At 48.2% G+C, this 141,190-nt stretch overlaps 7 protein-coding genes across 16 annotated transcripts; 4 read left to right on the plus strand and 3 right to left on the minus strand.

Annotated features, from left to right (window-relative positions):
• The first annotated feature begins 57,332 nt into the window (after positions 1-57,332).
• LOC103645966 (Core-2/I-branching beta-16-N-acetylglucosaminyltransferase family protein) lies at positions 57,333-61,502 on the plus strand. The gene is made up of 11 exons (NM_001351119.1): positions 57,333-57,608; positions 57,891-58,350; positions 59,100-59,198; positions 59,513-59,613; positions 59,697-59,768; positions 59,933-60,023; positions 60,151-60,231; positions 60,556-60,618; positions 60,722-60,844; positions 60,942-60,980; positions 61,070-61,502. Exons 2-11 carry the CDS (start codon positions 57,985-57,987, stop codon positions 61,196-61,198), a joined length of 1,164 nt encoding a protein of 387 aa, NP_001338048.1. The 5' UTR covers positions 57,333-57,608; positions 57,891-57,984; the 3' UTR covers positions 61,199-61,502.
• Positions 61,503-65,500: 3,998 nt separating this feature from the next.
• On the plus strand, positions 65,501-67,442 carry LOC100285627 (uncharacterized). Of its 2 annotated transcripts, NM_001351120.1 has the most exons (5): positions 65,520-65,770; positions 66,019-66,231; positions 66,404-66,527; positions 66,741-66,917; positions 67,032-67,442. In NM_001351120.1, exons 2-5 carry the CDS (start codon positions 66,055-66,057, stop codon positions 67,217-67,219), a joined length of 666 nt encoding a protein of 221 aa, NP_001338049.1. In that variant the 5' UTR covers positions 65,520-65,770; positions 66,019-66,054; the 3' UTR covers positions 67,220-67,442. The 2 variants fall into 2 exon arrangements, with proteins under 2 accessions (NP_001338050.1, NP_001338049.1); NM_001351121.1 differs by having other exon boundaries at positions 65,501-66,231; positions 67,032-67,411.
• Positions 67,443-67,722: 280 nt separating this feature from the next.
• LOC100194016 (uncharacterized) lies at positions 67,723-70,111 on the plus strand. 4 transcript variants are annotated; one of them, XR_002749904.2, is made up of 8 exons: positions 67,723-67,979; positions 68,178-68,299; positions 68,412-68,554; positions 68,905-68,971; positions 69,087-69,164; positions 69,331-69,476; positions 69,652-69,764; positions 69,870-70,111. XR_002749904.2 is itself a non-coding variant. In XM_023301450.2 (7 exons), exons 1-7 carry the CDS (start codon positions 67,895-67,897, stop codon positions 69,689-69,691), a joined length of 681 nt encoding a protein of 226 aa, XP_023157218.1. In that variant the 5' UTR covers positions 67,726-67,894; the 3' UTR covers positions 69,692-70,105. The 4 variants fall into 4 exon arrangements, 3 of the variants coding, with proteins under 3 accessions (XP_023157218.1, XP_023157219.1, NP_001336772.1); XM_023301450.2 differs by having other exon boundaries at positions 67,726-67,979; positions 69,652-70,105; XM_023301451.1 differs by having other exon boundaries at positions 67,728-67,979; positions 68,178-68,212; positions 68,905-68,989; positions 69,652-70,105.
• Positions 70,112-70,371: 260 nt separating this feature from the next.
• On the minus strand, positions 70,372-77,620 carry LOC100193046 (uncharacterized). The gene is made up of 5 exons (NM_001138214.1): positions 77,447-77,620; positions 76,966-77,165; positions 74,736-74,951; positions 74,473-74,615; positions 70,372-70,968 (listed from the first exon to the last, which is right to left on the minus strand). Exons 2-5 carry the CDS (start codon positions 77,163-77,165, stop codon positions 70,781-70,783), a joined length of 747 nt encoding a protein of 248 aa, NP_001131686.1. The 5' UTR covers positions 77,447-77,620; the 3' UTR covers positions 70,372-70,780.
• Positions 77,621-77,649: 29 nt separating this feature from the next.
• LOC103645967 (uncharacterized) lies at positions 77,650-81,988 on the plus strand. 5 transcript variants are annotated; one of them, XM_008670690.3, is made up of 5 exons: positions 77,650-78,187; positions 78,647-78,713; positions 80,637-80,689; positions 81,183-81,274; positions 81,691-81,988. In XM_008670690.3, the coding sequence occupies exons 1-4, from the start codon at positions 77,752-77,754 to the stop codon at positions 81,251-81,253; spliced, it is 627 nt and encodes a 208-aa protein (XP_008668912.1). In that variant the 5' UTR covers positions 77,650-77,751; the 3' UTR covers positions 81,254-81,274; positions 81,691-81,988. The 5 variants fall into 5 exon arrangements, 3 of the variants coding, with proteins under 3 accessions (XP_008668912.1, NP_001338051.1, XP_008668913.1); XR_561919.4 differs by lacking the exon at positions 81,691-81,988 and adding an exon at positions 78,788-78,855 and having other exon boundaries at positions 77,700-78,187; positions 81,183-81,222; XR_002749923.2 differs by lacking the exon at positions 78,647-78,713 and having other exon boundaries at positions 77,668-78,187.
• A 3,128-nt stretch (positions 81,989-85,116) lies between these two features.
• Positions 85,117-95,343, minus strand: LOC100502479 (Mannosyl-oligosaccharide 12-alpha-mannosidase MNS1). Its single transcript, NM_001196957.1, is given in 14 exon segments — positions 85,117-85,727; positions 85,811-85,981; positions 86,060-86,140; positions 86,267-86,365; positions 86,478-86,586; positions 86,712-86,777; positions 91,452-91,576; positions 92,059-92,148; positions 92,733-92,904; positions 93,089-93,154; positions 93,572-93,684; positions 93,800-93,979; positions 94,100-94,147; positions 95,042-95,343. Coding segments are annotated over 14 exon segments (1,698 nt in total). The 5' UTR covers positions 95,201-95,343; the 3' UTR covers positions 85,117-85,508.
• A 1,235-nt stretch (positions 95,344-96,578) lies between these two features.
• LOC103645969 (putative DNA ligase 4) lies at positions 96,579-120,293 on the minus strand. 2 transcript variants are annotated; one of them, XM_020548145.2, is made up of 28 exons: positions 120,135-120,293; positions 119,655-120,044; positions 119,035-119,126; positions 118,882-118,967; positions 118,643-118,779; positions 116,311-116,385; positions 116,097-116,188; positions 115,874-115,945; positions 112,300-112,379; positions 112,179-112,216; positions 112,085-112,091; positions 111,671-111,826; positions 111,078-111,153; positions 110,876-111,000; positions 110,755-110,789; positions 110,475-110,533; positions 108,283-108,366; positions 108,046-108,138; positions 107,909-107,957; positions 107,679-107,766; positions 107,336-107,536; positions 106,942-107,067; positions 106,751-106,850; positions 106,567-106,672; positions 98,702-98,832; positions 98,462-98,620; positions 98,213-98,368; positions 96,579-98,121 (listed from the first exon to the last, which is right to left on the minus strand). In XM_020548145.2, the coding sequence occupies exons 2-28, from the start codon at positions 119,991-119,993 to the stop codon at positions 97,257-97,259; spliced, it is 3,627 nt and encodes a 1,208-aa protein (XP_020403734.1). In that variant the 5' UTR covers positions 119,994-120,044; positions 120,135-120,293; the 3' UTR covers positions 96,579-97,256. The 2 variants fall into 2 exon arrangements, with proteins under 2 accessions (XP_020403734.1, XP_020403735.1); XM_020548146.1 differs by lacking the exons at positions 119,655-120,044; positions 120,135-120,293 and having other exon boundaries at positions 118,882-118,989; positions 119,035-119,128.
• Positions 120,294-141,190: the final 20,897 nt, after the last annotated feature.

Below are 141,190 nucleotides of genomic sequence, written 5' to 3' on the forward strand. Positions count from 1 at the left end.
TTGGGGGTATTTATAGCCCCAACCACCAAACTAGCCGTTTGGTGGGGCTGACTGTCGTATGGTGCACCGGTGCGCCAGCCACGTCACCAAAGCCGTTGGGTTCCGACCGTTGGAGCTCTGTCTTCTGGGCCCGCCTGGATGTCCGGTGGCGCACCGGACATGTACTGTAGAGTGTCCGGTGCGCCAGCATGGGCGTGCCTGACTTCTGCGCGCGCTGGCACGCATTTAATGCACTTGCAGGTAGCCGTTGGCGCCGAAATAGCCGTTGCCCCGTAGTTACACCGGACAGTCCGGTGTACACCGGACATGTCCGGTGAATTATAGCGGAGCAGCCGTCGCGAATTCCCGAGGCGGCCAAGTTCCGGAGCCGCGTCCTCTTGGAGCACCGGACACTGTCCGGTGTACACCGGACAGTCCGGTGAATTATAGCGCGCCGGCTCCGAAAATTCTCGAGGCTGAAGAGTTCAGCGCGAAGTCCTCTGGCGCACCGGACACTGTCCGGTGGCACACTGGACAGTCCGGTGCGCCAGACCAGGGAGCCTTTTGGGATGCCTTTAGCTCTCTATTTTGAACCCAACATTGGTCTTTTTAATTGGCTTGTTGTGAACCTTTGGCACCTGTATAACTTACACACTAGAGCAAACTAGTTAGTCCAATTATTTGTGTTGGGCAATTCAACCACCAAAATTATCTAGGAACTAGGTGTAAGCCTAATTCCCTTTCAATCTCCCCCTTTTTGGTGATTGATGCCAACACAAACCAAAGCAAATATAGAAGTGCATGATTGAACTAGTTTGCATAATGTGAGTGCAAAGGTTGCTTGGAATTTGAGCCAATATAAATACTTACAAGATATGCATGGATTGTTTCTTCATTTTTAACATTTTGGACCACACTTGCACCACAGATTTTGTTTTTGCAACTTCTTTTGTAAATCCTTTTCAAAATTCTTTTTGCAAATAGTCAAAGGTAAATGAAAAAGATTTTACGAAGCATTTTCAAGATTTGAAATTTTCTCCCCCTGTTTCAAATGCTTTTTCCTTTGACTAAACAAAGCTCCCCCTAAATGAGATCCTCCTCTTAGTGTTCAAGAGGGTTTTGATATATCATTTTTGAAATACTACTTCCTCCTCCTTTTGAACACAATAAGATACCAATTTGAAAATACTCTTTGAAATCGGTGGTGGTGCGGTCCTTTTGCTTTGGGCTCATACTTTCTCCCCCTTTGGCATGAATCGCCAAAAACGGAATCATTAGAGCCCTTTGAATTATTCTCTCCCCCTTTGGTCATAAATAAGTGAAGATTATACCAAAGATGGAGTCCTTTTGCTTGGTGCTCATGCTTTCTCCCCCAAAAATGGAGAGTTGCTTGGAGTGACGGCGAAGGATGAGTTACGGAGTGGAAGCCTTTGTCTTCGCCGAAGACTCCAATTCCCTTTCAATACTCCTATGACTTGGTTTGAAAGAGACTTGAAAACACATTAGTCATAGCATATGAAAGAGATATGATCAAAGATATATAAATGAGCTATGTGTGTAAATCAACAAAAGAAGTTCCTAGAATCAAGAATATTTAGCTCATGCCTAAGTTTGTTAAAAGTTTGTTCATCAAGAGGCTTGGTAAAGATATCGGCTAATTGATCTTTAGTATTAATGTAAGAAATCTCGATATCTCCCTTTTGTTGGTGATCCCTTAAAAAGTGATACCGAATGGCTATGTGTTTAGTGCGGCTATGCTCGACGGGATTATCGGCCATTTTGATTGCACTCTCGTTATCACATAGCAAAGGGACTTTGGTTAATTTGTAACCGTAGTCCATATACTCGGCTTCGGCGGTAGAAAGAGCGACCGAATTTTGCTTCTTTGAAGCCCAAGACACCAAGGATCTTCCCAAGAACTGGCAAGTCCCCGATGTGCTCTTTCTATTGATTTTACAACCCGCCCAATCGGCATCGGAATAACCAAGTAAATCAAAAGTGGATCCCCTAGGATACCAAAGCCCAAACTTAGGAGTATAAGCCAAATATCTCAAGATTCGTTTTACGGCCGTAAGGTGAGATTCCTTAGGGTCGGATTGGAATCTTGCACACATGCAAACGGAAAGCATAATGTCAGGTCGAGATGCACATAAATAGAGTAATGAACCTATCATCGACCGGTATACCTTTTGATCGACCGATTTACCTCCTGTGTCGAGGTCGAGATGCCCATTGGTTCCCATGGATGTCTTGATGGGCTTAGCATCCTTCATTCCAAACTTGGTTAGAATGTCTTGAGTATACTTCGTTTGGCTAATGAAGGTGCCTTCTTGGAGTTGCTTGACTTGGAATCCTAGAAAATACTTCAACTCCCCCATCATCGACATCTCGAATTTTTGTGTCATGATCCTACTAAATTCTTCACATGTAGATTCGTTAGTAGACCCAAATATGATATCATCAACATAAATTTGGCATACAAACAAATCATTGTCAAGAGTTTTAGTAAATAAAGTAGGATCGGCCTTCCCAACTTTGAAGCCATTAGTGAAAGGGAAATGTGCCCTTGGGCCATTTCTAAGTATTTTGGTGATTGAGTGCCAATGCAAGTGCTTTTGTGTTGATCTATGCAAAATGGTGGACAAAGTGCAAATCATGTCAAAAGGTATGTTTCTCAGACTTAGTACATTGTTTTAGAGACTAATGTATTGTGTCTAAGTGCTGGAAACAGGAAAGATCGAATTGGAAATGAGATGGCTTTGTTCAGCCAAAGTCTACTCAGCCTGGGAGCACCGGACTGTCCGGTGGTGCACCGGACAGTGTCCGGTGCGCCAGGCTGGCTCGAGCGAACTGGCCGCTCTCGGGAATTCACCGGAGACGTACGGCTATAATTCACCGGACAGTCCGGTGTGCACCGGACTGTCCGGTGAGACAACGGTCGGCCGGGGCAACGGTCGGCCGCGCGATCTGCGCGGGACACGTGGCCGAGCCAACGGCTAGAAGGGGGCACCGGACTGTCCGGTGTGCACCGGACATGTCCGGTGCGCCAATGGCTCTCTGGCGGCCAACGGTCGGCTTCGCCGTAGAAGGAAAGAAATCGGGCACCGGACACTGTCCGGTGTGCACCGGACTGTCCGGTGCGCCAGACGACAGAAGGCAAGAATTGCCTTCCTAGATTGCTCTCAACGGCTCTTAGCTGCCTTGGGGCTATAAAAGGGACCCCTAGGCGCATGGAGGAGAACACCAAGCATCCTCTAAGCATTCCTAAGCACAAAGACATCGATTCCACGCCTTTGATTCTTTGTGATAGCAATTAGAGCTCTAGTTGAGTTGTGAACTCATTGAGTTGTGTTGTGAGCTCTTGTTGCGATTTGTGTGCGTGGTGTTGCTGTGATTTCTTGTCTTGAGTGTGTTGCTAATCCCTCCCTTGCTCCGTGCTTCTTTGTGAACTTCAAGCGTAAGGGCGAGAGACTCCAAGTTGTGGAGATTCCTTGCAAACGGGATTAAGAAAAGCAAAGCAAAACACCGTGGTATTCAAGTGGGTCTTTGGACCGCTTGAGAGGGGTTAATTGCAACCCTCGTCTGTTGGGACGCCACAACATGGAGTAGGCAAGCGTTGGTCTTGGCCGAACCACGGGATAAACCACTGTGTCATCTCTGTGATTGATATCTTTGTGGTTACTGTATTTTGTTGAGACTCCTCTCTAGCCACTTGGTGATTATTGTGCTAACACTTAACCAAGTTTTGTGGCTTAAGTTTTAAGTTTTACAGGATCACCTATTCACCCCCCCTCTAGGTGCTCTCAATTGGTATCGGAGCTGTTCTCTTCAAGAAGGGACTAATCGCCCGAAGAGATGGATCCTAAGGAAAAGGGGATGGTGGTCAACAACAACGAGAAGGAGTCTATCTTCAACGAGCCGAAGGATGACAAGCCTACCGACTCGGGCTCGGGCCACAAGCGCAAAGACGGGAAGAAGAAGAAGACAAGGCGCATCAAGGAGATCGTCTACTACGACAGCGACGAATCTTCCTCTTCCCAAAAGGACGATGACGACTACGAGAAAAAGAAAACGGTCAATTCGAACTTTTCTTTTGATTACTCTCGTATTCCTCAAAGTACAAATGCTCATTTATTATCTATTCCACTTGGTAAACCTCCTCATTTTGATGGAGAGGACTACGGATTTTGGAGTCACAAAATGCGTAGTCACTTGTTCTCTCTCCATCCTAGTATATGGGAGATTGTAGAGAGTGGAATGCACTTTGATAGTACGGATAGTCCCATGTTCATTAATGAGCAAATTCATAAAAATGCACAAGCTACTACTGTTCTTCTAGCTTCATTGTGCAGGGATGAATACCACAAAGTGAGCGGCTTGGATAACGCCAAGCAAATTTGGGACACCCTCAAGATTTCTCATGAGGGGAATGATGTCACAATGCTCACCAAGATGGAGTTGGTGGAAGGCGAACTCGGGAGATTCGCTATGATAAGGGGAGAAGAGCCAACCCAAACGTACAACCGGCTCAAGACCCTTGTCAACAAGATAAGAAGCTATGGAAGCACGCGATGGACGGACCACGACGTCGTCCGCCTAATGCTAAGGTCTTTTACTGTCCTTGATCCTCATCTTGTAAACAATATTCGTGAGAATCCTAGGTACACCAAGATGACGCCCGAAGAGATACTTGGAAAGTTCGTGAGCGGGCGAATGATGATCAAGGAAGCAAGATACGTGGACGACGCATTGAATGGTCCAATCAATGAGCCTCAACCTCTTGCTCTCAAGGCAACAAGAAGCAAGGAGACGCTACCTAGCAAGGTGGCACAAATTGAGGCGGCCGAACTTAATGATGAAGAGATGGCTCTCATCGTCAAGAGATTCAAGACGGCGCTAAAAGGTCGCAAGGGGCAGCCAAGCAAGACCAAGACAAAGGGGAAGCGCTCATGCTTCAAATGTGGTAAGCTTGGTCATTTTATTGCTAATTGTCCCGACAATGATAGTGATCAGGATCAAGGGAACAAGAGGGAGAAGAAGAAGAACTATAAGAAGGCAAAGGGCGAGGCGCATCTAGGCAAGGAGTGAGATTCGGATTGCTCCTCTTCCGAATCCGACAATGAAGGACTCGCCGCCACCGCCTTCAACAAGTCATCCCTCTTCCCCAACGAGCGTCACACATGCCTTATGGCAAGGGAGAAGAATGTATGTACTCGAAACTCTACTTATGCTTCTTCAAGTGAGGATGAATCTAGTGATGAGGATGAAATATATTATTCATGTTTATTTAAGGGCCTAGATAGAACCAAGGTAGATAAAATTAATGAATTGATTGATGCCTTGAATGATAAGAATAGGCTTTTAGAAAAGCAAGAGGATTTGTTGTATGAAGAACATGACAAATTTGTAGAAGCACAAAAATCTCATGCTCTAGAAGTTAAAAGAAATGAAATGCTTTCTTGTGAATTATCTTCTTGCCATGAGACAATTTCTAACTTAAGGAGCATTAATGATGATTTGAATGCTAAGTTAGAAATAGTTAGTAAATCAACATCTTGTGTAGAAATTGTTTCAACTTGTAATAGGTGTAAAGATTTTGACATTGATGCTTGTAGTGAACACCTAGTTTCAATTTCCAAACTTAATGATGAATTGGCTAGTCTTAATGCTCAACTTAAGACTAGCAAGAGCGAATTTGATAAGCTAAAATTTGCGAGGGATGCCTACACGATTGGTAGACACCCCTCAATTAAGGATGGACTTGGCTTCAAGAGGGAAGCCAAGAACTTAACAAGCCATAAGGTTCCCATCCCCGCCAAGGAGAAAGGGAAGGCTCCTATGGCAAGTAGTACTAAAAAGAACCATGCTTTTATGTATCATAATAGGAGACATGCTAGAAATGACTATAGAAGTTATGATTCACATGCTATGTTTGCTTCTAGTTCTTCTTACATGCATGATAGAGATATGACTAGGAGATATGTTCATCATGTGCCTAGAAAGAATATTGTTCAAGGTTCTAGGAAAGTTATGGATGGTTCTTCTACAATATATCATGCTTTAAATGCTTTCTTTGCTATTTGTAGAAAGGATAGGAAGATAGTTGCTAGAAAATTAGGAGCAAAATGCAAGGGAGACAAAACTTGCATTTGGGTCCCTAAGACAATTTTGACTAACCTTGTAGGACCCAACAAGAGTTGGGTACCTAAGTCCCAAGCCTAAATTTGCCTTGCAGGTTTATGCATCCGGGGGTTCAAGCTGGATTATCGACAACGGATGCACAAACCATATGACGGGGGAGAAGAAGATGTTCACCTCCTACGTCAAAAACAAGGATTCCCAAGATTCAATCATATTTGGTGATGGGAACCAAGGCAAGGTGAAAGGCTTAGGCAAGATTAAAATTTCAAATGAGCACTCTATCTCTAATGTATTTTTAGTTGAGTCCCTTGGATATAATTTGCTATCTGTTAGTCAATTATGTAATATGGGATATAATTGTCTATTTACAAATGTAGATGTGTCTGTCTTTAGAAGAAGTGATGGTTCATTAGCTTTTAAGGGTGTATTAGACGGTAAACTTTATTTAGTTGATTTTGCAAAAGAGGAGGCCGGTCTAGATGCATGCTTAATAGCTAAGACTAGCATGGGCTGGCTGTGGCATCGCCGCTTAGCACATGTAGGGATGAAGAACCTTCACAAGCTTCTTGTCGGGGACCATAATTAGGGGTACCCTCAAGACTTCTAATTCTCAGCTGGTAACCCCCATCAGCATAAAGCTGCAAAGGCCTGATGGGTGCGATTAAGTCAGGGATCAGTCCATTCGAGCGACTCGATCATGCCTCGCCCGAGCCTAGCCTCGGACAAGGGCAGCCGACCCCGGAGGATTTCCGTCTCGCCCGAGGCCCCCCTCCAACGGCGGACACATCTCCGGCTCGCCCGAGGCCCTGCCTTCGCTAAGAAGCAACCCTGACTAAATCGCCGCACCGACCGACCAAATCGCAAGAGCATTTAACGCAAAGGTGGCCTGACACCTTTATCCTGACGCACGCCGGCAGAGCCGAAGTGACCGCCGTCACTTCACCGCTCCACTGACCGGCCTGACAGAAGGACAGCGCCGCCTGCGCCACTCCGACTGCAGTGCCACTTGACAGAGTGAGACTGACAGGCAGTCAGGCCCTGCCAAAAGCACCATAGGAAGCTCCGCTCCGCCCGACCCAGGGCTCGGACTCGGGCTAGGTCCCGGAAGACGGCGAACTCCGCTCCGCCCGACCCAGGGCTCGGACTCGGGCTAAGTCCCGGAAGACGGCGAACTCTGCTCCGCCCGGCCCAGGGCTCGGACTCGGGCTAAGTCCCGGAAGACGGCGAACTCCGCTCCGCCCGACCCTAGGGCTCGGACTCGGGCTCAGCCCCAGAAGACGACGAACTCCGCTCCGCCCGACCCCAGGGCTTGGACTCGGGCTCAGCCCCAGAAGACGACGAACTCCGCTTCGCCTGACCCCAGGGCTCGGACTCCGCCCTGGCCTCTGCCGAACGACCTCCGCCTCGCCCGACCTAGGGGCTCGGACTCGGCCTCGGCCATGGAAGACAGACTCGACCTCGGCTTCGGAGGAGCCTCCATGTCGCCCAACCTAGGGCGCAGGCCAGCCACGTCAACAGGAAGCGCCATCATCACCCTACCCCGAGCTGACTCGGGCCGCAGAGAACAAGACCGGTGTCCCATCTGGCTAGCTCCGCCAGATAGGCAATGATGGCGCCCCGCATGATCTGTGACGACGACGGCTCTCAGCTCTCTTACGGAAGCAGGAGGACATCAGCAAGGACTCAACCGCTCCGACAGCTGTCCCTCCGCCAGGCTCCATCGCTCCTCCGACGGCCACGACATCACACCAGCTGGGTGCCAAAATCTCTCCGGCTGCCACATCGGCATGTACTTAGGGCGCTAGCTCTCCCCCGCTAGACACGTAGCACCCTGCTACATCCCCCGTTGTACACCTGGATCCTCTCCTTACGCCTATAAAAGGAAGAACCAGGGCCCTCTTAGAGAGGGTTGGCCGCGCGGGGACGAGGACGGGACAGGCGCTCTCTTGGGGCCGCTCGCTTCCCTCTCCCGCGTGGACGCTTGTAACCCCCTACTGCAAGCGCACCCAACCTGGGCGCGGGACGAACACGAAGGCCGCGGGATTCCCACCTCTCTCACGCCGGTCTCCGGCCGCCTCGCTCCTTCCCCCCTTCGCGCTCGCCCACGCGCTCGACCCATATGGGCTGGGGCACGCGGCGACACTCACTCGTCGGCCCGAGGGACCCCCCGGTCTCGAAACGCCGACAGTTGGCGCGCCAGGTAGGGGCCTGCTGCGTGTTGACGAACAGCTTCCCGTCAAGCTCCAGATGGGCAGTCTCCAGCAACCTCTCCGACCCGGGACGGTGCTCCGTTTCGGGAGTCTTGAGTTCATGTCCTTCGACGGCAGCTACGACATGATACTCCTTCCACCGCCGCGCGACAACGACAATGGCGGCCGACAGCCCGCCCGCCGGCGGTGGAATCGACGACGTCTTCCCCGCGTGGTGGAAGAACAACATTCGAGCTCGCCCCGTCCTCTCCCCCGCCAACGGAGGAGGAGGCGGGGCAACCAAGGCCAAGCGGGAGGCCGCGCCTCGTCGACTGTCGAGCGAGTCGGCGTCCCCAGCGCCCCAACGGGGGGCGCGTCGGGCGTCGACCTCGCGTTTGAGACGAAGGCGAGCGCCGTCTCCCCGCGACACGCCAATCCCGAGCAAGCGGACGACGCCAGTGCGCTCGCGGAGAGCTTGCAGGACGTCGCCCTCGTACCTGAGACGACGGTGCAATCAGTCCCCGACGTGACTATGTCGCTGCTCGTCGACTGAAAGGTACCGACCGATTCCCATCCTACGTCATTTGGACTCAGCCTCAACCCGCCTAGCGACCTTGCTTTGGCGGGCGCTCTCGTAGAGGCGAGTTCAAACCCTCTGGGGTTTCGCATGCGGTCGCCTTGGGACCGGCTGACGGACGTCTCGACCTACGGGCCCTCTGGGTCCGAGGAAGATGACGACCCCAACATCTGTTGGGATTTCTCTGGATTTGGCAACCCCAGTGCCATGCGGGACTTCATGACCGCATGTGACTACTGCCTCTCCGACTGTTCCGACGGTAGCCGCAGCCTCGACGACGAGGACTGCGGCCCAAGCCGCGAATGTTTCCACGTCGATCTAGGGGGTCCCTCCGAAGGCAATCATCTCGGCATGCCGGAGGACGGTGATCTCCCTAGGTCGGTGCCTCGCGCTGACATCCCACGGGAGCTAGCTGTGGTCCCCGTTCCGGCGGGGGGTCACGACCCACAGCTCGAGCAAGTCCGCGGGGCGCAGGCCAGGCTCGACGAGGGAGCAGGAGCGCTTGAGCCGATCCGCCGGGACGTCGGGCAGGCATGGGCGGGCCAACCCCCGGCCGGAGAAATACGTCACCTGCCCCAGGGTCTCCAGCATCGCGTCGCCGACGACGTCAGGGTCAGGCCGCCACCCGCATCCAGTGGGGTCGGTCAGAACCTGGCTGCAGCAGCGATGCTTCTCCGCACGATGCCGGAGCCATCAACCACCGAGGGTCGGCGAATCCAGGGAGAGCTCAAGAATCTCCTGGAAGGCGCTGTGGTCCGACGGGACGAGAGCTCTGCCTCCCGAAGGCAGGGATACCCCTCGGAACCTCATGTCGCGACTTCCCGATTCATGCGGGAAGCCTCGGTCTACACCGGGCGCACACGCAACGCCGCGCCTGCGGCCCCGGGCCACATCGGCAACAAGCACCATCATCGCGACCGTCGGGCCCACCTCGACGAGAGGGTGCGCCGAGGTTACCACCCCAGGCGTGGGGGACGCTACGACAGCGGGGAGGATCGGAGTCCCTCGCCCGAACCACCCGGTCTGCAGGCCTTCAGCCGGGCCATCTGACGGGCACCGTTCCCGACCCGGTTCCGACCCCCGACTACTATCACAAAGTACTCGAGGGAAACGAGACCGGAACTGTGGCTCGCGGACTACCGCCTGGCCTGCCAACTGGGTGGAACGGACGACGACAACCTCATCATCCGCAACCTCCCCATGTTCCTCTCCGACACCGCTCGCGCCTGGTTGGAGCACCTGCCTCCGGGGCAGATCTCCAACTGGGATGACCTGGTCCAAGCCTTCACCGGCAATTTCCAGGGCACGTACGTGCGCCCCGGGAATTCCTGGGACCTCCGAAGCTGCCGGCAGCAGCCAGGACTCAGGAGAGTCTCTCCGGGACTACATCCGGCGATTCTCGAAGCAGCGCACCGAGCTGCCCAACATCACCGACTCGGATGTCATCGGCGCGTTCCTTGCCGGCACCACCTGCCGCGACCTGGTGAGTAAGTTGGGTCGCAAGACCCCCACCAGGGCGAGCGAGCTGATGGACATCGCCACCAAGTTCGCCTCTGGCCAGGAGGCGGTCGAGGCTATCTTCCGAAAGGACAAGCAGCCCCAGGGCCGCCCATCGGAAGATGCTCCCGAGGCGTCTACTCCACGCGGCGCCAAGAAGAAAGGCAAGAAGAAGTCGCAAGCGAAACGCGACGCCGCCGACGCGGACCTTGTCGCCGCCGCCGAGTACAAGAACCCTCGGAAGCCCCCCGGAGGTGCCAACCTCTTCGACAAGATGCTCAAGGAGTCATACCCCTATCATCAGGGGCCCGTCAAGCACACCCTTGAGGAGAGCGTCATGCTTCGGCGCCACTTCCACAGGGCTGGGCCACCCGTGGAGGGTGGCAGGGCCCGCAACGACGACAAGAAGGAAGATCACCAAGCAGGAGAGTTCCCCGAGGTCCGCGACTGCTTCATGATCTACGGTGGGCATGCGGCGAATGCCTCGGCTCGGCATCGCAAGCAAGAGCGCCGGGAGGTCTGCTCGGTGAAGGTGGCGGCGCCAGTCTACCTAGACTGGTCCGACAAGCTCATCACCTTCGACCAAGCTGACCACCCCGACCACGTGTCGAGCCCGGGGAAATACCCGCTCGTCGTCGACCCCGTCGTCGGCGACGTCAGGCTCACCAAGGTCCTTATGGACGGGGGCAGCAGCCTCAACATCATCTACGCCGAGACCCTCAGGTTCCTGCGCGTCGATCTGTCCTCCGTCCGAGCAGGCGCTGCGCCCTTCCACGGGATCATTCCCGGGAAGCGCGTCCAGCCCCTCGGACGACTCGACCTTCCCGTCTGCTTCGGAACGCCCTCCAACTTCCGAAGGGAGACTCTGACGTTCGAGGTGGTCGGGTTCCGAGGAACCTACCACGCGGTACTGGGGAGGCCATGCTACGCGAAGTTTATGGCCGTCCCCAACTACACCTACCTGAAGCTCAAGATGTCGGGCCCCAACGGGGTCATCACCGTCGGCCCCACGTACAAACACGCGTTCGAATGCGACGTGGAGTGCGTGGAGTACGCCGAGGCCCTCGCCGAGTCCGAGGCCCTCATCGCCGACCTGGAAAGCCTCTCCAAAGAGGTGCCAGACGTGAAGCGTCATGCCGGCAACTTCGAGCCAGTGGAGACGGTTAAGGCCGTCCCCCTCGACCCCAGTGGCGACGCCTCCAAGCAGATCCGGATCGGTTCCGGGCTCGACCCCAAATAGGAAGCAGTGCTCGTCGACTTTCTCCGCGCGAACGCCGACGTCTTCGCATGGAGTCCCTCGGACATGCCCGGCATACCAAGGGATGTCGCCGAGCACTCGCTGGATATTCGGGCCGGAGCCCGACCCGTCAAGCAGCCTCTGTGCCGATTCGACGAGGAGAAGCGCAGAGTGATAGGCGAGGAGATCCACAAGCTAACGACAGCCGGGTTCATCAAAGAGGTATTCCATCCCGAATGGCTTGCCAACCCTGTGCTTGTGAGAAAGAAAGGGGGGAAATGGCGGATGTGTGTAGACTACACTAGTCTCAACAAACCATGTCCGAAGGTTCCCTACCCTCTGCCTCGCATCGATCAAATCGTGGATTCCACTGCTGGGTGCGAAACCCTGTCTTTCCTTGACGCCTACTCAGGGTATCACCAAATCAGGATGAAAGAGTCCGACCAGCTCGCGACTTCTTTCATCACGCCCTTCGGCATGTACTGCTATGTCACCATGCCGTTCGGTTTGAGGAATGCGGGCGCGACGTATCAGCAGTGCATGAACCATGTGTTCGGCGAACACATCGGTCGCACGGTCGAGGCCTACGTCGATGACATCGTAGTCAAGACGAGGAAAGCTTCCGAGCTCCTCTCCGACCTTGAAGTGACATTCCGATGTCTCAAAGCGAAAGGCGTCAAGCTCAATCCCGAGAAGTGTGTCTTCGGGGTGCCCCGGGGCATGCTCTTGGGGTTCATCGTCTCCGAGCGGGGCATCGAAGCCAACCTGGAGAAGATCGCAACCATCACCAGCATGGGGCCCATCAAAGACTTAAAAGGCGTACATAGGGTCATGGGATGTCTCGCGGCCCTGAGCCGCTTCATCTCACGCCTCGGCGAAAGAGGCCTGCCTCTGTACCGCCTCTTAAGGAAGGCCGAGTGCTTCGCTTGGACCCCTGAGGCCGAGGAAGCTCTCGGGAACCTGAAGGCGCTCCTCACAAAGGCGCCTATCTTGGTGCCTCCAGCTGACGGAAAAGCCCTCTTGGTCTACGTCGCCGCGACCACTCAGGTGGTTAGCGCCGCGATTGTGGTCGGGAGGCAAGAAGAGGGGCATGCATTGCCCGTTCAGAGGCCAGTTTACTTCGTCAGCGAGGTACTGTCCGAAACCAAGATCCGCTACCCACAAGTTCAGAAGCTGTTGTATGCAGTGATCCTGACGAGGCAGAAGTTGCGACATTACTTCGAGTCTCATCCGGTAACTGAAAGGGAAATGTGCCCTTGGGCCATTTCTAAGTATTTTGGTGATTGAGTGCCAACTCAAGTGCTTAAATGTGAATTTATGCCATGGATGAATAAAGTGCAAATCAAGAGCAAAGGTATGTTTCTAAGTCTTAGTACATTGGTTTTGTGTACTAATATACTTGTCTAAGTATTGGAAACAAGAAGAAAAAGAAAAGAAAAGAGTTGGCTGTGTACAGCCAAAAGGCTACTTCGGTCTGGAGCACCGGACTGTCCGGTGCGCCAGGCTGCCTCGGCCGAAGAGGCCGCTCTCGGGAATTTACTGACGGCGTACGGCTAAAATTCACCGGACTGTCCGGTGTGCACCGGACTGTCCGGTGAGCCAACGGTCGGCCGGGCCAACGGTCGGCCGCGGATTCTGCGCGCGACACGTGGCCAAGCCAACGGTCGGAAGGGGGCACCGGACTGTCCGGTGTGCACCGGACATGTCCGGTGCGCCAACGGCTCCCAGATCTGCAACGGTCGGCTTCGCCATTTAAGGAAAGGAATCGGGCACCGGACACTGTCCGGTGTGCACCGGACTGTCCGGTGCGCCCGATGACAGAAGGCAAGGATGGCCTTCCAGATTTGTTCTCAACGGCTCCTAGCTGCCTTGGGGCTATAAAAGGGACCCCTAGGCGCATGGAGGAGAACACCAAGCATTCCTACAACATTTCCGAGCACCAAGACATCGATCTCACGCATTCGTTTCATTGTGATAGCATCTAGAGCTCTTGTTGAGTTGCGAACTCTTTGAGTTGTGTTGCGAGCTCTTGTTGCGACTTGTGTGCGTGTTGTTGCTCTGATCTTTTGAAGTCTTGTGTGCGTTGCTCATTCTCCCTTTGCTCTGTGTTATTTGTGAACTTCAATTGTAAGGGCGAGAGGCTCCAAGTTGTGGAGATTCCTCGCAAACGGGATTGAGAAAAAGCAAGCAAAACACCGTGGTATTCAAGTGGGTCTTTGGACCGCTTGAGAGGGGTTGATTGCAACCCTCGTCTGTTGGGACGCCACAACGTGGAGTAGGCAAGCGTTGGTCTAGGCCGAACCACGGGATAAACCACTGTGTCATCTCTGTGATTGATCTCTTGTGGTATTGTGTTTTGTTGAGACTCCTTTCTAGCCACTTGGCATTTATTGTGCTAACACTTAACAAGTTTTTGTGGCTATAAGCTTAAGTTTTACAGGATCACCTATTCACCCCCCCCCCTCTAGGTGCTCTCAATTGGTATCGGAGCCGTTCTCTTCAAGAAAGGGACTAACCGCCCGAAGAGATGGATCCTAAGGGGAAGGGAATCGTGATCAACGACAAGGAAAAGGAGTCCTTCGTCAACGAGCCAAAAGATGACAAATCCAACGACTCTGGCTCGGGCCACAGACGTAAAGATGGGAAGAAGAAGAAGACAAGACGTATCAAGGAGATCGTCTACTACGACAGCGACGAGTCTACTTCTTCCCACAAGGACGACGACTACGACAAACAAAAGACGGTTAACTCAAACTTTTCTTTTGATTATTCGCGCATTCCGCACAGCTCAAATGCTCATTTGCTCCCCATTCCACTTGGGAAGCCTCCTCACTTTGATGGAGAGGACTACGGATTTTGGAGTCACAAAATGCGTACACACCTATTTTCTCTCCATCCAAGCATTTGGGAGATTGTGGAAAGTGGAATGAAATTTGATAGCTCGGATAGTCCTTCGTTTATTAATGAACAGATCCATAAAAATGCACAAGCTACTACTGTGTTGCTAGCCTCTTTGTGCAGGGACGAGTATCACAAGGTGAGCGGCTTGGACAATGCCAAGCAGATTTGGGACACCCTCAAGATCTCTCATGAAGGGAATGATGTCACCTTACTCACCAAGATGGAGTTGGTGGAGGGCGAGCTCGGACGATTCGCGATGATAAGGGGCGAGGAGCCGACGCAAACATACAACCGGCTCAAGATCCTTATCAACAAAATAAGGAGCTACGGAAGCACGCGATGGACGGATCACGACGTCGTCCGCCTAATGCTAAGGTCATTTACCGTTCTTGATCCTCATCTCGTGAACAATATTCGTGAGAATCCCAGGTACACGAAGATGACGCCCGAGGAGGTACTCGAAAATTCGTAAGCGGGCGGATGATGATCAAGGAGGCAAGATACGTGGACGACGCCTTGAATGGACCAATCAACGAGCCTCAACCCCTTGCTCTCAAGGCAACAAGAAGCAAGGAGGCGCTACCTAGCAGGGTGGCACAAATTGAGGCGGCCGGACTTAATGATGAAGAGATGGCTCTCATCATCAAAAGATTCAAGACGGCGCTTAAAGGTCGCAAGGGACAGCCAAGCAAGACCAAAGCCAAGGGGAAGCGTTCGTGCTTCAAATGCGGTAAGCTTGGTCATTTTATTGCTAACTGTCCCGACAATGATAGTGATCAGGACCAAGGGAACAAGAGGGAGAAGAAGAAGAATTATAAGAAGGCAAAGGGCGAGGCTCATCTTGGCAAGGAGTGGGATTCGGACTGCTCCTCGTCTGACTCCGACAATGAGGGACTCGCCGCCACTGCATTCAACAAGTCATCCCTCTTCCCCAACGAGCGTCACACTTGCCTCATGGCAAGAGAGAAGAAGGTAATCACTCGTAATGATGTCACTTATGATTCTTCTAGTGACGATGAGTCTAGTGATGATGAAATAGATTACTCTAGTTTGTTCAAGGGATTGGATAGAAATAAAATTGATAAAATCAATGAATTGATTGATGCCTTAAATGAAAAGGATAGACTTTTAGAAAAGCAAGAGGTTTTGTTGTATGATGAACATGATAAGTTTGTAGAGGCACAAAAATCCTATGCTTTAGAAGTTAAAAGAAATGAAGTGCTTTCTAGTGAATTATCTTCTTGTCATGAAAACATTGCTACTTTAAAGAGTGTTAATGATGACTTAAATGCTAAACTAGAAGTAGCTAGTAAATCAACATCTTGTGTAGAAATTGTTGAAACGTGCACTAGGTGTAAAGATCTTAATGTTGATGCTTGTAGTAAACATCTAGTTTCAATTTCTAAATTGAATGATGAAGTGGCTAGTCTTAATGCTCAACTTAAGGCTAGCAAAAGCGAATTTGATAAGCTAAAATTTGCAAGGGATGCCTACACGATTGGTAGACACCCCTCAATTAAGGATGGACTTGGCTTCAAAAGGGAAGCCAAGAACTTAACAAGCCATAAGGCTCCCATTCCCGCTAAGGAGAAAGGGAAGGCCCCTATGGCTACTAGTGCTAAAAAGAACCATGCCTTTTTGTATCATGATAGGAAAAATTCTAGAAATGCTTTTAGAAGTTATGATGCTTTTGATTCACATGCTTATGATTCTTATGCTATGAATGCTTCTAGTTCTCATGTTATGCATGATAGAAAGGTTGGTAGAAGAAATGTTATTCACAATATGCCTAGGAGAAATGTTGTTAATGCTCATAGAAAAGTTCATGGACCTTCTACAATTTATCATTCCCTAAATGCTTCCTTTGCTATTTGTAGAAAGGATAGGAAGATAGTTGCTAGGAAGTTAGGGGCAAAATGCAAGGGAGACAAAACTTGCATTTGGGTCCCTAAGGATATTTGCACTAACCTTGTAGGACCCAACAAGAGTTGGGTACCTAAGTCCCAAGCCTAAATTTGCCTTGCAGGTTTATGCATCCGGGGGTTCAAGCTGGATTATTGATAGCGGATGCACAAACCATATGACGGGGGAGAAGAAGATGTTCACCTCCTACGTCAAGAATAAAGATTCCCAAGATTCAATTATATTCGGTGATGGGAATCAAGGCAAGGTAAAAGGGTTAGGTAAAATTGCAATTTCTAATGAGCACTCTATCTCTAATGTGTTTTTAGTAGAGTCTCTTGGATATAATTTGCTATCTGTTAGTCAATTATGCAACATGGGGTATAACTGTCTATTTACAAATGTAGATGTGTCTGTCTTTAGAAGAAGTGATGGTTCACTAGCATTTAAGGGTGTATTAGACGGCAAACTTTATTTAGTTGATTTTGCAAAAGAGGAGGCCGGTCTAGATGCATGCTTAATAGCTAAGACTAGCATGGGCTGGCTGTGGCATCGCCGCTTAGCACATGTGGGGATGAAGAACCTTCACAAGCTTCTAAAGGGAGAACACGTGATAGGTTTGACTAACGTACAATTCGAAAAAGATAGACCTTGTGCAGCTTGTCAAGCAGGTAAACAAGTGGGAGGAGCACATCACAGCAAGAATGTGATGACCACATCAAGACCCCTGGAGCTGCTACACATGGACCTCTTCGGACCCGTCGCCTATCTGAGCATAGGAGGAAGTAAGTATGGTCTAGTTATTGTTGATGACTTTTCCCGCTTCACTTGGGTGTTCTTTTTGCAGGATAAGTCTGAAACCCAAGGGACCCTCAAGCGCTTCCTCAGGAGAGCTCAAAATGAGTTTGAGCTCAAGGTGAAGAAGATAAGGAGCGACAACGGGTCGGAGTTCAAGAACCTTCAAGTGGAGGAGTTCCTTGAGGAGGAAGGGATCAAGCACGAGTTCTCCGCTCCCTACACACCACAGCAAAATGGTGTGGTAGAGAGGAAGAACAGGACGCTAATCGACATGGCGAGGACTATGCTTGGAGAATTCAAGACCCCCGAGCGTTTTTGGTCGGAAGCCGTGAACACGGCTTGCCACGCCATCAACAGGGTCTACCTTCACCGCCTCCTCAAGAAGACGTCATATGAGCTTCTAACCGGTAACAAACCCAATGTATCGTACTTTCGTGTATTTGGGAGCAAGTGCTACATTCTAGTGAAGAAGGGTAGAAATTCTAAATTTGCTCCCAAAGCTGTAGAAGGGTTTTTGTTAGGTTATGACTCAAATACAAAGGCGTATAGAGTCTTCAACAAATCATCGGGTTTGGTTGAAGTCTCTAGCGACGTTGTATTTGATGAGACTAATGGCTCTCCAGGAGAGCAAGTTGTTGATCTTGATGATGTAGATGAAGAAGACGTTCCAACGGCCGCTATGCGCACCATGGCGATTGGTGATGTGCGACCACAGGAACAATTGGAGCAAGATCAACCTTCTTCCTCAACTATGGTGCAACCCCCAACTCAAGACGATGAACAGGTTCATCAACAGGAGGCGTGTGATCAAGGGGGAGCACAAGATGATCATGTGATGGAGGAAGATGCGCAACCGGCACCTCCAACCCAAGTCCGAGCGGTGATTCAAAGGGATCATCCTGTCGACCAAATTTTGGGTGACATTAGTAAGGGAGTAACTACTCGATCTAGATTAGTTAATTTTTGTGAGCATTACTCCTTTGTCTCTTCTATTGAGCCTTTCAGGGTAGAGGAGGCCTTGCTAGATCCGGACTGGGTGTTGGCCATGCAGGAGGAGCTCAACAACTTCAAGCGCAATGAAGTTTGGACACTGGTGCCTCGTCCCAAGCAAAATGTTGTGGGAATCAAGTGGGTGTTCCGCAACAAACAGGACGAGCACGGGGTGGTGACGAGGAACAAGGCTCGACTTGTGGCAAAAGGTTATGCCCAAGTCGCAGGTTTGGACTTTGAGGAGACGTTTGCTCCTGTGGCTAGGCTAGAATCAATTCGTATCTTGCTAGCATATGCTGCTCACCATTCTTTCAGGTTGTTCCAAATGGATGTGAAGAGCGCTTTCCTCAACGGGCCAATCAAGGAGGAGGTGTACGTGGAGCAACCCCCTGGCTTCGAGGATGAACGGTACCCCGACCACGTGTGTAAGCTCTCTAAGGCGCTCTATGGACTTAAGCAAGCCCCAAGAGCATGGTATGAATGCCTTAGAGACTTTTTACTTGCTAATGCTTTCAAGGTTGGGAAAGCCGATCCAACTCTGTTCACTAAGACATGTGATGGTGATTTGTTTGTGTGCCAAATTTATGTCGATGACATAATATTTGGTTCTACTAACCAAAAGTCTTGTGAAGAGTTTAGCAGGGTGATGACGCAGAAATTCGAGATGTCGATGATGGGCGAGTTGAACTACTTCCTTGGGTTCCAAGTGAAGCAACTCAAGGACGGCACCTTCATCTCCCAAACGAAGTACACGCAAGATCTGCTAAAGCGGTTTGGGATGAAGGACGCCAAGCCCGCAAAGACTCCGATGGGAACCGACGGACACACCGACCTCAACAAAGGAGGTAAGTCCGTTGATCAAAAAGCATACCGGTCCATGATAGGTTCTTTGCTTTATTTATGTGCTAGTAGACCGGATATTATCCTTAGCGTATGCATGTGTGCTAGATTTCAATCTGATCCTAAGGAGTGTCACTTAGTGGCGGTGAAGCGAATTCTGAGATATTTAGTCGCTACGCCTTGCTTCAGGCTCTGGTATCCAAAGGGGTCTACCTTTGACTTGGTTGGATACTCAGACTCCGACTATGCTGGATGTAAGGTCGATAGAAAGAGTACATCGGGGACGTGCCAATTCTTAGGAAGGTCCCTGGTGTCATGGAACTCTAAGAAACAAACTTCCGTTGCCCTATCCACCGTTGAGGCCGAGTATGTTGCCGCAGGACAGTGTTGCGCACAACTACTTTGGATGAGGCAAACCCTCAGGGACTTTGGCTACAATCTGAGCAAAGTCCCACTCCTATGTGACAATGAGAGTGCTATCCGCATGGCGGAAAATCCTGTTGAGCACAACCGCACAAAGCACATAGACATCCGACATCACTTTTTGAGAGACCACCAGCAAAAGGGAGATATCGAAGTGTTTCATGTTAGCACCGAGAACCAGCTAGCCGATATCTTCACTAAGCCTCTAGATGAGAAGACCTTTTGCAGGCTGCGTAGTGAACTCAATATCTTAGATTCGCGGAACTTGGATTGAATTGTAGCATACATGTGTTTATGCCTTTGATCATGTTCATTCTGCATTTTGTTGCTTATTGTGGTGCTCAAGTTGTACAAACACTCCCTGGACCTCACAAGTCCGTTGCAAAGTGATGCACATGTTTAGGGGGAGATGTGCTACAACTTGACCCTTTGAGACTAACCATTTGCTTGAGTTTGCTTGATTTAGTCTCGAAGGTGGATTGAAAGGGAAAGGTGAACTTGGACCATGCAAGACTTCCACTGCACTCCGATGAGAGGGTAACTTATTCCAAGTTCATCTCTATGATCTTATTGTCTTTGTACTCTTAATTGAAGATTTTGGTGAGGCAATGGGGTTAAAGGGCCAAGATTGATCCCGTTTTGGTGCTTGATGCCAAAGGGGGAGAAAATAAAGGCCAAAGCAATAGATGGATCAGCTACCACTTGAGAAACTTTGAAAATAGTAGAATAGAGCTTTTGGTTTGTCAAAACTCTTGTATTGTCTCTTTTGTCAAAAGTTGGCCTCTTGTAGGGAGAAGTGTTGATTATGGAAAAAAGGGAAAGTTTTTGAAATCTTTGATCAATCTCTTTTAGAATGACTCTCTTTATGCTTCAACATGTGTGTTTGACTTAGAGATAGAGATTTGAGTTTGATTTGCAAAAACAAACCAAGTGGTGGCAAAGGATGATCCATATATGCCAAAATTGAATCAAAATCAATTTGAGTTTTATTTGAAGTGATTTTGCACTTGTTCTAGTTGCTTTATGTTGTGTTGGCATAAATCACCAAAAAGGGGGAGATTGAAAGGGAAATGTGCCCTTGGGCCATTTCTAAGTATTTTGGTGATTGAGTGCCAACTCAAGTGCTTAAATGTGAATTTATGCCATGGATGAATAAAGTGCAAATCAAGAGCAAAGGTATGTTTCTAAGTCTTAGTACATTGGTTTTGTGTACTAATATACTTGTCTAAGTATTGGAAACAAGAAGAAAAAGAAAAGAAAAGAGTTGGCTGTGTACAGCCAAAACGCTGCTTCGGTCTGGAGCACCGGACTGTCCGGTGGTGCACCGGACAGTGTCCGGTGCGCCAGGCTGCCTCGGCCGAAGAGGCCGCTCTCGGGAATTTACTGACGGCGTACGGCTAAAATTCACCGGACTGTCCGGTGTGCACCGGACTGTCCGGTGAGCCAACGGTCGGCCGGGCCAACGGTCGGCCGCGGATTCTGCGCGCGACACGTGGCCAAGCCAACGGTCGGAAGGGGGCACCGGACTGTCCGGTGTGCACCGGACATGTCCGGTGCGCCAACAGCTCCCAGATCTGCAACGGTCGGCTTCGCCATTTAAGGAAAGGAATCGGGCACCGGACACTGTCCGGTGTGCACCGGACTGTCCGGTGCGCCCGATGACAGAAGGCAAGGATGGCCTTCCAGATTTGTTCTCAACGGCTCCTAGCTGCCTTGGGGCTATAAAAGGGACCCCTAGGCGCATGGAGGAGAACACCAAGCATTCCTACAACATTTCCGAGCACCAAGACATCGATCTCACGCATTCGTTTCATTATGATAGCATCTAGAGCTCTTGTTGAGTTGCGAACTCTTTGAGTTGTGTTGCGAGCTCTTGTTGCGACTTGTGTGCGTGTTGTTGCTCTGATCTTTTGAAGTCTTGTGTGCGTTGCTCATTCTCCCTTTGCTCTGTGTTCTTTGTGAACTTCAATTGTAAGGGCGAGAGGCTCCAAGTTGTGGAGATTCCTCGCAAACGGGATTGAGAAAAAGCAAGCAAAACACCGTGGTATTCAAGTGGGTCTTTGGACCGCTTGAGAGGGGTTGATTGCAACCCTCGTCCGTTGGGACGCCACAACGTGGAGTAGGCAAGCGTTGGTCTTGGCCGAACCACGGGATAAACCACTGTGTCATCTCTGTGATTGATCTCTTGTGGTATTGTGTTTTGTTGAGACTCCTTTCTAGCCACTTGGCATTTATTGTGCTAACACTTAACAAGTTTTTGTGGCTATAAGCTTAAGTTTTACAGGATCACCTATTCACCCCCCCCTCTAGGTGCTCTCAGTAACTGTGGTGTCATCCTTCCCCCTGGGGGAGATCATCCAGTGCCGAGAGGCCTCGGGCAGGATTGCAAAGTGGGCGGTGGAAATCATGGGCGAGACAATCTCGTTCGCCCCTCGGAAGGCCATCAAGTCCTAGGTCTTGGCGGACTTCGTAGCCGAATGGGTCGACACCCAGCTACCGACGGCTCCGATCCAACCGGAGCTCTGGACCATGTTTTTCGACGGGTCGCTGATGAAGACGGGAGCCGGCGCGGGCCTACTCTTCATCTCGCCCCTCGGGAAACACCTACGCTATGTGCTACGCCTCCATTTCCCGGCGTCCAACAATGTGGCTGAGTACGAGGCTCTGGTCAATGGGTTGCGGATCGCCATCGAGCTAGGGGTCAGGCGCCTCGACGCCCACGGTGACTCGCAGCTCGTCATCGACCAAGTCATGAAGAACTCCCACTGCCGCGACCCGAAGATGGAGGCCTACTGCGATGAGGTTCGGCGCCTGGAAGACAAGTTCTACGGGCTCGAGCTTAACCACATCGCTCAGCGCTACAACGAGACTGCGGACGAGCTGGCAAAAATAGCCTCGGGGCGAACAACGGTTCCCCCAGACGTCTTCTCCCGGGATCTGCATCAACCCTCCGTCAAGATCGACGACACGCCCGAGCCTGAGGCGCCCTCGGTCTAGCCCGAGGTACCCTCGGCACAGCCCGAGGCACCCTCAGCTCAGCTCGAGGCGCCCTCGGTTCAGCCCGAGGTACCCTCGGCCTCCGAGGGCGAGGCACTGCGCATCGAGGAGGAGCGGAGCGAGGCCACGCCTGATCGAAATTGGCAGACCCCGTACCTGCAATATCTCCGCCAAGGAGAGCTACCCCTCGACCGAGCCGAGGCTCGGCGGGTAGCGCGACGCGCCAAGTCGTTCGTCTTGCTGGGCGATGAGAAGGAGCTCTACCACCGCAGCCCCTCGGGCATCCTCCAGCGATGCATCTCCGTCGCCGAAGGTCAGGAACTCCTGCGAGAGATACACTCGGGGGCTTGCGGCCATCACGCAGCGCCTCGAGCCCTTGTCAGGAATGCTTTCCGGCAAGGCTTCTACTAGCCAACGGCGGTGGCTGACGCCACTAGAATTGTCCGCACCTGCGAAGGGTGTCAATTCTATGCGAAGCAGACCCACTTGCCCGCTCAGGCTCTGCAGACGATACCCATCACCTGGCCCTTTGCTGTGTGGGGTCTGGACCTCGTCGGCCCCTTGCAGAAGGCGCCCGGGGGCTACACGCACCTGCTGGTCGCCATCGACAAATTCTCCAAGTGGGTCGAGGTCCGACCTCTGAATAGCATCAGGTCCGAGCAGGCGGTGACGTTCTTCACCAACATCATCCATCGCTTCGGGGTCCCGAACTCCATCATCACCGACAACGGTACCCAGTTCACCGGCAGAAAATTCTTGGACTTCTGCGAGGATCACCACATCCGGGTGGACTGGGCCGCCGTGGCTCATCCCATGTCGAATGGGCAAGTAGAGCGTGCCAACGACATGATTCTACAAGGGCTCAAGCCTCGGATTTACAACGACCTCAACAAGTTCGGCAAGCGATGGATGAAGGAACTCCCCTCGGTGGTCTGGAGCCTGAGGACAACGCCGAGCCGAGCCACGGGTTTCACGCCGTTCTTCCTGGTCTACGGGGCCGAGGCCGTCTTGCCCACTGACCTCGAATACAGCTCCTCGAGGACGAGGGCCTACAGCGATCAAAGCAACCAAGCTAGCCGAGAAGACTCGCTGGACCAGCTGGAAGAGGCTCGGGACAAGGCCTTACTACACTCGGCGCGGTACCAGCAGTCCCTGCGACGCTACCACGCCCGAGGGGTCCGGCCCCGAGACCTCCAGGTGGGCGACCTGGTGCTTCGGCTGCGGCAAGACGCCCGAGGGAGGCACAAGCTCACGCCCCCCTGGGAGGGGCCATTCGTCATCGCCAAAGTTCTGAAGCCCGGAACGTACAAGCTAGCCAACAGTCAAGGCGAGGTCTACGGCAACGCTTGGAACATCCAACAGCTATGTCGCTTCTACCCTTAAGATGTTTTCAAGTTGTTCATATACCTCGCACCCACGCAAAGTTTAGTCATCAAGGAAGGGTCGGCCTCGCCTCGGCAAAGACCGACCCTCCCTCGGGGGCTAAAAGGGGGGGGGGGAACCCCCTCTGTGTTGAAATTTTCCTCGAAAAAAGATCTCTTCTGTCAGAATATCTTTCGTGCTTTCTGACTACTTCGAAAAGTGGATCCTGAAAACGACGGAGTACACGTAAGCAGCCAAGGCTGACCGAGCCGAGGGACTCCTACGCCTCCAGGATATGGATACCTCACTCATCACCTTCTGCGATAAGTAACTCGCGTTCGGATAAAGTGATTCCGCGGACCGAACAAGTCTTCACGTTCGGAAGCTCCTCTGCCGAAGCGATCCTTCGAGCCTTCTCGACTGAGTCGGTGACAGGGCCTCATGGACGGGTGAAAGTGCGCGTAAGCGGCAAGGCCGACCGAGCCGAGGGACTCCCACGCCTCCGGGATACAGATACCTCACTCATCACCTTCCGCGAGAAGCAACTCTCGCTTGCACAAACATCCCTGTTTCCGACAAAAAAGTCCAGATACTCGAAACAAGAGGAAAGGAGACGCAGCTTTACAACACAGCGAGGGTGTGTATTCTGGCCTCAGCGGTCGCAGAAGGCACACGCTACAAGACACTCTGATCCTGCAGGCTCGGGTCTTGACGCTGGAAGGGGGCAGTAGCACCCTCGGCATCGACGACACCTTCAGCGAGGTCCGACCTAGCCTCGGACGGCGACGCGGTCCAGGGATCCCCACTCTGGAGGACGACGTCATCGCCACGCCCGGACAATCGCTGCCGAGGACTTCTCCGGGAATCCGGCCCGAGCAGGCGGCTCGGCCGGTTACCCCTGGGGCCTCGGCCAACCATCTTCCAAGGGTGCCAGCCCGACCCGAGGCCTCAGCTGATCAACTCCGGCGTTGGTCCCGCTAACGGACAACCCGGTTAGGCTCCGGCCAACCAGGTTTCATTTTCGAGCCAACTCCGCCTCTGTTCATGCTGATATCGCTACCCCTGGCCTCGGCTCGTCGAAGAGCGGCCAAGGGGTCCCTTTAACTAAGCTAGAGGAGCCTCAGACAACAAGGCCGACCGAGCCGAGGGACTCCTATGCCTCCGGGATACGGATACCTCACTCGTCACCTTGACACGGGGCGACTCATGCTTGGTGAAGCGGTTCAGATAATCAACAGGCGAGTCTTAGTGCTCGAAAATGAGGAAAAACACGGCTCCGTACCAAAATTACATACATGTTCAGGCCTCGACAGCCACAATGAACAAAAACACTGGCATTCAAAATGCCATTACAAACGAAACTCTGGTTCTGTCCCCCGCGGGTATGAGCAACCTCGAGCCTGCGGGGCGACGAACGTCGGGGGACCTGCCAGCGACCTCTGCAACAGCAGCCATGGTCCCGGGTGGACGCGGCCACCGGAGGGCTCTCATTCGCGGTCCCGCTCAAGGGATGTGAACTAGCTATTAAAGCCAAAGAGCGGGCCGCTCCCAAGCGCACCGGCAGGTCCTCGCTGCCGTCCTCGCCGCGAATGCGAGGGAGAGGGCGGAATGTTGCATCCTAGCTGGGCAGCAACAGTTCGCCTTCCCCGGCATGGCTGGAGGACATCTCCGCCGCAGGGCTGGAGGGCGATTGCCACCACCAGAAGCTGGAAGAAGAGGTGGCCCGCCGACCCGCGCAGGAGGTAGAGCCCCGGCTCGCCTCGCTCCCCGCCCCAGCGAGGATGACGAACACCCTCGATGCTGAGGGCGGGATCGGGATCACAGCCCGGCTTGCCTCTCCCCATCCAGGAGCTGGAGGTCACCGTCTTGGGTGACCACCAGCGGAGGGGAGCAACCGGGCTGTGTGATGAAAATCCTTGAAGCCGAACGATGGCTGAAAGGTACCAACTCCCACGGAGTTGCGTTCCTCCAATGATGAGGCGAAAAGACGGCGGGTATCCCCCATCCGGGGGCTTGGAAGGTGGAAAGACGCGATGCATAAGGGAGCGAGAAGACATGGTCGCCTTCCGAAAGGGGTCGCCCTCCTTTTAAAGGCAACTCTCCCTACTTGCGCCCCCAACTGTCACGGGCTGAGTCTTCTCCAACACGCTCCAAGGCCCTCCCCTGCGGCGCGGGGGCTGGGTCCCGCATGTCATGCAAACCGGCTCAGAGCAGAAGAAGCCAAACCGCCGCGCGTGGTGCACACAACCGCCCAGCGGTTACAAGTGACCCTCCACTTTTGCCCAGACCAACGGGCGAAAGAGGCGGGCAGCCATGCAGGCGGCATGCAACCGCGCCAAGTGGACGCGCTTCTCCGACTCCCGACACGCCAGCATGGAGGCCCAGGCCCACGCGTCACGCAACCGGCGCGCCGGATGCTGCATGCAAGCGACTGCACCGCCACTTGCGCCACCACCGTGCCTCCTCGATTGCGGAACCAATACCGCGACTCGAGGCGACCCAGCGCACGACCCAGCAGCGCCAGCCTGACGCCGCGGTCAATGCGGCCAAAAGTGGGCCGGCAGTAATGACGGTGGCAGGCGGGCGGGAGCAGCGGTCACGTCGTCAGCCAAGCTCACATCCCATCCGGGGGCAGCGAGAGACCCCCCTCTCACGGCGTGAAAACAACGCGCCCGTGATCCGTTCCTCGAATGGCTCGCGCACGCGCAACGGCCGCCCCGCCAACCACTCGCCCCGTCGCATTAACTCCGCGGCGGGACAGGCGGCGCTTCTGGCAGGAGAAGCGGGTGACGCTTCGCCTTCGCCGTAATAACCGCGCCAAAAAAGGTACGCCGCGTCGTTCGATTTCGTATCCTTTTCCTTTTTTCCTCTTTCTCTATCTCTTGCAACAGGGACCGGGAAAGGGGGATACCCCGAAAAAGATCCTTCCCCGTGAAGGAACCAGGCTCCAAGCCTCCTTACTGATCAGAGGTTCGAAGGCTGGCCCCCCGAAGGGTTTCAACAGCCGCCTCAGATCGCGTGGGCCCTACACCCACTACTGGTCAGAGGTTCGAAGGCCGGCCCCCCGAAGGGTTCCACGGCCGCCTCAGGCTACTCGGGCTCTGCGCCCATTACTGATCAGGGGTTCGAAGGCTGGCCCCCGAAGGGTTCACAGCCGCCTCAGACGCCGAGCGAGGGATGACCAGGGGTACGTTCGATACATAACCAAGGCTCGAGCTGCGCTCCCGAGGTACCCTAGGACATTTCCGAGACCAGCGGGAGCGATCTTGTAACGGAATCCCATCAGAGGGAGGCATCGAGCCCTCGGACCCCGTCGTCAGGGGACCGGGTCCGGCAGATCACCCGCAGGTACTTTTGGGCGTGGCTCTGGGCCCCTAGCCGACCCCTAACGAACGGGGCACGGACGTCCACTCGGATTACCCGCTTGCAGCTCACCGGAGACACCATGTTCGACGCCCATCGAGGGTAACATGGCGCTTCCCCCCCTCCTCCTTGCGGAAAGGCGACGCAGGGGCGTATGTAAAAAAGCCGAGTCTGTCCCTGATCGCCCTCTCGCCCTGTGCGGAGGCTCGGGGGCTGCTCTCGCAAACCCGGCTCCGGCCGAACCGTTGACAGCGTCAACATACCAGCCCGAGAACTTGGGCCCCGACCGTACACCCGGGCTACGGCCAGTTCGCATGAGGGAACAACCAGACCAGCCGAAGCATTACGCAAGGCATTAAGACCTCGGAGGAGTGAAACCACTCCTCCGAGGCCTCGGGGGCTACACCCGGCGGGTGCGCTCGCGCGCACCCACCGGAACAAAATGCAACCGAGAAAGGCTGGTCCCCTTGCAAAAAAGTGCGACGAAAGCCTCCAAGCGAGTGCTAACACTCCCTTTGAGGCTCGGGGGCTACTATCGGGGACCATAATTAGGGGTACCCTCAAGACTCCTAATTCTCAGCTGGTAACCCCCATCAGCATAAAGCTGCAAAGGCCTGATGGGTGTGATTAAGTCAGGGATCAGTCCATTCGAGCGACTCGATCATGCCTCGCCCGAGCCTAGCCTCGGACAAGGGCAGCCGACCCCGGAGGATTTCCGTCTCGCCCGAGGCCCCCTCCAACGGCGGACACATCTCCGGCTCGCCCGAGGCCCTGCCTTCGCTAAGAAGCAACCCTGACTAAATCGCCGCACCGACCGACCAAATTGCAAGAGCATTTAACGCAAAGGTGGCCTGACACCTTTATCCTGACGCACGCCGGCAGAGCCGAAGTGACCGCCGTCACTTCACCGCTCCACTGACCGGCCTGACAGAAGGACAGCGCCGCCTGCGCCACTCCGACTGCAGTGCCACTTGACAGAGTGAGACTGACAGGCAGTCAGGCCCTGCCAAAGGCACCATAGGAAGCTCCGCTCCGCCCGACCCAGGGCTCGGACTCGGGCTAGGTCCCGGAAGACGGCGAACTCCGCTCCGCCCGACCCTAGGGCTCGGACCCGGGCTCAGCCCCAGAAGACGACGAACTCCGCTCCGCTCGACCCCAGGGCTCAGACTCGGGCTCAGCCCCAGAAGACGACGAACTCCGCTTCGCGCGACCCCAGGGCTCGGACTCCGCCCTGGCCTCTGCCGAACGACCTCCGCCTCGCCCGACCCAGGGGCTCGGACTCGGCCTCGGCCATGGAAGACAGACTCGACCTCGGCTTCGGAGGAGCCTCCACGTCGCCCAACCTAGGGCGCAGGCCAGCCACGTCAACAGGAAGCGCCATCATCACCCTACCCCGAGCTGACTCGGGCCGCAGAGAACAAGACCGGTGTCCCATCTGGCTAGCTCCGCCAGATAGGCAATGATGGCGCCCCGCATGCTCTGTGATGACGGCGGCTCTCAGCTCTCTTACGGAAGCAGGAGGACGTCAGCAAGGACTCAACCGCTCCGACAGCTGTCCCTCCGCCAGGCTCCATCGCTCCTCCGACGGCCACGACATCACACCAGCTGGGTGCCAAAATCTCTCCGGCTGCCACATCGGCATGTACTTAGGGCGCTAGCTCTCCCCCGCTAGACACGTAGCACTCTGCTACACCCCCCGTTGTACACTTGGATCCTCTCCTTACGCCTATAAAAGGAAGAACCAGGGCCCTCTTAGAGAGGGTTGGCCACGCGGGGACGAGGACGGGACAGGCGCTCTCTTGGGGCCGCTCGCTTCCCTCTCCCGCGTGGACGCTTGTAACCCCCTACTGCAAGTGCACCCGACCTGGGCGCGGGACAAACACGAAGGCCGCGGGATTCCCACCTCTCTCACGCCGGTCTCCGGCCGCCTCGCTCCTTCCCCCCTTCGCGCTCGCCCACGCGCTCGACCCATCTGGGCTGGGGCACGCGGCGACACTCACTCGTCGGCCCGAGGGACCCCCCGGTCTCAAAACGCCGACACTTCTAAAGGGAGAACACGTGATAGGTTTGATTAACGTGCAATTCGAAAAAGATAGACCTTGTGCAGCTTGTCAAGCAGGTAAACAAGTGGGAGGAGCGCATCACAGCAAGAATGTGATGACCACATCAAGACCCCTGGAGCTGCTACATATGGACCTCTTCGGACCCGTCGCCTATCTAAGCATAGGAGGAAGTAAGTATGGTCTAGTTATTGTTGATGACTTTTCCTGTTTCACTTGGGTATTCTTCTTGCAGGATAAATCTGAAACCCAAGGGACCCTCAAGCGCTTTCTAAGGAGAGCTCAAAACGAGTTTGAGCTCAAGGTGAATAAGATAAGGAGTGACAATGGGTCCGAGTTCAAGAACCTTCAAGTGGAGGAGTACCTTGAGGAGGAAGGGATCAAGCACGAGTTCTCCGCTCCCTACACACCACAACAAAATGGTGTGGTAGAGAGGAAGAATAGGACACTAATCGATATGGCGAGAACGATGTTTGGAGAGTTCAAGACCCCCGAGCGTTTTTGGTCGGAAGCCGTAAACACGGCTTGCCACGCCATCAACCGGGTCTACCTTCACCGCCTCCTCAAGAAGACTTCGTATGAGCTTCTAACCGGTAACAACCCCAATGTATCTTACTTTTGTGTATTTGGGAGCAAAAGCTACATTCTAGTGAAGAAGGGTAGAAATTCTAAGTTTGCTCCCAAAGTAGTAGAAGGGTTTTTATTAGGTTATGATTCAAATACAAAGACGTATAGGGTCTTCAACAAATCATCGGGTTTGGTTGAAGTATCTAGCGACGTTGTATTTGATGAGACTAATGGCTCTCCAAGAGAGCAAGCTATTGATCTTGATGATGTAGATGAAGAAGATGTTCCGACGGCCGCTATACGAACCATGGCGATTGGTGATGTACGACCACAGGAACAAAAGGAGCAAGATCAACCTTCTTCCTCAACAATGGTGCATCCCCCAACTCAAGAAGATGAACAGGTTTATCAAAAGGAGGCGTATGATCAAGGGGGAGCACAAGATGATCAAGTAATGGAGGAAGAAGCACAATCGGCACCTCCAACTCAAGTCCGAGCGATGATTCAAAGGGATCATCCCGTCGACCAGATTTTGGGTGACATAAGCAAGGGAGTAAATAATCGGTCTCGATTAGTTAATTTTTGTGAGCATTACTCCTTTGTCTCTTCCATTGAGCCTTTCAGGGTAGAGGAGGCCTTGCTAGATCCGGACTGGGTGTTGGCCATGCAAGAGGAGCTCAACAACTTCAAGAGGAATGAAGTTTGGACACTGGTGCCTCGTCCTAAGCAAAATGTTGTGGGAACTGTCACACCCGAGTTTCGGGGCACCAAGACCCGGGCGCGAACATAATCACCAGGTGTGCTGGGACCAAGTCTCACACATATGATGAATCATGGCACAGGATCGAATGTCACATCTTTACTATATAACAGGAGTTCTATACAAAATAAATAATTACATTATAAGGAGACAACGGTCCAGCAACCCAAAGTTGACTGGGAGACGACGGCCTAGACCTCTCACGAACACGTCACAGCATCCTCCATGCGCCTCATCCTGCGGTACCTGTTCTTGACCTGTGGGGGGGTGTGAGACAGCAAGGGTGAGCTCACATACGTTCATAGCTCAACAAGTTGTGGGGAATAATGTGCATGAACTCGCCAAAGGTGGGAGCTCATGTGAAGTGTAAGGCTTACCAAAGAGGATGGTTAGAGCTGAGCATTGCTTTTAAAGTTGGTCAAAATTTTATTAGCAGTTACTAAGTATAAATAAATACCAAACCCAATTAAGTAGTAGAACAAAAGTAACAACCTCACCTGCGATGTAATGCATATGACAAATTGAATTTAGTTCCATAAATTAATCATGTGAGGGTCCGAGCTGCTCATGACCGTGAGCACGGCTAGTATACCAGTTTTACACTCTGCAGAGGTTGCGCATCTTTACCCACAAGTCATGTTACCCATCTGCCAAGGGATCGCGACTTCCCATACACCTCTACCGAGGAGGCGAGGCAGGGTAACACTACGAGGCCTTTACAAAGTTCCACTAGCTTTAGAAAACCCGCTACAGTTTATAGGAAGCTCCAATGCAGGAATCCCTTGCAGGACCGCCATCGCAGCAAAATCCTCCCGAGGGCCTCCCTACACTGACCACTCCCCTACTGCCCTTACCCCTTTCGGGTAAGGTAGTCTTCCACTAGCTTTCCTAATTAATCGGCCAAGGGCGTCCCATTAAACCCTTGTGGTAGCACTGTTTTCCCGGGTGGTCGCTCCATGTTCCAATTAACATAATGATCTTATCATGAACAGTGATAATAAACAGATAATAAAAGTGTGATCATGAATAATGTATCTTCATACCCAAAACCACATAAAGCACTAGCAAGCACTACCCAAAAAGTTCAGTGGTAAACAAGGCATAAAGATAGACAAACTAGGGTAACCTATTAGGTCCCATCAAAATTAACCTATGCAGATCATTATGATTAATTAGAACATGAGTGGGTAAAAGAAGTGATCAAGGGCACAACTTGCCTAGCACTTGAGATTCCAGGTATCAGGATGATCTTCAAATGACTCGTAGCCTCGCGCTAGTCGTAGCAATACAAACAAACATGACATAGATAAAATTAACATCACACCAAACATAAGAATATACTACATAATAATGATCTACGCGTTGCTACGAGACTAACGCAACTTGAACCGATCAAATCGGGGTTAGAACGGAAGAGTTATGAATTTCTTAAGGTTTTATGTACTCAATACAAGATTAACCAAGAGATTAATTTTAATACAATCTTCATGTTAAACCAGAGGTATTATGTGATAAAAAATAATATTATAGAATTATAGAAATTAGAATGGACTCATTTAGACTTAATATGAATTTTCTATAAGTTATATAAGTTCTGAAATTATTTTGGCACTAGAAATCCATTTTTCTAAACCCTTTTTCTTATTTTCTCACAACACTGGACTGCGCGCTAATAATAGATAACTCAGGGTTTAATATGCAAATGCTCCAAAGACTCAGGACCTACTCGCGGAGGACTGCGGGTTGATTTGACTCTCTTCCGGGGTCTCTTTAGAAAATGTTACACCGCGAAGGGGTATCCTATAATCAGAGCCGTTGGATCAGAGGCCGACGACTCTGATTCAATCGGCCACATCATGAAACGATATGCCATCGGGTCTGTAGGATCCGAAACGCACGGCCCATATCAACACTCGAATCGTTATGCGCTTCGTGTAATCCCACCCGTTGGTCGAAGATCCAACGACCCACGATCGCTATAGCCAAAACGCTTCTGCACATCTAATCGCCACCGCACGACGTAAATCGGACGGCCAGAGGATCGTCTCCCTCCTCCCGGCCGCGACAGGGAGAGGGTGCCCGGAGCTCCACTGGTTAGCCCGCCGGAGCACGATGAATCGGCGCCCAAGTGCCCCACCGCCCACGCCAACACGTTCTACGCAAAGCCGAGATGACGCTGAACATGAAGGGAAGTTTCTTACCAGCAGTTGGGCCACGAGAACACCCGCCGACGGCGCGGCGCGGGTTTATGGCGACGGCGAGAAATTCCGGTGGCCACGAGGTTCCTCGCCGCCCACCGACGACACCTAGCGCTTTGTGGCCCGACGCCGATCCCCGTAGAGCAATAACCGAGCCCCGAACGGCGCAGCAAGTCGATGACCGCGGAGATCCCGTCTCAATCTCTCTCCTCTCTCCTTCCGTTGGTTTCTAGAGTTCGCGGATGACAAATTGGTCGAGTGCCTGGATTTATACCCGGACAGAAGAAGGGGGGGTCCGCATCCCACGCGCCACGGAACGAGCCCCAACGGCTGAGCGGAGATCCAGACCGCGCGCGCGGCGACGGATTCGCGTTCTGTTGAAAGAAGCTGGAGGGAAAAGAAGATGGATCCTGACGAGGTCGGTCCAGTGTCAGTGAGAGGCAATCAGCGTATGAGCAAAGGATATGAGGCTGACAGGTGGGCCCCGCAGTCCGGCGAGGCATGTGCGCGCGTGAGAGCGGCCGACTGCAATGTGGGCTCGGGGTGGCCGAGACACAAAGGCCAGAGGTAGTAGGCGGGCTGAGCAGGCGCGGTAGCCATGGGCCTGCTCAGTTTCGGCCCAAATAGCCGAGAGGGAGCCTTTTCTATTTATTATTTTCCTGTTTTATTTCTACTTCTATTTATTTTAAACCCTTCCAAATTCAAATTGTATCCTGGGTTTGAAACTTCAAAATAATAAGAAAACATAATTAAAATTTGTACATGAGATTATATATTTATCAATTAGTCTTATCCATTTAGGTGAAGGCTTTAAATGTGTACTGCACACAATTATTTCATTTTATTTGGAAAATAAATATCCTTTTGAGTTTGTGATCAATTTTTTTAATTCAACTCAAAAACAAATATCCATTATTTTACTATTATATTACTTTTAAGGGAGAGAAATATATATATATATTTATTTATTTACTAGGAATCATCTTACTTGAAAATACTTTTGAGGAGTGATATAGTTTACAAAAGATATCTTCCTTCTAATTATTGTTTTCAACTTTACTCTTTTATTTTCAAGACTTATATCTGAGTTTTGAACTACACCATTTTTTTATAGAACTATTTGTTTGCTACTTGACTTCTTTGATTCTCTTAGTTGAGTGTGTACATAGAAAAGAAAACTAGATAGTCTCTAAAGGTTTCATGATCCCAAAACACTTTTATATAAATATATGTACTTTTTTTTATCTTTTACATATTTTAGGGCTTTACAAATCCTACCCCCCTTAACAGAAATCTCGTCCTCGAGATTTGTAAGGAAAGGGTGTATACCCATATTGTCTCAACACATATGCACGAACAAAGATCTCAGCATGATGCAGAATTTATTAGCAATATATGGGGTCAAATCAACCTTATTATTATTCCTAAAATAGTAAAATACGAACTACTGGCCAAACTAATATTTAGGTCTTACAAATAGTAAAATATATATATATGTATCTATATTTATGTTTATCTCTATTCTTGTTGTTCGTTGACTTCTTCACCGACTACTTCATCTTCAACTAGCTCCTCTTCTTGAATTTCCAGTTCACCTGGTTCAACCTCTACTTCTGCATGATGGGCATGTCCCCGGTTGATAGATAGGGGCTGACTCTTTCCTGCCGAAGCTTGTCCTTGCTTCATCGGAGCCGGTGTAGTGTAGGCAGCTCTGTTGGGACAGTAGTTGGCGTAGTGTCCCGGTTGTCCACACTTGAAGCATGCCCTATTGGTGGTTGTGTTAGGAGCAACGGGTCCTGCTGGGGTGCTTGCTTTCGGGGGAGCAGTTGGTGCCTGTTGAGTTTGTTGTCCGGTACTCCCACTAGCTGGTGTACTTGGAGTGGTAGTATAGCGAGGACGGGAACTACTTCCAGCCTGCCCTTGGTTAGCAGCCTTTCTTTTCTCTCCAAATATACTCCTCTTGTTTTCTACAGCAATAGCTTTGTCAAGTAGCCTTTGGAAGGATGGGAATGTGTGCGATACCAGTTGATATTGCAAGGGTCCAATCAAACCGTCCAGAAAAAGCTCCTGCTTTTGCTCATCATCCTCAACATCTCTGGGAGCATATCGAGATAACTGGATGAATTTGTCCCTATATTCACTCACGGACATACTTCCTTGCTTGAGGGAGAGAAACTCCTTTCTCTTAATCTTCATGAGTCCAGCAGGAATATGGTAATTCCTGAATTGTGTGGAGAATTCTGCCCAGGTAATTGTATCGACAGCAGCATGAGCAGCGCAGTACGCATCCCACCAATCTGCAGCAGGACCAGCGAGACGACCTGATGCGTAGAGTACTTTCTCTCGGTCCGAGCACTGAGCTATGTTGAGCATCTTCTCTATAGACTTTAGCCAGTCATCAGCTTGTAGTGGATCCGTGGAGTTGGAGAAGGTTGGTGGTTTGTGGCTCATGAATTCCCGATGCTTATCTCGGGGTGGAACTGGTGGTGGAGGTGGAGGCAATGGCACCTGTTGCTGTTGCTGCTGTTGTTGAAGTTGTTGTTGCAGTTGCTGTTGTTGCACCCTTCTCTCCTGGCGTATCTCTTCCCGCTCTTGGTGCATCTCCCGACGTGCATCCTCTCTTTCCTGGCGCATTTCCTGGAGTTCTTGCTGCATTTGGGCGCGCATATCTGCCATAGTGTCAGCCATTTGCTGCATCATCCTCATTTGAGCTGCAATCAGTGGGTCAACTCCGCCCGGTGGAGGATTAGGAGGATTCATCTCTGCTGGCTGTGGCTGGGGTTGTCTATATATCCACCGAGTGTGTCGATTAGGAGGTAGATCAATTCCACCACCCCGCCTGGTATTGACCATCTGAGTTAGATACATATGGTAAGATAGTTTTGCAAGGGAATCATTTGGTAGGCGGAATGAATGAGCTAATAGTTGGTTATGTACTGAAGATTCTTTGGTAGGGCTTGACCAGATATTTTATGTCAAGACTAGGGTAACTAGTTATGTGAGGTGAATGTCCAAAGGTAAGATAGAATCTGTTAAGATGAGATAGATACGAAATACTAGATATATTTTTTTAGGGGGATAATAAATACTATCCTTTATGCCTAGATGTTTACGCAGATGTAATTGTGGACATTACTCCACAACTCATCACACTCAATCAAAGATCCAAATCAGACAAGTATCATAAGAACAAACATTCAAGTGCATAGATACTCATAAAATAGTTTTGTTTTTGCTCCTAAGATTAGGTTTCCTATTCCTAAAAGTCACTTTAGGCACAAGATTTCAAAGTGTGAAATCCAAGTTTGTCTTTATAAGGAAAAAGGTAAGGATAATCAGAGTAAAGCGGAAATGGATGAGAAAAGATCAAGAAGAGTTTAGAAAAGATCAGAGTAGCAAAGGTAAGTAAATATTGGTTGTCCAGTTCTATCTAGGTTTCGTCCTACAGTCAACATTCCTCTGATACCACTTCTGTCACACCCGGGTTTCGGGGCACCAAGACCCGGGCGCGAACATAATCACCAGGTGTGCTGGGACCAAGTCTCACACATATGATGAATCATGGCACAGGATCGAATGTCACATCTTTACTATATAACAGGAGTTCTATACAAAATACATAATTACATTATAAGGAGACAACGGTCCAGCAACCCAAAGTTGACTGGGAGACGACGGCCTAGACCTCTCACGAACACGTCACAGCATCCTCCATGCGCCTCATCCTGCGGTACCTGTTCTTGACCTGTGGGGGGGTGTGAGACAGCAAGGGTGAGCTCACATACGTTCATAGCTCAACAAGTTGTGGGGAATAATGTGCATGAACTCGCCAAAGGTGGGAGCTCATGTGAAGTGTAAGGCTTACCAAAGAGGATGGTTAGAGCTGAGCATTGCTTTTAAAGTTGGTCAAAATTTTATTAGCAGTTACTAAGTATAAATAAATACCAAACCCAATTAAGTAGTAGAACAAAAGTAACAACCTCACCTGCGATGTAATGCATATGACAAATTGAATTTAGTTCCATAAATTAATCATGTGAGGGTCCGAGCTGCTCATGACCGTGAGCACGGCTAGTATACCAGTTTTACACTCTGCAGAGGTTGCGCATCTTTACCCACAAGTCATGTTACCCATCTGCCAAGGGATCGCGACTTCCCATACACCTCTACCGAGGAGGCGAGGCAGGGTAACACTACGAGGCCTTTACAAAGTTCCACTAGCTTCAGAAAACCCGCTACAGTTTATAGGAAGCTCCAATGCAGGAATCCCTTGCAGGACCGCCATCGCAGCAAAATCCTCCCGAGGGCCTCCCTACACTGACCACTCCCCTACTGCCCTTGCCCCTTTCGGGTAAGGTAGTCTTCCACTAGCTTTCCTAATTAATCGGCCAAGGGCGTCCCATTAAACCCTTGTGGTAGCACTGTTTTCCCGGGTGGTCGCTCCATGTTCCAATTAACATAATGATCTTATCATGAACAGTGATAATAAACAGATAATAAAAGTGTGATCATGAATAATGTATCTTCATACCCAAAACCACATAAAGCACTAGCAAGCACTACCCAAAAAGTTCAGTGGTAAACAAGGCATAAAGATAGACAAACTAGGGTAACCTATTAGGTCCCATCAAAATTAACCTATGCAGATCATTATGATTAATTAGAACATGAGTGGGTAAAAGAAGTGATCAAGGGCACAACTTGCCTAGCACTTGAGATTCCAGGTATCAGGATGATCTTCAAATGACTCGTAGCCTCGCGCTAGTCGTAGCAATACAAACAAACATGACATAGATAAAATTAACATCACACCAAACATAAGAATATACTACATAATAATGATCTACGCGTTGCTACGAGACTAACACAACTTGAACGGATCAAATCGGGGTTAGAACGGAAGAGTTATGAATTTCTTAAGGTTTTATGTACTCAATACAAGATTAACCAAGAGATTAATTTTAATACAATCTTCATGTTAAACCAGAGGTACTATGTGATAAAAAATAATATTATAGAATTATAGAAATTAGAATGGACTCATTTAGACTTAATATGAATTTTCTATAAGTTATATAAGTTCTGGAATTATTTTGGCACTAGAAATCCATTTTTCTAAACCCTTTTTCTTATTTTCTCACAACACTGGACTGCGCGCTAATAATAGATAACTCAGGGTTTAATATGCAAATGCTCCAAAGACTCAGGACCTACTCGCGGAGGACTGCGGGTTGATTTGACTCTCTTCCGGGGTCTCTTTAGAAAATGTTACACCGCGAAGGGGTATCCTATAATCAGAGCCGTTGGATCAGAGGCCGACGACTCTGATTCAATCGGCCACATCATGAAACGATATGCCATCGGGTCCGTAGGATCCGAAACGCACGACCCATATCAACACTCGAATCGTTATGCGCTTCGTGTAATCCCACCCGTTGGCCGAAGATCCAACGACCCACGATCGCTATAGCCAAAACGCTTCTGCACATCTAATCGCCACCGCACGACGTAAATCGGACGGCCAGAGGATCGTCTCCCTCCTCCCGGCCGCGACAGGGAGAGGGTGCCCGGAGCTCCACTGGTTAGCCCGCCGGAGCACGATGAATCGGCGCCCAAGTGCCCCACCGCCCACGCCAACACGTTCTACGCAAAGCCGAGATGACGCTGAACATGAAGGGAAGTTTCTTACCAGCAGTTGGGCCACGAGAACACCCACCGACGGCGCGGCGCGGGTTTATGGCGACGGCGAGAAATTCCGGTGGCCACGAGGTTCCTCGCCGCCCACCGACGACACCTAGCGCTTTGTGGCCCGACGCCGATCCCCGTAGAGCAATAACCGAGCCCCGAACGGCGCAGCAAGTCGATGACCACGGAGATCCCGTCTCAATCTCTCTCCTCTCTCCTTCCGTTGGTTTCTAGAGTTCGCGGATGACAAATTGGTCGAGTGCCTGGATTTATACCCGGACAGAAGAAGGGGGGTCCGCATCCCACGCGCCACGGAACGAGCCCCAACGGCCGAGCGGAGATCCAGACCGCGCGCGCGGCGACGGATTCACGTTCTGTTGAAAGAAGCTGGAGGGGAAAGAAGATGGATCCTGACGAGGTCGGTCCAGTGTCAGTGAGAGGCAATCAGCGTATGAGCAAAGGATATGAGGCTGACAGGTGGGCCCCGCAGTCCGGCGAGGCATGTGCGCGCGTGAGAGCGGCCGACTGCAATGTGGGCTCGGGGTGGCAGAGACACAAAGGCCAGAGGTAGTAGGCGGGCTGAGCAGGCGCGGTAGCCATGGGCCTGCTCAGTTTCGGCCCAAATAGCCGAGAGGGAGCCTTTTCTATTTATTATTTTCCTGTTTTATTTCTACTTCTATTTATTTTAAACCCTTCCAAATTCAAATTGTATCCTGGGTTTGAAACTTCAAAATAATAAGAAAACATAATTAAAATTTGTACATGAGATTATATATTTATCAATTAGTCTTATCCATTTAGGTGAAGGCTTTAAATGTGTACTGCACACAATTATTTCATTTTATTTGGAAAATAAATATCCTTTTGAGTTTGTGATCAATTTTTTTAATTCAACTCAAAACAAATATCCATTATTTTACTATTATATTACTTTTAAGGGAGAGTAATATATGTATATATATTTATTTATTTATTTACTAGGAATCATCTTACTTGAAAATACTTTTGAGGAGTGATATAGTTTACAAAAGATATCTTCCTTCTAATTATTGTTTTCAACTTTACTCTTTTATTTTCAAGACTTATATCTGAGTTTTGAACTACACCATTTTTTTATAGAACTATTTGTTTGCTACTTGACTTCTTTGATTCTCTTAGTTGAGTGTGTACATAGAAAAGAAAACTAGATAGTCTCTAAAGGTTTCATGATCCCAAAACACTTTTATATAAATATATGTACTTTTTTTATCTTATACATATTTTAGGGCTTTACAGGAACCAAGTGGGTATTCCGCAACAAACAAGACGAGCACGGAGTGGTGACGAGAAACAAGGCTCGACTTGTGGCAAAAGGTTATGCCCAAGTCGCAGGTTTGGACTTTGAGGAGACTTTTGCTCCTGTGGCTAGGCTAGAGTCCATTCGTATTTTGCTAGCATATGCCGCTCACCATTCTTTCAGGTTATTCCAAATGGATGTGAAGAGCGCTTTCCTCAACGGGCCAATCAAGGAGGAGGTGTACGTAGAGCAACCCCCTGGCTTCGAGGATGAACGGTACCCCGACCACGTGTGTAAGCTCTCTAAGGCGCTCTATGGACTTAAGCAAGCCCCAAGAGCATGGTATGAATGCCTTAGAGACTTTCTAATTGCTAATGCTTTCAAGGTTGGGAAAGCCGATCCAACTCTTTTCACTAAGACTTGTGACGGTGATCTTTTTGTGTGCCAAATTTATGTCGATGACATAATATTTGGTTCTACTAATAAAAAGTCTTGTGAAGAGTTTAGCAGGGTGATGACGCAGAAATTCGAGATGTCAATGATGGGCGAGTTGAACTACTTCCTTGGGTTCCAAGTGAAGCAACTCAAGGACGGCACCTTCATCTCTCAAACGAAGTACACGTAAGACTTGCTGAAGCGGTTTGGGATGAAGGATGCCAAGCCCGCAAAAACTCCGATGGGGACCGACGGACACACCGATCTCAACAAAGGAGGTAAGTCCGTTGATCAAAAGGCATACCGGTCAATGATAGGGTCATTACTTTACTTGTGTGCTAGTAGACCGGATATTATGCTTAGCGTATGCATGTGTGCTAGATTTCAATCCGATCCTAAGGAGTGTCACTTAGTGGCAGTGAAGCGAATCCTTAGATATTTAGTTGCTACGCCTTGCTTCGGGCTCTGGTATCCAAAGGGGTCTACCTTTGACCTGATTGGATATTCAGATTCCGACTATGCTGGATGTAAGGTCGATAGGAAGAGTACATCGGGGACGTGCCAATTCTTAGTAAGGTCCCTGGTGTCATGGAATTCTAAGAAACAAACCTCTGTTGCCCTATCCACCGCTGAGGGCCGAGTATGTTGCCGCAGGAAAGTGTTGCGCACAACTACTTTGGATGAGGCAAACCCTCCGGGACTTTGGCTACAATCTGAGCAAAGTCCCACTCCTATGTGATAATGAGAGTGCCATCCGCATGGCGGAAAATCCTGTTGAACATAGCCGCACAAAGCACATAGACATCCGGCATCACTTTTTGAGAGACCACCAGCAAAAGGGAGATATCGAAGTGTTTCATGTTAGCACCGAGAACCAGCTAGCCGATATCTTTACCAAGCCTCTAGATGAGAAGACCTTTTGCAGGTTGCGTAGTGAGCTAAATGTCTTAGATTCGTGGAACTTGGATTGATTTATAGCATACATGTGTTTATGCCTTTGATCATGTTCCTTATGCATTTTGTTGCTTAGTTATGGTGCCCAAGTTGTACAAACACTCCCTGGACCTCACAAGTCCGTCGCAAAGTGATGCACATATTTAGGGGGAGATGTGTTACAACTTGACCCTTTGAGACTAACCATGTGCTTGAGTTTGCTAATTTAGTCTCAAAGAAGGATTGAAAGGGAAAAGGTGGACTTGGACCATGAAAGACTTCCACTGCACTCCGATGAAAGAGTAACTTCTTCCAAGTTCATCTTAGTACTCCTATTGCCTTTTTACTCTTAGTTGAAGATTTTGGTGAGGCAATGGGGTTAAAGGGCCAAGATTGTTCCCGTTTTGGTGCTTGATGCCAAAGGGGGAGAAAATAAGGCCAAAGCAATAAATGGATCAGCTACCACTTGAGAAATTTTGAAAATAGTAGAATAGAGCTTTTGGTTTGTCAAAACTCTTTGATTGTCTCTTATTCTCAAAAGTTGGCCTCTTGTGGGGAGAAGTGTTGATTATGGGAAAAAGGGGGAGTTTTTGAAATCCTTGATCAATTTCTTTTGGAATACCTCTCTTTATGTCTCTACAAGTGTGTTTGATTTAGAGATAGGAATTTGAGGTTGATTTGCAAAAACAAACCAAGTAGTGGCAAAGAATGATCCATATATGCCAAGGTTGATTCAAAACAAAATTGAGTTTTTATTTGCATTGATATTGCACTTGTTCTAGTTGCTTTATGTTGTGTTGGCATAAATCACCAAAAAGGGGGAGATTGAAAGGGAAATGTGCCCTTGGGCCATTTCTAAGTATTTTGGTGATTGAGTGCCAATGCAAGTGCTTTTGTGTTGATCTATGCAAAGTGGTGTACAAAGTGCAAATCATGTCAAAAGGTATGTTTCTCAGACTTAGTACATTGTTTTAGAGACTAATGTATTGTGTCTAAGTGCTGGAAACAGGAAAAATCGAATTGGAAATGAGATGGCTTTGTTCAGCCAAAGTCTGCTCAACCTGGGAGCACCGGACTGTCCGGTGGTGCACCGGACAGTGTCCGGTGCACCAGGCTGGCTCGAGCGAACTGGCCGCTCTCGGGAATTCACCGTTGACGTACGACTATAATTCACCGGACTGTCCGGTGTGCACCGGACTGTTCGGTGAGACAACGGTCGGCCGGGGCAACGGTCGGCCGCGCGATCTGCGCGGGACACGTGGCCGAGCCAACGACTAGAAGGGGGCACCGGACTGTCCGGTGCGCCAACGGCTCTCTGGCGGCCAACGGTCGGCTTCGCCGTAGAAGGAAAGAAATCGGGCACCGGACACTGTCCGGTGTGCACCGGACTGTCCGGTGCGCCAGACGACAGAAGGCAAGAATTGCCTTCCCAGATTGCTCTCAACGGCTCCTAGCTGCCTTGGGGCTATAAAAGGGACCCCTAGGCGCATGGAGGAGAACACCAAGCATCCTCTAAGCATTCCTAAGCACAAAGACATCGATTCCACGCCTTTGATTCTTTGCGATAGCAATTAGAGCTCTAGTTGAGTTGTGAACTCATTGAGTTGTGTTGTGAGCTCTTGTTGCGACTTGTGTGCGTGGTGTTGCTGTGATTTCTTGTCTTGAGTGTGTTGCTAATCCCTCCCTTGCTCCGTGCTTCTTTGTGAACTTCAAGTGTAAGGGCGAGAGACTCCAAGTTGTGGAGATTCCTTGCAAACAGGATTAAGAAAAGCAAAGCAAAACACCGTGGTATTCAAGTGGGTCTTTGGACCGCTTGAGAGGGGTTGATTGCAACCCTCGTCCGTTGGGATGCCACAACGTGGAGTAGGCAAGCGTTGGTCTTGGCCGAACCACGGGATAAACCACTGTGTCATCTCTGTGATTGATATCTTTGTGGTTACTGTATTTTGTTGAGACTCCTCTCTAGCCACTTGGTGATTATTGTGCTAACACTTAACCAAGTTTTGTGGCTTAAGTTTTATAGGATCACCTATTCACCCCCCTCTAGGTGCTCTCAATTAGCAATAAGGAAATCTCTAAGGCATTCATACCATGCTCTTGGGGCTTGCTTGAGCCCATAAAGCGCCTTAGAGAGCTTATAGACATGGTTAGGGTACTCACTGTCTTCAAAGCCTGGAGGTTGCTCAACATAGACCTCTTCCTTGATTGGTCCATTGAGGAAGGCACTCTTCACGTCCATTTGGTAAAGCTTGAAGCCATGGTAAGTAGCATAGGCTAATAATATACGAATGGACTCAATCCTAGCTACGGGTGCATAGGTTTCACCGAAATCCAAACCTTCGACTTGGGAGTATCCCTTGGCCACAAGTCGAGCTTTGTTCCTTATCACCACACCATGCTCGTCTTGCTTGTTGCGGAAGACCCATTTGGTTCCTACAACATTTTGATTAGGACGTGGAACTAAATGCCATACCTCATTGCTAGTGAAGTTGTTGAGCTCCTCTTGCATTGCCACCACCCAATCCGAATCTTGAAGTGCTTCCTCTACCCTGTGTGGCTCAATAGAGGAAACAAAAGAGTAATGCTCACAAAAATGTGCAACACGAGATCTAGTGGTTACCCCCTTATGAATGTCGCCGAGAATGGTGTCGACGGGGTGATCTCGTTGGATTGCTTGGTGGACTCTTGGGTGTGGTGGCCTTTGCTCTTCATCCTCCTTGTCTTGATCATTTGTATCTCCCCCTTGATCATTGCCATCATCTTGAGGTGGCTCTTTTGCTTTAGTTTCTACTTCATCAACTTGAGCTTCATCCTCATTTTGAGTTGGTGGAGATGCTTGCGTGGAGGAGGACGGTTGATCTTGTGTACTTGGAGGCTCTTCGGATTCCTTAGGACACACATCCCCAATGGACATGTTCCTTAGCGCAATGCATGGAGCCTCTTCATTACCTATCTCATCAAGATCAACTTGCTCTACTTGAGAGCCGTTAGTCTCATCAAACACAACGTCACAAGAAACTTCAACTTGTCCAGAGGACTTGTTAAAGACTCTATATGCCCTTGTGTTTGAATCATATCCTAGTAAAAAGCCTTCTACAGTCTTAGGAGCAAATTTAGATTTTCTACCTCTTTTAACAAGAATAAAGCATTTGCTACCAAAGACTCTAAAATATGAAATATTGGGCTTTTTACCGGTTAGGAGTTCATAAGATGTCTTCTTGAGGATTCGGTGTAGATATAACCGGTTGATGGCGTAGCAAGCGGTGTTAACCGCCTCGGCCCAAAACCGATCCGAAGTCTTGTATTCATCAAGCATGGTTCTTGCCATGTCCAATAGAGTTCTATTCTTCCTCTCCACTACACCATTTTGTTGTGGGGTGTAGGGAGAAGAGAACTCATACTTGATGCCCTCCTCCTCAAGAAAGCCTTCAATTTGAGAGTTCTTGAACCCCGTTCCGTTGTCGCTTCTAATTTTCTTGATTCTTAAGCCGAACTCGTTTTGAGCTCGTCTCAAGAATCCCTTTAAGGTTTCTTGGGTTTGAGATTTTTCCTGCAAAAAGAACACCCAAGTGAAACGAGAATAATCATCCACTATTACAAGACAATACTTACTCCCGCCGATGCTTATGTAAGCAATCGGGCCGAATAGATCCATGTGGAGTAGCTCAAGCGGCCTGTCGGTCGTCATGATGTTCTTGTGTGGATGATGGGCTCCAACTTGCTTTCCTGCTTGGCATGCGCTACAAACCCTATCTTTCTCAAAATGAGCATTGGTTAGTCCTAAAATGTGCTCTCCCTTCAGAAGCTTATGAAGATTCTTCATCCCAACATGGGCTAGTCGGCGGTGCCAGAGCCAACCCATGTTAGTCTTAGCAATTAAGCAAGTGTCGAGTTCAGCTCTATCAAAATCTACCAAGTATAGCTGACCCTCCAACACTCCCTTAAATGCTATTGAATCATCACTTCTTCTAAAGACAGTGACACCTACATCAGTGAAAAGACAGTTGTAACCCATTTTGCATAATTGAGATACAGAAAGCAAATTGTAATCTAATGAATCTACAAGAAAGACATTGGAAATAGAATGGTCAGGAGATATAGCAATTTTACCCAATCCTTTGACCAAACCTTGGTTTCCATCCCCGAATGTGATTGCTCGTTGGAGATCTTGGTTTTTCTCGTAGGAGGAGAACATTTTCTTCTCCCCAGTCATGTGGTTTGTGCACCCGCTATCGATGATCCAACTTGAGCCCCCGGATGCATAAACCTACAAAACAAGTTTAGTTCTTGACTTTAGGTACCCAAACGGTGTTGGGTCCTTTGGCATTAGAAACAAGAACTTTGGGTACTCAAACACAAGTCTTGGAGCCCTTGTGTTTGCCCCCAATAAACTTGGCAACTACCTTGCCGGATTTGTTAGTTAAAACATATGATGCATCAAAAGTTTTGAATGAAATGTCATGATCATTTGATGCATTAGAAGTTCTCTTCTTAGGCAACTTAGCACGGGTTGGTTGCCTAGAACTAGATGTCTCACCCTTATACATAAAAGCATGATTTGGGCCAGAGTGAGACTTTCTAGAGTGAATTCTCCTAATCTTGCTCTCGGGATAACCGGCAGGGTACAAAATATAACCCTCGTTATCCTGAGGCATGGGAGCCTTGCCCTTTACAAAATTAGACAATCTTTTAGGAGGGGCATTAAGTTTGACATTGTTTCCCCTTTGGAAGCCAATGCCATCCTTGATGCCAGGGCGTCTCCCATTATAAAGCATACTACGAGCAAATTTATTTTTTTCATTCTCTAAGTTCTGCTCGGCAATTTTAGCATCTAATTTTGCTATATGATCATTTCGTTGTTTAATTAAAGCCATGTGATCATGAATAGCATTAATATCAACATCTCTACATCTAGCACAAATAGAAACATGCTCAACAATAGATGTAGAGGGTTTGCAAGATTTTAACTCTATAACCTTAGTATGAAATATGTCATTTTCACTTCTAAGGTTAGAAATAGTAATATTGCAAGCATCAAAATCTTTAGCCTTAGCAAGCAATTTCTCATTTTCAACTTTAAGGCTAGTAAGAGAAATGTTCAATTCATCAATCCTAGCAAGTAAATCAACATTATCATCTCTAGGATTGGAAGTTGAAACATTATAAACATGAGAATCAACCTTAGCAATTAATTTGGCATTTTCATTTCTAAGGTTGGCAATAGTGTCATGGCATGGGTTTAGCTCACTAGATAGTTTTTGACATTTTTCTATTTCTAGAGCATAAGCATTTTTAACCTTAACATGTTTCTTATTTTCCTTAATTAGGAAGTCCTCTTGGGAATCCAAAAGGTCATCCTTTTCATGAATAACGCTAATTAATTCATTTAATTTCCTTTTGTTCCATGTTAAGGTTGGCAAAAAGGGTACGCAAGTTATCCTCCTCATCACTAGCATTATCATCACTAGAAGACTCATATTTAGTGGATGATTTGGATTTAACCTTCTTCTTCTTGCCGTCCTTTGCCATGAGGCACTTGTGGCCGACGTTGGGGAAGAGGAGTCCCTTGGTGACGGCGATGTTGGCGGCGTCCTCGTCGTCGGAGGAGTCGGTGGAGCTCTCGTCGGAGTCCCACTCGCGGCACACGTGGGCATCGTCGCCCCTCTTGTCGGCGTTTCGAGACCGGGGGGTCCCTCGGGCCGACGAGTGAGTGTCGCTGCGTGCCCCAGCCCAGATGGGTCGAGCGCATGGGCGAGCGCGAAGGGAGGAAGGAGCAAGGCGGCCGGAGTCCGGCGTGAGAGAGGTGGGAATCCCGCGGCCTTCGTGTTCGTCCCGCGCCCAGGTCGGGTGCGCTTGCAGTAGGGGGTTACAAGCGTCCACGCGGGAGAGGGAAGCGAGCGGCCCCAAGAGAGCGCCTGTCCCGTCCTTGTCCCCGCGCGGCCAACCTTCTCTAAGAGGGCCCTGGTCCTTCCTTTTATAGGCGTAAGGAGAGGATCCAGGTGTACAATGGGGGTGTAGCAGAGTGCTACGTGTCTAGCGGGGGAGAGCTAGCGCCCTAAGTACATGCCGATGTGGCAGCCGGAGAGATTTTGGCACCCAGCTGGTGTGATGTCGTGGCCGTCGGAGGAGCGACGGAGCCTGGCGGAGAGACAGCTGTCGGAGCGGTTGAGTCCTTGCTGACGTCCTCCTGCTTCCGTAAGAGAGCTGAGAGCCGCCGTCGTCACAGAGCATGCGGGGCGCCATCATTGCCTATCTGGCGGAGCTAGCCAGATGGGACACCGGTCTTGTTCCCTGCGGCCCGAGTCAGTTTGGGGTAGGGTGATGATGGCGCCTCCTGTTGTCGTGGCGAGCCTGTGCCCTAGGTTGGGCGATGTGGAGGCTCCTCCGAAGCCGAGGTCGAGTCTGTCTTCCATGTCCGAGGCCGAGTCCGAGCCCCTGGGTCGGGCGAGGCGGAGGTCGTCGGCAGAGGCCAGGGCGGAGTCCGAGCCCTGGGGTCGGGCGGAGCGAAGTTCGTCGTCTTCTGGGGCTGAGCCCGAGTCCGAGTCCTGGGTCGGGCGGAGCGGAGTTCGCCGTTTTCCGGGTCTTAGCCCGAGTCCGAGCCCTGGGTCGGGCGGAGCAGAGTTCGCCGTCTTCCGGGTCTTAGCCCGAGTCCGAGCCCTGGGTCGGGCGGAGCGGAGTTCACCGTCTTCCGGGACTTAGCCCGAGTCCGAGCCCTGGGTCGGGCGGAGCGGAGTTCGCCGTCTTCCGGGACTTAGCCCGAGTCCGAGCCCTGGGTCGGGCGGAGCGGAGTTCGCCGTCTTCCGGGACCTAGCCCGAGTCCAAGCCCTGGGTCGGGCGGAGCGGAGTTCGCCGTCTTCCGGGACCTAGCCCGAGTCCAAGCCCTGGGTCGGGCGGAGCGGAGCTTCCTATGGTGCCTTTGGCAGGGCCTGACTGCCTGTCAGTCTCACTCTGTCAAGTGGCACTGCAGTCGGAGTAGCGCAGGCGGCGCTGCCCTTCTGTCAGGCCGGTCAGTGGAGCGGTGAAGTGACGGCGGTCACTTCGGCTCTGCCGGGGGCGTGCGTCAGGATAAAGGTGTCAGGCCACCTTTGCGTTAAATGCTCCTGCGATTCGGTCGGTCGGTGCGACGATTTAGTCAGGGTTGCTTCTTAGCGAAGGCAGGGCCTTGGGCGAGCCGGAGATGTGTCCGCCGTTGGAGGGGGGCCTCGGGCGAGACGGAAATCCTCCGGGGTCGGCTGCCCTTGTCCGAGGCTAGGCTCGGGCGAGGCATGATCGAGTCGCTCGAATGGACTGATCCCTGACTTAATCGCACCCATCAGGCCTTTGCAGCTTTATGCTGATGGGGGTTACCAGCTGAGAATTAGGAGTCTTGAGGGTACCCCTAATTATGGTCCCCGACACCTCTTCTTGTGGTACCTCTTCTTTTCTCTCCTCTTGCCCTTCTTGTCGTTATCCCTGTCAATGTCACTTGATAATGGACATTTAGCAATAAAGTGACCGGGCTTACCACACTTGTAGCAAACCTTCTTGGAACGAGATTTGTAATCCTTCCCTTTCCGTTGCTTGAGGATTTGGCGAAAGCTTTTGATGATTAAAGCCATCTCCTCATTGTCGAGCTTTGAAGCGTAGATTGGTTGTCTACTTGGTGTAGACTCCTCCTCCTTCTCCTCCGTTGCCTTGAATGCCACCGGTTGTGCTTCGGATGTGGAGGGATCATCAAGCTCGTTGATCTTCCTTGAGCCCTTGATCATACATTCAAAGCTCACAAAATTCCCGATAACTTCCTCGGGAGTCATTAGTGTGTATCTAGGATTACCACGAATTAATTGAACTTGAGTGGGGTTAAGGAAGATGAGTGATCTAAGAATAACCTTAACCACCTCGTGGTCATCCCATTTCTTGCTCCCGAGGTTGCGCACTAGGTTCACCAAGGTTTTGAGCCAGTTGTACATATCTTGTGGCTCCTCCCCTTGGCGAAGACGGAAGCGACCGAGCTCCCCCTCGATCGTTTCCCGCTTGGTGATCTTGGTGAGTTCATCACCCTCGTGCGCGGTCTTGAGTAGATCCCAAATCTCCTTCGCATTCTTCAACCCTTGCACCTTGTTATATTCCTCTCTACTTAGAGAGGCGAGGAGTATGGTTGTGGCTTGGGAGTTGAAGTGCTCGATTTGAGCTACTTCATCCTCATCATAGTTTTCATCCCCTACGGATGGTACCTGTGCACCAAACTCAACAACATCCCATATACTTTTGTGGAGCGAGGTTAGATGAAATCGCATTAAATCACTCCACCTAGCGTAATCTTCACCATCAAAAGTTGGTGGTTTGCCTAATGGGACGGAAAGTAAAGGTGTATGTTTAGAAATGCGAGGGTAGCGTAGAGGAATCTTACTATACTTCTTGCGCTCTTGGCGCTTAGAAGTGACGGACGCCGCGTCGGAGCCGGAGGTGGATGTTGATGAAGAATCGGTCTCGTAGTAGACCACTTTCCTCATCCTCTTTTTCTTGTCCCCACTCCAATGCGGCTTGTGGGAAGAAGATTTCTTCTCCTTCCCTTTGGAGGAGTTTTTCTTCTCCTTCCTCTTGTTGCGGGACTTTTCTGATGAAGTCTTCTCGTGGCTTGTAGTGGGCTTTTCGCCGGTCTCCATCTCTTTCTTGGCGTGATCTCCCGACATCACTTCGAGCGGTTAAGCTCTAATGAAGTACCAGGCTTTGATACCAATTGATAGTCGCCTAGAGGGGGGGTGAATAGGGCGAAACTAAAATTTACAAATATAAACACAACTACAAGCTGGGTTAGCGTTAGAAATAAAAACGAGTCCGCGAGAGAGGGTGCAAGACAAATCTCAAGCAAATAAGGAGTGTGACACAAGGATTTGTTTTACCGAGGTTCGGTTTTCGCAAACCTACTCCCCGTTGAGGCGGTCACAAAGACCGGGTCTCTTTCAACCCTTTCCCTCTCTCAAACGGTCCCTCCGACCGAGTGAGCTTCTCTTCTCAAATCAAAACCGGGAACAAAACTTCCCCGCAAGGGCCACCACACAATTGGTGCCTCTTGCCTTGATTACAATGGAGTTTTGATCACAAGAACAAGTGAGAAAGAAAAGAAGCAATCCAAGCGCAAGAGCTCAAAAGAACACGGCAAATCTCTCTCGCTAATCACTAAAGCCTTGTATGGAATTGGAGAGGATTTGATCTCTTTGTTGTGTCTAGAATTGAATGCCTAGCTCTTGTAAGTGGTTGAGAAGTGGAAAACTTTGATGCAATGAATGGTGGGTGGTTGGGGGTATTTATAGCCCCAACCACCAAATTAGCCGTTTGGTGGGGCTGACTGTCGTATGGTGCACCGGACAGTCCGGTGTACACCGGACATGTCCGGTGCGCCAGCCACGTCACCAAAGCCGTTGGGTTCCGACCGTTGGAGCTCTGTCTTCTGGGCCCGCCTGGATGTCCGGTGGCGCACCGGACATGTACTGTAGAGTGTCTGGTGCGCCAGCATGGGCGTGCCTGACTTCTGCGCGCGCTGACGCGCATTTAATTAGGGGTGGAAACGAGCCGAGCCGAGCTCGGCTCGGCTCGCCCATCTCACGAGCTCGAAAAAGCGGCTCGGCTCGGCTCGCTCCTGGCTCGCGAGCCGGCTCGCCGAGCCAACGAGCCTAGGCATAAAATTAAATCTGCGCTCTAAATTATAATATAAAATCTTAAAAATATTTTAAATAACATATTTTAAATTAGTAAAATAGATATATCACTAATATAATATATAAAATAGATTATTTTTGTATAGTAATCTCAAATAACATAAATTAATTGTCTACTCGGTATTAATATTATATGCTAATTAAGATTTTATGTAACAAATTGTTGTTGGGTCGAGCCACGAGCCAGCTCGCGAGCTGCACCGAGCCGAGCCGAGCTGGCTCGCTCTTTTCACGAGCCAGAAAAACAGGCTCAGCTCGGGCTCGTTCGGAGCGTCGAGCCGATCCGAGCCGAGCCGAGCTGCTGCGAGCCCGAGCCAGCTCGTCGAGCTCGAGCTTTTTTTCCAGCCCTACATTTAATGCACTTGCAGGTAGCCGTTGGCGCCGAAATAGCCGTTGCCCCGTAGTTACACCGGACAGTCCGGTGTACACCGGACATGCCCGTTGAATTATAGCGGAGCAGCCGTCGCGAATTCCTGAGGCGGCCAAGTTCCGGAGCCGCGTCCTCTTGGAGCACCGGACACTGTCCGGTGTACACCGGACAGTCCGGTGAATTATAGCGCGCCGGCTCCGAAAATTCCCGAGGCTGAGGAGTTCAGCGCGAAGTCCTCTGGCGCACCAGACACTGTCCGGTGGCACACCGGACAGTCCGGTGCGCCAGACCAGGGAGCCTTTCGGGATGCCTTTAGCTCTCTATTTTGAACCCAACATTGGTCTTTTTAATTGGCTTGTTGTGAACCTTTGGCACCTGTATAACTTACACACTAGAGCAAACTAGTTAGTCCAATTATTTGTGTTGGGCAATTCAACCACCAAAATTATCTAGGAACTAGGTGTAAGCCTAATTCCCTTTCAATTATCTATAATGCAAAATAATTTTTTTCATGGTTATATACAGTTGTCCAACCTTATATGTGTGTGGTGGTGTCTCACGGACCCAATAGAACGAAGATATTCTCAGTTGTGTCTTCCTAGGCTCGTAGCATCTGAACCTCATTTGTCTAGAGTAGAGATGGCAATAGGGCCCGATCATGAAAATCGCATAGGACGAGGGTGAATAGGCGAAACCTAAAAATTATAAACTTTGAATCCGAACTTTACCGAGCTTAGAGTTAGAACAAGTAATAATAAAATCGGAGCGCTGAAGATAGTTTTTATTGCCACGAGTTGCTCAATCAATACAGATAACTTTAGGGAGCTAGCTCAAAATGATAAGCAAGATAATTTAGAGAGAGAGAGAGGGGAGAGGAAGAATCAAATCACAAAGTAAGGTTAACACAAATACACAAGCGATTTGTTTCCCGAGGTTCGGTTCCGAAGAACGTACTCCCCATTGAGGATGCCACGTAGGTCGGGTCGTCTCTTTCGATCCTTTCCCTTTCTCAAACAGTCACTTAGATCGATTGAATGTTTCTCTTTAATCTCGAAGATCACTTAGACGCCACAAGGACCATCATACAATTAGGTATCTCTTATTAGCTTTAGAAGTTGTTGAGAGTTTAGAAGGAGAGAAAGAAAGCACGATCAACAAAAGCCAAGCAATCAAGAGCAACAAGAAAAACACAAGACCACACTCTCTCTAGACTTTCCAAGGCATTAATACTAATAATCACTAGTCACAATTATGACACTTGGAGGAGATTGGGGCTTTGAATGTGTCTTGGAGTGATGTGCTTGCTCTTGTATTGAATGTGGATGAGTGAAATGCTTGGATGTGATGAATGAAGGCGGTTGGGGTTGTATTTATAGCCACCAACCATTTCCTAGTCGTTTCCAACTTTCTCCCACACGCGGATGGTCCACGCTCCTGGCCCGGATGATCCACCGCTGCATATCAACGGCTGCAATCGCACCGGTCAGCAGTAGCAGCTGTATCAACAACTGTAAGTGCATTAAATGTGTTTTCAGATGTCAGATAAAGTAACCATGGACTATCCAGCCGTGCACCCCGGACGGTCTGTGAGGACGCTAAAATGATTTTTTCCAAACCCGACATCTTCTGGTTTTCTGGTTTTCAATGGACGGACGATCCACGTTTGGTCCCAAACGGTGCTCTTCTCCTCTTCGGATAATTCGTAGTAGAAATGTTGAGATTTACATAGTTCTTGTATGAGGTGTCGCGGACGATCCGCACACATGCGATTTTTTTTTCCAAAAAGCTCTCCTGCCCGGAAAGTCGATTTAGAATTGAGATGGATATATTTATGCACATGTGAAACAATGAACTAAGCAAACTAGTTAGTTCATAAGGTTGTGATGGTCATAAATTACCAAAATCAATTTAGAGAAAATGGTTAAGTCCATTTTTCGTTTTAGATCCCTGATTCCATACGAGGATTTCATCCATTAGGGGGACGAGTATGTGAAAGTTTCTTCCTCAATGAGAAATTTTTCTCCTCCGACGGGTAAACGGGGACGGGGACGGGGACGGAGACGATAAAACGTTCTCATCCCCATTCTCCGTGAGATCCGTTAAACTTGCACGTGATGATGCTTTCGTGTAATAGTTGATGAAAAAAATAAATAATTACCTTGTCAACAAGAGATCACTCATTGTACAGATGTATTTATTTTGATGTATATCTAAAGATTTCTTACATCAGACAATGTGTATAAGTGACAACGATATGTATTAATAACAAAAAATACGTCCTAATTATAATTTAATCAGGAAGGGGATCCTCATCGCGAATTTATCCCCACGTGGAATGAGAATATGAAAGAAATGTCTCACGTAGGCGTTCCTAGATGTCCCTACGAGAAATTTTTTATATCATGAGAGAGGAGATGTATAGCTATTTCTTACCGGAAATTTTACATTGTCATCCATAGGCTAGAGCAAGCCCACTTGTTGAATCTTTTACGTGAGGCCCGCGGAGAAGCCTCGTCTCGTTTATGAGCGAGTACCATGGTCAGGTACAGTACGGTACAACCGTGTATGATTTTCTTCATCTAACCTTGTCGCATAAAATTGCGTATGTGTGTTTGGTTCGGATGTCTCTCAACTCATCACATGCACTGCGCAGGTTCAGAACGGAGGCAAGCGTTTCCTGGAGAGCAATCAGCTATTCAGCTGCTGACGCCTATCAGTCGACAAACGTGCATGGATCACGGTAGGGTCTCCTGTTCTGTGGTGCCTGTGAATCAGTGCACACACTCTGCCGTTCTAGATTGTTTAGACTGTCTCCAGCAGTTTATTGGTAACTTAAACACAGTTTTATACTGCTTTGTATTATTACTGTACTGTTTGTAAACCAGAGTTTGAATATAGGAATGAAGATAAGTAATATAGGAACGAAGATAAGTAAAACGTTCAAGACAGCCTTATAAGAAAAAAAAAGTCTTATTACGATTAGAGAAACACATGACCGGTCAGGGTCAACCTCCCGTGGAACATTCCCTCTCCCCGCTGGCACTATTGATTGAACCCGGAAGAGACCAGGGTCGTCGACGCGTTGTCGTCGTCTCGAGACCCGTTCCCCGTCAGAAAGTTCAGAAACTGCGAGCCTGAAGAGAAACAGCGCGCGACACGTGACGGTCTGAAACGTTTTTCCTTCTTCCCTTCCCTGGTCCCTGCGTCAGGTGTGAGAGCTGACGACGCCGAACAATGGAAACTTCCTTCCTGGACAGCGGAGCCGTCGAACGCGCTGGCAGCTCCTTCCTTCGAATGTCAACGACCAACAAATGAAGGAAAAAAAAAACTTGGCCACCCCCAACGGAACGGACGCGGCACGGCATGCTCGCGGCTCGTCGGCTCGCTCGGCTCGTGGCCAGCTCGGCTCGGCTCGGATCGGCTCGTTTGAATTTTTACACGAGCTGAGCTAGCATCCCAGCTCGGTTTCTTAACGAGCCAGCTCGGTTTGTTAACGAGCCAGCTCGTGAGCTAAACGAGCTATCACATTTCAGCAAAACAAAACTATATACATATCATGTACGTAACAATTGATGAATATGTTATATGTATGTGTGATGTATATAACCTATAAGTTAAACTAATGATTGATGAATTATGTCTATATATGAAATTGGTTTATGCGAATATAAGTGTGAGTTAAACTGCTGAACATGTGTGTGAATAGTGAATTGATGAGTGATGAGTGGTGTTAATTTGGTGTTATATTGATGCGGTTTGTGAAACTATTAGTATAATTACTATTTTATGTTGTTAAATTAGCTTAAAATTAACTAAAAATTGATTGTTATACACATATTATTTTTTTCTGCTCTGGCTCACGAGCTAAACGAGTCAGCTCGAGCTCGTAAACAAGCCGAGCCGAGCTGACTCTATGGCTCGCTACCTTAACGAGTCGAGCCGAGCCGAGCTGGCTCGATATCCAGCCCTAGGCTCATGGCCCATGCTCCCCTGGTTCCGCTTCTGCTTGACCCTGGTGCGGGCGCGCGCGGTGGGGTGCCAGTGGAAGCTCTTGTCAGGTTGGAAATGCCTGGCTCGGGTCGATTCAGACGGCCACCGGTCGGTCTAGCAATGGCCGCACCGCACGCTTAGCGTGCACGCGACGAAGGAGAGGAAGATGTTGCACGCTTGTCGTGCACGTAGACGTCTATGTAACATTGAAAAAAAAGAGCCGTATAAAAATTGAGAGAAAGCTTGGTCCTATTTATATTATTATAAAGGCATCTAATGACGTCGAGAATCCTTAAAATAGCAGTGGCTGAACGATCCTGGCTGTCCAATAAATTTCCCAATCATAAGCTTTAGATGATGCTGGACGCACAATTACAAAATCTTAAATAGCGTTGGGTTGGAGAATGATGATGCAGCAAGTGGAGACTCGGAAACACGAGTGGATGAACAATCGGGACAGCCCAATGTCGTTAGAGCATCTATAATAGTTCTCTAAATAAGTTTCTAAGTACAAATTTTAAAAGTTGTTAATAAAAAAGGTCCTCCAACTGTTATGTAAAACAAGTGGCTAAATTTATAAAGTTAGGATATTCCAACAGGTATGTAAAAGAGGTGAGTAAATTTATAAAGTTTGTAGCTAACCTCATATTATTGCTAAATGTTGTAACCTTTTGTTCACTCCCGAAATACAGGTGTATAAAAACTATTTGACAACTGAATATAGAGAATATTAGAGCAACTCCAGTAGTTACTTAAAAGAACTCCCTAAATCAAAATTTTGAAGAACTGGTATGGAAACATCTCTCCAACAATTCTCTAAAACAGCTCCCCAAATTTATCAACTTCTAATTCAACCCTATGTACTCTTCAAATATAGCTATTCTTTTACCACTCCCGAAATAAAAAAAATTCGTGTGTAGGCTTTCCCTGTCGGTCTGTCTCGCGCCCTTTTTTTTCCTCCCCGCCGGCGTCCAGGTTGCTCAGCCGCCATGTCCGTTTCGCTTTCCCGTCGCCAGGTTCGGTTGCTCAGCCACCAGTCCGACTCCCCTCCATCAGGAACCCATCCCCTGCTGCTACCGGTGGTGCGTTTCTTGCCGTCGTTTTCTAATTCGTGTAGCCGGCGGCTCTGTCTCCCTGCTACCGGGACGCCTGTTTCTCTCACAGGTCGCAGCCGCCGCCGGTACCCGCCTCTAGGTCCCGAAAGCCACCACAGTTCCCTATAGCCGGTCCTAGGCTCCAGCAGGGCCACCTCACCGACGACGCACATAGGTTGAAGCCATCACAATAACATGTTTTGTTTTTGTTTTCTTGGTTGGTTCATCTCGTTTTCTGATGGGATAGGATTCAGTATTCTAATGCACAATACCTACTGTAAAACTATATGGATCAGTAAAATGGCCTCCCCCTCTCTTGAGAGTAACTTTGGATGATTTGTGCAGCACAAAGTATGAAATAATCATCATCATTCATCCAAAACTCGTGACGACAACAATTTATTTGCACTCATCGCCTGAATTTACAAACAGATTTGCTATGAGTAAATTAAAATTGCAAGTGTTGAATATACACCGACATAAATTATAAGATTGCTGGGCGGTGGTGGCCGGCAGATCACATCGCTGGGCAGCCGAACCTTGCTGGGCGCTAGGTAGATTTGGCCTCGCGACGGTGTAACATGCAACAGCCGGGGGAAGGAAATGAAAAAAAGACGGGATGATGGAAACGGAAAGGAATAGAGGACCTGGCCCACAAAACCAATTTCAAATTTAATTTACTACCTAAATATAAGAAACAATTGGAGATCACAAAATTTTTTATGCCCAACCCTTGTTTACCAACTCCCAACGCTACAATTTAAGGAGCTATTTTTTAAGTAACTACTGGAGTTGCTCTTAGAGAACACATAATTGTTTTACTCTTTATATTATTTAGTAAGTAACTCACTGCATCTTTATGTAGGGAGATTTTTTTAAACTAGTGGAGACCTATATGTAGCAAGTTTTTTTTTACAAAACTAGTAGAGATGCTCTTAAAAAATATATAACAATGAATTGCCAAATTAAAATTTCAGAACGAAACCAGGGGGAATGCAGCAACATCTTTGGCGTGTATCAAACCAAAACAAACAAGCAAATCCAACCGCCTCGTTCCTTCCCTCGTCTCTACCAGTCTCCCCCCTTCCGTTTTTCTCGTCGCGGTCGCGGGTCACAGCCGCCGCGCCGGTCGCGCCCCCTTCCCAAGACCTCACGCTGTCACGCACGTATATCAATCAGAGCGTTGGACCTTGGCACGACCTGATTCCTGATCCTCTTGCGCGTTGGACCGCGCCCGCCGAAGCTCTCTCTCGCGTCCTCTTGTTTCTGCCAGCGACGACTTCGCGCGCGGCCGCGGCGCCGCCGCCTCCTGCCCAGGCCCTTCGCCGGCGACAAGCACCCACCAGGTATGCCTACCCTCGTCCCTTAACGATGCGCGGAACCGAGCACCCACCTAAACCCTAATGCAAACCAGTATTCGTATTCGGGTGATCGGATCTGATTTAATGCAATTACAAGTGCATGCCAACTGAAATACTGAATTCCCCTGCTAACTTCGATTCCTCTGCAAAAATCACCTCACAGTGTACTATATTGGGTGAGGGTGATTGGGTCCGTCCCCTGCTTCATTTATAACCTTAACTTACTGTCATTCTGATCAACCAAACCGTTGTACTGTTCTGTTGCAGACGGGCTTGTACAAGCGAGAAGGAATTATCTGCCGACCATTTTTCACCACACTGGTGGAGTCCGAGAGTAATGAGAGCTGTGAAGCTTAAATAGATGAAGTTGCATCAAGTTTGGCAGCTGGGCATTAAGGATATGAAGGCCGTCCCACTTCCTCGCCCGAGGGCAGCCACGAGAAGGCGCGCGTGGATGCTCGCCGTTGCAGCTTTTATCTTCGTCGCACTAGTCTGGGCTTATCTGTATCCTCCCCCGCGTTACACCTCTCCTGTGAGAGATTGGCTTCCTGGTAGGCTCCCTGCGGAACCAGCCAGGGAATTCACTGATGAGGAGAGGGCCTCGCGTGTTGTTTTCAGACAGATCTTAACAACACCTCCTGTTCGATCTAAGAACTCAAAAATAGCTTTCATGTTCTTGACTCCGGGGACACTGCCATTTGAAAGGTTGTGGGAAAAGTTCTTTGAGGTAAACATCCCCTGTTTGTTCTGCTGGTAGATTCATGCATTCATCATAGCCCTTGCAAAGTGAATGGCTTTCATAACTGATATTGGCCCTTTGCATATATGCTATACAGCTAGGATTTCAGTAGAACCACCTCTGAGATTCAAACACTAATATTGTATAGTAGTTTTCTTCTAATACAACTAGGCCTTGACATGTGAGTGTGTGTGGGTGTCTGGTCGTTCCTCCTTTGCTTGTGGTGCTGGTGCATGTGTCTCTGTACTGCTCTGCTGCTGGTTGTTTGTAGGCTGTTTTGTTTTGCTCTTTTTTCCCTGCACACAACTGGCTTTGTATCTCATATTTTTATCCATTCTTAGTACAATAACGTGCTGTGTTTTCGAGAAAACAAAAATCGAATTCGATACTTCTATATGAAGGATGTAAATTTTAGAATTTAACAATCATTCAAGATAACAAACAAGGTTGATCTTATGTTTCGGTTCAGTTCTTTTCTTATTTCAAATCGTTCACAACTACTATAGCCTGAAGGCTGAAGCCACTCTTTGTATGATGTTGTAAAAAGACCTCTATTATTGCATTACTAATCAGGATCATTTATTGTAACTTCATTTTGTAACAGCTATAATTTAATGCTATGTCCTGAGCATTAAGTTTAAAAGTACAATATGGGTATTGTGAAGGCCTGCTAATCTATTGTGTCATCATCTTTAGCTCAAAGTCAGTTTCTCCATGACCTACTGTATTTTCTGTAGGGCCATGAGGGAAGGTATACCATATATGTTCATGCCTCAAGAGAGAAGCCAGAACATGTCAGTCCCATATTTGTTGGTCGAGAGATACACAGTGAAAAGGTAATGGCCCTAGTTCCACATGAAGAAGGAACTGAACTCAGTTGGTGGGAGGTGGTGTACACACCCACTAGGCCACTACCCAAGTTCAAGTTCTCTTTGGCTCGAATTTGTCTGCCTATTTCTTATTAACAATGCCAGCTAGTTCCTCCTAGGTTGGTCTCTTTTTATTCTACACATGAAGAGTTAGCTATGTGAAAAAAAGATTAATTTCAGCACTCCGTTTTTTATAAAGTTCTTTCCTCTGCTTCATAGATTGTAAGAACCTATCATAAGCTAAACGAGTGATAACCTGAATAATCATGTTCCCATTGCAGGTAACTTGGGGTACAATTTCTATGGTTGATGCTGAGAGGAGGTTGCTGGCAAATGCTCTACAAGACATGGACAATCAGCATTTTATTTTGCTATCTGATAGGTACATATCATGATTTTGCTTTCATCCCATTTTGTTTCCCAATTTGTTCTTTCAGGTCTTTACTATTCTCTTGTGTGTTGCAGTTGTGTACCTTTGCACAATTTTGACTATGTATATGACTACCTGATGGGTGCAAATCTCAGTTTTATTGACTGGTAAGTTTGTTTATTTATCTCAAATTCATCTCTAACTATAATTGGAGTCTACCTAATAGCTCTTGGTTCTACTTTTACATTGAATGATCTCGTTGATTTCTCAGCTGGGTTTTGAGCTGGGCTATTATTCCTTCAGCTTACATCATATTTGTTTTCTTGATCAGCTTTTATGATCCTGGACCGCATGGAAATTTTAGATATTCAAAGAATATGTTACCTGAGGTCACAGAGGCTGATTTTAGGAAGGGTTCACAGGTAATCTTGCAACCGTCTTTGCTTATTTTTTTGCGATCATTCTGATTGAAGAGTTTGTTTTGAGTCTTTGCTTATTTTTTTGCGATCATTCTGATTGAAGAGTTTGTTTTGACTTTAACTATTTCAGTGGTTCTCAGTTAAGCGCCAACATGCGTTGATGATCATTGCAGATAGTCTTTACTATACCAAGTTCAAGCTTCATTGCAGAGTGAGATTCTGTCTTTTATTTACTACCTTTTCTTATCAGAGCCAAATGTATGTTTGCCTTATTGTGGCGCAAATAAAAAGAACATTTCAATCTTTTGAAATTGTGCCGAGTCAAACCACACCTACATTTGAAATGGACAGAGTATTTTGATCTAAAAGACAGCTGTGGCTTTGTATTGGCCTCTATTCATTTTGTTTTGTTTTAAACTAATATACATATTACTGTTTATGGATTCAGTTTACACTTTTCTTCTTTGTTTTACCATATTGGACTTAAGAGTATTCTCTACTGCATAACATGTGTCCATGTTTGTTTTCCTTGCAGCCTGGGATGGAAGATGGTCGCAACTGCTATGCTGATGAACATTATTTGCCAACAGTATTCCATGTCAGTACACAATGACCTTTCAGTTGCAGGAATTAATTTGTCATCTGTCTAATGCTTTTACAGCCCTGTTGACACTGCAAATTTGCATATCTGTATCAACTAGATGATGGACCCAGATGGAATTGCTAATTGGTCTGTAACCCATGTTGACTGGTCTGAAGGGAAGTGGCACCCGAAAGCTTACAGGGCAAAGGATGTCACTTTCGAGCTTCTGAAGAATATAACAGTACGTGTTCTCCTGCTCATCCTATGTCTATTTTCCAGGTGGTTATTTGACCGTAGCATCATTTTCTAACCTCAAACCCTTTTGATCTGTGCTGCAGTCAATTGACATAAGTCACCATGTCACTAGTGATAGCAAGGTACCACCCTCGGTCCCTTGTTTCCCTCCCAGTTGGTGGATAAAAATTCACAAGTATGCTTAAATGTATGTTCTGCTGTTGTCCTGCAGAAAGTGGTTACAGAGAAGGCCTGCCTATGGAATGAAACAAAGAGACCATGCTACCTGTTTGCGAGAAAGTTCTACCCTGAGTCCATAAACAATCTCTTGACCTTGTTCGCGAATTATACACTTATTTGAGCTTCTAGGTGGCGCTTAGAGGCTACACAGGAAACATTTTGTTATACAAAACCTTGTACATTGGATAGCAACAGAGTAGGACATTAATTAACAGAATAGCAATAGCTATTGGTGAGGAGAAGGCTTTCGCTGCAGCAACACAGTGGCTTCAGATTTATCACGACAGGCCATTGGTACTCCTTTAGCCTCGTTACTTTCATAGTTTGTCCTCTCCACATATTTTTAGCTGCGGTTTTACCATGTACATCAAGCTTATTTGGACAATGAATGGTCATTAAATGGAAAATCAGAGATCATGGTCTTATTTGCTCTCGAACTGTCCTTTCAACTGCCAAAAAGCAGTTCAAAGGGATACATAGGAATTTTTTGTATATAGAATAGGGAATAGATTTTAGAGTTCATGGATTATCTATCTTCTTCAAAAAGCTTAAAATTTTCGGTTGAACTGGTTAGTACGTCTATATCAGAGTTAGAGTTCTTGAGTTCGGATCTTTTGATTTCTATGTTTACATTTTTCTCTATGCGAGTGACGGTGTTGAAGTGTATAAATACTCTCTTCACTCTTAACACTTTGTTAGCGTTGGGTGGATGACGAAGGCTGATTCTCGACGGCGGTAACGAGCACGAGATGAGAGGGAACTCGGCCGGGTAGCAAAGCTGATAAGCTGGCGCTGCAGGTTGACCATGGACTTGGTCAAAGTCTTCGTCACTTGATGTTGAACAGTGTGGATATCGCGTTGTCCTCGCCGTTGTTGGAGTTGGAGCCTGTCATCTTTGATACCAAATTGTTAGAGTTACTTCTCCTTTGCTCGTATATATGGCGGACAGAGGACCGAGGACGATACTATGGGGTGACCTTAGAGCAACTCCAATCTGCAAAATGATGTTAAAGATTTTACTCCAAAAATTGATTATTAAAAGTATGCTAAAAAGTTTTAAGAGTGAATCATGATGGGTACTCCAACAGTTTCTTTAAATGTGACATGTGGCGTAATCTGTACAGTCGTCGGGAGGATGTGAATGATCCGATACGTTGAGGAATGGATTGGGGAGGGATAAAACACACCAAAATATGAGGGAGATGAGGTTGTGGATGCGGGATGCTAATGTTTGGGAGAAAAAATGATGGAGCTGTTGGAGTAAGAAAAACCACTATTCTTGACTAATATCTGTTTGGGGATAATTTACACGTTCTTTTGGAGTTGCTATTACTCCATCTGGCTAGCAAAGCCTATTTAAATAGCTAAGAGGATGTTTGAATGCACTAGAACTAATAGTTAGTTGGCTAAAAATTGTTAGTGAAATTAACTAGTTAACAAATAACTAACTAAGTGGGTGTTTGAATGCACTATAGCTAATAGTTAGTTAGCTAAAAATATACTAATAGAATTAGCTAGCTAACAAATAGTTAGCTAACTAGTAGCTAATTTACTAAAAATAGCTAATAGCTAAACTATTAGGTAGGGTGTTTAGATGTCTCTAGCTAATTTTATCCACTAACTATTATCTCTAGTGCATTCAAACACCCTCTAACTATTAACTAATTTACCAAAAATGGGTGTTTGAATGTTTCAATTAATTTTATCCACTAACTATTAGCTCTAGTGCATTCAAACATCCCATAAGGCCCTGTTTGGAACCGTAGAACTAATAATTTGTCAACTAATAAATTATTAGTTGAGTTGAGCCAGCTAATGAACTAATTGTTAGTTGTGAGGTAGCTAACAATTATCTACGGTATTAGGCTGTTTAGATCCTAACAACTAATTTTTAGTGGCTAACTCATACCTCCGTTTTCGAATATTTATCGTCCGTTAGTTCATTTTTAACTAAACAACGACAAATAAAAAAGAACGGAGGAAATATTAATTTTAGAGGTTCCAAATAGAACATAACAAACCAATATAACAAATCAAATGTTTGGATAATAAGTTGCCAACTAACCCTAACAGTAGGTGATACAGTCATAACATCCCAGCAAAGTGCTATTTAGTTTGCTAAAAGTTTCCCTGAAAGAGGCGTTCTGTTCTATAGTTGGCCGGGTTAAGTGGTTAACCGAAGTCTTTATAGCGCATCACGTTTGGAGAGATAGAGAGAAAAAAACTTATGTTATTCAGCGAAAAGAAGTTTTTTTGCAAAATAAAAAAAGAAAAGAAAAAAAAAAGAAAGAGGAGGCAGGAAAACGCTTGCCCAGGGATTTTTTTGGAAAATTACCTAGAAAATTAGAAACAGGTGAGGGACGAGGTCCAGGCGTGAGTTATTTGAGATTGTAACATTCTCGTCGCGCGGCTTCGCCACTTTATTACTCCGCAGCTGCGCATCGCCATTTTGGTATTTTAGAGCTCACAACCGCGCTATATTGGGACAGTTAATGCCCCGTGCTCTGTTAGCTTCTATTAGGTATGGTAAAAGTCAAATTTGTCCCTGCTTTAACCATGTTGGCGCCACTGCGGAGCTCAAAGGACGAGGATCGCTTGAGGCGGCCAAGCTTCTCGGCGTCAGCACCCCAATCTGGTGTGCTCGGGGGGATTCCCCATTTGGACCAGCTAGAGGTAACCAATGAGCCAACCAAGACGGAGGCGCCGGAGCCCAGGTCACGAGAGCTCATACTTCTCAGCGTTTGCTGCTGCATCTTCTCCCGCTGCGCAAGGGCCGAGAGCAACCTGGAGCTCATCGGAGACATCGGCTCAGGTACAACCGTGGACCGAGGAGACAGCAAGCTCTGCTGCTGCTGGAACTGGTTCAGCATGGCGGCCTTACGCGTCGGCGAGAAAGCAGAGCCGCCCTGGTCTGCGTACCGAGGAGAGTGAGATGCCGCGGCGCCCGCCATCTCCGCCGAGAACAGATCGTCAAGATTGGACGGCACGAGCGTCTTTCCCCTCGCCGACCGCAGAGAGGCTGGCGACCCGACGAGCCCGTCGTAATCCGCCGAGGCGAGCAGCTCGTCCACTGCCATGCTGCACGCGCTCATCAAAGTGCGGAACGGGGCTGCGGACCCCATCGGAGGCGGAAAAACGTTGTTCTGGCCGGAGGGGAAGGCGGAGACGCTGTTGGAGCCGTGGTCCGTGCTGGACTGCACGCGAAGCCCCAGCCCCAGCAACTCAACGTCGACGCTGTCGTCGTCCCTGGGCAGCGGCGCTGCGGACTCGACCAGCGTGGCGGTGGTTTCGGATAGAAGCGCCGCCGCCGAAGCCACCAAATGGGGAGCCCCCGGCGAGCACGGCGGCGGCGGCGGGAAGGAGGACTGGGCCGGCGGCTGTGAGCTGCCGCCGATTCCCACCGGCCTCGACATGGGGGTCCTCGGCCTTCGGCCTCTTATCTCCGGAGTCTGCTTCCTTCCAGCCGCCGCCGCTTCCGGTGCTGTTCCAAGAAGGCATCGACACAAAGCCCTCTCTTGATACGCAGTCGCCCGGCCTCCTCCACCAGTACCAGCACCAGCCGACCCCCGCCACAACCTTCCTCATGTCCATCCCCTCCTTCCCCAGCTACAATCAGCAGTCGCCACTCGTCCCTCAAGCTCGCGGCGTACAAGACTTTCTCTAACCACTAGCTCGTGCTCCAGTTCTTGACGAAATTGGTGGCAGCACGTCGTCCTGTATCCATGTCATCGATTTTGATCTTGGCGTTGGAGGCCAGTGAGCTTCTTTCTTGCAGGAACTTGCGCGGGTCCCGCCGCCGCGTGTTCTCGCCGGGGTGGACGAAGGGGCACTCCGTCCAGTCGTGGGAGTACGCGCCGCGAGGAGGTCCCCGAGCGTCGTGGAGTCGTTGTCGGCCGCGAGCTCCAGTAGCCGCGCAGTTACGGCCGCAGCCGCGGCAAGAACACTCGAAGTCAGGGTAAGGGTAGATTAGTACGAAGGGGAATACAACCTGTAGAAAGAGCAACATAACAAACGTTAACACAACGCGGGGCATTAACTGTCCCAATATGGCGCGGGTGTGAGCTCCAGAATACCAAAATGGCGATGCGCAGCTGCGGAGTAATAAAGTAACGAAGCCGCGTGACGAGATTGTTACAATCTCAAATAACTCTCCAGTAGGGATGGCAATTCTGCCCGCGGGCGCGGATATCCGCGGGTTCCGTACCCGATGGGCATGGATACGGGTAAAAAGTCTCGCCCACGGGTAAGGATACGGACAACACTTCTCACCCGCGGGTAATTAGCGGATATAAAATTTCGCCCGCGGGTATTACCCATTACCCGCTTAATTTATTAGACCACAAAAACATTCCCTGGTCCGGCCCAATTCTCAGTCGGCCCATCAAATATCCCTAAAGGCTAAAACCCTACATCTCTAATCCTCACTCTCCTCTAGTCCTCTCACGCGGTCGTTCTCACGTTGGCGGCTGGCCACCATTCCCTGTCTCGTGCTCACGGCGGGCGGCAGACCGCCAGGCGCCACCGCGCCAGACCAGCTGACCAGCAGGCGGCAGTGCAGGCCATCAGCCGTCACGGCTCTCCCTCAGGTCGGCAGTGCAGGCCATCAGCCGCCAACCGATCTAGTAGTGCAGACCGCCAGAGGCCAGGTGACCAGGTCGGCAGTGCAGCCGTGCAGGCGGCCAGCCCTCTCCAGGTTTGCTTGTTAATCCATTCTGGATGCCACTAGATCCTACTCCCGCGGTCACATACACGCATGTTATTTTCTGGCGGGTAACGGGTTGCCCGATATCCGCGGATATCCTGCGGATACGGATACGGGTCGAAAATTTTACCCGCGCGCTCTCGCGGGTACGGGTAAACACCAGAGACGCGGATATGCTGGCGGGCGGGTAAATGGCTTACCCGCACTTTACCCGACCCGCTGCCATCCCTACTCTCCAGGCGTCCAGCTACCACCACACACACGAAGAGCAGGCGATGAAAATGTCCGCTTCCGTTGCGGCCGCCTCCCCCACCCTCCGCTTCTCCTCCGCCACTCATCCTCTCCACCGACCGCTCCGCCGGCGGCTCCCGTCGGTTCGATGCTCCCTCGCCGCCGCCGCCGGCCCCGGTGTCCGGGCGCCCCCTGAGCTCGTCGACTCCATCCTCTCCAAGGTAACACTCTAACACTGACGCTAGTAGCTTCTTGCTTCCTGCCCCATTCCCGGATTCATGGTTTCCGCTTTGGTTCTGCTATCTCGCTTACTTCGTTTGTTGCGTGAATCTTGGTTTCTTCAGACGCTTAGATTCGTTTACATACATACATACATATTGTGCCGATCGACAGGTGAAGGGAACTGACCGAGGAGTGCTGCTGCCAAAAGATGGGCACCAGGAAGTGGCTGAGGTCGCGCTGCAGCTGGGGAAGTACTGCATAGACGACCCCGTCAAGTCCCCGCTTATATTCGGAGGTAAAAAAAAAAAGAAACTCGGTATGCCTAATCAGTTGCATTTCTATGTGGTGATCTTGTGCTGAACAATCAACACACCGTAAAAGAACCGCCTTGCAACCGCAAATGAGTTAATAAGCCACTGCAACTGCTATTACATCGCTTGATCTTGTATCCATGGTTCCTGCCATCCTTGATTAAGCTCGCATCGCATAAACCATCCAAATTGACCAGAATGGGAGGTTGTGTACTGCTCGGTGCCAACCTCGCCGGGAGGGCTCTACCGGACGCCCCTTGGCCGCCTGGTATTCAAAACCGACGAGATGGTCCAGGCGGTGGAAGCGCCTGACGTGGTCAGGAACAAGGTGTCGTTCTCCGTCTTTGGCCTAGAGGGCGCAGTGTCATTGAAAGGTAGGCCAGACGTTTTCCATGGAGCCGGTTTCTTGGGCGCATGCTGCACATCCATCCAGCAACCGTGTAATCTGATCGGTTTTTCGATGCGTTCTTTCTATGCTGGGCGTGCAGGTAAGCTGAATGTGCTGGACAGTAAATGGATTCAGGTCGTGTTCGAAGCACCAGAACTGAAGGTCGGCTCCTTGGGGTTTCAGTACGGTGGCGAGAGCGAAGTCAAGCTGGAGATCACCTATGTCGATGAGAAGATCAGGCTAGGGAGAGGGTCCAGAGGCTCGCTTTTCGTCTTCCTTAGACGATGATAGAATGGCATGCATGTGTGTTGAGACTTCAGACCCACAAGCACCGATGAGGGGTGGCGCTGACGCGGTCGTTTGTACAATACTGTGTTCAGGACTTCTATACGTTTATGTAAAAATTCTGGCGTCCAGCTGGGTAATTCTGGCGTTTCAGTACGGTGGCCTGATGAATGTTGTTGTGTAGTTTGTAGCATCCATTATTAGTGCTGTAAGATGATGTTTTGAATTCTGATACACCAGTGCGAGTGTGATGAACCAAATTCATACGACACGTTTGGACCATAGAAATGCAGAGTACTGTTATGGATGGAGTAGGACGAATCTGCAGGAATCATCAGCTCAGCTCGTGTCGGATCCTAGGAGTGTAGGATCTATGAATCTATCGATGCAGCCTCCAGAGATTTCGAGTATGTTTCAGTATTTGGAATCTTTGTCAGTGTGTTACCTCGCTGAGCTAGAAGTTGAAACAAGCAAGACTTTTGGATTCAGCGAGTTAAATACGCCTCTCAAGTAGACACGTGCTTCTACGGCTCTACGGAGGGATAGGTCGCTCTTCTTCCTCACTGAGAGACCATGAGACGGGTCGAGACGACAGCGGCGGATGCACCCCACGACCTCCAGTGACTCTCCCAGTCCCAGGCTCCCAGCCCCCCTTCCTCCCGCCTCCGCGAGACCGCGATGGCAGTCTTGCTGTGGCGGTGCATATGCGGGCCCCAACAATCCTTCAGTAAGAATCGAGGCGCATCCACCCCTTCTCCTCTTGGTAAGCCTTCGAACCACTCCCTCTCCTCCCGTCCTCCGTATGCCTCCTTCATTTCTTCTTGCTGCCTCTCGAATTCTCAGCTCCTATGCATTTTTTTCTTTCTTTCTCTAAGTTATGTTCAGTTCTTGGATATCATTCTAACTCGCTGAGGATTCCGATCCCTAACATCGACAATTCTTGCTCTTGCTTCATGCACAGCTGGCAGGAGATCCAAATACTCGGGACAATCTGTGGTAAGGAGCGCACGCATTGACCTTTTCCTGCTACACCTATGCATTTGGTTCATTTCTCCTGAAAAAAAAGTACACTGGAGGCAAAAGGTTGAAAAAAAAACATGTCTTGTGAAACCAAGAGCTTGTGTGCTCCGGTTCTACTAATAATTCGTGTAGCCTCAGCTTTCTGATCCTGATGTCTGTATTTCCATGTCCGCAGAAAGCAATGCCCATGCGTTTGTTAACGGTTGGAAAGAAGAGGTCTCGGGGGACACAACTCCTTGTTGAAGAATACAAGGAGAAGCTCGGTCACTATTGCGAGTTCGAGGACACTCTTATCAGGTCCAACCCAAAGCTTACAAGGTATGATCCTCCGACTTTGAAGCCGGTAGTCAGATACATCTATAACAGGCGACCCTCACTGCAGTGTGCATATCAATATGTGCGGCATCAAAGTACAGCATATAGGCTATCTCCAGCCTTCATATCCCACCTTATATCACTCCCTATTTCAAACTCCACTCTATAAACAGTACAAAACGGTGTTTTACACGTCTATATACAGCGAACCCATGGCTTAATATAATACGTTTTTGTGTTGAACTGCTGATAGTTTTCACACAAAAAAAAGTTAAAAAGAGAAGTCAGAACAGCCACCATTAAATGTCAGAGGTTCTTCCTCCATCGGTACTGTTTTCTGATGCTTTCTTCAGTGATGTAAAGGTGCAAGTTGAAGCAGAAGACACGGCTATGATGCAGCAACTCAAGTCTGACGATTTTGTAATCCTTCTTGCTCTGGTTCATATGTGCTCTGCCACTCGTTTCTGTCCTTCCTCCTAGCATAATGATTTATCAGCCATTTTTTTTTGTCTCCTGATGTTTCCATGCATGTCAGGTAGTTGTGCTGGATGAAAACGGGAAGGATGTCATATCCGAGCAGATAGCTGATCTGATTGGGGATGCTGGCAACACAGTATGCTCCGGAACTTGGTCCACCATAGCTGAGCTTTTCTTTAATCGTTGATTATTATGACCGTAACTTCCGTTATCTCAATTTTCTATCTGAAGTTTGAGCTCCTGAAAAATTTTAGGAACGACAAGATGTCTATAAGCCGGCAATAATTTTTCGTATCCTGTAGGGATCATCAAGGCTCACATTCTGTATCGGTGGACCATACGGTCTCGGGTTACAAGTGCGAGAGCGTGCAGATGCAACGATTAGGCTGTCCTCACTAGTTTTGAACCATCAAGTTGCCTTGATAGTCCTCATGGAGCAGCTCTACAGGTAAGCAATTAGCCTATCTGATGCCGTTTCTGCACTTACCACAGTTTCTGTGGAGCATATACCCCTTTATGGCTGTATGGCCTATGGTATGAGAAAGGCACAATGTAACACTACCATTTAAATACCTGCTTTCATCTATGACCGGTCACTAGTGACAATTGCATTAATTTTGCAGGGCATGGACTATAATAAAAGGACAGAAGTATCACCATTAGGCCTAAGTGCTATCATCATTCGCTGCTGTATGTAGGACTTGAAAAATGGAAGACTGCATTAATAAATTTGCAGGTATAGTGTTCAAGGACTCATTGTACTTTCCATTCGTGTAGAACCCCAAATTGCTCAAAATGGTTTCTTTGACATGTTCGAATGTTCATTATCGATGACTGTCAGTTTCCAGCACAACATGGACACTTGTAAATAAGAAGAAATTCTGCTGGGTGCTTTACTGGTTGCTAGGCTGCTACATGCTTGAAAATGGTTGCTATCTGCAGCTGAGGTTCTGCAAAAGCGAATGGCACACCTGAACATTCTTCTTTTACTGAGATCAAGCGTGTCATAAGATTTATTAGTTCCTCTTGTATTGTGAAAATTTCCAAAGAACACAGGAAGTGAAATATCTTTTATTATGAACATTCCCAAGGAACTCAGGAAGTTTGATAAAAAAAATGAGCATAATCCCTCCGTCCCAGAATAACAATCGTTCTAGACTTCAAAATTTGTGCTGATTAGAGATTTTTTAAATCTAATTATGATGTAATACTTCAGAGCGTATCACTATCCTTCGAACAAAAGAAACACAGTTCTTTGTGCTGAACGCTTGTTTGCACACTTATATTGAGCTGATTCAACGACGAGTAACTGAAGAATACTGACAAAATCAACCGAGAAAAATAATAATTGGTGTATCTCACTCTGACATTATTTTTCTGCTCTGCTAGTACTCTTAAGTATAAAGGGAGCATCCTTCTTGACGCGACTCACATTATTCAAGGTTTCAGCCCCGAAAAAACGTTCACATCCTTCATGTTTCAGACATCTTACAACAGGGGCTGATTCTGTATTCAGGTGTAGGCATCCCATATTTCAGAAACTCAAATCATAGCTCATTTGATGGGGTGCCAGGCTACTCTTTACATGTGAGCTGCAAGTATTGCTGGAAGTATGATAGGATTGGTTCAATAAGTCTTTGAACTTGAAACAATATAAACAGAAAGCTTTGAGCAGCTTCATATAATTACTTCCCCTATGTCACCATAACCAAATCACTGCACATAGCTTATTCCACAGTGACAAGATGAGGCCTAGTCATTGTGCTGAAAACCAGGAAGAAGCGATGCAACAAACCCTACAACAACCAGCTGGATCTCTTTCAAGACACCTTCCAGCCAATTACGCCGATTGCCTTCTACCTCTGCCTCTTGTGGATTCTCGTTACCAGCTGCAGCATCTTGTTCACGGTTCTCTGCAGCTTGGTCAGGGTTTGCAGGGTCTGCAAGATTTTTCCCAACAGCAGAAGTGATTATATATTAGAATAGCCGTGCATCAGCACGAGGAATATAAATTATTGGTACTTGCAGTCAAATCAAAAGGAAAAAACAACCTGAATGTTAAAGCATGAAACACAATTCCATGAAAACAGAAATAAACATGATAGACAGATATATCATATGTTTCATCCGTCAGATATATCATATGTTTCATCCGTTGGTGCCTATCGCGGCCATTTACAATTTTATTTCATGCTGTTAGACAGTCGCCACCTCCGGCCGTCGGCGGCCACCCGCTTGCGCGCCGTCCTCCCTGGGAGTCTAATCCTTCCCTCCCGGAGGCGGCCACCATCCCAGCCACCGGGAGCCAGCCCTGATCCAGCCGGCTGACCCTCGGCGCCCCACCTCTAGCTCCCTGCGCGGGCCCCCTGGTGCCGCGGGACTCGCTGCTGGTGCACGAGCGTCGCCACCGTCGGACTGCGCATGCCTTTCTGCCGTTTGGCATCGGATCCACGCCGCCGTCGGACTGCGCATGCCTCTCTGACGTCCGGATCCGTGCGCCCCTCTTCCCCTGCATCGTCGGTGACCGACCGCGGTCCTCCATCTTCTGTGCCGCCGATGGGGCCATGGTGACGCCCCCCTCTCCCAAGCGTCGTCGGTCTTCTGCCTGTGTTGCCATGCACGGGTGCCACCGTCGCTGACCGAGCTAGTGGGCGGCGGCCGCCGCCGCTGGCTGGGCGCGCGTGTGGGCTCTGCCGCCGTGGAGAGTGGCCAATGCACTAGCAATAGCCACTGCCTCGGCAACAGCCAGGCGCGCTAGCAGCCACCGTCTCCCTTTCCATGTCCAACGGTGGCGCGTCAACCTCCTCTCCCCCACCGTCGGCTACCTCCTCCCTCCCTGTGCTGATGCCCCAGCAGTGCCTCCTACCTTCATGCTTCTTGTGTTGCCGGCATCAGCGCCCCTACCAGGCCCAGCGTAGGCCCCTGCCTAGCTGGAACCACCCTGTTGCCCTCCCCCTTCTTCATCGCCGCCCTAGCCGGATCCACCACTGCCGCGACCTTCCCGGCTAGATCTGCCATCCCTTTGGCGGATCGCCGTCTTCATGGTTGGATCTGTCGCTGCCGTGGCCTTCCCGGCGGATCCGGCGATACCCCTTCTCTTCTGCCGCGAGCGCGGCCACCCTAACCAGCTCAGACGCGTGCGCTGCTGCAGGCCTCCCTAGTGGGGCTCCTCGACGACTAGATGCGGAAAGAAAGAAGGCCCTGAGGCTGTTGATGTCCTTTTGTGTCGCCCTACCGATCGTTGACGCTAGAACGTCAACCCCTCCAAAGAACGAGGTCACTGCTGCGTGTGTCTCGACCACCACCACCTCGACTTCGTCTACCTCGGCATTAAGGGGTTATCATCTACATGGACTGCACACTGGTCTCTACTCCAACCGCAACACACACACCCTCATGATGTTGCGACTGCGGGGGGATTTCAACCAGTCGGCTCCTACCTTCGGCTTCTGCTCCAGTCTCATCGTTTGCGATGCTCCCGTTGCGACTACGAGGGGATGTTAGAGAGTGTGTTCCTATGTGTAGGTGGGCTGGACCACTGTTGGACTGCCGCCCCATTAGGGTTAGGGTTTCCCCTAGGTCTATATATATGTAACCATCCCTCTATGCAATACAACAAGGTAATACATTATCTTACATGGTATCAACTAGCTAGGTTTTGGCCTTCCAAGCCATAGTCGCCAGCCCCGAGCTCCTTCCCCTACAACTTCCACGTTGTCGTCTCCGGGAGGCACATACTTTCGTCCCGAGGGCGGCCACCCATCACAGCCACCCCTCTTCTGCTCCACACCAAGGCGCCACCTCTCCTCACCCACCGGCGACGGCTCTCCGGTGGCCTCCTTCCCCGATCCCCGCTGCGGGCGCACGGGCACAAACACATGGACCGTGCCCAGCAGCGTCTCCTCTGCCCCTTCCCCAACCGTTTCCCAGGCCGGCGCCTCCCAGGGCAGACGCCGGATCAGCAACCCCCTGTGTCTACGTCGTCAGATCCACCTTCGCATGGGTCGGCGTGGTCACCCTGGCACCGTCCTTTCCTTCCCTCCCTCATCGCCATTCATTCCCAGCCCGACGCGACTGGGGCGGCGGCCCTTCCTTTGGTCCCCTGCTCTTTCTCCTTCCTCATCTTTGGTGAGTCGCGTGCCAGGGCGCCGCCCCCGAATCCGCGACGTCGCTCCCCTTTGCCCTCCTTGTGTCCGGCGCCCGCGGTGGCTGCTGGCCTTTCCTCCACGCGCGCCGGCCCTCCTGTCGGCCATGGCCGCGACCATCGTTAGGCCCGCTTGTGACCTCCCCAGAGGCGCACAGGCCAATGTGGCCGCTTCCCAGTCCGACATAGAGGCTACGCCTTCCTCTCACCCAGCGACGGCGTGACCTACTTCCCCACTCGACCTGCAATGCCCAGGCGCTGATCCTCCCCCACTCTCTGCAAATCTCCTTCACCCGCGACGCCCGCTGGACCTCCTCGCCATCGGCTCCCCGTGTTTCCTGCTCCGGCGTGCTGGTTGCTTTTGTCCCTCGCTTGAATCGCTCCTGCAGCCCCCCTTTCTACCTTCTCCTGTCGCCGTCAAACCCCCCTGCCAGGTCCGGAGCATGCCCCTGCTCGGCTGGAACCGCCTCGTCGCCCTTCCCCCTCCTTCGTCACCTTCGTTGGATTCGTTAGTGTCGAGGCCTTCCGGGCCTGATCAACCCTCTCGGCTAGATCTGTCATCTCTTTGGCCGGATCACTGTCTTCATGGCTAGATTCGTCGTTGTCGTGGCCTTCCCAACCAGATCTGCCGTTACCCCTTCTACTTTGCCGCGGGTGTGGCCACCTTGACCGACGCAGATGCGCGTGTTGCCGCTGGCCTCCTTGGCGTGGCTCCCCGACTACCGTACGAGAGAAGCAAGAACATCCATGTTGTTGCTGCTCGTGTCGCCTCGCCGACCGTTGACGCTCGAACGTCGACCCCCCTCCCAAAGAACGAGGCAGTGCACCACCTCGACTTCGGCTACTCGGCATCCAGGGGCTATCATCTACACGATGTGCACACCAGTTTCTACTCCACCCGCAACACTCGCACCCTCACGACGTTGCGACTGCGGGGGATTTCAACCCGTCGACTCCTACCTTCGGTTTCTACTCCAGTCTCATCGTGTGCGGTGCCCCTGTACGACTGTGGGGGGATGTTAGACAGTGTGTGCTCTATGTGTAGTTGGGCTCACACCACTGTTGGACTGCCGGCCCATTAGGGTTAGGATTCCTAAGTCTATATATATGTAACCACCCCTATGCAATACTACAAGCAGCCCTTCACAATCTTACACGAGCAAGGGCTACTGCTGTTTATACGAGAAGCTTACAATAGTATGATGACATTAGTATACTAAAAAGTGAAATTGGTGTTGCAATATGATGAACAATCATACGTAGAGCACAAACAATACGGAAAACAGTAAATGGAAGCTACCATTGGGCTGCTCATTGCCATCATTCTGGGCAGGCAGAGCAGCACGGTTCTCGGCCCGAGCAGGAGCCTGTGGTGGATGAGCAGCTGCACCTCCCGCCCGCTGAAGCCATCTAACAAAAGGTATAATAGCTCCGGTTTGATATCTGCAGGATACAGAAGCATGAGGTTATCTAGCAGCACCATATATAGGCTATACAAGTAATGAAGAATAAACTGTGAAATAGCATTAAGTATTTTGGAGACGATTTGAGCAAAGTACTTACAAGTAAATCAATGATGCAAACAGTATGAGAAGAAATAGCCTTTGTTTTGAGCCTTCCTGGCTAAAGAGAAACACCACTGCAGCTAGTTTGATGATCAGGGTCAAGTCAAGCTGAAAAGCGAAGTGAAACCTCCTCACAACAACTTGTCTTTGAGGTACATTTTGCTGCCTAGCATCCTGTACATTCTCTTCACCAGCAGGAGCACCAATGCTTTCTCTTCAAGCACAGAAGAGCAGATATAAGCAAGCAATTGGACAGTTCAAAACTTCATAATGCTTCGCACTGGTCCCAAGTATCCCCATCCCCCAATGACCAAATCACCAAACCAGAATAAAAAGGAATGTCATAGCCCATAGTAGCAATTCTTGCAACAAAAGTTTTCTTTTTTCAACTGCTCAAAGTCTGTAACCAAGTTTTACAAGTTAGCTGTAGTTCCATTCTATCTTCAAGCATGGCAGCATCAGAAACAGCGCTTGGGCTCCATTCAAAAAGTTAAAGGTGTTTGTGTTGTGGTATTCTCAATCAAATTAGTCATTACAAACTAGTCAGTTATAGCAAGTCCCTGCTGTCATAACGATGAAAATTGTATTATTTCAGGACTGAGTAAACATCATTATATGTTATGTTCTGCCTTACTCCTGTTCTACAAGTTACAATATCCCTAGATAAATAAGAGAGATGGCTGAAGTTATTCATCTTGATTTTGACCCCCACACTACAACAGTGTGATAAGGCCAGTCAATCGGTTTTTTCGGTGTAATCAGTTTACTGGTGTAATCGGTTTGTTTGTTCAGTTTTAGAGAACTTCGGTGTTGCAGAATGAAGAGTCGATCAATGTTTGGAACAAAAACCAACATTTTCGTTTATCTGTTTTTTGGCTCGGTGTTCGCTTTTTGCCAAACTACATCGAACACTAGCACAGCACCCTGAACGGAGGACAGAGACAGCAATTTAGCTATGTGAATGATTAAAAAACGGGGATAACAGCAAGCTGTTCAACACAACCACATGCCGTTCAACATCAATCAAAGCACGGGATTCAGGAAGACCAAAAAATCAAGAAAGGAAGTGGAGAACTGAATTTGAACAGGAGAGACAGACACATCCCACAAGGAACCCACTGACCTGCACCGTCGCATCGGCTTTCAAGGTGCTGATGCGCCGGCGCGCCACGCTCGTCGTGGTATGCGTCATCGCTAACTCGCAGCACCACTGAGCAGGATGCACCATAGCTAAGCCCTGCGGCGGGTGCTGATGCGCCGATGCGCCACGCTTGCCGTGGGATGCGCCATCACTAACTCGCAGCACCACTGGGCAGGATGCACCATAGCTAAGCCACGCTGCGGGTGCTGCCATCGATTTGGTCACTAGGGATAGAGTCAGGGCCTCAAGGGTGCGGTGCGGGAATGCTGGCTGGGCGTCTTGGCTGGCTGTGGGCCACCTTGGTGTGGGCTTCATGGGCTGACTGTTGATGGAAAGTTGGTTTAGCTGCTCTAGTGCTTATGGCAGATACACTTCGGTATATACGGTGAGTCAGTTTGGTCAGGCCTAAGCACTGACACCGAAGCCGATCACTGAGGTATCAAGAAATCAAAACCGATCCCATGCCGAACAACTAATAGTTTGGGTTAGTTCGGTTTCAGGTCGGTAATTGGTGTCTGGGAAAAATATGCCCAGCCCTAAGTGGGACTGTGGGAGTTTTTTTCTGTACATATCTAATTGCTGAGTTAATTAGTAATGAATGTTGCTTCAAGAACAAATGAGGTGCATGTCAAATAATTCATGGAAACAGATACAATAGTGAAAGTTGACTCACTGTTTTTTCGGTTACCCAAGATTGTCGCCACCTCATAACAGATCCTAAACGAGGTACGTATAAAGTATAATTCAAATGAAGATCTAAGGATCTCATAATCCTTAAAGTAAGATTATATTGTATACTGCTGCTGCTGAGCATGCTTTTAATCATAAAATTTCTACCAAGGGCCAACGGAAAAAGTACCTAAATCTCAACATATCTACTATGAACCCCTCATCACACTAGTTCGATACAGCCACCCAAATGTGTCCAAGGTTTTCAACAGTACAATTTTATGACTGCATATATTACTTGCATAAGCTGACTTACAATGACTACTGCAATGGCACGCGAGCAGATCTCACCAATTCATTGATTGTACAAAATAGGCAGACGTAGCATATTGTTCAGTACCAAAGGGTAACAACTTACGTTGGGATATTGTAAGTGAGGGGAATGAGTGTGGTTGGAGCATAGCAACCCATTCCCATCGCCGCTGCTAACTGGTTCTGTTGTATGGCATATATCCCTGGACCTTGAGCCTGATCATCCCCGCCTTGCTGGGGAAATACCCCAGAAAGGTAGACAGGGTACACCATCGGAGAAGCAGAAGGACCGTTCGGTGTGGCCATCTGGATTATCATCACCAGCAACAACAGCACATAGCAGTATTATCATCACCATCAGGAGGAAACACATATTAGAGAAGATTTTTAGAAGAAACAAAATATGCTAGCGGCCTGGATCAGGAACGTGCCCCGTAAGGCAGATCGGTGTACAACCCAATAATTTTTGCAAAAAAAATGTACATGCATAGGCTTGTAATTTGATCAGATCCGGATACAAATAGCTAAGTTAGGGTTCGGGTTCTCGGTTTCGCACAGCAGGAATGGAAAAGTAAGGATCCGCATACCTTGTGGGTGCGGGTGCTAATCCCCGAGACCCCGACGATGGCTTGGCGAAGGGACCGACGATGGCCTGGGCACCTAGCTAGGGCGCCGGCGGTTTGCCTAGCTTCCGCACGCGAGAGGCACAGGGCGAGCGCACGCGAGAGGGAGGCAGCCGGCACTGCAACTGCTGAAGTCCGTGTGTTTTTCTTATTTTTCAGTTTGGCCCTTCTGTACGTTTAATGCAGCCCGTATCTCCGCCTCCCGCGGCCCGTCTCGACACTTCCATCACCGCCCATCGAAATCCTTCTACCGCCCCGCTCCGTCATCCATGGCTCGTCTGCTCGCGGCGCGAGCCCTTGCGCTGGCCCGCCCCTCGGGGACGCCATCCGCCCTACGCTTCTGCCCCTCCCGTGCGCTGTCGGACGAGGTGGAGTTCGTCGAGATCGACCTATCCGAGGAGTCCCCTGCCTCTTCATCCGGAGGGGAAGGCGAGGGCGACTCAGCCACGGTTCAGGCGCAGATGGGGTCGCGGCGCCTGGAGGACGCCATCTATGGGGTGCTCGTGCGCCGGGCGGCGCCCGAATGGCTCCCCTTCGTGCCCGGGGCATCCTACTGGGTCCCGCCGTTGCCGCGGCCGCTCGGGGTGGCGAGTCTCCTCGGCGCGGCTGTGTACACCGCGAGGGGCGCCACGGCGATGACGGAGGAGGAGGCGTTCAGCTTCACTACCGTACGGGGGTGTCCATCCGCGGCGTACTTTGTGGGAGGTGAGGTGGATTAAGCAAGCATTTCATTGGGGTTGCGAAATGATGATGTGTTAGGGCTGCATAGTTTTGATTTGTCACTGAATCATAGTAAGTTTCGGTACTCTTGGGGGTGGGGGGTTTGCAAGTTGTGCAAGAAATTTTTGGGGTGCACTTTTATTTTTATACATGGTTAGCTAAATGATTGTTTATATTGGATTGATGCGTGCTAACTTCAGGTCCACGTTGGACGCATAATTGGTTCGTTTTAGTTTTGGGTGGATGGTTATCGGTGTTTCAGAGATGGGGCCTCTCCAATGCAATGCAAGTGTTGTTCCCAACATTTTTGTTCCTTTATGAGTTTTGATGCGATGAAATAGGTCTAGAACTTATTGGTGCATTGTTTGCACGGATGAAGTTGAAATGTTTCAAAACTTAAGTTGATGTAAAGGAGTAGGCCTGTTCATGGTCCTGTTTGTGCAGGTTTGAGCGGGTTCGCAAACCAAGCCGTGTGCATGTACTCTGGTCTGGGTTGGGTAGCTCTGCACAGGTTAGTAGCTGGTTTCATAACATATATGGTTGGGTCAGTCCAGTCTGGGTTGATGGTTTTTCACGGTTTCTCAGTTGATAAGTCCCATCGCTAGAAGGAAAAACAAAAAAGGAAGGTTCCTAGAATCCCATCCCCTTCAAAGGTAAAACCTGAAACCAACCCAGAATCTCAACAAACACAGGTTTCACCATCAGGGCTATAAAGGAGTATGTTTTCTGTCTTAACTTCACCTGATGGTGAAACTTGTGTTTGTTGATAACTTAATGTGAGTCCAATGTACTGCAATGTGCCCTTGCACAATCTAGCTCTTGTAGTTGTAGCTATGAAGGTTGGAGGGTTATGTGTTCCATAACAGGTTCTTAGAATTTTGATATATTATTTTGTGAATGATGACTCGCAACCATGTGAGCACAACTTCATAGGCTCAGTGTATACAAATACAAGTGAATGCTTTCATGAATTGTCATGATCGTAGTTGGCGTATAAGTTTGTCAAAAAAATGGTGATCCTTAATGGCATTGGAACTCAAATGGTAGGATTGCAAACCATAGGATCATAAAAAATAGAATTGCAAAACCATGCTGCTTGGCATATCAATCCTGAAGAAATCTGCATGGAGATTGGTTATGTATCTATTTCACATAGAATATATGACGTTCCCCAAGGTATTTGGTAATGACATTTAGTTCTAATAGATTGAAAAGCCATTATTTTTTCCTGTTTATGGCCTAGTTTCTGAGATATAGCAAGGCAGAAACAGCTGCTACTTATAAAGGGAGGGGGGTTTAAGTCAGCCCCGGGGCATTATATTAAGAAAAAGACCTCACGCAGGTCAAGAAATCAGATGGACTTGCATTTTTATAACCATGCCGCTTGTCATATCAATCCTGAAGAAATCTGCATGGAGATTGGTTATGTATCTATACACTTAGAATACATGACATTCCCCAAGGTATTTGGTAATGACATTTAGTTCTAATAGATTGAAAAGCCCTTATTTTTTCTGTTGTCTATGGCCTAGTTTCTGAGATATAGCAAGGCAGAAACAACTACTTATAAAAAACTCGACCTGCAGTGGTAAGTCAGCCCCGAGCATTATATTAAGAAAAATACTTTCTCACGCAGGTCGAGAAAACCCCGGAACCCCTGCCAAACCCATACACAGTGTCACCGTAGCCCATGTGAGAACACGACATCGACCGGGACCAGGCCTTAGACATGTGCTTTGGCGTGGGACGAGGACATTTTTTTAACCACAGCCTAAAATTCGCTCCCACGCTGAGTCGAACTCAGGACCTGAGAAGTGCTACTCAAACCACCTAAGCAACTCAGCTAGAGGCCCTTTCGCAACAACAGCTACTTATCACTTACCATGTTGGCATGTTGTGTTTGCATGTTATTCCCTTTCTTATGTGTCATCTTTTAATTATTCCCTCCCCTATCCCTGTTAAGCTGAAAACTTCTTTGCTATATATGTATAAATGATACCATGACTATGTAGTTGGCTGTGCTTTCCGTACGGAATCAGTTTATGTATGCCCTCAGTTCCACTCAAATTTATGTGAAGCAAAACAATTATGCAGTATAGTATTCCTTTAGGTGTGCTATTAAAGCAGAATCATTTCATGAATTCAAAGGATTGTAAATAAGGCACATACCATTCCTTCCAGCACTTGTTGATTCAGTAAAAATTCTGGTCATACTGTGCTAAACTGCTAGCATAAACTTTCATCTTCGTATTTGGTTTGCCATGTTACTGGTAACAAGGTTTAAATCTCTTTGTTTGGAGAATTTTGCTGGTTGCTGTGTTTAAATGAGTATTTAACAAGCTTGATGGTGGATTTTTTATAAACGAAGTTTAGCAATTTTGTTGATTCTTTTGTGGCTGGTCAAGTTTTCACAAAAGTATGTAACTATGTACAGGTGGTCAGAGTTTTTGGTCTCCTTAGGCTCCAAAGTGTCCAGGGCCAGAAATGGTAAGGCAGGTCACAATTTCAGTAGTATGTGTGGTGAGTTGAGTGGAAACCATGTTTCATGTACTCATGTTGCATGCAGAATTAGGTTGGGTAGTGAGTTCATGTTTCATAAAAGGCCTGGGTTGGGTTAATAGTTTGCGGATGGTTTTGTTTGTTAGCAGTTGACAATTGTTTCACTGTATCTAACGAGTATCAAGTCTCGTATCTGGCTGTCTGTCAACCATATATACATGTTTTGATTTTAAAAAGGAACTATATCCGTTTGTTTGTAGAGTGTAAACTTCTAAACGTATGCTGATTACTCAAGCTGTATAAAACAAAACCTTCTTTTGCTTTCAGTTTGGCTATCAGGAGTCAGGACCTTTGGTTCTGCACTGAGACGGCCATGATATTTCGTACTCTAGATATTCGATTGGTTAACATTTCGCTCTTCTTGCTCTGCTGTTGTCTCATCTGTTACTTTTTAGTCTAAAATAGTTAATCTTTTTCAAAGGAAAATTTCTGCGTCCAGTGAAGAAATCAAGGGAAGATGCTACTCAAACTGACGATGATGATGAAAGCTAATTCTATGCTGCTTCACCTGGGGTAAGTTGATTCACTTCCATCAAGGTAGCATTTTACGCTCGCTTTATTTTGTATCCTAGGGCTGCATTCAGGCCAAGCCATTGCTATTTGCTACCATGCTTAAGGGGTGTTTATGCTTAAGGGGGTGTTTGAATGCACTAAGAGCTAATAGTTAGTTGGCTAAAAAATTGTTAGTGAAATTAGCTAGCTAAAATAGCTAGCTAACTATTAGCTAATTTGCTAAAAGTGGCTAATAGCTGAACTATTAACTAGAATGTTTGGATGTCTTCAGTTAATTTTAGCATATTCCTATTAATTATAGTGCATTCAAACACCCTTGTTATAAAAAGAACATTCTGAAACGATAGTTGAGATGCACCAATAACTATGTACGAATATTGTCTCAAATCTGAGGCCTCACTGTGTTCATTGTGTAGGCTCCTACCGAAGAGGGCTGCTCGGGGCTGTGAAGCTCCTCTGATGATTGTAGATGTAGACAGCTAGGGAGCCCCACAAGGATCTTCGGCTGGCGTGCTCACAGCTGGTAAAATGATGCTGGTTCAATCGTATGTATTTGGCAGAACCCGATGCGCTAGCACCTGGACATGGTGCGCGTAACCGTGGCGCATAATGTAATAGTGTTTGTACCAGATTTTTCCTTCTGAATAAAATTCTGAATAAAAGCATGTGCACATGACAGCTCTCCAGTTTAGCTGGGGGCCTTGAGTTTCCAAACGAGACGTGTCCTGTTCATTTTAATCTCAATACATGTGGATTGAATACACGTGGATCGGACTGGAATGAGGCCTTAGTTCGTTTGTGTCGGATTACACCGGAATCGTTCCAGCTAATATAAGTTTATATAAATTAGAGAAACAATCCGGTTAGGAATCGTCCCGACCCACTAAGGGCTTGTTCGGTTACCTCTCAATCCATGTGGATTGAGTGGGATTGGGTTGTTTTAAATCCCAACTAAGTCAAACTCTTTTTTAATTTTTTTCAATTCAATCCAATCCATGGGTAACGGGATTAACCGAACAAGGCCTAATCCGGCACAAACGAGCATGGCCTGTTCCGACCCACTAATCCGGCACAAACGAGCAAGGCCTGAGTGGATTTAAATCTCTAGAAGTTAAAAAATTTCTTAGGGCTCGTTCAGTTATTTAGGAACCATTGTCTGCTTTAGGGCTAGTTTGGAAACCCTATTTTTTCGAGGGATTTTCATTTTCCCAAAGAAAATTAGTTTATTTTTCCTTAGGAAAATTGGAATTTCCTTAGAAAAACAGTGTTCCTAAACTAGACCTTATATAATAATTAATAACCTGGAACATTTTTGGTCTTTATTCTGACAGTTTTGTACAATCCTATCTAATTCGTACGGAATGAGAATAACTGAAATTGGCTTAAGTTGTTGTTCGGTTATTCTAATTCTATGTGGATTACAGTATATTGGGCATTGGATGGATTTTGACTTGTTATAGATTTAAATGAACTGAATACCATCCAATCTATATGATCAAGCCTTAAATAGGGATGAATGTAAAAGAAAAGGTCCAACTGTATGGCTGATCTTGAAGTGCCTGCCCTGATGGTGCGACTAGCGAGATCAGACTTGCTGGATGGAACAATATCGTGACGATGACGAGCGGGGTAAGGGCGTCGGGAAGGGGTTAGGGTCAGGCGACGTCATGCGTAGTGACGAGCAGCATCGGGGCAGACTGTAATACGCGAGATCAGACTGGCTTGGGCAGCATCGGGTAGAGTAGGGTCGACAGATAAATACGCGGATTGAGCTAAAAAGGAATGACGGATGATGGAAGTTAGGAGGACTAGCTAATCCGACAAGAAGATCCAGGATAGGGCTCGCTTACTCCACATAAAACTTTATTTTTCTATACTTAACTTTAAATGAACATTAGGTATAGAAGGTTTTACAAAATTGAGGGGAGGGGCTATGGCGTGTTTAAGAAATAAAGTGGGGTGGTTAAGAAATAAAATGATAACGTGGATGTGTTGGGCATGCAAATTTTTCCTGGTCCAAATCTGCTCCTGGCTCTATGTCTCGCTGTTGTTTGTTTGGTGGTCGTGCACTATTGAAAACATATTTCCAAAGTCTTCTGAATGCTTTTGGCCTTAGCATTTCACTTGTTATAGTGAATTTCATCACCAATTAAATTGGTAGGATCCCTATATTTTGGAAGCTCTTGAGTGGTGGTTCTAAAAACTCCTATGTCAACCTCACGATAAGGTTCCATACAAATTTTTCAATAAGTAAAATTGTCAACCTCAAATATGAAAGTAGAAGGTCCATCTCCGCCAGACATATTTATTTAGGCAGCACATTCTAACTAATGAGCATGATGCTTTGATACTAATTGAAAGGATCAAGATGTCTAAGAGAAGATATGATTTGGGATTTTATAAATGTCATTGTACTAAATTAAATCATAATCACAGGTCCAACTTCACACGAGTGCTTAATGATGCGTCAAAAAAATTTGCATCCTAAATTACAATCCTGTACTAGCATAGAAATTCTAAGAATGTAAATAATTACTCTAATGTAAATGAGTAAAGGATTAGTAAACTCCTCAATGTTTTTCAATGTCTCAGAGAGCCAACACTTTCCACTATTTCTCATTGGAGCACTCATGCAAGAATGTCACTCCGTGCAAGAAACAAGTGTTCTCTACAAGCTGATTATTTGCCACACTGGCACAACGAACCGCTTAAAACAATGTGTAATGCTATGTAAGGTCATCCATAAGCTTTTCCGATGATCAGTGCACTTTCAATTGCCAACGAACCATCTAGATAATACCAATCACCAAGAGTAACAAACAAAAACTCACTTGAATCAACCAAGCTTAATGAGATTAATAGGTACACACTAGTTACTCTCTATGTGCTAATGAGGTCACTAATCAAACGATTATAAATATTCGAGTCTCTTGCTAGGCAAAGGCTCTCCTTCTATAGATGTCCAAATGGACGGGCCGTGTCGGCCCGGCCCGAGCACGGATTAGGACCGTGCTGTGCCGGCCCACGGGCCCCAAGCGAGGCCCAAGCACGGCCCGCTAGGTTAATAATCATGCAACAATATATAATGTTTAAATGATAAAAATATCCTAAAATATGCATTTTTAGGGTTTAAACCATATTTATTAGCTCTAAACATTTATTTACACCCACATAACCAACAAAAACATATGTTTCTTGTGTTTTATACTCTATATTCAAGTATAATATATATATTTATATGAAAAAATAGAAAAAAAATAAAATCGGGACGTGCCGAGCCTAGCCCGTCGTGCCACGCCTTCGGCCCTGGCACGGCCCGGTGACCAGGCCGGCACAGGCTCGGTTCACTACGTGCCGTGCCGGGTTCATGCCGAGCCAAACCCGTGCCGGGTTTCGAGCCGCCCGGCAAGCCCAATCCGTTTGAACATCTATATCTCCTTCACACTTAAAATACTGAAATAGGCTGCTTCAACTATTTAAGTGAGCAAGAGCACTAGGATAGACCGATTGGTGGTGCATTTATAACCCCCTTTAGCCAACTAGCCATTATAGTAACTCTAAGCAAAATTTATGACTTACTAAGATCAAATTATCCACCCCTTTATAATACAGCAAAAAAAGATCATATCACTAATTTATGTATCCATCAACTCATTAACGCTAGAACTGACTGACTCTTGATCATCCTTTGAAAACTAATATTTGATTTATTCAATCAATAGGGCACGAAAACATACAAACTAACCAATCTCTATTATTATGACCTAACCCAGTTTACCTCTACAAAACACACATTAACCATAATAATCTATTGTTAATATTAATACGAAAACCCAACTAATAACATAGATACTTTACGTTTTATATTTATATGAATCATATCTGAAAAGAAGTAATAACTAGGGGGTACATAATGACAATACAGCTCGCAGAGCCCCCAGGAAAGCAACAACATATGGACAGTGAGTTAGATGTATGCTACACATCAACAATGCACCTCAGGGTGCGTAAGCAAATCCAAAGATAAAAGCTTCTATGGGGCTCTTGACCTCACGGAGGTCACTGCCCCGCATATAACATCATCCTCTACCTATGATTTTTGCTCTAAACAATCTATCGCCGTAATTTCTAACCCTTACTGCTTCAGGCAGAAAGTTCCCTCGTGTCAGAACACATCAACAGGGAGGTCAGAATCAGACGGCAGATTCAAAAATCCACTGCTCTATATCCAAGGTTACTCAGGCTTTCCCTGTTTTCTCCCGAATTGTCGGACCGGTGTTCCAATGCCTTTGTTATCACTTACTGGAACAATTCTCAATGGGTGAGCTTCAGTATTGAAAACCCACTCGTCGAAGGATATGACTGATGGAGGGGAGAAAAGTAGGTACAGGTACTTCAGCGTCTCTGCCAGGAAGAAACTCTGCATCATGTTGTCTTTTTCACCAGTGTTCACCTAAAGGCAAATGTTCCAAGAACAGTTGTCAGACAAATGTTACTCAGCAGAAATTCAACAATAGAAGTCATGAGGAATCCTACATCTCTCAGTCCCACATATCCAGATTCTATGCGGGAGTTCTTCTCAAATGCCTGGAATATGTCCCACCCCCAATCTTGGTATGTTTTATTCCCCGTCAAGCGCCACAGGTACATCAGTGATTCAACAGTCTCCGGTCTCAAGATGTTCCACGACGTGCCCACACCCATGTCCTATAGTCAGTAGGAAATTGATGGTTTGGACAAGATTTTTATTATTGAAAGAGGAAAAATAAAGGGTTGTCATACTACCTGTCCAGTATGGAAAAAATAATTTTCTCCAGCCAACTTCGTGGGAGTGGTTTGGTAGAAATTATAGCAGGTCCTAGCAAGCTATGACATGAATGGAAAGGGGAAAAAGTCATACCAGCAACCAGAAAGAAAAGCATATTCATTCTCACATGTATCAAGCAAAGACTTGAAATCTTTGATAAAAAGGAGGATTACCAAAGGAATTACCTCTTTTGCAAGATTCATAATTTGCTCTGATTTTTCTGGCCCGTAACCAGAGGCTCCTAAGGCCAGCATACCAGGAGCAAAGCAAGCAAGTTCATCCATCTGTGTTAGTCACAGGCAGAACTTGTCAGAATTTTAGAGAAGAATGAGGGATTAGCTTCAACAAGCAGCCTGCCAAGAACAATGAACAACCAACTGAATTAGGATACATTACCTTGTCAGACAACGAGCCACCATTCTTTTCACAAATGTAGTAGTAATTAGATGGTGTAGTTTTCTTGGTTAAACTTAATAGACCTTCCATTGATGTCTCCCACATTTGTCTGAAACGAAAAAACATAAATGGAATTGTTATCCATGTTGAATTGAATAAATTGAAATTGCAATGGCTACTTAACATTCTGAAGCCAGGCTGACAAGTGACAATAGTCTGATAATAGTCCCAAACCTGTAGTGTTTTACATGCTCAGTTTTATTCCCCTGGATCCAGACCTTGAGCAAATATTCGTAGAAGCTGAACAGAAAATGACAGTTAGTTTTATTTTTAAAATTTTCAGGAGACAATAGTGTTAGAATTAGCCATACAGCCCTATTGGGCCTTGTAACTGTAGTTGGGCTGGGCCCTTCTTGCCACCCAGGTTACCTAGCACTGCATATATAGATATATGAATTGTACGCAAAAGGGCCTCTAGCCGAGTTGGTTAGGTGGTCTGAGTAGCACTCCTCGGGTCCTGGGTTCAACTCCCCGTGGGAGCAATTTTCAGGCTGTGGTTAAAAAAATCCTCTCGTCTGTCCCATGCCAAAGCACAGGTCTAAGGTCCGATGGCGGTCGTTTCTCATATGAGCTATGGTGCCGTTGTGTATGGGTAGGGCAGGGGTTTTGGGGTTTACTCGACCTGCGTGAGGTCTTCTTAATATAATGCTCAGGGGCTGTCTTACCCCCGCAGGTTGAGATATGAATTGTATTGTATTGCCTAATTCCGTAGAGTGTTAGTCCTGTGCAATGTATATAATCAACGCATGAGGCTCAATGCAATACCAACTACAATTTGTGGCATACCTTCTCTAATATGGTGTTTATCGCCTTTTTGGTCCTTTGGCCTATACCGCCTCCACTCCTATAACAGCCGTCGTTATCGTACCTTCCTCCGACTCAGAGCTCACCGCCACCTCTGCCGCCAAGCAGCACGCGGCACACGCTGCCGGGCCCCAAGCTGCTGCTAAAGAAGCCCAAAAGAGGGAGGTCGCAACCCTGGTTGATGCACAAGCCCACGTCGCCGCCACCTATACCGACGCTCGTGCCGCCAAAGATGATGCTATGATTGCTGCCACAGCCTCTGCACTATAGAGCGGGTGCGAGGTTGCACGCGCTCTCCAGTGCAAGCACGATCTCAAGGTGTGCCTTGAACAAGAGGTTGTTGCCGCCCACGCACGTTGTGCCCCTCCACCCCTTGATCGTAAAAATCATCAAGAGAACCATGACGCCGACTATGAGGATGCTACAATCGGTCAATCGCCCACCTCCATGCGCAGGTGGCCGCAGTCCAAAACATCAAGGCGCCAGTCCCCATCACCGCCGATCTCTGGTCGCCGCACTACAAGTGGTGTGGCCACATCTTACTCATGCTCAGCCGGTATACGCTCTCGGATCATGTGCTCTCCAACGCCGCCACCCTCAACGTCCCTGTCTGGTATCACACGGATTGCACCGTCCTATCATGGCTCTCCAACAGCATTATGCCAGACCTCATGGAGACCGTCCATGAGCGTGGCAGAACCACAGCTCGCTTTGCCTGGTTGGTCATCGAGCAACAGTTTCTCAAGAATAGGGAGACTCGAGCTCTCCACCTCAATGCCAAGTTCTGCAACTGTCTTTTTTTGACTCAGTTCTGCAACTGTCCAAGGAGACCTCTCCATCGGGGACTACCGGACTACTGTCGTCGCATGAAGGGCATGGTTGATGCCCTAGGAGATCTCAGTGAGACTGTCATGGGCATCATAGGGAGCGAGAGGCAACAGCCAGGCTGGGATAAGGCTAGAGAATAAGATTGAGATGAGCTGGGATAAGGCTAGAGAATAAGATTGAGATGAGAGAATTGTGGAGAGTTGGTTAGCATCAGATAAGTCCAAGAAAGTAGGAGTTAGTTGAGAGTTTGTAGGAGAAGTTGGTTAGCCATAGGGCTATTTATAAGCCGCATGGCAGCAGGGAATAAATCAAGCAAAGATCATTATCAAACCAATCTTTCTCTCTTGCAATGACCCTCTCAAGCGCCTAGGGCTGCTACCCTAGAACCAAGTCTGCGGCAGAGGGGTATAACCTCGCCGGAGAAGACAACTATCCCCATGGACCGAAGGTCCATGACACCTGGTATCAGCTTCAGGTTATCCTCACCACCAGCCGCCCATCCCTCACCACCACCAGCCGCCGCGCCATCTGCCGCCGCAACGCCCTCCCACCCGCCCTCTCCAACTCCAAATGCATTCACTCGGCTCGAAGAGAAGTGGGATCAATTCGTTGTGATGTTCCACCGCTACAAGGAGAAGACAGAGAAGGAACTCCAAACAGCGGTGCGGCTTCAGGCAGCAGCGCGAGGGTTCCTGGCACGCCGCTAGGTACAGTCCCTTCGTGGGGAGAAGCACCTTGCTGTGGCCTCCAGGGCCACCCCATGGCCGTCATCACATGAGCAGGCCGTGGTGCGCCTGCAAGCCGCAGTGCGCGGCTTCCTTGTTAGGCGAGCGATGCGGAAGCTGCACTTGCTGATCAGCTCATCGCTGCACCAACTCGCAGCCTGCGCGTCCAACCACCAGGTCTCGTCTATACTTTTTGAACCCCCTGCAGAAGTCGAGATCTGGGTATGCAGCCCCCCTGCACGGCCAAAGAGGGTCGTCTCCTTCATTCGGGCAACTGCCTTGGTGCTGGACAGACCCAACATAAGAACGGGCTGGTTCCTCCTTCACCTTTCATCCAACGTGAAGTCCGCAGTTCAGCTCTTTCCTTGGGATCCAGGAGGACAGGAGGACATAGCTGCAGTTCAAATTTATATTTTAGTTCCACAATTATTTTGTATTTTCGTCTTAAATAATAAAGGTAAGCCGAGATGTAAAAGGCTTAACCTTAAGTCGTGTCAGGTAAGTCTATGGCAGCTCGAGGACGAGCTGGTCCTCAAGGGAGGGGGAGATGTCATGGGCATCATAGGGAGCGAGAGGCAACAGCCAGGCTGGGATAAGGCTAGAGAATAAGATTGAGATGAGCTGGGATAAGGCTAGAGAATAAGATTGAGATGAGAGAATTGTGGAGAGTTGGTTAGCATCAGATAAGTCCAAGAAAGTAGGAGTTAGTTGAGAGTTTGTAGGAGAAGTTGGTTAGCCATAGGGCTATTTATAAGCCGCATGGCAGTAGGGAATAAATCAAGCAAGATCAATTATCCAAAACTGCTCTTCTCTCTTGCCTCTCTCAAGCCACCGGTGAGGAATCCCTCACGGTGAAGGTCTGGAGCGCGACTACGAACTGCGTAGCCGCGGTCCAGCGACGTTGGGCGTCAAGGCGCTTGACAGAGACCGTCCATGACCACACTCTTGTTCCCATATTTGTCTGATAGGTGTGCAGACAGTCAGATATGAATACGTTTTGTTTCTTTCAGTATTGTATATTCAATACTAGTTATATGCATTTCACACCTGTGCTTGGCAAAACAGAAAACACATGCCCGTTTTATTTATCAATGTGATGTTTCTTGTTATCATACATGTCTAATGAAGTTTTATATGGTAATAATTTTGTTTTATCATTCCATAAAGTTTCCTTTTTCCCACAGCGGGCGAGCCCAAATTACATTACAAGGCAATGAGTCATCATGGAGTCATGGTTTAACCATCTTCTCTGTGATGTTTCCTACTTGTCTTCTGTCCTTGTGTACTCTTCAAGGTTTCTTCCATTCTGCCGTGTTGGTACTGACCTCTCTGACAAAGAGCTGATGCTCTTGTCACCAAACTGAAGCCTTATTTCAGGTACTCAGCTTTGCTTCTTATGTTTCATATCTATTGGTTCAGTATTTTGTGCAAGTATGTTTCCTTAAAGCCTAACAACCTATTTATACACTTAAATGCTCTAAAGTCCCTTTTCAATCTGTTATATAGTGCTATTTCTGAATCAGGAAAAAATGAGTTCTTAAGGGCTATTTGGAAACTTAAATCCCCTCCGGGATTCCTGGGGATTGAGGGGAAAATGAGCTAGGATTCCCGGAGGGGATTTAAGTTTCCAAACTAGCCCTAAAAACACCAAAATTTCATGAAGTTACAAATAACTCAAATAAGAGGCTAAATGTTTGGATCGAGAGCCCTGGAAAGTAAACTTTTTAATTTTTTTGATTGAGTCAGCCATTTTCTCATGATAAGCTAAATCACTAATCACATTTTCAGATCAGTCATAATATATGTAACAAGTGACATTCATACAATCAAGTTTGAGGTATTTGATTTAAAGAATCATACACTTTTATGTACTACAGTTCAATCATTAAAAGCATTATGATTGGGACTGTTTCGCTTGTGCAATCAGCTGGTGGATTTTCTCTTCAAACTTTTGCCGTTATTTGCTGCTCCGTACTGTTTGAGGTCCCCCATATTCAGAGAGTGAGATATGACAAGCCATGGCATGAGTGCTTTGATGTTCAGGGTAATTTGTTTTGCTTATACTTAATATTTTGTGTTTGTAACCTTAGTTCTTTTAGTAGCTTACAATAAGCTATATCCGAACCCAGGACCTGAGGAGTGTTACTCAGACCACCTAACCAACTCGGCTAGAGGAGCGAATTTTCAGGCTGTGGTTAAAAACAATACTCTCGTTTGTACCACGCCAAAGCACAAGTCTAAGGCCGCTGTGTATAGGTGGGGCCGTGGGGCAGGGGAGAGTTTTCTTGACCTGCGTGAGAAGATCTTAATATAATGTCGTGGGGGCGGTCTTACCCCGGAAGGTCGAATTTTATAAGCTACATCCCTCCTTATGCCTTAATCTAGATTATATCTCAACGAAGAAATCTCTATAACATGCTGATCATTGCAGCATGTGTGGACATTGTGCATTCAAGTAATGGTACAACACAAAGGGTGGCAGATGATAATAGCCTAAAGAATGATGACACAAAACACTTAAAAAGAAACAAAAATGCGGAGAAGACAATGACATTACCTGTCTCCCATAGCACCAAATGTGATAGTTGAGTATGATGCTGTCCCAGAATGAGGATTTATGTAAATAGGCAGTAAACCATCACTTGGATATATCTTTTGAAGCTGTTTAATGACGTTCTCCGCCTAAAATTAGATTGTAGCTACTCAAATAAGAGCTCAACATTAAAAACAAATGAACCAAGAAAGACATCAAGACAGGATTTGGGCATTTTACTAGCAAAACAAATTCCATGCATTTGATCAAAATTCACATGTTTCATGTAAACACTATCAGAATGAGCAGAGCTACATTTTTCAGGGTTTTCCAGAAAAAATAACTCTGCATGTTTCAGCTCAATAGAAAATTAATCCTTCAATAATGATTTGATATACAAAGTGATTAAAACAGGTAGACATCACTAAAATTGGTTGAAACAAATGTGAATCATCATTCAACACAAAAAACATTCAGCTCTCTCTCTCTCAAAAACAACTATGGAGGAAAGGAAATACTATAGTACAAAAATGACAGTCATATTTCACATAGAGGTTTCACACTAAATTTGCTCATCTAATAGCATGGAACAGGAGGGACATCTGAAAATATGAGTGAAAAGTAGCACCACCTTCTGCTGGTATTTGGGATCTCCAGTCCTCTGTGACAGAGCTATGAATTCAAGTTGCTCCGTACCAGAATCTGCAAGGATACTATCACCCTGCAGATGGAACAAAGCATATGGAATTTATTCTTTGTTTTCTGAGTTAGAAAGAAATATAATCAGGTGGAAAATGTTTTTAAAATAGATAGCGATCATAAGTAGTTGTGAAGAGAGGTAGAGAAAGGCCAAACTTGACATGGGAGGAGACAATCAAAAGAGACTTGAAGGAATGGAATATCCCAATGGAGTTGTGTTTAGATAGAAGTGCATGGAAAGAAGCTATCCACGTGCCCGAACCGTGATTAGGCATTTTCCCTTTTAGTGCTCTCAAAAGCTTTGCCTCTCCCCTTTCTCTCTCTCTCTTTTTGGTGACTTCTTGTTGGGTTTCAACTCTAGCCTACCCCAACTTGGTTGGGAATAAAAGGCTATGTTGATGTTGATAGCGATCATAAGTAGTACAGTTAACATTTCTATGTGATGAGATAGAAATCAAATCCTCAAATTACAAAGTGAATAATGAATAGCATGGGATGATTTGAATAAGGTTAGTATCAGCACACCTTGTGAACTACAGTATGTTTAAGAAGGTATTTGAAATATAAGTGGTTACTCAGTGGAAATACAGAATAGCAGTAACTCACGTTAGTCCATCCAGGATTATGGGCTCGTCCATGAGCTAGGTTTATTCTATTATAAGGGATGCCAGATGTTGTATCCCAAGCAGGTAAGAGTCGATCTGTAATATCTTTAGCCTTATCAAGAAATACTTTATCACCAGATAGATCGTATGAACTAAGCAGACCTCCAACAACCCTGAAGATAAACAAACAAAATAAAACAAAAATTAGACAACCTAGCTGTAGTTATGTTTTGTATAGGGATCATAATGAAGGTATATCCAGATAGCATTGGCCTTTTCAGCCAAATATCTGCAGGGAACAAACTAAGATGAGGATATAAATAAATACTATAATAAAGGTAAACCTTATAATGCAACCTTATGGTCGTTTCAAAAACACTCGCATCATAATCCTTGTCAAAGTCTAATGACTCCGCCACCCAGCTGTTATATGACATAGGCATTAATCAGATTCCGTGTACAGCATAAAATCAGAATAAAGCACTGAAATATTCCCAAGGAGTATTACCATACAAAAATAGAAATATAAAACATACAGGATAAATGTCATTTCTCATATGGAACAGATGAAAATGATAGAATAATGAAGAAATGTGAAGCAAATAAGAGATTGTACAATCATCTATAATAAGGGGACAAGGAGACACAATCATGAATTTTGCATGTAAGTGCCCCCAATAGTATTGCTTTCTAAGTTCAGGATAAAAATACAAGGAGAACTGGGTCTAGTCTACTGAACCGAACATTGCTACAAGCAGACTGCTAGCTCAATTTTTCTAGCCAAAGGAAAGAACAAGGGAATAAAGGTCTACATGACCAAAAAAAACAATTAAAACTCACTCTCTAGCTTTCTGAAATTCATCTTTCAGGCCCATTATGTATAGGGTATCAAGTGAGTCAACAAGGGTTGCTCCAAGACCACCAAAGCTGTTGATACCATTCTTCGATTGTGGCTGGGAATCAACGCGAGCAAAGCAAATGACAGAAGGCAGTTTAGATCTAGAATCAGTTAGGAAATGTAAAACCAGATGCAGATCAGAATTAATACAGAGTACCGACTAAACAAACCTGAAGCTCGTCCATTCCCCAGGCATACTTAACATAAGAATTCCAAGCATGGAGCATTGCCTCTTTAACTTTTTCCCGTCTTTCATTATTGACAGGATCAATTTCTACTACAAGATCTTTTCTGGAATTCTTATTGCTTACTACTGGATTTTCATCCAGATTAACTCCAGCCTTTCTTAGCTGTTGAAAATACATCAGAACAATTGAATTATGAATAGTTTTTTCAACGGAAACAGATTCTGGAATGAAGGGGTTACTAAGCCAGCATGGCACTTCAAAGAAAAGTTTGATTGTATTTACCTGGTCATGCAACCGATTTATATCATCTTCTAATCGGGAAATCTCAGACTGAAAATAGGGGAAGAGAAGCTTAATATCAGAAACAAGCAGGACAACTCCAAGTATACACATCAGATTCAAGATAAACTAAGGACTATCTTGATATAAAGGAGGCAAAGGGGTTTGTATGTGTACATATCGCCATTTCCGAATCAGAACAAAGAAGTGAATCAGGTCCATACTCCATATGATCAAAGTTACAAAGCTAATAAAGATGGATATATCTCATAAATCAAGACTAGAAAAAATAAGGAAGGTACCAAGGTAATAAGATATACAAGTTTCACATTGGCAGTGACCCAGCAACTCAAACTCAGAATCTACAGTTCTCTACACCCTTTATAATTCCATAAGCCATAACATGCAAAGAAATGTTTCACACTCCCCATCTTCACCGATCATCGTACAACATTGGGATACACTGAAGATAATCAAAATTTTCAATACATCCGTAGATTTCCTGCTGATCAGAGAAGACCCAAACCTCATCGACAAATAACAGTCAAAACCCAAGCTAATCGAACTTACAGCTAAATAAATATAGAAAGTTTTAGTTCTATATCATTTCACCACTAATTAGCATCTCTGTTTGCAAGGAACGAGAACGACTGAGTGACATCTTATAATATACGAATAAAAATTATTAAAATAAGCAGTCAAATCCGGAACATAATAATCTCCCACTACACAAACACAATAGACTACCCCAACCGTTTCTAATCCTTAAACTGATGAAGTAAGATCCACTAATAACCACATGTCTCAATTAACCAGATCCAGCTACAAAGCAGCATGGCGACAAATCGAAATGCTAAGCAAGGCGCGACAGGAACTAATCAGATCCCGGTCACTAAACTCTCCAGCCCGGGACAGGGGAGCTCCCGCGGGGCGAGAGGGGCGCACCTCGTACTCGCTGACGAGCGACTGGCGGTCCCAGAAGGCGAAGGTGGCCGCGACGAAGACGAAGAAGAGGAGCGCCAGGCGCTTGGGCCGCTTGAGGTAGTACGCCGGGTTCAGGTACCGCCAGGTCCCCGACGACGAGGAAGACGACCGCCGAGCCATCGGGACCGCCTCCGGCGACTAGATCGCCGGGATCCGAGCTCGTCGCCGCCTCCGGCGAGGTCCGCGGCGATTCGCGCGTGCGCTCGGGAGTCCCCTCGTGAGTCGTGACCTCGTCGAATGTGTTTATGTGCTTCTGTATCGGCCGTGGTCATCGGCAGGACCGCAGGAGGGCCTACCAGTTGAACCTTGTAGTAGCAGTAACAGTATACTAGTAATAATTAGTTTTCCTTTTTCCTGAAAAAATACAGTGCAGTTAGCCTATAATCGTACAAATAAACCATTAAAACGTCCAATCTAAATTCAAAGGTTTTAGTTGAAAGGGTTAGATATAAAATAGATATTACTACCTCCGTTCGAATATTTGTCATCCGTTAGTTTATTTTTTAACTAAATCACGATAAATAAATAAAAAGAGTGAAATAAACTAGTCCCTGGTAATACGGTGCAGCTAGTTTATTTTTTGTCACGCTCCCTGGTAACGCCTTGAAAGCGATGGGCGTCGCTTAGTTCTAGCAACGAAATAAACTAGTCCATGTTTGCCATCATGATGGTCGATGGCGTAGAGAACACTAAGGGCATGTTTGATCCGTTCACTAATTTGTCACATTTTAGCTAACTTTTTTGTTTAAACTTAATTCTTCAATTCAAACGACTAACATTAGGCAAAGTATGACACATTTAGCCACGAACCAAACAAGCCCTAAATATAACTGAAAACTATGACCGAAACGTTTCACTTACAATACATGGGACGCGGTGTATCTAACATTTCGTGTTATGAACCACACCAAACCACTGACTAGATTATCTTGTGTAGATCTAGCTTCATTTTCCTTTGTTTGAATACATCTTTTTTTCTCTCCTATCAATACGTGGTGTGTGTGTGTTTGCCGTCGTGTTATTTTGGAAAGGAATGTAAAAAGTACGTGGCATCATGCTTTTCAGCGCTGAAATATCAGTGATTCAAAAGCCCGTCGTTTGTCCTTATACGTACCCTTATGAAGCGGGGACTGGAGGCCATGTGGTAAGACGGGGTCGTGAGGTGCAACGAGCTTGTCCGGATGGATGGAACACGTCGCCGTGGGGTTTTGCGTTTGGACGGGCCTCGGATGGAACACAAGGAGCAAGGAGGTCAACAGCCAGAGAGAAAGAGGAACCAAAAGCAAGCAGTGCAGACTAGAGACTACAGAGTGCTGCCACACCGAACCCATTGTGCGGTGCCATGTGGTGCGCGTCGGCCGAATTTCTTCGCCCATGCGAATCGCGTCTGGGCTAGCCCCAGCACGCGGCGTCCATGTACTGAACTGGTAGCATTAGATTAGCCTGTACTGTACGGCATCGTAAGAAAGAAAATTAGTATACATGTCGAGCGAGCAAGGAAGAAAAATCCAGTCAGGGTTTCTTTTAAAAGAGAGAGAATAATCCAGTCAGTACGTTGGTGAATACTGCTACTACCTCTACAGACTCTGCTGTGGTCCAAATGTCCAATCCAACGACTTGCACAGTCGAGAGTCGAGACTCGATCGAGCAACAGTGAATGGTCCGACAAGCGTGAAATAACGGCGATTCGGCGACAAATCTCCATGACTCCATTCCCCTCCTTTTCGTTTCAGACACACGCCAGTTTGGTGGTAAACCGACTCGGCCCGGCACGGCACAGCGCACGACGACCACACGCCGAGGCCGCCAAACGGAGAGCTTCCTCTTTCTCGGCTTCGGCTCAGACCACATTCTCGTATACAGCGAAAGCGACAACATTGGCTGCAGTGCAAAGATCCAAAACCAATTGCAGAGAGCGGACAACAGGCTTCCACTTCCACTTTGTAGAATCCTAGCATTCCGCGTGCATATTGGTCCAACTCAACGTCAGTGTTGTTAGGCTTAACAGTCAAAATTCTCAACAGGCAAAACAAGTGAGCTCCAGAGGGCAGGGCACGACAAGCAGCCAAGGTGACCCTACAAACATGGTTACTTAGATGGCGCTGTCCTATTTACAAAGATAGCGATTACGGGAGTAAAACATAGACTGCAGGCTATCCCCACTGACCAAGCTCGCTCACCAATCTTTCAGAAGTTCACTAACGACATCTCTGTAACTCACTTTTTTCTTCTTTGGTGGAGCTGCACTTGGCTCTGGGGCTGGAACCCCGGATGTTCCAGCATCTGGCAACAGAATCTCAGAATTGGATGTGGAGCTTCCTATCGCAGGTGGATCCTTCTCAGCTTTCGCCAAGGGCGCCTTGCTTGTATCTTCTGTCCTTTTCTGGCCCAGGAGTGGCAACATATCCAGAAGCATGGCGTGCAACGGATCAGCCATTTGTTCTATCTTCTCACCAGGCGTGCTACTCATCGCTTCAGCAGCGGTTGTTCTCTGGAAAGGGCTGTCTTGTTTCTCCTCCACGGTGTTCAATTTGACACCTTTGACCTCTTGCTCCCCCAACGTGAAAAGCTGAGCACCTGGCGGTGGTCCACGGTCATTATCAATGTTATCTACTTCCATCTTAGAGATGTAATCATCTTGCGCTGTTTCACAAGGCCCACTTTCTTCAGATCCGCTGTCATCTATTTTTGTATGCTGATTTCCTTTTGTAGCCCCTGTTCTCCAGGCTGGTTTTGAAGCAGGTGCAGGGAGTCCTTTGTTTTTGTTGGTAATACCTTCTTCAATCTTAGAGGTATCATCTGTGTCCAAATTTTCATCATCTTGGCATTCGCTGGGGCCACTTTCTTCAGATTCAACATCACCTATTTTTGCTTTCTGGTTTCCTCTTCTAGGCCTTATTCGGCGGACTGCTCTAGGAGCAGCCCTTGCAGTTCTTGAACTGGTTGGCCTACTCCTTTTCCTTGGCATATTTTCCGCATGAGATCTTTCAACCTCCTTGTGTTCCTCAAACTTATGCTCCGGAGGCTGAACATTTTCCTCACTGAAACAAATTAGAAACAGACAGAAGATTGACAACCATATGCATTTTTTTTAATATTGAAAGTGTCGTTATGTGGGCAATCACCGGTTACCTCCTTTTAATTTCTAGTTCTTCTAGTGTATCTGGTTTAAGGCTGTAAGCAGTTTCAGAGAGCTTCATTTGTTTCTCCACTGAATCTTCCAACCACTTGTTACTGACAACATGTAATCTTTTGTCATGTAGATAACGTCTTTCAGCGGGAGGGAAGCTGCATAAACAACCAATGGACGACCATAAAGTTTTTCTATTTGCCCTTCGCTCACAAAAGTTACAAAGCAAATCTAAAGCAATAACTCAGTACCTCTTGTACAGGTTATCAAAGTTATAGACCTGTAAAACCGAAACTACTACCAAATGAGTAGCTGGAGCAATACTGCTGCAGACTTGACCACCATGCATTGTTAGATCCTGCTTCACCCTCTTCAGTGCAAGATCAGATATTACATTGTAGTCCGCATTCCTCCAGGAAAAAAGGTGAAAAAAACAAATGAGGAGATGTATCATGTGAAAGACATGCTACTTGACAGTAAATGAAGCTTACACTAAGGGCGCATTATGCAAGTAGACACAGCAACCCTGGAAGAAACAGAATCTTTCATCTATGCAATGCTTCTTTTTGTACTGAATAACCATGTTTGAATCACCAGAAACTTTGTCAATGTTACAGAAAATCTGGTGCATGAAAAAAAGGAAATGTCAAAATGGTTCATTGTGAATCTATCCTTGACAAAGGTAAAAATTTCAAGTAATAGCAACATCTCTTTTATTGCCATTCTACAAAACGCATGCTTCTAAGTACAAAAAACCACTGTGACAAAATAAAGACAAACTTATGATGCCAGGGAAAAGTTGCAAACAACAGGAGGCTGTGGAAAAGTATCATATGACAACCCGTCGTTGGGTGCTACCACGCAAATCCAACATTGATCAGTTTCAGTCTTTTGGATGGATCATATTTAGGAAGAGATTAGAAGAGTTCAAATCCTTTATTCCTATATGGTTCACGTATGCTCGAGGGATAAAGGTGCAAATGAGTGCCCCTAAGGGCGTGTTTGGGAGCACGGGGATTGGAGGGGATTGAGGGGGCTAAAATATCCCCTTTGCTAAATTTTGAATAGAAAGGGGATTTTAGCCCCCTCAATCCCCTCCAATCCCCGTGCTCCCAAACAAGCTCTAAGGGTCTCTATGATCTCTCTAGTTCAATTATTAGTACTGATTTTCCTAAATTTGATCATATTTCGGAAAAGTTGTGCGAACAATGAAACAAAAGAGGATTGGTGGAGACTCTTATGGGAAGCAAATCACACTTCTACTGAGGGAACACATGATTTTTGTCCTTTCTATCTAGAAGATATGCCGGTTTCGAGGTGGTTCATAGAGATTTTGGGTATGGTAGTAGGAATCAGTTAGGACATGAAGTCTTGGACTTTGTGATAGCTTTTGACCTGTTGAAAGCCAACACTTTTCTTTAGAAAGAGAGAATCCCATTTAGTGACCTATACTATAGTAGTGGTCAATACTCCAGTCAAATTGATTGTCCTCACAAAAAGAGAGGACAATCGAGCATGCTTGGATTGCAAAGTGATACCTAGAAAGTGTGTTGTCTCTCAACATAAGCTTGTGGTGGCGGTCTTTCGTTTTTAGGTTTGTGTGCCCATAGTGATAAACAAGCCAAGATTACGAGAACAAAGTGGTGGAAACTAAAAGAGGAGACGTCAAAAGTCCTCAAAGAAAAGACCATCAAAAGGGCACTTAGAAGGAAGAAGATGAGGCAAACAACGTGTGTGAGAAGATGGCAACTTGCATTCGAAAGGTGGCCTCACAGGTGTGTGGAGCAACCAAAGGGAGTGGTCCGAGTGGATACAAAGCTAAAGATACTTGGTGGAGGAACAAGGAAGTCTAAAGTGCTATTAAGGAGAAGAAATGATGTTATACCATGACAGGAGTGTGGACAACAAAGAGAAGTATAAGGTACCAAAGAAGACCGCAAAGCAAGTTGTAAGTGTGGTAAAGGGTAAGACGTACGAGGATTTTTATCAACGTTTGAGTACGATGGAGAAGGACATATATAGGATACCTAGGGTCCGTGAGAGAAAGATAAGAGACTCCAACCAAGTTAAGTACATTAAGGATGAAACGAGCACCTCTTGTTGAAGGAAGATGAGATCAAACATAGAGGGCGAGAGTACTTTAACAAATTGTTAAATGAGAAGAATGGGGACATAACCTTTCAGTTGGATGACACTGACACCAATAGACGCTTCGTGTGTAGGATTCGAGGTTGAAGAGGGATTGGAAAGGATGAAAAGGGTAAGGCAATGGACCATAATAGTATCCCAATTGAGGCATAGAGATGTCTCGGGGACATAGTAGTAGTATGGCTACCCAAGTTGCTCATCCACATCTTACGGTTGAACAAGATGTCCGACGAGTGAAGGAGAAATATATTGGTAGCAATCTATAAGAATAACGAAGATATTTAAAGTTGTACCAATTATCGAGGAATTAAGTTGATGGGCCATACCGCCATACTATGAAGCTACGAGTAATCGAGCATCATCTAAGACGAATAACAAAGATTTCTATGAACCAATTTTGTTAAGGCATAGTTTAAGCAGTAAGGCGAGGTCAGCCGTAAAGCGTCCAAGTCGCCTTACTCATTAGCCTAAGGCGTCCGCTTCATCTGCTAAGGCGTCGCTCTGGCGCCTTGAACCCAGTTAAGGCATCGCTCCTTGGATGTATTGACCTAATGTCAGCGCGTTGCGACGACGCGCACAGGCCGCAGCGACGGCGACGCGTGGTCCCAGCCGACTAGTTAGGGAGAGAGGAGCTGTGGAGGGCGGCGGCGGCGCGAGGCCATAGCTGGTCAGTCAGGAAATGAGGAGCTACGGTGAGGGACAGAGAAGGAGCTACGCGGTGCAGGGAGGAGAGAGGAGTTGTAGGGGAGAGAGAGCAGTGACTGGCGACTAGCGGCTGCGCAGGAGAGGAGGAAGAGTTTTGGTCCGAGATTGTAGGTTTTAACCTAAAACTGTTGGGCTACACTATTGGGCTAGGTTAGTTGGGCTTTGTAGTAGGATTTTTTTTCCTTTTTTTCCTATTTCTCATTTCTACTAGGTTGAAATGGGTCGACTAGGCCTTATAGTTGTGCTAGCTTATTAATTTTGAATCGATGTTATATAAATAATATTTGGTCTAATATTTTATATTAAGGTGTTATATCTCTACTATACTTAAAGCACCAGTTTCAACGGTCATCACGCATCATCTTTTTACAAATAACCCCTCACAGCTATTTCAAATTAATCCGCTGCACGTTCGTCCGGTCCGCGCAACCAACCCCCACATCCCAAAACACACCTCCACATATAGATGGCCAAACGGCGGCACGGCACGGGCCAGACGCTCGTGGGCCACAGCGGCCCGTTAGCCTGTCGGCCTATTTGATTAAATCAGTGTAAAATGTTAAAAAAACAGGAGCGCCTGTGGGCCACAGCGGCCCATTTGATTAAATCAACGTAAAATATTAAAAACAGTGCAGGAGGTGGGTTCGAACCCATGCCCTAATGGAAAAAAGGGCAAGAGATACTGAGTGAAGCTGTCTAACCAGTAGAACATAATGCTCAAATGTTTTTAATATTGAATATAGATTGTATATATGTATATACGTTTTTTGTAAAACAAAAAAATAGAATCGTGTCGGGTTGGGCCAGCACTACGGGCCGAGGCTACAGCCAAGCACGGTACGACGTTCTTGGCTCTTGCAAGCATTAGGTCGTTTCTGAGACCACATTGGCGCAATAGACTACATGGTGTTTGAGGTTGCTGAATTGGATGGAGCAACAATGATTTGTCACACTAACAGTAAAATGAAAGGCTATTTGTTGGTTTTAAAAGTTAGTAATTGCTACGAAGTAGCATAATTTATATGGAGCACATCCAATTTTTATTGATGTCTGACTTTAGCAACCACTCCATATTTTGATCTATATTTTTTATAAGTTTGAGTTCATGTGACTTATTTTAGAAACTTGAGCTCACATATTTTCTCTTATTTGGTCTCTGTATGGTGGAATTATGTCATTCTATAATCTTTGTTCGTTCAGTCAGTCGTTGTGAACTCTCTTCTAATCGCTCATTTCATTGGCTGTGTTGTACCAAAACATATTGGATGGAGTAAACAATAACATCAGTTAGCCAAATCAAAATATTATACAGAGAGCGGAGACAATCAATAAGATAGTTTACGTGGGTATTGCTGTAAGCCGTCGCAACGCACGGGCAACCGACTAGTTACTATATAATAAGGTGTCGCCTCGCCTTACGCTTTACCGCTTAAAAGTTAAAAAGGGGGTCGGTCGCCTTACCACCTTAATAACTATGACGAAAGGTCAACCATGGAAGTTATTTTCTTAATAAAACAAGTGATGGAGCAGTATAGAGAGCACAAGAAGGACCTAGACATGGTTTTCATTGATTTAGAGAAGGCTTATGATAAAAAATAATAATAATATTATTTGGTGGGCTTTGTGTTATAGTACCAGCCTAGGGTTTTGGGGTTAGCCCCTTGTAATTATTGTCACACCCTTGTATAATGGGCCAGGCCCAACATCTATCAATATATACCAGTCCCTACCCTAGTTAGGGTTAAGGGGGTTTTCTCATTCTCCAACTCTTTGGACAAACATTAAGGCCCAACAAAGTATGTTGGACTCATTAAGAACATGTAAACAAGGTTATGACTAGTGTTCGAACAAGTGATGGAGACACAGATGACTTTTATATTAGGCTGAGTCCAGTGCACAGCCTCCCTCTCGCCCCTGCCACGTCAGCTCTCGCCTCCACTCTCGCCTCTGCTGCTCCAGTGCACAGGCTGCAGCCTCAGGCTATAGCCACATCAGCTTTTCTATTTCAGAATTAAGTAATTCACGCGGATTTATTTCAACGCTCAGAAAACACACAACATAATATTTTTTATTGAATTAAAAATTACAAATTGCGTAATAATTAAAATAAAATTACATGACGATTTAAAAATACATAATAATTAATAGAAAATTACATAAATCTAATGATTATTATGTACTCATCGACGACAGAACTCCTCCCTATAACAATGAATGAATACCCTCACAAAACTTCTCTAGACACTCTAATGCAGTTGATCTAGCTAGCTTTAAGTACTCATCTATCGAATCTGCAGCGGATCCATAGGCTAACAAGCGCAGAGCTGCGGTGCACTTTTGTAGGGGAGAGAGCCCGAGTCGACCCAGAGCATCTTCTCTTTGGGTGAAATACGGAGAGTATTCACCTAATCTTAGCATAATACTCAAAAAAAGTTGTCGCCTCATGCGATACCTGCGCCGAAAGTAATTTGGAGGATACACACAGTCATCGGCGAAGTAGTCTTGATGAAGCCGATCATGGGCAGACTCACGATCACGATTGATGTAGCGTCGACGACGCTTGGGCCGGCTCGACGACTCTTCATTGAGGTTGAGCATAGCCTCCTCCATGGCTGCTTGCAATGCATTGCACATTGCCCCTTCGGCTCCTTCACTTGAGTTTGTGCTCGAGGAAGACATGACGTGAAGATGAGTAGAAAAGGCGAGTTTGGAAGAGAGAAATGAGATGAAATGGTGTGTGGAATGAGCTCCACCCGGGTAGGGATATATATAGAGGGATTGGGGATGAAATTTGTGATTTTTTGGACTCCAAACGGTCAAAAACGGCTAGTTGCAACGGCTAGCACACGTGGACCAATCAGATCGCGACACGTGGACCAGTCAGATCGCGCCACGTCGCTCTCGCCCCGCCAGTGCCTCGCCTCCCTCTCGCCCGCCTCTCGCCCGGGCGGGCGCTCCAGCGCGGGCGAGAGCGAGGCGATACCGCCCGCTCTCGCCGGGCGCGAGCGCCGTCGCCCGACGACCCTCTCTCGCCCGCCTCTCGCCCACGCGCGGGCGGTAGCGGCTCTCTCTCGCCCGCGCTACCGCCCGCGTTGCCACCAGCCTTAGAATAAGATTATCAAGGGCCAGCTTTGAGCCCTTTACCCTTGAACGCGCAGGAGAACCGCACATCGTTATATTAAGAAGATAGGAGGGTCCAAAATAGACCAATATAAGAGAGAGAAAAACCACCTTACAGCGGCCAAAAACAAAAATACAAATAGACATCCATAGGAAACAAACTACTAAAGCGACCACCTAAGGCTACAATCCAGGAATAGGGGCCATTAGGAGGGACAAACTCTTGGTCCCGGCCATCTCCCACAACTCTCTATCTTCTTCAGTTTTCAAAACCCTTGGATGATTAAGGAATTAAGCCCTTTTGCGGCAATGCCTTGCACCTGATCATTAGCCATCCTCCACCAATCCATGGTGTTCCTTTCACCCGGCTGAGGAGTGAGGCTCTAAAGATTGACCTGTCTAAGTAACCTGAACCAGAATTGTCTTGCAAAAACTCATCCAACCATCAAATGGTCGATATTTTCAGGTTCTTGATCACAAAGAGGGCAACAATCAGGGTGTCGAAGCCCCCGCTTTTGCAGCCGATCTATTGTCCAGCATCTTCTAAGAGCCACAAGCCACAAGAAAAATTTACATTTCCAGAGGAGCCCAAGAATGCCAAATTCTCTCACAAGGCTCAAACTGTGTTGAGCCCTTTACCATTTCACATTGTTGATGGATGAGGTCACAAATGACATACAAGGCGATATCCCTTGGTGTATGTTTTTTTACAGCAATGTAGTGTTAACTAATGAAAGTCGAGCAGGAGTAAATGGAAAATTAGAAGTGTGTTTCGTTTGAGGAATGAGGTAGTCCATCATCTTTTCACTCGTCACTTTCTTGTTTGGTTTGTGGAATGAAATGAGTTGATCCATCACAATTTCATTTCTCATAAGCTAATAATTAGTAATAATATGAGAAATGAGTTCATTCCACCAAATTTGTGGAATGGACTCATGATGCACCACCTCATCTAGAATAGATTGATTCTTCAAACCAAACACCCCCTAGAGTTGTGGCGGGAGATTCCAGAGTCCAAAGGTTTTCAACTCAACTAAAATTGAATATATAATATATGACTTTGGCACTACTACACATGAGGAAGAAGATGCTAGTTTGAAAGGTTAAGTAGTGCCCAATGCCCATAAAGGATAACTTTCAGTATTTATGATCAATCCTACAGAGAGACGATGATATTGATGATATTAACCATAGAATCAAAGCATAGTGGATAAAGTGGCGTCAAACAACTGCCATTCTATTTGACAAGAGGGTAACATAGAAGCTAAAAGGCAAGTTTTATAGGACGGCGATTAGATCTGCTATGTTGTATGGTGTAGAATATTGGCCAAAAAAAGATGACATGTTTAATAGACAATAGATAAATGTTGTGGACATATGTATGTTATGTTGGTTTTGTGGGCATATAAGAAGAGAATCAAGGAAGCGAGCCTAAAACAATGATATACGGGATAGGCTAGGGATAGTACCAATTAAATAAAAGTTTGTCTAATATCATTTGAGATGGTTTAGACATGTCGGAGACCTCCAAAGGCACAAGTGTGTAGTGGGACCCTAAGACCTCTGTTGTTAAGGCGTCGCCTAGGCGTCCGGGCGGTGGTCTAACGCCTAGGCGCCTTGCCCGCCTACCTCGCCTAGGCGTCCAGGCGGTGCTCCAACGCCTTGGACCGCCTTACCGCTTTAAAAACCATGCCTAAGACACGATAGTGATGGAAAGAGAGGCAGGAAAAAATCGAAGTTGACAAAAAGAGACAATAAAAGTAGAAAAAGAATAAAATATATATAAAGATTTATCCTTGAGTAGGAGTGCATGGAAAACATCTATCCATGTGCATGAACTTGGACTTGTAGTTTCTATTGGGTTTCAACTCTAGCCTATCCCAACTTGCTTGAAATTAAAACACTTTGTTGTTGTTGTATCTAGAAGATATGCCACATTTCGATAGTTCTATTCCGTGAGAGGTTATTCACAAAATATTTTTCTCTCAAATATATAGGAAAGCTATGAATCATTGCATTAAGAAGAAATAACACACAAACCCCATCGGTTCAAATCTAATTACATGCATACCAAGTTCCAAAAATAAATCGACCAATCATATCACCACATAAGCTATAAGCCCCTAAAATGGTTAGTTGTGCCCCGCCAAGACCTTTCGTAAAATATAATCTCGCTTATATAAATAAACTACAAGTCATATTATGGTTCAATGTTGTATCATATGCAACTTCTACTAACTGGTTGATTGCATAGTTACTTAGTTACACTAATTCAGGCCCCACAATGATACATCTTCAATTTTGAATTATTGTTATATTGTCCTACACAATAAAGTATTATTTTTATTTTGAAGTGATAAAAGGATATAGTGCAGTACTGTACCTGCTTGAGGTCAGCAATTTCAATGTCCCAGTAGTAATAGTCAGCGTATGAATCGATCTCTTCAGGAAATTTGTGCCTAGCGAAATCAGCAATAAATAGTATATACCTGTACAATTATAATTGCATTAGAATTATTTTCTAAATAAGTTATGAGGTAAATGTGGTTAAGTAAAAGGGGTCCAACCTAGGATGCAAATGAAGAAGATGTTTTTCCTTGCAACAGTCTAATATCCACTCATAGTGAATGATTCTTCCCTGTCGTAAAGCTGCCTGATATTTGATACCTGGAAAATATAACAGGCAAATATACTTCAAACTATGTATTCAATATCCCATTATCAAAGAAAAAGGAACTCCTAAAACAAAGGTAAATACCTTTCTTCTCCGCAGCTATGCAGTGTGTAACAGAGTCATTGAGATTCATGGAGAAAGATCCCCCATTTTCCACAACCAGTTTATGAAAATATTCGAGATTATATGATGATGGAATGTTGACAAAATCTAAGTAAGATAAGGAATACTCCTACTTTATACAATTTTCTGGCCTTTGTCTTGTAAATAAGTATAGCTAGCTCTGTTCTTAAGGCGTCGCCTAGGCGACGCCTAGGCGTCCGGGCGGTGGTCTAACGCCTAGGCGCCTTGCCCGCCTACCTCGCCTAGGCGTCGCCTAGGCGCCGTCTAGGCGTCCAGGCGGTGGTCCAACGCCTTGGACCGCCTTACCGCTTTAAAAACCATGATAGCTAGCAAAGAATAACACTGGAAAGGATACAGAAAATCAGGTTGGCAAATATCAAGGTTTCTCCCTTGAGACCTGATACATCAGTTTTCATGAAATGTGAAGGGATGATTGAGACACACTTCTCTACTTTTTTGTTTGTTCTTGAATGTTTTGTGTCATCATTCTTCAGGCTATTATCATCTGCCACCCTTTGTATTGTACCATTATTTGAATGCACAATGTCCACAAATGCTGCAATGATCAGCGTGTTATAGAGAAATCATCTTCGAGATATAACCTAGATTAGGGCATCACGAGGGATGTAGCTTATTGTAAGCTACTAAAAGAACAAAGAATACAGACACAAAATATTAAGTATAAGAAAAACAATTACCCTGCACATCAAGGCACTCATGCCATGGCTTGTCATATCTCACTCGCTGAATACGGGGGAACCTCAAACAGTATGGAGCAGCAAATACCTGCATAAGGTTGAAAACATTAAAAGTAAGTTAGAAGAGAAAATACACCAGCTGACTGCACAAGAGAAATCAGTCCAAGAATTAATGCTTTTAAAGACAGAACTGCAGAACATATAAGTATTTGATTCTTTAAATCAAATACCTCAGACTTGATTGTACGAATGTCACTTGTTACAGATATTATGACTGACCTGAAAATGCAATTAGTGATTTAGCATATCATGTGCTTCCTATATCTAAGAAAATGGCTCTCAATCAAAGAATTAAAAAAAAACTTACTTATCAGGACTTTCAATCCAAACATCTGGTCTCTCCTTTGAGTTATTTGTAACTTCATAGAATTTTGGTGGTTTTTTGGGGTACTCATTTTTCCTGATTCAAAAAATAGCACAATATGACAGAATGAGAAGGAACTTTAATTCCTTAGTAATAAATAGGTTTTGAAGCTTCAAGGAAACGTACTTACACAAAATACTGATTCAGTAAATATGAAACATAATAATCAAAGTTGAATACCTGAAATAAGGGTTCAGTTTGGTGACAAGAGCATCACGCTCTTCATCAGAGAGGCCAGTACCAACTCGGCAAAACGAAAGGAACCTTGGAAAGTGTACGCAAGGACAGAAAACAAGAAACATCAGAGTTAGATGGTTAAACCATGATGCTGTATTGCCTTAGTAAGAAAATTTGGGCTCTGTTGTGGGAAAAAGGAAACACCATGAAATGACAAAACAAAGTTCTTACCATATAAAACCTCATTAGACATGTTTGATAACAAGAAACATCACATCAATAAATAAAATGGGCAATTGTTTTCTATGTTTTGCCAAGCACAGGTATGAAATGCATATACTAGTATTAGAATATATAATACTTAAAGACACAAAAAAGGTATCCATGCAAACCTATCAGCAACTCACCAAAGTACAAAACCTTCCTTTTTCTCGAACACGCAGGAGAGTTGCGTATCATTTCATTAGAAGAAGAAAAGAAAAAACAGTATATACAAGGACTTAACACACCACTCACACACGCACACACAAACAACAAGAGGTAAAACCGCCTCCTAGCCGGGGTTGAACACAAAAGCTAGGTCTGAAAGACGGGTCAAGCCTTTGGCCCCCGCAAAACACCACATATCGAACTCATCACCGACTTAGGTAAGCAATATAGCTATAGAAGGTTGAGCACCATTGAAAACACAATCATTTCGATGTCTCCAGATACTCCAAGCCCCAGGACCACCAAGGAGTTAAAGCCATCTCTGAGGTCCTTAGGAACAACCTCAGCCGATCTACTCCACCAAGCTTCAAAACTTATATCTTCCATCCCCGGGGAAAGGGCGGCCAGGCCGACACGTTGGAGAAGGAGAAACCAAAATTGCCTCGCGAGAAGACAGGAAACAAGCAAGTGATGAATAGACTCCCCTTCCTACCTGGTCACATAAGGGGCAAGTACTAGGATGGGGAAGACCCTTCTTAGTGAGCCGGTCAGTCGTCCAACATTTGTTATGTAAGACCAACCAGAGGAAAAACTGACACTTAGGCGGCGCCCAGGTGCTCCACACTCTTTCAAAGCCCGCCAGGGAGATAGAGCCGCAGAACATTATCTCATAAGCAGATTTGGCCGAATAGATACCATTGGAAGAGAACCTCCAATAATGTTTATCTGGAACTCCCGGTTGAAGATCAACATCAGCCACAGCATCTGCCAGAATAATGAAGTCAGCAATTACCTCCCACGTTACCACTCCCCTTAAATCCCCAATCCATGAAGAACTACACAGAGCATCAGCCAATGTCCTTCTCTTCACCAGCCTTTTAGGAACCAAACTAAAAACATGAGGGGTCAAGTCTGCAATCCTCTGACCCAAGAGCCATCTGTCATTGCCAAAAAAGAGTGGACTGCCCATCACCCACCATGGAGGCCATTGCCAAAGAGCACAAGTTATCCAAAAACCGATTTGATTGGAAAGGCAAGTCAGTCCAAGGTTTGGAAGAATCGATTTTTTGGAGCCAAATCTATCTAGCACGTAAGGCCCTATTTACACATTGAATGTCAGAGATACCAAGGCCCCCCAACTCTTTGGGGCGTGTTACCTTGCCCCAGGCCACCATACAATGGCCACCATTAGCCTCTTTACGCCCTCTCCACAAGAACCCGCGACGGATTTTATCAATGACTTTAATAACCCACTTAGGCAGATCCAGTACCATCATATGATAGATAACAGTAGCAGTGAGCACAAATTGCACCTGGGTAGCTCTGCCAGCACGGGTCATCGGGTCAGCTTTCCAAGCCGATAAGAGGTCAGCCACCTTGTCAATGAGAGGCTGAAGTTGAGCCTTAGACAACTTCAGGGAGAGAGGGAGGCCCAAGTATTTAATTGGAAAAGTTTCAAATCTGCAGGGAAGGAGCTGCTGGACCAAATTCAAATCATCATGTGTGCAACGAATGGGCGCGATACTGCTCTTCGCTATATTAGGCAACCACATCTAAGAACCAAGCAATAACTCAGTTGGTAGAGCCTCAAGCTGAGACTTGAGAGGACGGCCAACAAGGCTATAACCAAGGATCTTTAATGCAAAGCCAAGGAGCATCTTCTTCCCATGGTCGAGTTTTAAGGATGATCACAATTTGCTTTTCATTATGATCTTCACCTACAATTGCTTCTATGAAACATACAGTGGTGGAGAAACTCTGCTTACCTTTTGGGATAACTATTATCATCTGAAGGGACTGCAAGGCCAACTAAAAACTGTGCGACCTATAAATCAGTTAAGAACAATGATCAGCAGTTTTTACTTTTTAATAGCTTCAAAAGAATAAAGCTAAGAGTGCGTTTTTGACATTAAACAAAATGTATTTCTATGTCCTTTGATGATTATATAGGAACAGTAGAAGACAATGCACTAGCAAGACATTATAACATTCACACCCAGATAACCCTAATGCTGAAATTAAAACAGTAAGCCAAGTCTAGTGCACCTCTCCACCTTGACGTCCTGATCCATAGTATCCCCCTGACAACAAAGGGGCCAACATACCCTCAATCAATAGTTTCAAAAGGTCAATCATTTGCTCTTCACACATGAAGAAAGATGCTTACCTATAATAATAACATCCAGATCGGCACCCGCGTGTATATAATCAGGCTTTAGTTTAAGCCACTTTCCATTTCGATCACCAGGTTCCCATTTGGAATCAAGGTCCTTCAGTACAATGCCCTCATCTCTAACCACAATTAATGAATTGAAAATCATAAAATTGACACTAAATGGGTTCGATTAACTAAGAAGGTACAAAGAAACCTGTTCTCGATAGTCTCTTTGAAGAATTTATCAACGTCTTCAGCATTATGTGCAATAATCGACCAGCATGGTTCATCTGCATATTGTAAATAAGTTTACACCCCGGTTGGGTGTAGATATTGAAGTCTGGAATTGGGAATTGGAATCAGGATTCTTGAATTCTGCTGTTTGTTAGTCTAATGAATTCAGATTTGGGTTTAAACCTCAATTTCTCAGTATTGGACTATAACTAGAAGTTGTCTCTCACAATTCAGAGCCTAGACCCTCTGTGTTGGCTGAAATTGCAATTCCAGTTACATCTAAACAACAGATTTTGCAATCCATTTCTAATACTAGACAGATTTGGAACATCTTCAATATCTACATCCAAGCAGACCCTTAGTATTGCATAGTAATAGGTTTACAACAGATATATAATAGAACATAACAGGTGATCTTCTGAACAAAATTTAAAATGCAGCAAAAGAAATCCTATCAGCATTCTAGATCAAGCTACCGGAATCCATTGTACAATGTCATCTATTTGGACGTGGGTGAACCCAAATGCATCCATGAGAAAATAAAAATACAATTGTAAAATAGTCATCAGCTACCTGAAGGGCGAGGGACATTTAAACCACGTCTTGGGATCAAAATCTCAAGATGACCCTTTAACTGTTTCACAACCTTCTGCAGAATTTGATGCCGCTCCGTCAAACTTTGGTGGATAACACTGGTGTCTCCAGCATAAAGGATGTCAAAAACAACATCTATGCATCGCTAGTGTCAAGTAAAACATGACAAACAAAAAAATATAAAACATCTGGAAATTTGAGAGCAAACATTAAACCTAGGCCGACATATGCTAGGAAACAGATCCAAAAACAAAAAAAAGGTTAACGGAAATTAAAACAAATGTATATCTTGTTGCCAAACATGCAGCTAAGGGTCTTACTTAAAAAAAAGGAATAGTGAAGAATATCAAGACAAAAAGTAAGAATGCAGGTAGTAAAGAAAATAAAGGATACAACACAACTGCAGGCACAGAGTAAATTAAGTTAGATAGGAAATTTTATAGAAGGATCGCTCTGAAACACGGAAAAAAAGTTTTGTGAAAACAACCTGTCGATCAGTCTCCAATCCCTCTCTTGCAGCCTTAGCTGCAAAAATAGTAACATTAATCCACTATAAAAATATCCTGGAGAAATAAAACTTTCTGATTTTCAATGGAATATCCAAAAACCTATTTCCTGGTTTGAGCCAAATTCAGCAAAACGGTTAAGTACAGTGTCCCAGACAAGCATTTCTCCGTCCAATATACATCTGCATTATCAGTACCAATTAGCATCAGAACTAGAGTGAGCTTCAAGGAAGTTTGCAAAATGAAAAGAAAACAAAAAGGTCCAACAGATATCCAAAACGAAGCTTATATTGTCTAAAAGGCCAGATTGCAATATCGAAAAAAATTACAGTATTACTTCTATAGGCTCATAACAAGTTAATACCTCAAGCTCATCAATAACTAGCTTGTTAGATTATGTGTTTACTGTTGTAATGTACCTTGCCCAGCCCATATATTTAACTCAATATATATACAACAGCCATCTTGTTTTAGGGTTAGGTTTTCCAACATGGTATCAAGCCTCTTTCTTTCCTCCCTCTCCCTCCCACCACCCTCGGGCCACCATCACCGGCCATGGAGCAACCCGCCAGCCTCCCTCCCTCCCCCCCCACACTCTCCCGGAGATGGGCAACGTCGCAACGAAGGTTGCCCCGGGCGCGTCCAACGGCACCTAGGTCACGCCCGCCCATGCCCTCCCTGGCTCCAGCCCACCACGCACGCGTCTGCCCCTGCTGCCAAGTGCCAACACGCACGCAGGGGGCCAGGTCGCCTCCACTTCCACCCCGCCAGCACCTGCCTCTGGTGCGGCCGCCGGCCTCTTGCCTGTCGGCGCCGCCCCCTCCCTGAACGCGACCAGCTCCTTCGCCCCACCATCTACTGCAGTCGCATGGTCCCAACCTGCTCTGACGTCCTTTCCCTCCTCAGACATCGCCGCTGCTCAGTCCACCTTGGCCACGACACTCACCGCTACTAAGGTCGTCGCGGCTGCTGCCTAGGACCACGAACGTGATGCGGTCCTCGCTGGGAGCAGGAGCACAACGTGTTGGATGCCCTCGCCTTGAAGCTAGTCGATGCTAAACATCACCTACTCGGCTCGCCTCTTCCGATGCCCCGTTGGTCCCTCCCCCCTCGAAGTATGAGGTCGCGGTCATCGCTAACCTCCACGCTAAGGCGATAGGTGTCCAGAACATTTGGTCGCTCGTCTACGTCGTCCTCAACGGTGCGTCCCCTCACTGCACCTCACCCTTCACTGCTACGTCGTTGACGGCCACATCATTGCTGACGTTGTTTCCCACCTGCTCCCATCCTGGCGTCGGATGGACAGCGTGGTACTCTCGTGGCTCCTCGATAACCTCACCATCAAACTCTAGAACGTCGTCCGCAAGCAGATACATCACTCATCAGGCCTAGGTTGCCTCGAGGCTAGGGATGAAAGTGGTAATCCGAACTGTTAGAACAAATTTAATATTTTAAAATAAATATGTATAAAATTTGATGTTGATCTTTTCTTATGTTATCAAGCACATTAGTACAAATATGAATAAAATATTATATAAGTTGTTTTATGTATTATTTGCTCCCTACAACACAAAAAGTTGAAAAAATTACCGAATTTGTTTCCGAATCCATACCGAAGTTTATATCTATTATTTGAGAAAATGTAGGATGAATTCGAGGTTTACCTTTTATGAATCTTAACAAGCTGGATGTTAAAAACAAGAATACAAATTTGTATTGTATATTCTATATCCTATTTATTCGCAATTAAAGGAAAAACTGATTACCGAATAAATACTGTTTCCGACCGTTTTCATCCCTACTCGAGGCCCAGTTCCTTGGCAACCGGGAGGCCCACACCCTCCACCTTGATGCCTCCTTCCGGCTCTTCTCCCAGGGTGACCTCTCTATCACTAAGCACTATCGCCGAATGAAGGGCATAGTGAACTCTCTTCGGGATCTCTATGAGCCCGTCTCCAGCACTCTTGTCCTCAACCATCTGTGTGGTCTCAATCGACGCTACGATAACCTGAAGGCCCTCATCAAGCGCGATGTGCCCTTCCCGTCCTTCCACAATGTCCGCAACGAGCTGTTTCTCGAGGAGTTCACTTTGGGCGCCGAGTCTACCACGACCCTCTATAGCGCATCCTCGGCGACCAGTCCCCTTGCCCTCCCTCACCGGGGGGGCTCCGCACCCTCCTACCCCCACTCCTGTTCCTAGGGCTCTTCGTCAAGCTACTTGCTCCTGTGGTGGTCGGTCGTGGGGGCAGTGGCCTTCATGGTGGTGCCCCTCCTAGAAGAGGGGGTTCTGCGTGGTCGTCCTTCTATAACCCGTGGGCTGAGACCATCTCTATGTGGTTGGGCCTAGCTGTGGGTGCCTCCTCGACACACCCACCCAGCTGGCTCTGCTTGCCACCCACTACGGCAGCCCCATCAGCACCAATCGCAGCTGCCATCCCTCCTTCCGCTCCCGGGGACCCCCGCCTCGCCCACTCTGTCCCTGTGGGGTGGTGGCTAGAACTAGGTCTGGGCATTCGAGTTACCTGAAAAAATCGGGTCAAGTACTTCGGGTAAAAGAAAATTCGGGTTACCCGAAAAAGCCTTGCTCCACGCCTGTCAACACCCAGGCAAAGGTCTCCGACGACGGCGGCACCTCGGTAGGTGACGAGACGACCTACCGAAGCCTCGGCGGGGCGCTCCAATACCTCACCTTCACTAGACCCGACATCGCATACGTCATCCAGCATTTGTGCCTCCACATGCACATCCCGCGAGAGCCACACCTCACAGCTTCGAAGCGGATCCTTTGCTGCCTCCGCGACACCCTCGACCATGGCCTTCTCCTTCGGCCCTCTCTAGCATCCGAGCTAGTTGTCTACACCAACGCCGATCTAGCAAGTTGTCCACTTGTCCCAACACGGGTCGATCCACCTCGGACTACGCCATGTTCCTGGGCGTCAACCTAGTCTCATAGTCCTCAGAGCGGCAACCATCGTCTCCCGCTCCAGCGTTGAGGTCAAGTAACGTGTCGTGGCCAACAGCGTTAGCTGCTTCCGAAGCTTCATAGCCCTCTTGCCCGTGCCACACTCGTCTACTGCGACAACATCAGTGCAGTCACACCTCATGACCAATCCCATGCAGCATCAACGCACGAAGCACATGGAGATTGACCTCCACTTTGTCCACGAGTGTGTCGCGGTCGACAACGTTCCCGTCCTCCGCATCCCGACCACCTCCCAGTTCACCGATATCTTCACTAAGGGCCTCCCCTCGACGGTGTTCTCGTTGTTTCGGACCAGTCTCAACATCTATAGTGGCTAGAATTACAACTGCGAGGGGTGTTAGATTATGTGTTTACGTTGTAATAGGCCTGAGCCTAGCCAATGTATTTAACTCAATATATATACAACACTGACCTTGTACAGGGATTTAGGGTTTCCAACATAGCTAACTACACCTATAGAGGAGATCATGCCTAATCTTTAATATTGAAGTAAATACAATATACATTCCTTTTGTTCAAGTTGCCTTTGACAAACAAGATAGTGCTACTATAGATATTCTTCCATGGGAACTCAGAACCAAATCTTAAGTCTTAAAATGCATAAGCCATAGTTGTTCATAGAAAAGAAGAAAACTGGCACTAGAAGTACAAACACTCTTTATGTGTTTTTTTGCCAAAAAAATTAAAGTTTACCTGTCAACCAAGATATTTTCTTTAATAATCTTTGACATCCCAGGTGCGTATTCAGTGTGATCAAGAAAGCTCCTGATATACAAATATAAAGTTAGTGAAGCAAACAGAAGCTATCTGAAAGGATGAACAATATTGCAAATAAAAAAGATAGACAAACAGAAAAGAAACCAGTAGTTCAAGAGTATGCAAGAAGTAAATATGTATTAGCAACCAATTCAGTTACCTAGAGAAGAAATGAATCTCTTCCCCATTTTTGTGGATTTGAATACGGTCACCATCAAATTTGCACTCAGCAACTACTTGTTTTCCATGAAGCTGGAAAAGGAGAAGGGTGTGATGACCAAGCAAATCCAAGCAATGTAGAACAAGTGTAAAGCAGCCTTTCACTTAACAATGACTATATATTTAGAAGGAAACTGGTGGGTGGAGGCAGGCACCTTCTTCCAAGCAACTGAAGAATCACGAACTCTCAAAGCTAGCTGAGGCCTGACAGCCTTCCCAATTTCTATATCCTGATCAAACAGCATAAAGGGATAAACACAAAATCCCTAAAATAAATAAATAAATAAATCATATCTATGAGTACCACAGCTGCAATAGAGTGTAATACATGGCAGGGTCGGCTCTGGGGCTAGGGCCCATGACAGAGAGGGGTCATCAGTCCATATATTAGACCTATATAGGCTTTACCATGTTACAGAGGAAAAAACATGAAACTATAGGGTCCATAGTGTCGTGTTCGTCCCAGGGTCCTCAAAACTGTAGAGACACGAGACGCCCTTTAACAAGGGTCATCAGAAAATGTTAGACTATCTTCAACCATATCCTCTATATCCCTCCTTTACGAGCACTAAAAGATCATCTCCTCTATATATCATTCCTCTCCAATAGCGCCCTCTATATCTTGTCCTCTATGCGTTAAATACACATATTAGGTTGTCTCCAGCAGACCGTGCATATAGTCGTGTAAAACATTATTTTACATTGTACACTGCATTGCACAGATTGAAGTTTGAAATAGGAGATGGGATGGGTAAGCTGCTGGAGACAGCCTTAGGGATAGATTTTGCTCTAGATTTTTGTACATAAGTATTTGTCACACTCTCAAATATTTTATACATATTTTAGTTTTGCTTAATCAGTTGTCTGAAGTATAAAAATGGATAAAGGTGAGGAGAGAGAGTCTCTACATAGAGAGGATGGAGGAGCGTCATTTATATTTAGAGGACACTGTTGGAGTGTATAGAAGACAGAATCTTCTCTAAATATAGGCTACAGGCCGGTTTACAGGCACCCGCTGGAGTCAGCCTTATGAAACCACCGTGTTCTCTATGAGTGGTGCATGTCTATATAAATGCAAATGTCCGCCCCAAGCAAAAAAACAACAAAACAATGGGTGAGAAAAGGGTTTTGGCAACAGTGTTGGGGTGGTGAGGGGACTGTTATCTTTCTTTCTTAATGAAATGACACGCAGCTCTCCTGCGTCGATCGAGAAAAAAAAAGGGGCTACAACATAGAAAACAAGAGTTGTGGCGGGAGACTCTAGAATCCAAAGGTTTTAGACATAGTAGAACTAAAACAAAATATATGAAATGTGTTATTTGGCACTACATGTGAGAAAGGAGATGTTACTTTAAAAGGTCAAGTAGTGCCTAGGAAGGATACCTTTAGGTTGTGTTTGGTTCTAGAGACTGGTGGAATGGAACGGCTCCGTTTCAGTTTCTAAGAATGGAATGACTCCATTCCGTATTTAGAAGATAGAATGACTCCAATCCGTCCCGCGAGCCAAAAGGTTCGATAGTTTTTGGGGAGCGGTGAGATTCAGCATACTAGAGGGATATTCTCTTTTTGGAGCCGCTCTGTTCCAGGCATCCCTCAACCTCCTTTCCACCTCGCTCCCGAACCAAACACTATCAATGCTACAAAGTGACGGGGATATGATGAAAATGGAGCCATTGGCAATTTTGCCATTATCATTTGTGGGCTTCGCCAGTATGCCATCGGACCCACAAATCATAGACACAGACGGTCCCACCAGTCATAGACACGAGATGGCATAATAACAGGCAGCCAAAATTGAGAGCGGCAAAATAGCAAATTTCTCGATGAAAATGTTAGCCAGAGAATAAAAGCAGGGTGGGTGAAGTGGTGTCGAGCATCTGACGTTCTATATGACTATATGGTGCCATAGAAGCTAAAAGGCAAATTTTATAGGCCAGCGATTAAACCTGCTACGTTGTATGGTGCATAATATTGGTCTACAAAAAGACGATATGTTCAGTAGATAAGTCTTGCAAAAATATGTATGTTGTGTTGGATTCGTGGTCATATAAGAAGGGATCGAGTCTGGAATGATGATATATGTGATAGGCTAGGGGTAGCACTAATTGAAGAAAAGTTTGCTCAACATCGGTTCAGATGGTTTGGACATATCCAACAGAGATCTCCAGAGACGCCAGTGTGTAGTAAGATCCTAAGGCACGATGACAATGAGAAGAGAAGAGGAAAGTCGAAGTTGACATGGAAAGAAACAGTAAAAGGAGACTTGAAAGAATGGGATGTACCCAAAGATTTAGCCTTGAATAAGAGTGCATGGAAAATAGCTATTCATGTTCGTGAACCTTGACTGTGGGTTCTATTGGATTTTTAACTCTAGCTTACTCCAGCTTGCTTGGGATAAAGGGCTTTGTTGTTGTTGTACAATGTTGCACATGAAGAGACAAGTTATGATAAGCAAAAGTTCATTTAAAAAGAGCTTAAAGCCTTCACCTGGCGTTTATGCCTTTGGCTTCGATCATTGAGCTTCTCACAGACAAATTTCAAGTCACAAGTGACATTGAACAAGTCTTGCGCATCAGGATGAAATTCTTCGAATATGCTCTTCTCGCTTATCCCTAATTTCAAATCTACAGCAAAATATGCCAAAAAACAAAAGCAAATAAAAACACTGCAATTGCAGCAAAGCATAAAAGAGCACACCAAATAAGAAATGGGCACACGTATCACACCTTTAAGAATTATCATCAGAAGCCACTTCATTTCAAGGGCATTGGTTTTCTTGATCAGATTGGAAAGTATTAAAGCCTTCTCAGACCTATCAAGATGAAAAGGAACTCCTGACAGTTCTATCATAGACAAATTCAAATAGCTGCTGCAGCTACCTGTTCTCAGTTGTAGCTAGACGATCAAGTGCATCATTGACCTCCTTTATCGTCAATCCGCCAGAAGTTATACCTTGCCTCCGTTGCAAGATCTAGGTGGCAATCAATATATAACTTAGGTAAGTAGTTGCTGACGAACCACAACAACTAAGATGGCACACTAATCAAGCAATCTACATATAATCATTCTGAACTGAACCAAACTTTTCAACTACATATTAAACTCATGCAATCATGTAAAACCAAATAAAGATCAAGACAGCTTCGGAATTTTTAAGCAGGGAGGATTATTGGCACATGGTGTGCACCAAATACGAAGATTTCTTGACACAATGTCAATGATAAAGGCTGACTCGCTGAGCATGAACCTATGGACATGTAGCAACTGAACTAATACTCAGTGGCTAGAGCTTATGCTGCTTTCCGAATTCACACACTTACTACGTTGAAACCAACCTAAAACTAAGCTAAACAAATGCTCGCAGGTTCACATTAGCAACTGAACAAATTTCATACTGTTGTCTGACAAGGGCGAGATAGCAAGGCATAATTAGTTAACTGCAGAGAATGTGAGGTTGAGGACTTGCAAGTGCTATTGAAGAACTGCCAGCATAAAATACCTCAGCGGCCACAAGCGAAAAGTTGCCGGCGTTGCGGCCACCCCCACCGCGGCGCCAGTTGGTGAGCCGGACGGCGTCGGTAGAGTCCTTGGCGATGCCAAGGGCGTCCACAAGCACGGCGGCGAGGGCCGCCTCCTTGAGACCGTAGGAGCCGCGCTCACGGTCGAGCCCCGGCAGCACGAGGCGGAGCGCGCTGAAGTAGTCATCCCTACCGCCACAGGGCACGTAGGCGCGGTCGAGGAACGCGCGCAGGCGGCCGCGCTTCTTCGCCGAACTCTTGTCGCCCGACATGGCCTGGAACATCGCCACCAGTAGGCCGAACCGCACCTTCGCCGCCATTACCGGCGGTGGGACAGCAGGGGCCCAAGGTCAAAACGAAAATGCAATTTCCTTTCAGAAAGGAAAAAAATGAAAGGTGTCAAAACAAATGAATATTTGGAAAATAAATAGGATTCATAGCAGTCACCTCACTTCTCCTACCTGTTGCCCTCAAGCGCTCCCTCGCCTCCCCGGAGTACCCTGGCCTAGTGGCCTGGCCGCAGGCTTCTCTGGCTCCGGCGCTTGTCTCTTCCCTGCCGGCTGCGTGCTCGAGTTCGAGAGGGACGACCGGACAAGGATCGAGGAGGCACTTGGACTTGGGAGTACGGACCGAGCGAGGACAACAGAACAATTTGGGCCTCTAGGATTTAGATGGGCCAGTTTGAAGAACGTCAAGTGGGCTGGTTTGCTGGCCTCTGGATGAGAATGAGATCGGAAGATTGCGATGATGACCACTGTAAAGAAAAGGGGAAACCATTCTACCTCTCAGGCAGTCGGGCTTGATTTTCCTCCCCAAACTCTAAAATCAAATATTTTCACTATTATATATATTATAAAAAGAGACAGAACTTAAAATATTTGTTACACCAAAAAAATTATACCCACCTATATCTGGATCGTTGAATGATTTTTTTTGTTTAGATCTAGAGATTAAAAACAAAATTGTTATGAGCCACTCTTACAATATTACGTTTACTCGTTTAGGCGTTCCTGTAGTTGAAAAACATCCGAAGCCAGACTTCGTCGGTAATTTTTTTTAGATATAATTACGATTATACTCCTCTCTGACTTTGCAATTATGATCTTAACTTTCTTTTTTTTTATTTTGTGATTGTGCCTCTCTGTTTTGAGAATGAAGCTGTTGTTTATCCCTCCCTTATACTTTTCTCTCACCTTGCAATATGATTATACTCCTCGTTTTTCTTTTTTAATCACTAATTCTCATTTTCACTAACAGTGTTAAGGGAGAGGCAAACGACTTCGGTTTCAAAATAGAGGTAAAATCACAATTGAATGCCGGATAAAGGTATAATCACAATTGCCCTTTTTTTACCCACTCCCAACATACCCACTCGCCTAATCAGCAATCCCCCCTCTGAGGCTGGTGCCAATGCAGGCTATAGTGAGGACGATAGCGCCCAGCAGGAGGCGAGAGCGGGGCTGGAGGCGGGCGAGAGCGACCCGGCGGGCGCTACTGCCACCGCCCGGCGATAGGCAGGCGAGAGCGGGGCGACGCGTTGGTGATGGTGTCTTCGCGGGCGAGAGCGAGGGGCGACAGTGAGGTGGCGGCTTCTGATTGGTCCACGTGTGCTATAGCCTGAGGTTGTAGCCTGCTGTAGCCTGTGCACTGGAGCAGCAGGGGCGAGAGTGGAGGCGAGAGCTGACGTGGCAGGGGCGAGAGAGAGGCTGTGCACTGGACTCAGCCTGACCGTCTCGCACCTCGATCCTCTTCTTGGAGCCACCAAAACCTTGCCACCTCCTCCAAACGACCTCCACATTGGTAGTCGTGAAGCATGGGGGCATGAAGATGGCTGGAGGCCGGTGTTGTCCTCAAGCAACAATATCCTCTACAATAATGTCGGGGACCATAATTAGGGGTACCCTCAAGACGCCTAATTCTCAGCTGGTAACCCCCATCAGCATAAAGCTGCAAAGGCCTGATGGGTACGATTAAGTCAGGGATCAGTCCACACGAGTGACTCGATCACGCTTCACCCGAGCCTAGCCTCGGCCAAGGGCAGCCGACCTCGAGAGACTTCCGTCTCGCCCGAGGCCCCCTTTTTATGGCGGACACATCACCGGCTCGCCCAAGGCCTTGGCTTCGCTCAGAAGCAACCTTGACTAAATCGCCACACCGACTGACCAAATTGCAGGGGCATTTAACGCAAAGGTGGCCTGACACCTTTATCCTGACACGCGCCCCGGCAGAGCCGAAGTGACCGCCGTCACTCCACCGCTCCACTGACCAGTCTGACAGAAGGACAGCGCCGCCTGCGCCACTCCGACTGCAGTGCCACTCGACAGAGTGAGTCTGACAGGCAGTCAGGCCTTGCCAAAGGCGCCACGGCGAACTCCGCTCCGCCCGACCCCAGGGCTCGGACTCGGGCTAAGACCCGGAAGACGGCGAACTCCGCTCCGCCCGACCCCAGGGCTCGGACTCGGGCTAAGACCCGGAAGACGGCGAACTCCGCTCCGCCCGACCCCAGGGCTCGGACTCGGGCTAAGACCCGGAAGACGGCGAACTCCGCTCCGCCCGACCCCAGGGCTCGGACTCGGGCTAAGACCCGGAAGACGGCGAACTCCGCTCCGCCCGACCCCAGGGCTCGGACTCGGGCTGAGACCCGGAAGACGGCGAACTCCGCTCCGCCCGACCCCAGGGCTCGGACTCGGGCTAACACCCGGAAGACGACGAAACTCCGCTTCGCCCGACCCCAGGGCTCGGACTCCGCCCTGGCCTCGGCCGAACGACTTCCGCCTCGCCCGACCCCATGGCTCGGGCTCGGCCACGGCAACGGAAGACAGACTCAACCTCGGCTTCTGAGGAACCCCCACGTCGCCCTGCCTAAGGCACAGACCGCCACGTCAACAGGAAGCGCCATCATCATCCTACCCCGAATCGACTCGGGTCACGGAGAACAAGACCGGCGTCCCATCCGGCCAGCTCCGCCGGAGGGGCAATGATGGCGCTCCACAAGCTCTATGACGACGGCGGCCCCCAGCTCTCTAACGGAAGCAGGACGACGTCAGCAGGGACTCGACCGCTCCAACAGCTGTCCCTCCGCCAGGCTCCGCCGCACCTCCGACAGCCACGACATCACGCCAGCAGGGTGCCCAGATCTCTCCGGCTGCCACATTGGCATGTACCTAGGGCGCTAGCTCTCCCTCCGCTAGACACGTAGCACTCTGCTACACCCCCCATTGTACACCTGGATCCTCTCCTTACGACTATAAAAGGGAGGACCAGGGCCTTCTTAGAGAAGGTTGGCCGCGCGGGACCGAGGACAAGACAGGCACTCTCTTGGGGCCGCTCGCTTCCCTCACCCGCGTGGACGCTTGTAACCCCCCTACTGCAAGCGCACCTGACCTGGGCGCGGGACGAACACGAAGGCCGCGGGACTTCCACCTCTCTCACGCTCGACTCCGGCCACCTCGCCTCTCCCCCCTTCGCGCTCGCCCACGCGCTCGACCCATCTGGGCTGGGGCACGCAACACACTCACTCGTCGGCTTAGGGACCCCCCTGTCTCGAAACGCCAACAGTTGGCGCGCCAGGTAGGGGCCTGCTGCGTGCTGACGAACAGCTCCCCGTCAAGCTCCAGATGGGCAGTCTCCAGCAACCTCTCCGGCCCGGGACGGTGCTTCGTTTCGGGACTCTTGAGTTCATGTCCTTCGACGGCAGCTACGACATGATACTTCTTCCACCGCCGCGCGACTACGACAATGGCGGCCGACAACCCGCCCGCCGGCGGCGGAATCGACGACGTCTTCCCCGCGTGGTGGAAGGGCAACGTTCGGGCTCGCTCCGTTCTCTCCCCCGCCAACGGAGGAGGAGGCGAGGCCGTCAAGGCCAAGTGGGAGGCCGCGCTTCGTCGGCCGTCGAGCGAATCGACGCCCCCGACGCCCCGACGGAAGGCACGTCGGACGTCGACCTCGCGTTCAAGACGGAGGCAAGCGCCGTCCCCCCGCGGCACGCTGACCCCGAGCAAGAAGACGACGCCGGCGCGCTCGCGGAAAGCCTGCAGGACGTCGCCCTCGAACCAGAGATGACGGTGCAACCAGTCCCCGATGTGACTACGTCGCTCCTCGTCGACCAAAAGGTACCGACTAACTCCCATCTTGCGTCATTTCGACTCGGCCTCAACCCGCCAAACGACCTCGTTTTGGCGGGCGCTCTCATTGAGGCGAGTCCAACCCCACTGAGGTTCCGTATGCGGTCGCCTTGGGACCGACTGACGGACGTCTCGACCTACGGGCCCTCTGGGTCCGAGGAAGATGACGATCCCAGCATCGGTTGGGATTTCTCCGGACTTGGCAACCCCAGTGTCGTGCGGGACTTCATGACCGCATGTGACTACTGTCTATCCGACTGTTCCGATGGAAGCCGCAGCCTTGGCGACGAGAGCTGCGGCCCAAGCCGCGAATGTTTCCACATCGAGCTAGGGGATCCCTCCGAAGGCAACCATCTTGGCATGCCGGAGGACGGTGATCTCCCTAGGCCGGTGCCTCGCGCCGACATCCCACGGGAGCTAGCTGTGGTCCCCGCTCCGGCGGGGGGTTACGACCCACAACTCGAGCAAGTCCGCGAGGCGCAGGCCAGGCTCAACGAGGGAACAGGAGCGCTTGAGCCGATCCGTCGGGACGTCGGACAGGCATGGGTGGGCCAACCCCTGGCCGGAGAAATACGTCACCTGCCCCAAGGTCTCCAGCACCGCGTCGCCAACGATGTCAGGATCAGGCCGCCGCCCGCATCCAGCGGGGTTGGTCAGAACCTGGCAACCGCAGCAATGCTCATCCGCGCGACGCCGGAGCCGTCAACCACCGAGGGTCGGCGAATCCAGGGAGAACTCAAGAATCTCCTAGAAGGCGCTGCGGCCCGGCGGGCCGAGAGCACTGCCTCCCGAAGGCAAGGATATCCCTCGGAACCTCATGCCGCGACTTCCCGATTCATGCGGGAAGCCTCGGTCTACACCGGGCGCACGCGCAACACCGCGCCTGCGGCCCCGGGCCACCTCGGCAACGAGCACCATCGACGCGACCGTCGAGCTCACCTCGACGAAAGGGTGCGCCGAGGCTACCACCCCAGGCGTGGGGGCGCTACGACAGCGGGGAGGATCGGAGTCCCTCGCCCGAACCACCCGGTCCGCAGGCCTTCAGTCGGGCCATCCGACGGGCGCCATTCCCGACCCGGTTCCGACCCCCGACTACTATCACGAAGTACTCGGGGGAAACGAGACCGGAACTGTGGCTCGCGGACTACCGCCTTGCCTGCCAACTGGGTGGAACGGACGACGACAACCTCATCATCCGTAACCTCCCCCTGTTCCTCTCCGACACTGCTCGCGCCTGGTTGGAGCACCTGCCTCCGGGGCAGATCTCCAACTGGGACGACTTGGTCCAAGCCTTCGCTGGCAATTTCCAGGGCACATACGTGCGCCCCGGAAATTCCTGGGACCTTCGAAGCTGCCGGCAACAGCCGGGGGAGTCGCTCCGGGACTACATCCGGCAATTCTCGAAGCAGCGCACCGAGCTTCCCAACATCACCGACTCGGATGTCATCGGCGCGTTCCTCGCCGGCACCACTTGTCGCGACCTGGTGAGCAAGCTGGGTCGCAAAACCCCCACCAGGGCGAGCGAGCTGATGGACATCGCCACCAAGTTCGCCTCTGGCCAGGAGGCGGTCGAGGCTATCTTCCGAAAGGACAAGCAGCCCCAGGGCCGCCCATCGGAAGAAGCTCCCGAGGCGTCTGCTCCGCGCGGCGCCAAGAAGAAAGGCAAGAAGAAGTCGCAATCGAAACGCGACGCCGCTGACGCGGACCTTGTCGCCGCCGCCGAGTATAAGAACCCTCGGAAGCCCCCCGGAGGTGCAAACCTTTTCGACAAGATGCTCAAGGAGCCGTGCCCCTACCATCAGGGGCCCGTCAAGCACACCCTCGAGGAGTGCGTTATGCTTCGGCGTCACTTCCACAGGGCCGGGCCACCCGCCGAGGGTGGCAGGGCCCGCGACGACGACAAGAACGAAGATCACCTAGCAGGAGAGTTCCCCGAGGTCCGCGACTGCTTCATGATCTATGGAGGGCATGCGGCGAATACCTCGGCTCGGCACCGCAAGCAAGAGCGCCGGGAGGTCTGCTCGGTGAAGGTGGCGGCGCCAGTCTACCTAGACTGGTCCGACAAGCCCATCACTTTCGACCAGGCCGACCACCCCGACCATGTGCCGAGCCCGGGGAAATACCCGCTCGTCGTCGACCCCGTTGTCGGCGATGTCAGGCTCACCAAGGTCCTGATGGATGGGGGCAGCTGCCTCAACATCATCTACGCCGAGACCCTCAAGCTCCTGCGCGTCGATCTGTCCTCCGTCCGAGCAGGCGCTGCGCCCTTCCACGGGATCATCCCTGGGAAGCGCGTCCAGCCCCTCGGGCGACTCGACCTCCCCGTCTGCTTCGGGACACCCTCCAACTTCCGAAGGGAGACCCTGACGTTCGAAGTGGTCGGGTTCCGAGGAACCTACCACGCCGTGCTAGGGAGGCCATGCTACGCGAAGTTCATGGCCGTCCCCAACTACACCTACCTGAAGCTCAAGATGCCGGGCCCCAACGGGGTCATCACCGTCGGCCCCACGTACAAACACGCGTTCGAATGCGACGTGGAGTGCGTGGAGTACGCCGAGGCCCTCATCGCCGACCTGGAGAACCTCTCCAAGGAGGTGCCAGACGTGAAGCGCCATGCCGGCAACTTCGAGCCAGCGGAGACGGTCAAGGCCGTCCCTCTTGACCCCAGTGGCGACACCACCAAGCAGGTCCGGATCGGTTCCGGGCTCGACCCCAAATAGGAAGCAGTGCTCGTCGACTTTCTCCGCGCAAACGTCGACGTCTTTGCGTGGAGTCCCTCGGACATGCCCGGCATACCGAGGGATGTCGCCGAGCACTCGCTGGATATTCGGGCCGGAGCCCGACCCGTCAGGCAGCCTCTGCGCCGATTCGACGAGGAGAAGCGCAGAGTGATTGGCGAAGAGATCCACAAGCTAATGGCAGCAGGGTTCATCAAAGAGGTATTCCATCCCGAATGGCTTGCCAACCCTGTGCTTGTGAGGAAGAAAGGGGGGAAATGGCGGATGTGTGTAGACTACACTGGTCTCAACAAAGCATGTCCGAAGGTTCCCTACCCTCTGCCTCGCATCGACCAAATCGTGGATTCCACCGCTGGGTGCGAAACCCTGTCCTTCCTCGATGCCTACTCAGGGTATCACCAGATCCGGATGAAAGAGTCCGACCAGCTCGCGACTTCTTTCATCACGCCGTTCGGCATGTACTGCTATGTCACCATGCCGTTCGGTTTGAGGAATGCGGGCGCGACGTACCAGCGGTGCATGAACCATGTGTTCGGCGAACACATCGGTCGCACAGTCGAGGCCTACGTCGATGACATCGTAGTCAAGACAAGGAAGGCTTCCGACCTCCTCTCCGACCTTGAAGTGACATTCCGGTGTCTCAAGGCAAAAGGAGTCAAGCTTGATCCTGAGAAGTGTGTCTTCGGGGTGCCCCGAGGCATGCTCCTAGGGTTCATCGTCTCCGAGCGAGGCATCGAAGCCAACCCGGAGAAGATCGCGGCCACCACGCAGCGCCCCGAGCCCTTGTCGGAAATGCTTTCCGGCAAGGCTTCTACTGGCCAACGGCGGTGGCTGACGCCACTAGAATTGTCCGCACCTGCGAAGGGTGCCAATTCTATGCGAAGCGGACACACCTGCCCGCTCAGGCTCTGCAGACAATACCCATCACCTGGCCCTTCGCTGTATGGGGTCTGGACCTCGTCGGTCCCTTGCAGAAGGCGCCCGGGGGCTACACGCACCTGCTGGTCGCCATCGACAAATTCTCCAAGTGGATCGAGGTCCGACCTCTGAACAGCATCAGGTCCGAGCAGGCGGTGGCGTTCTTCACCAACATCATCCATCGCTTCGGGGTCCCGAACTCCATCATCACCGACAACGGCACCCAGTTCACCGGCAAAAAATTCTTGGATTTTTGCGAGGATCACCATATCCGGGTGGACTGGGCCGCCGTGGCTCATCCCATGTCGAATGGGCAAGTAGAGCGTGCCAACGGCATGATTCTACAAGGGCTCAAGCCTCGGATCTACAACGACCTCAACAAGTTCGGCAAGCGATGGATGAAGGAACTCCCCTCGGTGGTCTGGAGCCTAAGGACGACGCCGAGTCGTGCCACGGGCTTCACGCCGTTTTTCCTGGTCTACGGGGCTGAAGCTATCTTGCCCACTGACCTGGAATACGGCTCCCCGAGGGCGAGGGCCTACACCGAACAAAGCAACCAAGCTAGCCGAGAGGAATCGCTGGACCAGCTGGAGGAAGCTCGGGACAGGGCCTTACTACACTCGGCGCGGTACCAACAGTCCCTGCGACGCTACCACGCCCGAGGGGTCCGGTCCCGAGAACTCCAGGTGGGCGACCTGGTGCTTCGGCTGCGGCAAGACGCCCGAGGGAGGCACAAGCTCACGCCCCCCTGGGAAGGGCCATTCGTCATCGCCAAAGTCCTGAAGCCCGGAACATACAAGCTGGCCAACAATCAAGGCGAGATCTACGGCAACGCTTGGAACATCAAACAGCTACGTCGCTTCTACCCTTAAGATGTTTTCAAGTTGTTCATATACCTCGCACCTACGCAAAGTTTAGTCGTCAAGGAAGGGTCGGCCTAGCCTCGGCAAAGCCCGACCCTCCCTCGGGGGCTAAAAGGGGGGAGACCCCCTCTGCGTCGAATTTTTCCTCGAAAAAGGATCTCTTTTTAGCAGGATTTCTTTCGTGCTTCTTGACTACTTCGGAAAGCGGATCCTGGAAACGACGGAGTACACGTAAGCAGCCAAGGCTGACCGAGCCGAGGGACTCCTACGCCTCCGGGATACGGATACCTCACTCATCACCTTCTGCGATAAGTAACTTGCGCTCGGATAAAGCGACTCCGTGGACCGAACAAGTCTTCACGTTCGGAAGCTCTCCTGCCGAAGCAGTCCTTCAAGCTTTCTCGACTAAGTCGGGGACAGGGCCTCATGGACGGGTGAAAGTACGCGTAAGCGGCAAGGCCGACCGAGCCGAGGGATTCCCACGCCTCTGGGATACGGATACCTCACTCGTCCCTTCCGCGAAAAGCAACTCTCGCTCACACAAACATCCTTGTTACCGACAGAGTCCAGATGCTCGAAACAAGAGGAAAAAAGACGCAGCCTCGCAAGCGCGGCGAGGGTGTGTTTTTCTGGCCTCGGCGGCCGCAGAAAGCACACGCTACAAGATGATCTGATCCTGCAGGCTCGGGTCTTCACGCTGAAGGGAGTCGTAGCACCCTCGGCATCGACGACGTCTTCAGCAAAGTCCGACCCAGCCTCGGGCGGCGACGCGGTCCAGGGACTCCTCCGGGAATCCGGCCCGAGCAGGCGGCTCAACCGGTTACCCCTGGGGCCTCGGTCAACCGGCTTCCAAGGGCGCCAGCCCGACCCGAGGCCTCGACTGATCGACTTTGGAGTCGGCTCCGCTGACGGACAACACGGCTAGGCTCCGGCCAACCAGGTTTCCATTCTCGAGCCAACTCCGCCTCTGTTCATACTGATATCGCTACCCCTGGCCTCGGTCCACCGAAGGGCGGCCGAGGGGTCTCTTTAACTAAGCTAGAGGAGCCCCAGACAACAAGGCCGAACGGGCCGAGGGATTCCTACGCCTCCGGGATACGGATACCTCACCCGCCACCTTGACACGGGGCGACTCATGCTTGGTAAAGCGGTTCAGATAATCAACAGGCGAGACTTAGTGCTCGAAAATGAGGAAAAAACACGGCTCCGTGCCGAAATTACATACATGTTCAGGCCCCGACAGCCGCAATGAACAAAAAACACTGGCATTCTAAGTGCCATTACGAACGGAACTCCGGTTCCCCCTCCGCAGGCACGAACGACCCCACTCCGAGGGGGAAGGCCTGCGGAGCAACTGAAGGCCGACGAATGGTGCGCCGTCACCTGCTCCAGCAGCGGCGACGACGACGCCTTCTGCTCCGAGGGACCAAGCAGCGGCAACGCCGACCTCAGGCTAGATGCCGCTGCCAGGAGGCCCCCGCCCATGCCGAAACTCGTAAGGCAAGGACGGGCAGAAGGCCGTAGAGTTGGAGGTCAGCCCGTGGCCGGCCCCGGCTCTCTCGCCGGCAGCAGAACCTCTTCGAGCTGCCGTGGCGGATGCCGGCACCGTGAGCGGCTCCGAAGCCACTCGCGCCTGAAAGCCAGGCACGCTGCAGCTGCCAGCGCCACGGACGACGGCCGCCTTTCCCTCCGATCACTGAGTGAAGGAGCGGGCCGCCGCCCACGCGGGGGCCGACCTCAACTCGGCGCACTCCCCTCCCCAGCCCTGGTGATGAAAATCCTTGAGGCTGAGGGAGGGGAAGAGGCCGCAGCCCGGCTCGCTTTCCCCCACCATCAAGCCGGAGGTCGCCATCTCAGGTGACCGCCGGCGGAGGGGAGCAGCCGGGCAGCATGATGAAAATCCTTGAAGCCGAACGATGGCTGAGAGGTACCAGCTCCCATGGAGTTGCGTTCCTCCAACGAGGAGGCGGAAAGGCGGCGGATACCCCCCATCCGGGGGCTTGGAAGATGGGAAGACACGACGCTTAAGGGAGGAAGAAGACATGGTTGCCTTCCGAAAGGAGTCTCCCTCCTTTTAAAGGCAACTCTCCCTACGTGCGCCCCCAGGCGCCGCGGGCTGAGTCTTCTCCAACACGCTCCAAGGCCCTCCCCTGCGACTCGGGGGCTGGGCCCCGCATGTCATGCAAGCCGGCTCAGGGCAGAAGAAGCCAAACCGCCGCGCGTGGTGCGCACGACCGTCCAGCGGTTACAAGCGACCCCCCGTTTTCGCCCAGACCAACGGGCAGAAGGGGCGGGCAGCCATGCAGGCGGCATGCAACCGCGCCAGATGGACGCGCTTCTCCGACTTCTGACACGCCAGCTTGGGAACCCAGGCCCACGCGTCGAGCAACCGGCGCGCTAGTTGCTGCATGCAAGCAACCACACCGCCACTTGTGCCACCATTGCGCCTCTTCGGCTGCGGAGCCTATGCCGCGACTCGAGGCGACCTCTGGCAGGAGGAGCGCGCGACGCTTCACCTTCGCCGTAATAATCGCGTCAGAAAAGGTACGCCACGTCATTCGATTTCGTATCCTTTTCCGTTTTCCTCTTTCTCTATCTCTTGCAACAGGGACCGGGAAAGGGGGATACCCCGAAAGGGATCCTTCTCCGCGAAGGAACCGGGCTCCGAGCCCCCCACTACTGATCAGGGGTTCGAAGGCTGGCCCTCCGAAGGGTTCAACAGTCGCCTCAGATCGTGATAGTCGCCTAGAGGGGGGGTGAATAGGGCGAAACTGAAATTTACAAATATAAACACAACTACAAGCCGGGTTAGCGTTAGAAATATAAATGAGTCCGCGAGAGAGGGCGCAAAACAAATCGCAAGCGAATAATGAAGTGTGTGACACGCGGATTTGTTTTACCGAGGTTCGGTTCTTTCAAACCTACTCCCCGTTGAGGAGGCCACAAAGGCCGGGTCTCCTTCAACCCTTCCCTCTCTCAAACGGTCCCTCGGACCGAGTGAGCTTCTCTTCTCAAATCAAAGCCGGGAACAAAACTTCCCCGCAAGGGCCACCACACAATTGGTGCCTCTTGCCTTGATTACAATGGAGTTTTGATCACAAGAACAAGTGAGAAAGAAAAGAAGCAATCCAAGCGCAAGAGCTCAAAAGAACACGGCAAATCTCTCTCGCTAATCACTAAAGCCTTGTGTGGAATTGGAGAGGATTTGATCTCTTTGTATGTGTCTAGAATTGAATGCCTAGCTCTTGTAAGTGGTTGAGAAGTGGGAAAACTTGGATGCAATGAATGGTGGGGTGGTTGGGGTATTTATAGCCCCAACCACCAAAAGTGGCCGCTGGGAAGCTGCCTGCTTGATGGCGCACCGGACAGTCCGGTGCACACCGGACAGTCCGGTGCCCCCTGCCACGTCATCACTGCCGTTGGATTCTGACCGTTGGAGCTTCTGACTTGTGGGCCCGCCTGGGTGTCCGGTGCACACCGGACAGGTACTGTTCCTTGTCCGGTGTGCCAGTATGGGCACGCCTGCCATCTGCGCGCGCAGAGCGCGCATTTATTGCGCGGCAGAGAGCCGTTGGCGCGGAGATAGCCGTTGCACCGGACAGTCCGGTGCACACCGGATAGTCCGGTGATTTTTAGCGGACAAGCCGTTGGCGTTTCCCGAAGCTGGCGAGTTCCTGAGGCCGACCTCCCTTGGCGCACTGGACACTGTCCGGTGTACACCGGACAGTCCGGTGAATTATAGCCGAGTCGCCTCTGGGAATTCCCGAAGGTGGCGAGTTTGAGTCTGAGTCCCCCTGGTGCACCGGACATGTCCGGTGGCGCACCGGACAGTCCGGTGCGCCAGACCAGGGGTGCCTTCGGTTGCTCCTTTGCTCCTTTGTTGAATCCAAAACTTGGTCTTTTTATTGGCTGAGAGTGAACCTTTTACACCTGTATAATCTACACACTTGGGCAAACTAGTTAGTCCAAAGATTTGGGTTGGGCAATTCAACCACCAAAATTATATAGGAACTAGGTGTAAGCCTAATTCCCTTTCAATCTCCCCCTTTTTGGTGATTGATGCCAACACAAACCGAAGCAAATATAGAAGTGCATAAATGAACTAGTTTGCATAATATGAGTGAAAAGGTTGCTTGGAATTGAGCCAATATAAATACTTATAAGATATGCATGGATTGTTTCTTCATTTTTAACATTTTGGACCACGCTTGCACCACATGTTTTGTTTTTGCAAATTCTTTTGTAAGTCTATTTCAAAATTCTTTTGCAAATAGTCAAGGGTAAATGAATAAGAGTTTGCAAAGCATCTTCAAGATTTGAAATTTTCTCCCCCTGTTTCAAATGCTTTTCCTTTGACTAAACAAAACTCCTCCTGAAGAAAATCCACCTCTTAGAGTTCAAGAGGGTTTTGATATATTTTGAAATACTACTTTCTCCCCCTTCTTGAACATAATAGGATACCATTTGATAAATACTCTTGGAAAACACGATGTTTTGAAATTGGTGGTGGTGCGGTCCTTTTGCTTTGGGCTCATACTCTCTCCCCCTTTGGCATGAATCGCCAAAAACGGAATCATTAGAGCCCTCGAAGTACTATCTTCCCCTTTGGTCATAAGTAAATGAGTTAAGATTATACTAAAGACGAAGTCCGGTCCTTTTGCTTGGGGCTTTTACTCTCTCCCCCAAAGACAATGTCCTTTTCTTGGAGCGATGGCGAAGGATGAGTTACGGAGTGGAAGCCTTTGTCTTTCGCCGAAGACTCCAATTTCCTTTCAATATACCTATGACTTGGTTTGAAATAGACTTGAAAACACATTAGTCATAGCATATATGATCAAAAGTATGAATGAGCTATGTGTGCAATCTAGCAAAAGAAGTTGCGAGAGTCAAGAATATTGAGCTCATGCCTAAGTTTGGTAAAGGTTTGTTCATCAAGAGGCATGGTAAAGATATCGGCTAATTGATCTTTAGTGTTAATGTAAGAAATCTCGATATCCCCCTTTTGTTGGTGATCCCTAAGAAAATGATACCGAATGGCTATGTGCTTAGTGCGGCTATGCTCGACGGGATTGTCGGCCATTTTGATTGCACTCTCATTATCACATAGCAAAGGGACTTTGGTTAATTTGTAACCGTAGTCCCGCAGGGTTTGCCTCATCCAAAGCAATTGCGCGCAACAATGACCTGCGGCAATGTACTCGGCTTCGGCGGTGGAAAGAGCGACAGAATTTTGCTTCTTTGAAGCCCAAGACACCAAGGATCTTCCCAAGAACTGGCAAGTCCCCGATGTGCTCTTCCTATTAATTTTGCACCCCGCCCAATCGGCATCCGAATAACCAATCAAATCAAATGTGGATCCCCGAGGGTACCAAAGCCCAAACTTAGGAGTATAAGCCAAATATCTCAAGATTCGTTTTACGGCCGTAAGGTGGGATTCCTTAGGGTCGGATTGGAATCTTGCACACATGCAAACAGAAAGCATAATGTCCGGTCGAGATGCACATAAATAAAGCAATGAACCAATCATCGACCGGTATACCTTTTGATCCACGGACTTACCTCCCGTGTCGAGGTCGAGATGCCCATTGGTTCCCATGGGTGTCTTGATGGGCTTGGCATCCTTCATTCCAAACTTGCTTAGGATGTCTTGAGTGTACTTCGTTTGGCTAATGAAGGTGCCCTCTTGGAGTTGCTTTACTTGGAATCCTAAGAAATACTTCAACTCCCCCATCATCGACATCTCGAATTTCTGTGTCATAATCCTACTAAATTCCTCACAAGTAGATTCGTTAGTAGACCCAAATATGATATCATCAACATAAATTTGGCATACAAACAAATCATTGTCAAGAGTTTTAGTGAAGAGTGTAGGATCGGCCTTGCCGACTTTGAAGCCATTAGCAATAAGGAAATCTCTAAGGCATTCATACCATGCTCTTGGGGCTTGCTTGAGCCCATAAAGCGCCTTAGAGAGCCTATAGACATGGTTAGGGTACTCACTATCTTCAAAGCCGGGAGGTTGCTCAACATAGACCTCTTCCTTGATTGGTCCATTGAGGAAGGCACTTTTCACGTCCATTTGATAAAGCTTAAAGCCATGGTAAGTAGCATAGGCTAATAATATGCGAATTGACTCAAGCCTAGCTACTGGTGCATAGGTTTCACCGAAATCCAAACCTTCGACTTGGGAGTATCCCTTGGCCACAAGTCGTGCTTTGTTCCTTGTCACCACACCATGCTCATCTTGCTTGTTGCGGAAGACCCATTTGGTTCCTACAACATTTTGGTTAGGACGTGGAACCAAATGCCATACCTCATTTCTAGTGAAGTTGTTGAGCTCCTCTTGCATCGCCACCACCCAATCCGAATCTTGTAGTGCTTCCTCTACCCTGTGTGGCTCAATAGAGGAAACAAACGAGTAATGTTCACAAAAATGTGCAATACGAGATCTAGTAGTTACCCCCTTATGAATGTCGCCGAGGATGGTGTCGACGGGGTGATCTCGTTGGATTGCTTGTTGGACTCTTGGGTGTGGCGGTCTTTGCTCTTCATCCTCCTTGTCTTGATCATTTGCATCTCCCCCTTGATTATTGCCATTATCTTGAGGTGGCTCATCTTCTTGATTTTGTCCTTCATCAACTTGAGCCTCATCCTCATTTTGAGTTGGTGGAGATGCTTGCGTGGAGGAGGACGGTTGATCTTGTGCATGTGGAGGCTCTTCGGATTCCTTAGGACACACATCCCCAATGGACATGTTCCTTAGCGCTGTGCATGGAGCCTGTTCTTCACCTATCTCATCAAGATCAACTTGCTCTACTTGAGAGCCGTTAGTTTCATCAAACACAACGTCACATGAGACTTCAACTAGTCCAGTGGACTTGTTAAAGACCCTATATGCCCTTGTGTTTGAGTCATAACCAAGTAAAAAGCCTTCTACAGTCTTAGGAGCAAATTTAGATTTTCTACCTCTTTTAACAAGAATAAAGCATTTGCTACCAAAGACTCTAAAATATGAAATGTTGGGCTTTTTACCGGTTAGGAGTTCATATGATGTCTTCTTGAGGATTCGGTGTAGATACAACCGGTTGATGGCGTAGCAAGCGGTGTTGACTGCCTCCGCCCAAAACCGATCCGAAGTCTTGTACTCATCAAGCATGGTTCTTGCCATGTCCAATAGAGTTCGATTCTTCCTCTCTACTACACCATTTTGTTGTGGAGTGTAGGGAGAAGAGAACTCATGCTTGATGCCCTCTTCCTCAAGAAAGCTTTCAATTTGAGAGTTCTTGAACTCCGTCCCGTTGTCGCTTCTTATTTTCTTGATCCTTAAGCCGAACTCATTTTGAGCCCGTCTCAAGAATCCCTTTAAGGTCTCTTGGGTTTGAGATTTTTCCTGTAAAAAGAATACCCAAGTGAAGCGAGAATAATCATCCACTATTACAAGACAATACTTACTCCCGCCGATGCTTATGTAAGCAATCGGGCCGAATAGATCCATGTGGAGTAGCTCAAGTGGCCTGTCAGTTGTCATGATGTTCTTGTGTGGATGTTGGGTTCCAACTTGCTTCCCGGCTTGACATGCGCTACAAATCCTGTCTTTCTCAAAATGAACATTTGTTAATCCTAAAATGTGTTCTCCCTTTAGAAGCTTATGAAGATTCTTCATCCCAACATGGGCTAGTCGGCGGTGCCAGAGCCAACCCATGTTAGTCTTAGCAATTAAGCAAGTGTCGAGTTCGGCTCTATCAAAATCTACCAAGTATAGCTGACCCTCTAACACTCCCTTAAATGCTATTGAATCATCACTTCTTCTAAAGACAGTGACACCTACATTAGTGAATAGACAGTTGTAGCCCATTTGACATAATTGAGAAACGGAAAGCAAATTGTAATCTAAAGAATCTACAAGAAAAACATTGGAAATGGTATGGTCAGGTGATATAGCAATTTTACCCAATCCTTTGACCAAACCTTGATTTCCATCCCCGAATGTGATAGCTCGTTGGGGATCTTGGTTTTTCTCATATGAGGAGAACATCCTTTTCTCCCCTGTCATGTGGTTTGTGCACCCGCTGTCGAGTATCCAACTTGAGCCCCCGGATGCATAAACCTACAAAACAAATTTAGTTCTTGACTTTAGGTACCCAAACTGTTTTGGGTCCTTTGGCATTAGAAACAAGAACTTTGGGTACCCAAACACAAGTCTTTGATCCCTTGTGTTTGCCCCCAACAAATTTGGCAACTACCTTGCCGGATTTGCTTGTAAGCACATAAGAAGCATCAAAAGTTTTAAATGAAATAGCATGATCATTTGATGAAATAGGAGTTTTCTTTCTAGGCAACTTGGCATGGGTTGGTTGCCTAGAGCTAGATGTCTCACCCTTATACATAAAAGCATGATTAGGGCCAGAGTGAGACTTCCTAGAATGAATTTTCCTAATTTTGCTCTCGGGATAACTGGCAGGGTACAAAATGTAGCCCTCGTTATCCTGAGGCATGGGAGCCTTGCCCTTAACAAAGTTAGACAAGTTCTTAGGAGGGGCATTAAGTTTGACATTGTCTCCCCTTTGGAAGCCAATGCCATCCTTGATGCCAGGGCGTCTCCCATTATAGAGCATACTTCTAGCAAATTTAAATTGTTCATTTTCTAAGTTATGCTCGGCAATTTTAGCATCTAGTTTTGCTATGTGATCATTTTGTTGTTTAATTAACGACATGTGATCATGAATAGCATTAACATCAATATCTCTACATCTAGTGCAAATAGAAACATGCTCAACATTAGATGTAGAGGGTTTGCAAGATTTAAGTTCTACAACCTTAGCATGCAATATTTCATTCTTAGTTCTAAGGTCGGAAATGGTAGCATTGCAAACATCAAAATCTTTAGCCTTAGCAATCAAATTTTCATTCTCTAATCTAAGGCTAGCAAGAGAAATGTTTAATTCTTCAATCCTAGCAAGCAAATCATCATTATTATCTCTAGGATTGGGAGTTGAAACATTACAAACATGAGAATCAACCTTAGCATTTAAACTAGCATTTTCATTTCTAAGGTTGTCAATCATCTCACGGCAAGTGCTTAGCTCACTAGACAATTTTTCACATTTTTCAACTTGTAGAGCGTAAGCATTTTTAACCTTAACATGTTTTTTATTTTCCTTGATTAGGAAGTCCTCTTGGGAGTCCAAGAGATCATCCTTCTCATGGATGGCACTAATTAGTTCATTTAATTTCTCTTTTTGTTCCATGTTAAGGTTGGCGAAAAGAGTACGCAAATTATCTTCCTCACTACTAGCATTATCATCACTAGAAGACTCATATTTAGTGGAGGAGTTGGATTTAACCTTCTTCTTTTTGCCGTCCTTTGCCATGAGGCACTTGTGGCCGACGTTGGGGAAGAGAAGTCCCTTGGTGACGGCGATGTTGGCGGCGTCCTCGTCGTCGGAGGAGTCGCTTGAGCTTTCGTCGGAGTCCCACTCCCGACAAACATGGGCATCACCGCCCTTCTTCTTGTAGTACCTCTTCTTCTCCTTTCGCCTCTCCTTCTTGTCGTCACCTCGGTCACTGTCACTAGATATAGGACATTTAGCAATAAAATGACCGGGCTTACCACACTTGTAGCAAACCTTCTTGGAGCGGGACTTGTAGTCTTTCCCTCTCCTTTGCTTGAGGATTTGGCGGAAGCTCTTGATGACGAGTGCCATTTCCTCATTGTCGAGCTTGGAGGCGTCTATTGGTTGTCGACTTGGTGTAGCCTCCTCCTTCTTTTCCTCCGTCGCCTTGAAGGCGACGGGTTGAGCTTCGGATGTGGTGGCATCATCAAGCTCGTTGATCTTCCTCGAGCCTTCGATCATGCACTCAAAACTCACAAAATTCCCGATAACTTCCTCGGGGGTCATTTTAGTATATCTAGGATTACCACGGATTAATTGAACTTGAGTAGGGTTAAGGAAAATAAGAGATCTTAGAATAACCTTAACCATCTCGTGGTCATCCCACTTTACGCTCCCGAGGTTGCGCACTTGATTCACCAAGGTCTTGAGCCGGTTGTACATGTGTTGTGGCTCCTCCCCTTTGCGAAGCCGGAACCGACCGAGCTCCCCCTCGATCGTTTCCCGCTTGGTGATCTTGGTGAGCTCGTCTCCCTCGTGCGCGGTTTTGAGCACATCCCAAATCTCCTTGGCGCTCTTCAACCCTTGTACTTTGTTATACTCCTCTCTACTTAGAGAGGCGAGGAGTATTGTTGTTGCTTGAGAGTTGAAGTGCTCGATTTGGGCCACCTCATCCTCATCATAGTCCTCATCCCCTGCTGACGGTACCTGTGCACCAAACTCAACAACATCCCATATGCTTTTGTGGAGCGAGGTTAGATGAAATCGCATTAAATCGCTCCACCTAGCGTAATCTTCACCATCAAAAGTTGGTGGTTTGCCTAATGGGACGGAAAGTAAAGGTGTATGTTTGGAAATGCGAGGGTAGTGTAGGGGGATTTTACTATACTTCTTGCGCTCTTGGCGCTTAGAAGTGACGGAGGGCGCATCGGAGTCGGAGGTCGATGTTGATGAAGTGTCGGTCTCGTAGTAGACCACTTTCCTCATCCTCTTGTGCTTGTCGCCTTTCCGATGCGGCTTGTGGGAAGAAGATTTCTCCTTCTTCTCTTTGTGGTGAGAAGAGGAAGACTTTTTCTCCTTCCGTTTGGAGGAGGCCTTCTTCTTCTCCTTCCTCTTGGTGCGGGACTCTTCCGATGAAGTGCTCCCGTGGCTTGTAGTGGGCTTTTCGCCGGTCTCCATCTCCTTCTTGGCGTGATCTCCCGACATCACTTCGAGCAGTTAGGCTCTAATGAAGAACCGGGCTCTGATACCAATTGATAGTCGCCTAGAGGGGGGGGTGAATAGGGCGAAACTGAAATTTACAAATATAAACACAACTACAAGCCGGGTTAGCGTTAGAAATATAAATGAGTCCGCGAGAGAGGGCGCAAAACAAATCGCAAGCGAATAATGAAGTGTGTGACACGCGGATTTGTTTTACCGAGGTTCGGTTCTTTCAAACCTACTCCCCGTTGAGAAGGCCACAAAGGCCGGGTCTCCTTCAACCCTTCCCTCTCTCAAACGGTCCCTCGGACCGAGTGAGCTTCTCTTCTCAAATCAAAGCCGGGAACAAAACTTCCCCGCAAGGGCCACCACACAATTGGTGCCTCTTGCCTTGATTACAATGGAGTTTTGATCACAAGAACAAGTGAGAAAGAAAAGAAGCAATCCAAGCGCAAGAGCTCAAAAGAACACGACAAATCTCTCTCGCTAATCACTAAAGCCTTGTGTGGAATTGGAGAGGATTTGATCTCTTTGTATGTGTCTAGAATTGAATGCCTAGCTCTTGTAAGTGGTTGAGAAGTGGGAAATCTTGGATGCAATGAATGGTGGGGTGGTTGGGGTATTTATAGCCCCAACCACCAAAAGTGGCCGCTAGGAAGCTGCCTGCTCGATGGCGCACCGGACAGTCCGGTGCACACCGGACAGTCCGGTGCCCCCTGCCACGTCATCACTGCCGTTGGATTCTGACCGTTGGAGCTTCTGACTTGTGGGCCCGCCTGGGTGTCCGGTGCACACCGGACAGGTATTGTTCCTTGTCCGGTGTGCCAGTATGGGCACGCCTGCCATCTGCGCGCGCAGAGCGCGCATTTATTGCGCGGCAGAGAGCCGTTGGCGCGGAGATAGCCGTTGCACCGGAGTCGCACCGGACAGTCCGGTGCACACCGGACAGTCCGGTGATTTTTAGCGGACAAGCCGTTGGCGTTTCCCGAAGCTGGCGAGTTCCTGAGGCCGACCTCCCTTGGCGCACCGGACACTGTCCGGTGTACACCGGACAGTCCGGTGAATTATAGCCGAGTCGCCTCTGGGAATTCCCGAAGGTGGCGAGTTTGAGTCTGAGTCCCCCTGGTGCACCGGACATGTCCGGTGGCGCACCGGACAGTCCGGTGCGCCAGACCAGGGGTGCCTTCGGTTGCTCCTTTGCTCCTTTGTTGAATCCAAAACTTGGTCTTTTTATTGGCTGAGAGTGAACCTTTTACACCTGTATAATCTACACACTTGGGCAAACTAGTTAGTCCAAAGATTTGGGTTGGGCAATTCAACCACCAAAATTATATAGGAACTAGGTGTAAGCCTAATTCCCTTTCAGATCGCGTGGGCCCGACACCCACTACTGGTCAGGGGTTCGAAGGCCAGCCCCCCGAAGGGTTCCATGGCCGCCTCAGGCTACTCGGGCTCCGCGCCCATTACTGATCAGGGGTTCGAAGGCTGGCTCCCGAAGGGTTCACAGTCGCCTCAGACACCGAGCGAGGGATGACCAGGGGTACGTTCGATACATAACCGAGGCTCGGGCTGCGCTCCCGAGGTACCCTAGGACATTTCCGAGACCAGCGGGAACGATCTTGTAACAGAATCCCATCGGAGGGAGGCATCGAGCCCTCGGACCCCGTCGCCAGGGGACCGGGTCCGGCAAATCACCCGCAGGTACTTTTGGGCGTGCCTCTGGGCCCCTAGCCGACCCCCAACGAACGGGGCACGGACGTCCACTCGGATTACCCGCTTGCAGCTCACCGGAGACACCATGTTCGGTGCCCATCGAGGGTAACATGGCGCACTCCCCCCTCCTCCTTGCGGAAAGGCGACGTAGGGGCGTATGTAAAAAGTCGAGTCTGTCCCTGATCGTCCTCTCGCCCTGTGCAGAGGCTCGGGGGCTGCTCTCGCAAAAACCGGCTCCGGCCAAATCGTTGACAGCGTCAACATACCAGCCCGAGAGCTTAGGGCCCCGACCGTGCACCCGGGCTACGGCCAGTTCGCACGAGGGAACGACCAGACCAGCCGAA

This window comes from Zea mays, chromosome 2, assembly GCF_902167145.1.
Source record: "Zea mays cultivar B73 chromosome 2, Zm-B73-REFERENCE-NAM-5.0, whole genome shotgun sequence".
NCBI lineage: Eukaryota > Viridiplantae > Streptophyta > Magnoliopsida > Poales > Poaceae > Zea > Zea mays.

Excerpts from the sequence above, each read along its gene's own strand:
- LOC103645966 (NM_001351119.1), top strand. The coding sequence starts at position 57,985 with ATGAAGTTGCATCAAGTTTGGCAGCTGGGCATTAAGGATATGAAGGCC. Across the intron at positions 59,769-59,932 it reads AATCTCAGTTTTATTGACTG|CTTTTATGATCCTGGACCGC; the intron begins GTAAGTTTGTTT and ends TTTCTTGATCAG. Across the intron at positions 60,981-61,069 it reads ATGTCACTAGTGATAGCAAG|AAAGTGGTTACAGAGAAGGC; the intron begins GTACCACCCTCG and ends GTTGTCCTGCAG.
- LOC100285627 (NM_001351121.1), top strand. The coding sequence starts at position 65,971 with ATGGCTTACCCGCACTTTACCCGACCCGCTGCCATCCCTACTCTCCAG. Across the intron at positions 66,232-66,403 it reads TCGACTCCATCCTCTCCAAG|GTGAAGGGAACTGACCGAGG; the intron begins GTAACACTCTAA and ends GCCGATCGACAG. Across the intron at positions 66,528-66,740 it reads GTCCCCGCTTATATTCGGAG|AATGGGAGGTTGTGTACTGC; the intron begins GTAAAAAAAAAA and ends CAAATTGACCAG.
- LOC100194016 (XM_023301450.2), top strand. The coding sequence starts at position 67,895 with ATGGCAGTCTTGCTGTGGCGGTGCATATGCGGGCCCCAACAATCCTTC. Across the intron at positions 67,980-68,177 it reads ATCCACCCCTTCTCCTCTTG|CTGGCAGGAGATCCAAATAC; the intron begins GTAAGCCTTCGA and ends CTTCATGCACAG. Across the intron at positions 68,300-68,411 it reads AAGTACACTGGAGGCAAAAG|AAAGCAATGCCCATGCGTTT; the intron begins GTTGAAAAAAAA and ends CCATGTCCGCAG.
- LOC100193046 (NM_001138214.1), bottom strand. The coding sequence starts at position 77,165 with ATGGCCACACCGAACGGTCCTTCTGCTTCTCCGATGGTGTACCCTGTC. Across the intron at positions 74,952-76,965 it reads CTCACTTACAATATCCCAAC|AGAAAGCATTGGTGCTCCTG; the intron begins GTAAGTTGTTAC and ends CTGTGCTTGAAG. Across the intron at positions 70,969-74,472 it reads TGGCAATGAGCAGCCCAATG|ACCCTGCAAACCCTGACCAA; the intron begins GTAGCTTCCATT and ends AAAATCTTGCAG.
- LOC103645967 (XM_008670690.3), top strand. The coding sequence starts at position 77,752 with ATGGCTCGTCTGCTCGCGGCGCGAGCCCTTGCGCTGGCCCGCCCCTCG. Across the intron at positions 78,714-80,636 it reads GGTTGGGTAGCTCTGCACAG|GTGGTCAGAGTTTTTGGTCT; the intron begins GTTAGTAGCTGG and ends AACTATGTACAG. Across the intron at positions 80,690-81,182 it reads AGTGTCCAGGGCCAGAAATG|GAAAATTTCTGCGTCCAGTG; the intron begins GTAAGGCAGGTC and ends TCTTTTTCAAAG.
- LOC103645969 (XM_020548145.2), bottom strand. The coding sequence starts at position 119,993 with ATGGCGGCGAAGGTGCGGTTCGGCCTACTGGTGGCGATGTTCCAGGCC. Across the intron at positions 116,189-116,310 it reads CTTCAGTTGCTTGGAAGAAG|CTTCATGGAAAACAAGTAGT; the intron begins GTGCCTGCCTCC and ends CTCCTTTTCCAG. Across the intron at positions 112,217-112,299 it reads TGGCTCAAACCAGGAAATAG|CTAAGGCTGCAAGAGAGGGA; the intron begins GTTTTTGGATAT and ends CTATTTTTGCAG.